The 144,179-nt window shown below is 39.1% G+C and overlaps 9 protein-coding genes, 5 long non-coding RNA genes, 2 other non-coding genes and 1 pseudogene across 24 annotated transcripts; 9 read left to right on the top strand and 8 right to left on the bottom strand.

Annotated features, from left to right (window-relative positions):
* Positions 1 to 1,443: 1,443 nt before the first annotated feature.
* Positions 1,444 to 2,364, top strand: LOC133745624 (uncharacterized). Its single transcript, XM_062173730.1, has one exon. The coding sequence runs from the start codon at positions 1,550 to 1,552 to the stop codon at positions 2,183 to 2,185; it is 636 nt and encodes a 211-aa protein (XP_062029714.1). The 5' UTR covers positions 1,444 to 1,549; the 3' UTR covers positions 2,186 to 2,364.
* An 18,900-nt stretch (positions 2,365 to 21,264) lies between these two features.
* Positions 21,265 to 23,027, top strand: LOC133745204 (uncharacterized). Its single transcript, XM_062173224.1, has one exon. It carries the CDS (start codon positions 22,134 to 22,136, stop codon positions 22,767 to 22,769), a length of 636 nt encoding a protein of 211 aa, XP_062029208.1. The 5' UTR covers positions 21,265 to 22,133; the 3' UTR covers positions 22,770 to 23,027.
* A 298-nt stretch (positions 23,028 to 23,325) lies between these two features.
* LOC133745203 (glyceraldehyde-3-phosphate dehydrogenase, cytosolic) lies at positions 23,326 to 26,023 on the bottom strand. The gene is made up of 12 exons (XM_062173223.1): positions 25,885 to 26,023; positions 25,767 to 25,790; positions 25,563 to 25,663; positions 25,363 to 25,478; positions 25,149 to 25,248; positions 24,663 to 24,809; positions 24,504 to 24,564; positions 24,315 to 24,412; positions 24,053 to 24,195; positions 23,868 to 23,951; positions 23,660 to 23,749; positions 23,326 to 23,577 (listed from the first exon to the last, which is right to left on the bottom strand). Exons 1-12 carry the CDS (start codon positions 25,886 to 25,888, stop codon positions 23,535 to 23,537), a joined length of 1,011 nt encoding a protein of 336 aa, XP_062029207.1. The 5' UTR covers positions 25,889 to 26,023; the 3' UTR covers positions 23,326 to 23,534.
* Positions 26,024 to 33,500: 7,477 nt separating this feature from the next.
* On the bottom strand, positions 33,501 to 36,887 carry LOC133746092 (uncharacterized). Of its 7 annotated transcripts, none has more exons than XR_009863951.1 (8): positions 36,619 to 36,887; positions 36,141 to 36,209; positions 35,904 to 35,994; positions 35,654 to 35,709; positions 34,784 to 34,867; positions 34,411 to 34,490; positions 33,886 to 34,025; positions 33,503 to 33,789 (listed from the first exon to the last, which is right to left on the bottom strand). It is a non-coding gene; the product is annotated as an uncharacterized LOC133746092 (long non-coding RNA). The 7 variants fall into 7 exon arrangements; XR_009863948.1 differs by having other exon boundaries at positions 33,504 to 33,789; positions 34,411 to 34,535; XR_009863954.1 differs by lacking the exon at positions 33,886 to 34,025 and having other exon boundaries at positions 33,501 to 33,789; positions 34,411 to 34,535.
* A 15,402-nt stretch (positions 36,888 to 52,289) lies between these two features.
* LOC133742580 (uncharacterized) lies at positions 52,290 to 53,600 on the top strand. The gene is made up of 3 exons (XR_009862636.1): positions 52,290 to 52,415; positions 52,734 to 52,852; positions 53,364 to 53,600. It is a non-coding gene; the product is annotated as an uncharacterized LOC133742580 (long non-coding RNA).
* A 1,562-nt stretch (positions 53,601 to 55,162) lies between these two features.
* On the bottom strand, positions 55,163 to 55,898 carry LOC133706867 (uncharacterized). The gene is made up of 2 exons (XR_009844762.1): positions 55,653 to 55,898; positions 55,163 to 55,514 (listed from the first exon to the last, which is right to left on the bottom strand). It is a non-coding gene; the product is annotated as an uncharacterized LOC133706867 (long non-coding RNA).
* Positions 55,899 to 56,242: 344 nt separating this feature from the next.
* On the top strand, positions 56,243 to 59,979 carry LOC133742964 (uncharacterized). The gene is made up of 3 exons (XR_009862842.1): positions 56,243 to 56,322; positions 59,550 to 59,675; positions 59,840 to 59,979. It is a non-coding gene; the product is annotated as an uncharacterized LOC133742964 (long non-coding RNA).
* A 1,831-nt stretch (positions 59,980 to 61,810) lies between these two features.
* On the top strand, positions 61,811 to 61,913 carry LOC133707623 (U6 spliceosomal RNA). The gene has a single exon (XR_009845235.1). It is a non-coding gene; the product is annotated as a U6 spliceosomal RNA (small nuclear RNA).
* A 966-nt stretch (positions 61,914 to 62,879) lies between these two features.
* LOC133707615 (U6 spliceosomal RNA) lies at positions 62,880 to 62,982 on the top strand. The gene has a single exon (XR_009845227.1). It is a non-coding gene; the product is annotated as a U6 spliceosomal RNA (small nuclear RNA).
* Positions 62,983 to 64,908: 1,926 nt separating this feature from the next.
* LOC133743478 (mitochondrial carnitine/acylcarnitine carrier-like protein) lies at positions 64,909 to 71,208 on the bottom strand. Of its 3 annotated transcripts, none has more exons than XM_062171430.1 (4): positions 70,998 to 71,208; positions 70,720 to 70,769; positions 65,905 to 66,296; positions 64,909 to 65,554 (listed from the first exon to the last, which is right to left on the bottom strand). In XM_062171430.1, exons 3-4 carry the CDS (start codon positions 66,294 to 66,296, stop codon positions 65,053 to 65,055), a joined length of 894 nt encoding a protein of 297 aa, XP_062027414.1. In that variant the 5' UTR covers positions 70,720 to 70,769; positions 70,998 to 71,208; the 3' UTR covers positions 64,909 to 65,052. The 3 variants fall into 3 exon arrangements, with proteins under 3 accessions (XP_062027414.1, XP_062027412.1, XP_062027413.1); XM_062171428.1 differs by having other exon boundaries at positions 70,699 to 70,769; positions 70,998 to 71,206; XM_062171429.1 differs by lacking the exon at positions 70,998 to 71,208 and adding an exon at positions 70,870 to 70,982 and having other exon boundaries at positions 70,699 to 70,769.
* Positions 71,209 to 73,589: 2,381 nt separating this feature from the next.
* LOC133707239 (uncharacterized) lies at positions 73,590 to 75,549 on the top strand. Its single transcript, XM_062132794.1, has 4 exons — positions 73,590 to 73,829; positions 73,941 to 74,120; positions 74,512 to 74,700; positions 75,227 to 75,549. Exons 1-4 carry the CDS (start codon positions 73,755 to 73,757, stop codon positions 75,404 to 75,406), a joined length of 624 nt encoding a protein of 207 aa, XP_061988778.1. The 5' UTR covers positions 73,590 to 73,754; the 3' UTR covers positions 75,407 to 75,549.
* A 5,444-nt stretch (positions 75,550 to 80,993) lies between these two features.
* Positions 80,994 to 81,979, top strand: LOC133743902 (abscisic acid receptor PYR1). The gene has a single exon (XM_062171971.1). It carries the CDS (start codon positions 81,062 to 81,064, stop codon positions 81,701 to 81,703), a length of 642 nt encoding a protein of 213 aa, XP_062027955.1. The 5' UTR covers positions 80,994 to 81,061; the 3' UTR covers positions 81,704 to 81,979.
* A 21,051-nt stretch (positions 81,980 to 103,030) lies between these two features.
* Positions 103,031 to 106,130, bottom strand: LOC133743125 (heat shock 70 kDa protein 14-like; annotated as a pseudogene).
* Positions 106,131 to 106,331: 201 nt separating this feature from the next.
* LOC133743126 (protein HAIKU1-like) lies at positions 106,332 to 108,513 on the bottom strand. The gene has a single exon (XM_062170907.1). The coding sequence runs from the start codon at positions 107,727 to 107,729 to the stop codon at positions 106,785 to 106,787; it is 945 nt and encodes a 314-aa protein (XP_062026891.1). The 5' UTR covers positions 107,730 to 108,513; the 3' UTR covers positions 106,332 to 106,784.
* Positions 108,514 to 109,765: 1,252 nt separating this feature from the next.
* Positions 109,766 to 112,599, bottom strand: LOC133741820 (zinc finger BED domain-containing protein RICESLEEPER 2-like). The gene is made up of 3 exons (XM_062169537.1): positions 110,682 to 112,599; positions 110,095 to 110,596; positions 109,766 to 109,996 (listed from the first exon to the last, which is right to left on the bottom strand). The coding sequence occupies exons 1-2, from the start codon at positions 111,396 to 111,398 to the stop codon at positions 110,267 to 110,269; spliced, it is 1,047 nt and encodes a 348-aa protein (XP_062025521.1). The 5' UTR covers positions 111,399 to 112,599; the 3' UTR covers positions 109,766 to 109,996; positions 110,095 to 110,266.
* A 3,214-nt stretch (positions 112,600 to 115,813) lies between these two features.
* LOC133745320 (uncharacterized) lies at positions 115,814 to 118,126 on the top strand. The gene is made up of 3 exons (XR_009863544.1): positions 115,814 to 116,035; positions 116,890 to 117,127; positions 117,870 to 118,126. It is a non-coding gene; the product is annotated as an uncharacterized LOC133745320 (long non-coding RNA).
* A 7,645-nt stretch (positions 118,127 to 125,771) lies between these two features.
* Positions 125,772 to 128,281, bottom strand: LOC133707459 (transcription factor MYC2-like). The gene has a single exon (XM_062133030.1). The coding sequence runs from the start codon at positions 128,175 to 128,177 to the stop codon at positions 126,129 to 126,131; it is 2,049 nt and encodes a 682-aa protein (XP_061989014.1). The 5' UTR covers positions 128,178 to 128,281; the 3' UTR covers positions 125,772 to 126,128.
* Between the last annotated feature and the right edge of the window lie 15,898 nt (positions 128,282 to 144,179).

The raw sequence follows: 144,179 nt of genomic DNA, 5'->3' as shown, positions 1-144,179 counted from the left end.
GTCCAAATCTCATATTCACCATTTCGCTATAGATTTAAGTCATCGGGCTTGGATTTCGGGCCCAAGACCGAAATCACCAACAACACTAAATCAATAGACGAGCAATATGTATTTCCGTAACCTTCCACACCACACCCACTTCTGCAAGCCCCAAGAGTGTAATTGTGGCTTGGGTCCACATGCGTGGCATGATGGTTCGATATGCAACTTTTTATCTTTCTGAATGTGGTTCGCATGTGTGTTTCCTTTTTTTGGGTTGAAATGTGTGTGCGACATGTCTTGTGATTCTTTGGGTATCAACAATAATAATGAATTTCTGGGGTACTACAGCGGATTTGCCTGCAGCTGATTGTGGCGGTAGCGGTTGCCGGGGTGTGACTGCTTTGCACAAGGAGGAGAAGGGTCTAGGTTGGACTAAGTGTGTTGGGTCTAGGGTTTCAGCCGTTCTTTTGGCTTTGGGCTTATATTTAGCTTGAACTCCTTTTGTTTTGGGAGCCCTAGGTTAATAGCTAGTCTATTTTCAATAATTCTCTTTTTGTTAGAGAGCTATGCACTTTGTTGTGCTTTAGCGAATCTTCTGGAGTAGTGCCGAAGGAAGATTCATGCTATTTCGATGTATTTAATGTCAAATGAGTGCCCTAGTTTCTATGTACCACTGTGGGTACTAGCACAACTTCTTGCCTACCCCTAATTGGTAGCAGGATGGTATGTAATGGTTATTCTGGTTTGTGATCAATATATTGGCTTCTGCCTTGATTAAAAAAAAAAAAGACCAAAAACTCAATACCAAATAAGTAGGTTTGGATTAATACTTTTTAAAATGCATATTTTTTAATAGATTGTATTAATGAGTCAAAAATTACGCATAATAACTCACTTTTCAAGGGCACGACAAAGAAAGTCATCACTTAAATAGTTTCACATATTCAACATTGCAACAAAAAAAATATATAGTTATACACACACACACGAGTTTCTTCAACCCTAGATAATGGCAGCAAGAAGCAAGAGACGCCCAAATATTGGTGCTCATTACTCAATAAATCATTAGCTATGAATGATTATTAAGTTCACAGGAGCTGAAAAGGTTCCAGCCTACCAGGCAATGCTGAAACGTTGTAGTCAAAGTCTTCTAGATGTGGGTGTTTGGGTAGGGACAATGTCATTGTTATAGACAATATAGAGATCCTTGTTTATTCTCCACTTGATGCACACATGATATTGACGCCTAAATACAACATATAAAAATCCTGAAACCCAGTCACCAAAGTCATAAATCATCTAGAAGTCTAATAATTCCTATATTTGGCTTTGGACGCGTTTGGTCTTGGAATACAATTCTTTCTTCAAGTCCTACTTACACATTCCAGGAAGCTTATTCTACTCGGTAACATATTGAAATTGTCCAGACTCCAAACACTATATATACATACATTTCTACTCCAACTGCATAAACAGACAAGCTCTCTTCAGTACATAGTTTGATACATCATACATAGCAAACTAACCCCCAATAGCAGAGAGATTTTCTTTTCAGTTTTATTGAAGGATGGCAGAGAAGACCGACCAGGCTTATCCTATTGCCCCTGCAAATGGTTACACAGGAAGCGATAGAGAGTCTTTGGTATCTGAAGATGAGCTGAAACGCAAGAAGAGAATCAAGTTGTTTACCTACATTGGTATTTTTATTGTCTTTCAAATCATAGTGATGACAGTTTTTGGTCTTACTGTGATGAAAGTCAAGACCCCCAAGGCTAGATTGGCCGAAATCAGTGTCCAAACTCTCAACTCTGTCCCTGCAACACCTTCATTTGATGCAAAGTTCACAACCCAGATTAGGATCAAGAACACGAATTGGGGTCCATACAAGTTTGATGCAGGTAGTGCGACATTCCTGTACCAAGGTGTGACTATTGGGCAGGTTGCTATTCCTAAGAGCAAGGCTGGAATGCGTTCCACCAAGAAGATCAATGTCGAAGTCAATGTGGATACTATTGCTTTGCCAAGCAGTTCTACACTTGGAAGTGAATTGAACAGTGGGGTGCTGACACTGACCAGCCAGGTTCAATTGAAAGGAAAAGTCGAATTGATGCTCATAATGAAGAAGAACAAGAATGCTGCAATGGACTGCACCATAGCATTTGATTTATCCTCAAAGACTGTCAAAACTTTACAATGCAAGTGATCATATAATCCAAGTGAGTGCAGGAAGGTGGAGCTAGGCTGCATCTACAGCTAGCATTTGGATTGGGGGATGACAAAAGACTATTTCTTGATTTGTTTGTACATTCTTTATTCTTTTGTGAAGCATGGATTTGTTGAAGAGTTATATGAATATATTGCTGTTTATTAATTTTCTTACCATTGAGAGGCCAATAGCACAGTAATTTCCAAGAAATCTGCTATTGTTTAACATGAAGACGATAAATGGATTGAATAAGTTTTTAATATCAGTCAATACCAACTAATACAACAGAAACGTAGAAATTAAGAATATATATATATATATATATATATATATATATATATATATATATATATGTGTGTGTGTATAAGAAGAGAGAGGATCAGAAGCGGACGTCCGTAGTGCCGCAAAAGTGCGACGTCCATGCTTCTGCTGCGATCTGGCGGAGCGGATCTTGCCGGACGGAGGCCAGACGTCGATCTTGAGCTTCTTGCCGGTGGACCCGCCGGATACCAGTTTGTAGTCGACCTTGATCGGCCTTGAAGTTTTAGGTGAGGTCGCTGCCCAGAACCTTCGACCTTGATCTCCTTGCACTACAAGAGAAAATAGCAAAAGCGAGGAATTTCATTGTGACAACCCAAAAATCGTAGCAAAAACTTGGCAAATACGAGGAAATTTCAGTTGTCGCACATGATCCCATCGGTGACAACCGATTTCTCGCATAAAGTAGGTATTTGCGAGAAATTGATAGTTGTCGCCCATATGACATTTTGCGACACCCAATTCCTCGCAAAATGTCAATTAGGCGACAATTTTTACCAATTGTCGGTTAATATATTTGTGACAACTTTAACTTCCTCACAAAAGATTAATTAGTCGACGACTGCTGTGGATTGTCACTTAATGTTTATGTGACAACTAGATTTCTGTCACTGAATACTGATTTAGTGACCAATTCTGTGAGTTGTCAGTTAATGATTATGTGACAACCTTACCTTCCTCGCTGAAAATCAATTTGGCGACAACTTTAATGGGTTGTCGCTTAATTTTTATGAGACAATTTGAATTTCCTCACTAAAAATTAATTAGGCGATAACTTCTACTAGTTGTCGGTTAATGTTTATGTGACAACTTTAATTTTCTCACAAAAGACCTATAAGGTGACGACTTTTACAGGTTGATGATTATGTGACAATCTGAACTTCCTCGCTGAAAATAAATTAGGCGACAACTTTTACGAGTTGTCGATTAATGTTAATGTGACAACTTTAATTTTCTCGCAAAAGGCCAATTAGGCGATGAACTCAACGGATTGTGGCTTAATATTTATGTGACAACTTAAAATTCATCGCTAAAAACCAATTAGGCGACTACTTCTATCAGTGGTCAGTTAATGTTTATGTGACAACTTTAATTTTCTTGCAAACGACCAATTAAGTGAGGACTTGTAAGGTTGTCGCTTAATGTTTGTATGATAACTTGAACTTCCTCGCTCAAAACCAATTAGACGACGACCTGTACGAGTTGTCGGTTAATGTTTATGTGATAACTTTAATTTTCTCATAAAAAAAAAACAATTAGACGACAACTTTTACGGGTTGTTGCTTAGTGATTATGTGACAAGTTGAACTTTCTCTCTGAAAGCCAATTAGGCAGCGACTTATACGAATTGTCGTTTATTTTTTGTGCAACTACTTGCTTGTTGTTTGAATTTTCTTGTTGACGTGAAATTTTTTAAGGCAGATTTGGGTGAGATGAAATCCTCTCGAGGTGAATTTGGGTGAGGTGAATCTTTTCAAGGCGGATTTGAGGGAGGCAAAATCCCCTCAAGACGAATTTGAGTAAGATGAAACCTCTCAAGGTGAATTTGGGTGAGATGAAACCACTTAAGGCGGATTTAGGTGAGGCAAAATCCCCTCAAGGCAGATCTGAATGAGGTGAAATTCCCTCAAGGTGAATCTAGGTGAGGTGAAACCTTTTAAGGCAAATCTAGGTGGGTGAAACCTCTCAAGGTGGATTTGGGTGAGGCAAAATTCCCTCAAGGTAAATATGTTTGAGGCGAAATCCCTTCAAGACGAATATTGATGAGGAATCTAGGTAAGGAAAAATCTTTTCAACGCGAATTTGAATGATACTGATAAATTGATCGATATTTCAAAAGAAAATTCTTTTCCAAAATATCTTCGATAATACGCCTAATATTCCTGATATCTCCATTTTTCAAACTTCTAATAGATATGTATAAAATGATATTATAATTCTTGATAAAAGAAAATGATTTATGCATTAATTCAAAGTAGAAGAAAAATTGATTAGTGTGATGGCAAGTCAAACAGGTTGGTTAATTCCATTCATCATCCACCTCTTCCCCATAAATATACACATTGGCAGATACAGCTTTGTGTCTCTGTTACTAATTGTTCAGTCCACCTTAATTCAAAGCTATGCTCTCCAATCTCAATTAGTCTAATTATTGAACTAGCGCTAGCTAGCAGAATAGCCAATCATATTGACCCTCAATAACGATTACAAAGGAAGAAATTCTTTAACAAAAGATGGAAAGTAGACGATTTGGTGTTCGCTTAGATTCAATCATTTTTTTTTTTTGAGGAGAAACGTGAACACTTTCATTACTTCGGCCAACAAAGTTACAAAGGAACCCGCCACATGTGTGGCCCCGTTAAAATGAGAACCTAAACATAACCATGTACTGACAAACACATCACGCTCTAACGGTAGGGAGAGAGAGAAGGGCAGTACTAAAAAAGAATGCCTCATATGGACCCTAAACCTCCCCTACCGAGCTCCGTTTCGTTATTAAAACACAACGAAAAGAAAAATAAAACAAAAACAAAAATACTAAAATAAAAACAAGAATGGGCTACTAAGCCCACATTCAAGCCCAAAGATAAGCCTAAGGCATGAATCAAACCCTAGCCACTCTAGAAGAAGATTGACTTTAGCGCTGCCACAGTTAGCAACAGTGCCGACACCACCGGCTTTACCAACACCGTCTGCGTTGCCATTGCCATAACCCGGAATGCCGCCATGGCCAACATCACCACCACTAGGGCTGAAGACAACCCGGGGGCCCAAAACAACCCTAACCACCATTGGACCAAAATGGCTAGGAGCACCTCCGTCAGCATCGCCGCCGCCGACAGCACCACCTCCACCAGCATCACCGCCTCCTCCTGGATCAAGAAACCAAGAGCAAGAGCAGAGTTGCACAATCTGACCCAGAGCAGCCACCATCTTCTCTTCTGAAGCAATACACCCAACCAGCCAAGGGAAGGCTAGCAACAAATCCACCACCCGCTGTGAGACCTCGATCTCATCAACGAAGGCGCCCATGTGGATGCTCGAGATTAAATGGGTTGAAGAAGGTAAGGGAGATGAGATCCAAATGAGTGGAAAGAGGGAAAAGGATTGGAAGGAGATCAGGGAAGGGCGAACTGTGATTTGGGTTTGAAAACTCAGCCTTGCGGCCACCGTAGAAAAACACGAGGAGAGAGAGCTCCTCGGACGAAAAACTTTAACTCTTGATTCAATCATTTTGGTATAAAGGTTCATAAAAAAGTAATTGTTGTAAATGATAATGACTATTCATGCAATAGGTATTGCTTAATGTATGCGATTGACAGACTTGTAATGTGTGCAATTGACATACTTGTAATGTGCGATTGACAGACTCGTAATGTATGCGATTGACATACTTGTAATGTGCGATTGATTAGTATAGCTATTATGTATTGCCTTTTGTATACATGATGTAACCCTATATAAACCTCATGGTGAGATGAATACAATACAATACAATTTTTCCAGTTCTCTATAACACGTTATCAGCACGAGCCTTAACCACAAGAAAAAAACCAAACCAGAAAATTCTTCAAAACCTGCCACTGCCACCTTCGAGCCTCACTACCGCAGCTCCTAGCCCACGTTAGGCTCACCTACGCACCTGCCCCTGCAGCACCTACGCGCCCCTGCGCACGCATCCCTGCTGCCCCTGCAGCACCAACGCACACCGACTGCATCCTTCTCCTTTCCTGTGCATGTCCATCTGCTTGCAGGCTCCGAAACATCTAGTTCGGAACCTCAGATCAAAATCCTTTCTGCATCAGAGTTGTTCGTCTCTGTCTCTTCCATCTGACCTCCGAATTTCAGCCTTATTGGAGTTATTTTGAGACCGGTACAACAATCAAAGTGAAAGCTGTTCAGAAGAGAATCTGCTCCGAATTTCAACACGTAAGTTTTGTAATTAAGGTTGCTGCTTTCTTGTATTTTAAATTCCTTTTATTTTTTGCACAATTTTGGAATATATGAACGGGATTTTGAGTATTTAATAAAGCGGAATTATGGGGATTCACGCTTAACGAACTAAGAGTGTTCGTATGAACTAAGAGTGTTCATAATGCTCGGACTAAGAGCGTCCGTAAGCATCAAATTGTGACCATATTAAAACATTATTGTTTGGTCTAATCCAAAAGAGATTCTTGGAAATTGTTTTCTTGGTAGCATAGTTCGGAAATCTTATTATTTTAGTTTTCGTGGAAGTTTAGCTCCGAAACTAATGTATCTTCTCTTCTTATTTTCAGGATGTTGAATGAACCTAGACTCGATTTTCCCATGCTTGACTCAATAGGCTCGGATTACCACAGTTAGGTAACCGATGTTGAGAACCACCTCACTTCAAAGGGAATATTACCCATAATCCAGGCACCTAACCCGGATCGTGTGTTCATGCGAACACCTACAAAGCATGCTCAAGCGGTTATCTTGATGCGACGCCATATGGACAAGGCACTCAGATTGGAGTATATGTCGATCAAGGATGCAAGAGAGCAATGGGTAGCGCTAGAAGAGCGTTTTGGCAATGTCCAAGATTCCCTCCTCCCTGACTTGAAAGTTCAATGGAACAATCTGCGCTTTGCTGATTTCAAGTCTGTTGCTGAATATAATTCAGAAGCTCTTCTCCTACAGTCCATTTTGAGGTTTTGTGGACAACCTGTCACAGAGCAAGAGCTAATTGAGAAAACTCTCTCCACCTTCCCCGTTTCAGCCATTGTGGTATCAAAGCAATACCACACTGAAGTAAATGCTGGACGGATCACGAGGTTTCATCAGCTTATCAATCTCATATCTGTAGCTGAGAAACATGATAGCATACTCGTGAGGAATTATAATTCAAGGCCCATTGGAACTAAGAGCGTTCATGAGGCGAATTATAATGCACCCAAAAGAGGGCGCAAGGAGCGGAACCCTAAGAATAAGGGATATGAGGGACGTATGGGTCCATATAACCGCCCTAACCAGGAAGGAAACCGCAAGTTTGGTGCGGATACACGTGGTGGCAATGCCACACGTGGGATAGGGGGTCGTGGCAACCCTGGCCGTGGTGGTGGCGCCATGGCCCGTGGTGGTGGCACCATGGGTCGTGGTGGTGGCACCAACCCTCCTAGGGAACGCCCACAACGTGCACCTCAATTAAAGGGAGGCAACCACAATGATGTGTGTCATCGATGTGGATCAAGTGAGCATTGGTTCAAGCAATGCAAGGCAAGCGAGCAACTAGCTGCAAGATACAGGGCATACAGGGTGGAGACGTCCATCTCACCTGGGGGAGCAAGAAGTGTACCTTGCAGAAGAAGAAGAAAATGGTGGAGACGTCCATCTCACCATAGAGGACTTCAAAGCTGACGATGAAGTGCACAAGGATGCCGCAGATTTTGATTAAATTAGTCCTCTTATTTTCCAAGAATTTTTGTAATGGCAATATGCCTTAGTCAATAAATGACAATTGTATTAAACTCTTTCTTATGTGGTGCACCCAAGGAAATAGATTTTGATTAGATTAGTCCTCTTATTTTCCAAGAATTTTTGTAATGGCAATATGCCTTAGTCAATAAATGACAATTGTATTAAACTCTTTCTTATGTGGTGCACCCAATGAAATATGATGTCTAGGAAAGTCATTGAGATTAATGGTACTTAAGAGAGCCTCGCTCCACCAACATCTCTCTCTACTTTTCTGGTCATATTTGATTGGAGTTACCAAACGGATAGAGTGACTATAATGTGTCTTAGTTTGATTTTATTTTGGATTAGATTTTTTAGGGACCTTCGATGAAATCATTGGCTATCTTTATTAATAAAGTATCGTATTATTATTCGATGTCATGGACATGTTTTAATTCCGAACTTTATTATTTTTCAGTATGTTTCCTGGAGAGTTGGAATGCCTTGTTGATAGTGGCACCACACATACTATATTGCGACATAGGCAACTATTTCTATGGATGACGCCTAGTCGATCTTCTATGACTACGATGGCTGGACCATCACAATTGATTCATGGTCAAGGACCAGCTCAATTTATGTTGCCAAATGACACAAGTATTAATGTCACCGAAGCTCTATATGCTACTAGGGCTGGAAGGACCCTATTGAGTTTTAAAGATATAAGAGCCAATGGTTTTCATGTGGAAACACATTGTGAGAATGGACAAGAGTTCCTTTGCATCACCTCTAATGACTACGGACATAAACGAGTATTAGAGAAACTTATGTGTCGCTCTAGTGGGTTGTATGCAACCACTATTTGAATTATTGAATCCAACCATATCATGAGAGATGACTTATGGGATTCTTACACATATAGGCTTTGACATGACCGTTTGGGACACCCAGGTCGTGATATGATGATCCGTATATTAAATTCACACGGACATCCATTTTTCAAAACGAAAAGAAGTCAGAACCAAAATTCGATCCAAGGTAGGGCTGGCGCCGCCTACCCCTGCGGCCCAAAAGTGGTATTGACGGCACCAATACCTCCTTGGTTCCTTTTTCTACTTCTAAAGTCAATTGTGACTTCGTGGCCCAACCGGATACTTCCCTGGTTTCTTCTAAAGCCCCTCTTTCGATTTGCAAAGCCTGCTCTTTAGCAAAATTAGGATCGAGACCATCCTATGCAAAGGACACTAAGGAAAATATTCCATTCTTACAAAGAATCCAAGGTGATATTTGTAGGCCTATTCAGCCAACTTGCGGACCATTTAGATATTTTATGGTGTTGGTTGATGCATCGACACGATGGTCACATGTCATGCTATTGAATGCTGTGTCATGCTATTGAATGCTGCATTTGCTAAACTCCTAGCACAAATCATTAAATTAAGGGCTCACCACTCTGATCATCCCATTAAGTCAATTCGTCTTGACAATGCTAGAGAGTTTACATCAAAAACGTTTGATGACTATTGCATGTCCATTGGGATTGAGGTTGAACACTTTGTTCCTCATGTTCACACCCAAAATGGTCTCGCAGAAGCTGCCATTAAACGACTTCAAATGGTCGCTAGAGCATTGGTTATGCGCACCAATCTCCCTGTTTCTACTCGGGGCTATGCAATATTGCATCCAGCTGTGCTTATTCGTCTGAGGCCTACTGCCACTCAACCCTTTTCTGCGTCCTAGATGGTTACTGGATATGAGCCTGATGTCTCACACTTACGCATATTTGGGTGTACAGTTTATGTGCCGATTGCGCCGCCACAACGCACCAAAATGGGTCCTCAAAGACGATTAGGCATTTATGTTGGATATGACTCTCCAACCATTATCCGCTACTTAGAACCCTTGACAGGCTATCTATTTACCGCTAGATTTGCAGATTGTCACTTTGATGAGACAGGCTTCCCGTCGTTAGGGGGAGATAGGAACAATAATGTTCAACAGGAACGACAGGAATTGTTGTGGTCTGTCCCCACTTTGTCTCATCTTGATCCCCAAACTGCACAGTCCGAAATTGAAGTGCGGAGAATTCTCGATCTTCAGAACGTAGCGTAATGAGGAAAATGTGGTTGTTAGATACAAAGCCCGCCTTGTGGTGCAAGGTTTCTCACAACGCCCTGGAATCGACTACGAGGAGACATATTCTTCCGTAATGGACGTTATAACATTCCGCTACCTTGTCAGTTTGGTAGTTTCCGAAAAACTTGACATGCAGCTTATAGATGTGGTTACAACATATCTCTATGGGGATCTAGATTCAGAGATATATATGAAGGTTCCAGATGGACTTCAATTACCCAAGTCAAGTGGCTCTAAACCACGGAGCGCGTTTTCAATAAGATTGAGACGCTCACTATATGGATTGAAACAATCCGGACGGATGTGGTATAACCGTCTAAGTGACTACTTGATTGGGAAGGGATATGAGAACAATGAAATATGCCCATGCGTGTTTATAAAAAGGACAAGTTCCGGATTTGCAATTGTAGCAGTTTATGTCGATGACATGAACCTAATTGGAACTCTAGATGAGTTAAAGGAAACTGCTAAGTACTTGAAATCCGAATTTGAGATGAAAGATCTTGGGAAAACACGGTTTTGTCTCGGACTAGAACTCGAGCACCGTAGCGATGGGATTATGATCCATCAGTCAGCATATACTCAAAAATTACTAAGGCGCTTTAATGAAGATAAAGCAAAGCCTGTGAGTACTCCCATGATCGGTCATAGTCTTGAGCCTGAAAAATATCCGTTTCGTCCAAGGGATGAGGACGAAGACTTATTAGAGGCTGAAGTGCCGTATCTAAGTGCAATAGGCGCATTATTGTACTTAGCTCAATGCACAAGACGGACATCTCATTTGCAGTAAACTTGTTAGCTCGACACAGTTCTGGGCCAACACGCCGCCATTGGATTGGCATAAAGGCAATCTTTCGATACTTGAGAGGTACGATTGATATGGGCTTGTTCTATCCCTACAGAGAGAAAAGAAATAACGGAAGTGTGGGATCGGACTCCACAAGGCAAAACGCCACCTTCCGTGCTCCTCCTCCCCTCCATCAAAATGACAACGATGTCTTGATGGGTTTTGCTGATGCAGGGTATCTCTCTGACCCTCACAAAGGTCGCTCCCAAATGGGTTCTGTCTTTACCATGGGAAGCACTGCGATATCTTGGAGGTCTACAAAGCAGACCCTTGTTGCTACTTCCTTAAATCATGCAGAGATTATCGCTCTACATGAAGCCGTGCGAGAAAGCATATGGCTAAGGTCTGTAGTTAGACACATTCGAGGAACTTGTGGTTTGAAGTCTACCACAGATGAACCTACATGCATTTATGAAGATAATGCAGCTTGTATTGAGCAAATGAAGTTAGGTTTCATCAAGGGCGACAACACCAAGCATATATCGCCTAAGTTCTTTTACAATCAGCAACAACAAACACTTCTAAATATTGAAGTGAATCAAATCCGTTCAGAGGATAATGTAGCGGACTTGTTTACCAAGTCGTTACCTAAATCCACCTTCGAGAAACATGTGAAGAGCATCAGATTAAGAAAGTTATCCGAACTCCCATAATTGTAGAAATCAGGGGGAGACCTTGACATCAGGGGGAGGTATGATGTCTACATGTTCGATCTCGAAGAGTGAAGGACGTGTTGTGCTCTTTTTGCCCTTCAACCAATGTTATTTTTGTCCCACAGGGTTTTTGTTATCTGGCAAGGTTTTTAGTGAGGTAACGATCAAAGCGTCATCACCGAGTTTGAGCGGCACAAGGGGGAGTGTTGAAGGATGTCGACTACTCCACATTCACGCGGGTTGTGCTCTTTTTCTCCTTCGACCAAGGTTGTTTTTTCCCACAGAGTTTTTATTACTTGGTAATGTTTTTGACGAAGCAACTTAGAAGCGCATAGCAGAGGCAACACTATTGACATGGAATATCCAAGGGGGAGTGTTGTAAATGATAATGACTATTCATGCAATAGGTATTGCTTAATGTATGCGATTGACAGACTCCTAATGTGTGCGATTGACATACTTGTAATGTGCGATTGACAGACTCGTAATTTATGCGATTGACATACTTGTAATGTGCGATTGATTAGTATAGCTATTATGTATTGCCTTTTGTATACATGATGTAACCCTATATAAACCTCATGGTGAGATGAATACAATACAACACAATTTTTCCAATTCTCTACAACAGCAATTTCCTTTTCTTTTCTTTTCTTTTTTCTTTTTTTCCAAGTGGTGTACGTATTATCTGGGCAAAATGCTCCTTCATTCCAGATTGAAGAGAAAGAACAGTGGAAAAGAAACCAAATTCAGATTGCTATCCTCCATTCCTCCTTCACCTACATACACAATCTACCACTGGAATCCCATCAATTACAAGAAAAAAATTATAATGCCCAGATTTAGATTAGCTCTAGGATTAGGTTTTGCATAAAGCCTATTTCACAAAGGAAAAGGTATGTTGGCCCGACTTGGAATTCTCCAGCTCCAGACTGAGAAAGAAAAAGAAATAAATATAAATAACAGAAACAAGAAGAAGAAAAAGCAATAAACATTGAGCTTGGAATTTGATTGTTTGTTTCTTCTCACGGGCAGTCCTATATCTTAATCAACCTCTTCGATCTGTCAAAAATTCAGTGAGGAGCAACCAAAGCTTATCGATAATTTGATCCGACGAGAATGGATAGGGCATGGATTCAGTGGGATTCAAATCCAAATTATCAGTTTACTAATGCGTTTAAAGAAGGAGTTAACTCTTTTCTTGAGGTTGCGAAGCATCATGTGAATGTGAATAATCAGATCTCATGTCCGTGCATGAAGTGCAATAGCACAAATTCACACCCTTTAACCGTGGTCAAGATCCATTTATTGAAAAATTGCATGGTAACAACATATAACCCATGGATATATCACGGAGAACAGAATGAAGTGCAAAGTCAAACTATTCTGAATAGCCCAGTTGATGTATCTGAACACAATACATGTATTTTTGATATGATGAACAATCTTTTTCCAATGGGTAATGCACATGTAACAGGTGATGGAGATGATATAGGGGTGGATGAAGAGGACGATATAGATGATACATCAGAAAATCAGGATACCCAAGGGGCTTACAATACTATCGGTGTTCATAATGAAGATAAGGATAACTACGATAAGTTACTGCAAAGAAGCTGAATGAGAACTCTACCCTGGTTGCACAGAATATTCAATTTTAACATTTGTTGTGGAGTTGATTCACTGCAAAGTTGACAATCTCTGGACCAACAAGTCTGTTGATACCTTGTTACAAATGATGAAGAAGATGTGTCCGAAGCCAAATAATATTCCGGAATCATATTATGCTTGCAAGAAGATCTTAAAAGGTATTGGCTTGGGGTATGATCTTTAAGGTATCTAACTCGCTTAAACCAATGGACGAACTAAATCTGTCCAACCTGAACCGTACTAGCTTTAAAGCAGTTATCAATGCCTGAACGATAATCAATTTGGCTGAAAATTTGCAGAGATGATATATACATTAGCACCTAAAAACTGAACGGTCGAGATGTGGATATGCGACCGAAAAGTAACCCTAAACTCTAAATCCGCACTTTAATTTCAAAGTAGAGCTCCGCATTGAATAGGATATATATATATATATATAGTCCTTCTTGGCTAAGGATCTCCTTACCTTAGCTTAGGAACAGATTTCAAGTTTTTGACCACTTTTCGATTACATTTTCACATCTTAACCATTTAGTTTTTAGGTCCTAATGTATAGATCATCTCTGCAAAATTTCAGCCAAATTGATGATTGTTAAGGCATTCAAAACTACAATTTACAATAATGAACATGAACGGTTCCGGTTCGACAGATTCGGTTCGTTCATTGGTTTAATCGAGTTTGATACCTTAACGATCATCACATCAATTTGGCTGAAAATTTGCAGAAGTGATCTATACATTAACACCTAAAAACTAAACGGTTAAGATGTGAATATGTGATCGAAAAGTGGTCAAAAACTGAAAATCTGTTCCTAAGGCTAAGGTAAGGATATCCATACCTGAGAAGGACTATGTGTGTGTGTGTGTGTGTGTGTGTGTGTGTATATATATATACATATCCTATCCAGAGCGGAGTTCCGCTTTGAAATTACAGAGTGAACTTCGAGTTTTGGGTCACTTTTAGGCCGCACATCCACAGCTCGACCGTTCAGTTTTTAGGTACTAGTGTATAGATCATCTCTGCAAATTTTCAGCCAAATTTATGATCGTTAAGGTATCTAAATCGGTTAAACCAATCGACAAACTGAATCTGTCCAACCTGAACCGTACTAGCTTTAAGGCAGTTATCAATGCCTTAACGATCATAAATTTGGCTGAAAATTTCCAGAGATGATCTATACACTAGTACCTAAAAACTGAACGGTCGAGATGTGGATGTACGACCTAAAAGTGACCCAAAACTCGAAGTTCACTCCGTAATTTCAAAGCGGAACTCCGCTCTGGATAGGATCTGTATATATATATATATATATAGAGCCGTTCGAGAGCGGACGTCCGCAACCTAGAAAAAGTGCGGACGTCGCTCCTCCGGCCTCGATCAAGCTTCGACGGCGCGGCGGGGCTTGCCGGAGGGGGCTAGGGGTCTGAGAAGCCGGTCTACAGTCGGGTGGAGTCGTCGGCGATGAGGTTGCGGCGTTGCCCAGAACCTTGCAGTTGCAGGTCCGGCCGAACGGTCCGGGATGCCTCCGGCCTCCCTCCTGCAAGCCGCGCGCCGCCGTCGCCACCTGGAAGCTGCTGTTGTGTCGACGTCCTCCCTTTAGCGACAGTGCGGACGTCCGCCTGTGATCGGGCCTCTATATATATATAGACAACCAAGACAACCATAATAGAAAAGATAACAAAACCTTTACAGATGGAGAAATGGAAGAGACGATTGAAATGATTGGTGTATTAGTTGAAAACACTCTCTTCTATAGCTCTTCAAGTTGGACAATAATGGATTTAATAGCTAAAAGCTTCGAAGTTAGGTTGATTTTTAAGGGGAAGTGCCTGTTTCCGTTGTATCAAGCAATTCCACAGCAGGCGAACACTAGCACTCGACCAAGACGTCTCGAATTTGGCGGGCTAACAACTTTGGATGAAACCTTATGGTTTGTCGAGTACAGAATACATATGTTATATTCCCAACTATCCCAATTAACCAAGATGACTTGTCACCGCACTTAGAAATAGTTTTTTTTTTTTTTTTTTTATGATCTGAAGCTTAGAAACAGTATGAGAATAATTGAATTCTGTTCTTTAATTTGCGTTCATTCATATGGCTAGTATGATTGGCAGTTCATATTGGAGAAGAATGCTAAGTTAAGTGAGAGCTATAAGACCATAAGTACCAGCTTCATTCTTATAGTTGAGTCTCCAAGAAGCTGTCTTTGTTTCTAATATATTGGTAAATAAACTCGTTCTAACTGTCTTATAATTTTCCACTCTTTGATCCAACTTTTAAGAGTACAGAATACATATGTTATATTTAGGGCTACAAATTTTGACAGGATCAGAGATAGCAGAACTCAAAACAAACACAAAATAAGATGGGTTAAACCTGCCTTTCAAAAAAAAAGATGGGTTAAACCTGTATGAATAAAAAAAATAGAAGGTACTTAATGGGTTAACACTCTAAAATACGATTAATAAATAGGTCGGTCTTAAATTAACCAGCCAACTCATAAATGATGCACATAACTCATTTATTTTTGGGCTAAATACAAATTACTACCTTATAGTTTGGGTCCAAAATCAATTCAGTCCCTGAACTTCTAATTTCATCAAAAACACCCATGCACTTTCAATTTTGATCTAATAGGTCCAATTTGTTAGTTTTCCGACAATTGAGTTATTTAACTTGTTAATGTGGCTCATATATGGCCTATGTTTTATGATGTGGTGTCTGCAGGCCACCTCTAGTCAATTTAAGAGTGAGTCCTACTATTAAAAATAAATAGTTTTTCAACAAATAATTCAACTATAACTTGAACCCATAACAAAATATTAACGAATTGGACCTATTAGATCAAAATTGAAAATGCAGGGGTGTTTTTGATGAAATTAGAAGTCCAGGGACTGAATTGATTTTGGACCTAAACCACAGGGTAGTAACCAGTATTTAGCCCAGTATTCAAACGGGTAAATATTCAAGAAATTTCAAGTGCTTATTTTTTATTTTTAGAATGTTCTTGTGAAGTCATACGTTGTACATTCATATAACCTTAATGGGTCAATAGAATTTCACCACAGCACGAGGTCTAAATTAAATCAATTTAGTTGTACGTGTTGGGTCGATCGGGTAACCCATTTAGTAAATAGGTGGGGTTGAATTAACCATCTCTTGGGGCAATGCTCGGAGAACCACATTTTGACATTCTACCTTTAAACTACATGATATTATATTTGATAGAGAAAAGTTTACAAATAGTACCTCAAATAAAAGTCATTCATCACTTTAGTACATCAATTTTAAAAATTATCATATTGGTACCCCAACATTAAAACTCGAATAACTTTTAGTACCTGCCGTTTATGATGGTGTCAACTCCATTGCCACGTAAGCTATTTCAAGGGTAATTTCGTCTTTTCATTTTCTTAGTTTTTCTTTTTCTTTGTTCTTTGGCAATAAGTTTTTTTTTTCTTTTTCTTTTTTCCTCTTCTTCCCCTCCTGATCGCAAAACTCTCTCTCTCCCCGCCCCTCTCGGATGGAGAGAGATCTCCATCCATGCCACCAAAACCCAGAAAGTAGAACAATAATTTCAAACCAAAGAAAGAAAATTGCTACAATTTTGGATTGAATTGAATTGAATTGATGAACATAGAGAATCTGGATTTCAATAACATAGAGAATTTGGATTTCAATTCAATCTCCGACGACCAGTTTCCCAACTAGTGCGACTTGTCGCCGCCACTCGTTTCCTCTTCACCTTCAGGTGGCGGTGGTCCTCTCAATACCAGCTATTGCAATGTTGCAACCAACACTATGACAGCTCTATCAGAGGAAAACGAGAGGCTAACGCGGAGCAACACCATGCTTATGTCCGAGCTCAACCACATGAGAAAGTTTTACAACAATATCATCTACTTCTTTCAGAGCCATGTCAAGCTTGTCGCTCCAAGCAATTCTTACCCAGGTTCTCTACTTTGCAACCCAATGCCAAACTCACACAATCCCAACTTTCGCTGCCATAAACAAGCCTCTGAACTAGGTTCTTGGGTACTACCCTGGTAACCCTAGACAAACCCAACCACATCATCAGCTCATGGCCCATGTTTCTTTGGTTTGAAATTGCTGGTTATGCTTCCTGGGTTTTTGGTGGCATGGAGAGAGAGAGAGAGAGAGAGAGAGAGAGAGAGAGAGAGATTTTTTTGAGATCATGAGGGGAAGAAAAGGAAAAAGAAAATTGAGAAAACGAAAAAACGAAATTACCCATAAAATTGCTTATGTGGCAATGGAGTTGACGCCGTTATAGACGGCAGGTACTAAAAGGAGAAATTTTTCTATGCTCCTGTCATTCCACCTAGCATATGTGACGGCAATCCTTATTGGTCCACGTCATTACTGCTTTTTCTCCGTTAAACCACCCCTCACCTCTGTTATCTCTTCTATGAGGAATATAAAAAAATATGAACATAACAGTAAACGTGGATCTGGATCTGGAAGTTCATCCCTCCCTAACCATTTGCAATTATGCGAAGCACTTTGCAACCAAACTGCCAGTAATACTTGAACAACAAAGTGAAGACGACTTGGCAAATTGAAAGATTTAAACATCAAAGTGATGATTTGACCAGTGAGGACGTTCATGGTTTTCTCCTTTCCATAGTCAAGTTGATTTGGGTGCTTGGTTGTTGTTCTCTTAGATTTGGGGTTTGATTATTCCACTGGAAGTCTAAATGATCAAAACCCAGTCTTCTAGGAAGACTTCTCCCTCCTTCTTTTGGATGTTCATATCAATTGTATTCCTTCTTGTTTGAATATCAGTTCTTCTCGACATAACAGTAGACATGTAGGAATACCATTTTCTTCTGTCACTCGATCTAAAATGACGAAATTCTTGTATTGATCTATTTAGATATCATATATTTGTGGATAGTGCCTTGGATTTAAGGTTTAGACTTTCTGGTGTTCATCTTTTTTTTTTGTTCTTCATGAAAGAGATCTCAGAGCTGAAAATGTAACAAAGGAGACAGGTGGTTTAACGGAGGGGAAAGAGAGATGACGTGGACCAATTAGGATTGCCCGTCACATATGCCAGGTGGTGTGACGGGAGCATAGAAAAATTTCTCGTACTAAAAGTGATTCGAGTTTTAATATTAGGGTACCAATATGATAGTTTTTTAAAGGATTAAACACTGTTTACTCCCTATACTTATAGGGTTTCATCGTTTCAGTCCCTGACCTTCGAATTTCACCTAGAAAGTCCCTGAACTCTCAATTTCCTCCCAATTGGTCCCTGCCATCAAAATTTTCTGTTAAAGTTGCTGAAAATGTCTATTATGCCCTCACTTACTTTTTTTTTAAATTTATTTTTTCTCTATTTTATTTCTTTTTTTCATACCTCTTGAAGGTCTGTGGATTGGAACCATCTTGATGAGGAGATGAACAGAAGGAGGCGAAAGAGCCGGAAGAAAAAGAGGTAAAAAGAAAAAAATATTAAAAAATAAAAAAAAAGAGGAAGAGAAATATATATTTTTTTTTTTAAGTAAATGAGGGTATAATAGACTTTTTAGGGGAAGATAACAGAGTTTTTGACGGATGCTTGACGGTAGGGACCAATTGGGAGGAAATTGGGAGTTCAGAGACTTTTTAGGTGAAATTCAAAGATCAGGGACTGAAACGATGAAACCCTATAAGTATAGGGAGTAAGCAGTATTTAACCCTTTTTGAAATTGATGTACCAAAGTGATGAATGATATTTATTTGGGGTACCGTTTGTAAAATTTTCTCTATTTGATATGTCAGATAAGTACTTTACTTTATTTCATACATTAACATCATCCAGCCACCACAACAATTGCAACTATCATGTGATTGGTACACTACATTATTTTTACTTAGAGCAACTCCAACAGCTTCCCTATAATTTATGTTTAATAGGGAAGCAAAAGTCAAAACTTTAGCATCTTTTTCTTCTCCAACTCCAACAGATTCCTTATTTTACAGCAATCTCTAAAATCTCCATATTCTTCCTTAAAATTTTAGAGATTGCTGTAAATATAGGGAATTTGATTTTCTCTTTCCTCACTTTCTCTAAAATAGGGATAGTTATAGGGAATCTGTTGGAGCAAAAGAGACTCATTTTTCCCTAAAGTAGAGAAAAATCCAAATATGGGGAAGCTGTTGGAGTTGCTCTTAGTGGGTTTGGTAAAGTAATACAAAACATTTTTAAAAAATTTAAAATGAACTTTTTTAGTAGACTATATCAATGAGGCAGGTTGACCTCGGTATTAAATCGAGACATTTTTGCCTCAACAGTCAGCCGACATGATCGGTGGCCCAATGCAGTACAAATCGGTTCAAAAGTAGGTTGGTTCGACTCATTCAGCCCAAAATGCCAGCCGTAAGAATTATGCATAATGACCCAACTTTCAGGGAGCACGATAAAAAGAGTCATCACTTAAACAGTTTCACATGTTTAACATTGCAGCACAAAAATATATAGAAATATACACAAGTCTCTTCAAACCTAGATAATGCTAACAAGAAGCTGTAATTATCACTTAAGACGCCCAAATATTGGTGCTCATTACTCAATAAATCATTAGCTATGAAGTTCACGGGAGCTGAAAAGGTTCCAGGCTTCCAGCCTACCAGGCAATGCTGAAAGTGCCTGAAACGTTGTAGTCAAAGTCTTCTAGATGTGGGTGTTTTGGTAGGACAAAGTCATTGTTATAGACAATACAGAGATCCTTGTTTATTCTCCACTTGATGCACGCATGATATTGACGCCTAAATACGACATATAAAACTCCTGAAACCCAGTCACCAAAGTCATAGATCATCTAGAAGTCCAATAATTCCCATATCTGGCTTTGGATGCGTGTGGTGTTGGAATACGTACAATTCTTTCCGCAAGTCCAACTTCCATGTTCCAGGAAGCTTGTTCTACTCGGTAACATATTGAAATTGTCCAAACTCCAAACACTATATATACACACATTTCTGATTTCTACTCTCTTCCATTTCATCAACAGCAAACAAGCTCCCTTCACTTCATAATTTGATACATCATACATAGCAAACTAACCCAGAACAGCAGAGAGATTTTCTTTTCAGTTTTATTGAGAGATGGCAGAGAAGACCGACCAGGCTTATCCTATTGCCCCTGCAAATGGTTACACAAGAAGCGATGGAGAGTCTTTGGTATCAGAGGATGAGCTGAAACGCAAGAAGAGAATCAAGTTGTTTACCTACATTGGTATTTTCATTGTGTTTCAGATCATAGTGATGACAGTTCTTGGTCTTACTGTGATGAAAGTCAAGACTCCCAAGGCCAGATTGGGTGAAATCAGCGTCCAAACTCTCAACTCCGTCCCTGCAACACCTTCATTTGATGCAAAGTTCACAACCCAGATTAGGATCAAGAACACAAATTGGGGTCCATACAAGTTTGATGCAGGTAGTGCGACATTCCTGTACCAAGGTGTGACTATTGGGCAGGTTGCTATTCCTAAATTGGGTCCATGCCAGAGTAATAACTAATAACAAATACCAGCTGGTTTCAATCATCATACTCTTAAATTTAATTGGTTGCAAAGAATGAGAATTGTTTTTAGTCGGAACATCGTCACTAGTGGAGCATACGTTTGCATTCTATAAGGAGCAAGAGTGCAAGACAACAATTGGCCAGTCTCTCAGAGTTAACAATTCCAAGAATTAGTATTGAATTCTTGATTACTAGCAAATCCATATCCTAGAGACCGCCTAGCTAACTCGACTGCCATTTACATTAATACTGAAGCAACTGATTGTGAAGTGACCTTCCAGTTCTTTTTCACTTGCACAGTTGCACTCAAAAGATTGAACTGTTTTTGTGGACAGATCGAACTTAATGGTGCAGTCCATATTGGTATACTTCTTTTTCTTCATTATGAGCATCAATTCAACCTTACCAGGCAATTAGCTTGGATGCTCAGTGTCAACACCCCCCTACTCAATTCACTTCCAAGAGTAGATTAACGTTTATCACCCTCACCTCGACATTGATATTCTTGGTGGAACCTATTCCAGCCTTGCTCTTTCAGATAGCAACTTGCCCCACAGCCACGCCTTGGGTACATGAACAATGCAATGCCAGCATCAAATTTATAGGGACCCTAAATTCTGAAGCTAGTGTCAAATGAAAGTGTTGCAGGGGCAGAGTTGAGGTTTCGGAGTTTGATGGCGCCCAACCTGATCATGGAATTTCATGAAAGTGAGATCAAATAGAGTCATGACTATGATTTGAAACACAATGAAAATGGTTGAATGAATCACATAACTGACGTAAATGAAAGAGGATAAATACTTTTCTACAGTTACCTTGTTTGTATTGTAACTGTGTATGCCATCATATATTCTTTTACTCTATATGTAGAGTAAAAGAATATTAGAATTTAGAAGACTGACGTTAGTTTTACCAAGTATAGTCTTCTAATGCATAGGTTCTTTGTCCTTGTGAAGTTGTAATAGTAAACATTTCTTGCTGCTCTTTTGAAAGTACTACAGTAAAATAAAAAATCAGAATATTTAAATAGATTCAAATTTACACGTTATATGGTGTATATGTAGACGTGTACAGAATCGAAGCTTCTATTGATATTTGTATAATGTCCATCTCAATTCTCAGCAAACGCCCAAAAGGTCCTCAACAAAGTCATTGAGCTTCCAGAAGTCAAAGGTTTCCAGCTTTGGTTCTGGACGCGTAGGGTGTCGCAAATAATATTCTTCCTCCCAAGTCATTAGGTTATTCCCCTTAATAACTTATTGAAATTGGCCATACTCCAATGGCTTTATATACATATACAATCGCACTACATTTCCATCATAACTACCTCATTTCCAAGTTTCATCCTAGAAAAGCAAACTCACGAAGCAAAGAAAAACCAGAGAAAGATGGCTGAGAAGACTCACCAGGCTTATCCTATAGCCCCAGCAAATGCTTACACAAGAAGTGATGGAGAATCTTTGGTATCTGAAGATGAGCTGAAACGCAAGAAGAGAATCAAGTTGTTTACCTACATTGGTATTTTCATTGTGTTTCAGATCATAGTGATGACCGTTTTTGGTCTCACTGTGATGAAAGTCAAGACCCCCAAGGCTAGATTGGGCGACATCAGTGTCCAAACTCTCAACTCCGTCCCTGCAACACCTTCATTCGATGCAATGTTCACAACCCAGATTAGGATCAAGAACACAAATTGGGGTCCATACAAGTTTGATGCAGGTAGTGCCACATTTCTGTACCAAGGAGTGGCTATTGGGCAGGTTGTGATTCCTAAGAGCAAGGCAGGAATGCATTCCACCAAGAAGATTAATGCAGAGGTCAGTGTGAATACTAATGCATTGCCGAGCAGTTCTACACTCGGCAGTGAATTGAACAGTGGGGTGTTGACACTGACCAGCCAGGTTCAATTGAAAGGAAAAGTCGAATTGATGCTCATCATGAAGAAAACCAAGAAGGCTTCTATGGAATGCACCATAACATTTGATTTGTTTTCAAAGACCGTCAAAGCTTTACAGTGCAAATGATCACAATATCCGAAAAGTGAGTGCAGGAAGGTGGAGTTAGGCTGCATCTTTAACTAGCATTTGAATTGGGAGATGATCAAAGACCAATTCTTGATTGTACAGTTACTATATTTCTTTGTTCTTTGTGGGAAGCTTTCATTCTTTGAAGAGTTACATAAAAATTTCCTTTACCACTGAGGCCACTGTTTATCTTTTTGGCTACTAAGTAGCTTTTTTATCTATCATCATGCCAGAATAATCACCTGGGTTTGTATCTAATTGGTTGCACTGAGTTTACTATCGTCTTTATCACTATTCTCTGAAGATTAATTTGGACTCTCACAATTTGTATATTGAAATTCAGAATTGAAAATTGAGGATTAAGCACTTGCCCATCTAATGATATATTGTTTATATGGTGAAATGATAGCCATACAAGATGTTCTCACATGACTTTCCATTATATAGACTTCGGTAATGGCCATTTTTTGCACTTGGTCAGATTTCTGTAGGCAGATATGATGATACAAAATGAGTATAAAGTGAAATAGAAACAAAATTAAATGAAGATAACAACTCATAAACCAAACTTTTCTTTATATCAAGAACTAGTAAAAAGGGAGATGGATTTGCAAATACAAGTTCAACACCAAGAATCAACCTTGAGAAATCAACTCGCAGAGGAAGAATGCAATAACTCTTATTCAGAACCCATAACTAAAACTCCTAGACTCTAACCAAAGCATAAAAAGCAAAGCCATATCTTCAAGGGTCCAGCTTCAAAGCTTAAGCAGTTGCAATGTGCACAATCAAGTCAATCACTCGGGAACTACAAAATAGAGTAGGTATAAGTAAGAACTATATACAGCTGAAGCTCATCAAATGCAAATAAGAAAAGAAAGACCAAGTACCTGTAACCCCACTCGTTGTCATACCAGGACACAAGTTTGACAAAGTTGTCATTCAATGCAATTCCAGCCTTGGCATCGAAGATGCTTGATCTGCAAGAGAACCGGACATTGATTTAGACAAACAGAACATATTCAAACCAGTGCAACAACAATGTCATCACATCATTCACATGTCAAAACAAATAAGGAAGCAGAACAATTCGTTTACCTGTTGTCACCGATGAAGTCAGTTGACACAACATCGTCTTCGGTGTAACCCAAGATACCCTTGAGCTTTCCCTCGGACTCCTCCCTGTCATAATGGAGTTAGAGGTTAACCAAAAAAATGCATGGTAATGTTGATGACTGTCCCATATTGTAATGGGATAAACAAGAAAACTTGATGCGACTTACTTGATAGCAGCCTTAATCTGGTCATATGTGGCCTTCTTCTCAAGCCTGACAGTGAGGTCAACGACTGAAACATCAACAGTGGGAACACGGAAGGCCATTCCAGTCAATTTGCCATTGAGAGCTGGTAGAACTTTTCCAACAGCCTAAACAAAACACAAAACAGGCAGACAAATTGATCAAGCTACCAAAAAAAAGCGTCATTAAAATACAAAGAAAGACCATGATATTTAAAAGGGGCATCATCACATAAGTTATGAAATACCTTGGCAGCTCCAGTGCTGCTAGGAATGATGTTGAATGAAGCAGCACGTCCACCTCTCCAGTCCTTACTTGATGGGCCATCAACAGTTTTCTGTGTGGCTGAATCAAAGACAGAGAAAATTCTTTGCTTAGTTTCAAATTATAAATCTCAACATTCATACAACGAAAAAAACCTGAAGCTAAAACTCACCTGTGATGGAGTGAACAGTGGTCATAAGACCCTCAACAATTCCGAATCTATCATTGATAACCTATAGACCAAGCAAACAATACGATACATAATAAGCAACAACCATTGCATGAGGTTGCGATTCAGAATCAACACAAACAGTAGCACATTGACACACACCTTGGCAAGGGGAGCAAGACAGTTGGTCGTGCAGCTGGCATTAGACACAATGGTAAGGTCTGACTTGTATTCCTTCTCATTGACACCCACAACAAACATGGGGGCATCCTTACTTGGGGCAGAAATGACAACCTTTTTGGCACCACCCTGGTCGCACAAACAGTACAAGTTAAATCCAGAACAAACAGTACAAGTTAAATCCAGAATGACCATCAAAGTAGATATAGAACTATCCAAATGACTATCAAAGACGTAAGATGGATGCACGTCTTCACTGTCATGTAAGCAAATAACAGTACTAGGGAAACTTAACAACGAAGCAGGTGCTCAACCATTACTCAAATGAAAAAACTCCATCAAACATCAAAACCGTTGCAACAACAACCAAATACTAATTCCTCAAAACTGTCAGTTTTATATATACACCAAAATAGTGGGACTAATCAAACCGATATATTTTTAAAGGAAACTTGTAAGAGGGTTAACCTTCAAGTGAGTCGCGGCTTTGTCCTTGTCAGTGAACACTCCAGTAGACTCAACAACAATATCGGCACCAGCCTCACCCCATGGGATCTCTTCTGGGTTCCTGTACGAAACCAAACATTAATTGGTTAATCTTTCATTTATAAGAGCCTATTGGCAGCCAACTTACAGATCAACTTAAACGTACTACTGAACAAGTCAGTGATCACCTAGTTACCTGATCCCGAAAACAGTGACGGCCTTCTCACCGAAGAGAAGGGTCCTTTCGTCCTTGACCTTAAGCTCATGGTGCTTCCATGGTCCATGGACAGTGTCATACTTGAACATGTACGTCTAAACACAAACGAAACCAATCAGTAATTAAAAAATGCAAATCTCCGAAAACAATGACGCAAAACACAGATTAATAACACTGACCATGTAGTCGGTGGTGATGAATGGATCGTTAACAGCGACGAGCTCTACATCGTCCCTCTGAAGAGCGACCCTAGCGACCAAACGCCCAATCCTTCCGAAACCTGAACCATTTCAGTTTTGTCATCAGAGATCATTTACCACAAGCCAAATCTGAATCCCAGATCAACCAAAACAACAACTCAAGAAGAAGAGTCTGATTATTACCGTTGATTCCGATCTTGATCTTGGCTGCTCGATAACAACAAGAACAAGATGACGATCAGTAACACAGAACGAAAACACAAAATGGAGAAGACAAAATGCAAACAGTTATTATGATTACCCATTATGAATCTAAATGATAGAGAGCAGAGATTTTTGATGAAATGAGAAGCAGGGGACGGTTTTGAGTTTGTTGTTGTGAAAGAGCGAGTGATGATTGTAACAAAAAAAATACAAAAGAGCTAGTGATGATGAGGGGGTTTATATAGAACAGAAGACAAAAGGGTTTCATAGTTACGCACCCACTCAATTAATATTTGGATGAGGTCCATGAGAGTATCTTAACAAATCCATATTAATCCCCTACTGCAAGCACACCAAACCCGAAAATCTCTCAAACATGCTAAACTGCTCGAGCAACCTTACCACACCATGTGGAAGTTGGGACTCAAACGTTAGACATGAGACACCACAAACCATTTTTGTGATGTGCATTTTGCATCAACAAGTTCATGAAAGATGAAAAAACCACGTCTTTATAATCGGTGAAGTGTGGGGTGGCTTGGTATCTATCACTAACACTGAGCTCGAATTCTCTATACAAAATACTGAAAATAGTGTTGGATTTTTTCCCTATCATGATTCCAGAAGCAGCACCCTATGGTCTAACCTACATTATTGTCCTTGTTTCTTGATCTCTAGCGGGAGCTGGTTCTTGCGTCCTGCACATTTCTATGAGGTTTCGTTTCTTTCTCATCTGCATTCTAATAATTAAGTCTGATTTTGTCATATCCTATGGTCAAATGGTCTCTTATACTACAATACGACGTCGCCTCTAGTCGGGCAAACTTAAAATCCTGGGAGGGCCCAGACCCCCTTAGTTTCCTAAACAATATAACTAATCTTCATTATTTACCTTAATTGGAGCTTATTTCTTGCTCAATATATACGACATAACTTATATTTTTTGGAAGCATTGACGCATGTTTCCCAATCGCCTTAATAACCTATTAATGAATAGTATAAACCCAGTCCATTAAGGACTAGTAGAAACCCAATCCCTAAAGGAATAGCAGAAACCTAGTCCTTAATGGAATAGTAGTAACGTTATAAAAAGGGTCAACTACAACAATTAGTTCAACAAGGCACACCTTTCAATCTCTCTTCTTCTCAAGTTTCACTTGCAAACAATGGATTCGGGTGTGCATGCTTTCTCAAATCTGGCACAATCGCTCAAGTATTTTATATGTTCGAGTTTGAGGAGATTAGTGTCACTGTTAGACTCTTGTATGTCGCGGCTATTGCATCGTGTACCAAAGGAGAATAAGAGCTCCCCATGTGCTAAAATGTGTGGTTCTGTTCATCAACATCCATTGCTACTGATTCCCAGCGAAGAAAAGTACACTTGGAATTTATACAACGTATTGGATAATACGTTTCTTCATTAAGTAAGTCTTCCAAATAAGAGATTTTGTGGATCTACAAAAGGATAGCTAATAACCGTGGAAAGAGATTTCAGAGTGACGCTAATAAACCCATTTCGTAGGGTTAAAGGGTCAGACAAAAAAAGTTCAATTATTCGCCTTCCACCTCTTTATGTTCATGATCAAAAAAGGAAGCAATTTGCCGAATGGTGTAACTATTATGTCTACAAGGCCACCATTACATCGGACCCAATATTAAATGCAAAAAATTGCACCATTGTAGTCATATACGGGGAGTATGGCAATTTGGCTTTTTTAAGGGTTGGGAAAGACACGACATGGAATTATGTTGAATCTGACAATGTAGAATGGACCAGCTTTGAAGAAGTTGTTCAGGTTGATCAGGAAAATTTCTATGCTATTCATGCGGGTAATGTTGTACTGTTTTCTTTGGGTTCTTGACCCAAAGCACCAAAATTAAACAAAATTATCTCACTTACCCCAGCAACAGATTTTCATTCCCACTAACCCAAATTAAAAAGAAATGACAAATATGCCCTCAGCCTAATTAAGAAACTACAACCACTGCCACCACCCTCATCTCTCTCTATCATCCCGCTCTCTCTCCTCCAGCGCTCTCTCTCTCTCTCTCTCTCTCCCTCCTCCGGCGCTCTCTCTCTCCTCCTGTCACGCCCCGAATTTTGAATAATCAATTCAAATCCGAAACATGAATAATAACAATTACAATTAACGTCCTGAATTTTTTTCTCACAAACAACCACACTTCACACCTCTCAATATTACAATAAATCAAATCCTCAAGTTAATTATTACAACACACTCTCACCAAATCAAATTCTAAGGCTCAATGAGCTTAACTCACCTCACTATTACAAATGCTGTAAAACTATAACAAATTCTCTAACCCGCACGATCACCGTCCTGATTCTCCTGACCTGTAGGATTACCCGCTACACAATTTGAATAGTGTACCGGGATTGCAACAACACAAACCCGGTAAGCTTTTGACAGCTCGTATGAGTAAATGAAAGGATTGCACGATTTAAAGTAACCAAATCGACTCAAGCATAAATTTAACTCAAGTATTTTCTTTGCATAATAATTGAAGTGTACAACGTCACTTCAAGCATCAATCAACTCACATCTCAACATGACTACTCAAAAACAAACAACTGTTTACTCAATATATACTCACAGGCTTATGATTTATTTATATAAATCATCCCATGCAGTATATTATACTTACAGGCTTATGATTAATTAGATTAATCACCCCATTCAGTATATCATACTTACAGGCTTATGATTAATTATATTAATCACCCCATTCAGTATGTCATGTCATACCCAAGGGCATATGATAACTCGTTTATCCCCCAAGCAGTATGATGGCAGACAGACTAGAGCTCTAACTGTATCGTAAAGTGTCACCTGGGCCAAGGTTCACCTTACGAATGACTGCTTTTCTCAATTCACTCGACTCCTCATTTAATTCATCTCAACGACTCAACTATCGCACTTTACTCAATTACCCATTATCATAGACAACACAACATCTAAGATAAATCACATATTCCAAAGGGTAATGCTCAAAATATAACTCAGTAAATTACACCATCCAATATATATTCCACGTAAATATATATATACGTAGTCACCCACACAAGAGTGACCACTAATACCAACTATAGTTCACATGCAATAAAATCTAGAAATTCATTTTTTTATAGTTAAATACATTTTACTTACCTATGGACCGTAGTCGATCAAGTCCATATAATTTAAAACAAATATTTATTTTCATAAAACAATTTCCACAATTTCTCAATTAAATAAAATCACCGAATTTCGGTTCGTGAATGAACCATGTGTGATTTACTCACCTCGATATTCCCGCTGCGTCTTCAATTCAACACAATACACACCGAAACCGCTCACCCAAGGAAGACCGTCAATCACCTAGTCAAACATGACCTTAACTTAGCCAACAACTCAAAAACATACTCAAACAACAATCCAACGGTCGGATCGAAATTAAATGATGATCCAACGGTCGGATCCTCACGGATCGCCTTTAGGATCACCCTCCAAAAATCATCACGAAGATCCAACGGTCGGATCTTCCTGAATCGTCCTTACTAACATCTTCACAAATTTATACGAAAATCCGACGGACGGATTCTCACGAATCGCCTCCCTAATCACTGTTTTGCATTTATACGAAGATCCAACGGTCGGATCTTCGCCCATGACCACACAAAGCCACTGGGACAGTCATAAGATCATCATATCAAAACTACAAGTCCATCTGACGGTCCTAACTTCACAGATCACAAATCTAACGATCGAAATCGATCTAAACTTAAAAATTCATAACTTAATCATACGATATCCAAAAATTGCGTATAATATATCAAAATGATCGTATTGAAATATAGAATCTGAAAATGCACAGAAACCATATTTTTGATCCCCGGAGGTGGCCGGAAAGGGCCGCCGGAGTTAGTGGCAGAGCCGCCGCCGACCACCACCAATGGTGTCGGGGCCGGGCTGCTCTTCTTCCTCTCATCATGCTTAACAACTTTCATAACTACCATGTAAGCTGAAAATGACCGGAAGTGGTTGAAATTACCTAAAACAGTCGAGGTGGCCGGAATTTTTCCAGAAACCGGTGAGAATTTGCAGAAACCGGCGAAGCTCCGATCAACGTAAAAATGTCCTCCTTTCGCTTCGATTCCTTCAGGAGACTTGTTCAGAACTTAAAGAAGAACGCACTGGTTCAAGAATCACTCAAAACGAAGCTCTACAGCTCGAGATATCTTGATCGAAAGCGTCGGTGGCCGGAAAATTTGCAGAATCCGGCGAGCTCCCGTTCGACGTAAAAACTTCCACTACTCGCTTCGATCCCTTCTGAAGAGTTGTTCAGAACTTCAAGGCGAGCTCACTGGTTTAAGAATCACTCAAAACGACGTCCTGTAGCTCAAGATATTTGGATCGATAGCTCCGGTTTCGTTCTTGGTTGGGTTTGACTTGCAGCCACTGCTACGGGCCACGCCGCCGTGTGAGGCTGCTTCTGAGAGCTTCAGGAAGTTGAGGCGAGCTCGAGGATGAAGTTTGGTGAGTATTGGTGACCGGAAGCACGAGTTATCAAGCTTGGAACTAAAACGGTTTTCAAAACAAACCGTTTTCCGCCGTCGTATCCGGTTGTTCTGCAGAGAAAGGCTGCCGCCTGCAGCTGCGCAAGATCGAGTTGAAGCTGTGGGAGATGGTTTGGTACAGATTGGTGGCCGGCGGAGAGAGAGAGAGAATTGAGAGCTTTTGCTCTGTTTCTTGGATGCTTTCGAACGAGAGAGCGAGAGAGAGAGAGAGTGAGAGAGCTCGTGACAGAGAAAAAGAAAAGAGAAGCAATTATGCTTGGGACGAAAGAGAGAGACCGAGACAGCCAAAAGGGAGAGTGAAAAGCTAAAGGAAGAGGTGAAATGTTCGTATTATTCCTCCAACGAGGTTCGTATTATTCCTCCAACGATCGAGGTTATTACACCTCCGGCCCTGTCTCTCTCTCCTCTGGCGCTGTCTTTAAATTGTTGCGATCGAATTCGGGAAGAAAAGAAGAGGCGGAGAACGTGCCGGTGAACCCTAAGGACTTAACGGTGACGGGCCGAACCAGCTCGGAGTTGTCGAGAGCTCCGTTTAACCCGATTCAGAACCCTATGCCGGAACAGAAGTCGGCGATTTGGAGTAGGGCTGAGAAGACGCCAACTAAAGCTTCCAAGGCCAAAGCTTCCGATCCGGGGATGCCTCTTCGGACACCGGAAAAGCACGGTGCTGCGTTTTAAGCTCGGAAACGGTTCGGTTGGGCCCAGAGGAACGATTCGGGTGATTTTCATGAGGATGGGGGTGCTTGTAAGACTCAAGTGAGCAGAGGACATGGTAATGGAAATAGGGGTTTGACAAATTTGACGCCTCGGATAGCCAGGACGTTGGGAAAGGTGGTTCAAGTTATTCAGAGAGTAAATGTGAAATTTGCAGGCAGAGCAATTTGTAATTCGACTTCACTATTGCAGGTCTGTCGCCTGAGGGTGCTTTGGTCTTCGGTGCCCAGAGCATTTTCTGGTGCCCAATTTTTTTTTTTTTTTTTTTTTTTGTAAACTGTGGGAAGAAATCTGAGAAGGAAAAAAAAAAAAGAAAAAAAATTGTATTGGGGGGCGAATCAAAATGGTGCTACTTCTGTTTTGCAACAGAAGGCCAGAAAGGAAAGAAGACAGAAAAAATAATATTCAATTGCTCCCCAATAGACGTCTATTGGGGGGCAATATACGTCTATTGGGGAGCAATAGACATTTGAATTGATGTAATCTACTCATTTTTTTGTTTAATCAAAGTTTTATTTATTTAATTTTATGAAGATTAGTTCCCATTCCGGAGATTGAAAATTCTATTGGGGGGCAATAGACGTCTATTGGGGGGCAATAGACGTTTTGAATTGATGTAATCTCCTCATTTTTTTCTTTAATCAAAGTTTTATTTGTCTAAATTTAGGGAGATTAGTTCTCATTCCGGCGACTGAAAGTTGTATTGGGGGGCAATAGACGTCTATTGGGGGCAATAGAGATTTTCAGAAAAATCCGGTGGGCAGCGGCCGGTGATCGGAATCCGGCGACCGATGACCGGATTCCGGTGAAAGTTGGCCGGATTCCGGCGACCGGTGACCGGATTCCGGCGACCGGTGACGGGCTCCGGCAAAGTCTCCTATGGTTTCTCTCTCTTCCATTTTCTCTCTCTCTAAGTAAACAAAGGAGTGAGGGGTAAAATGGTATTAAAAAAAAATTTAAAACAAAAAAAAAATCTTAATGGGGTATTAGGGAAGACTTCCTTAGAGTGTATTGGGTAAGAGATAATTAAAAAAACTTAATGGGGTTAGTGGGAAAAAAATCCCTAGAAATGGGGTAAATGGACAAAAACCCTTTTTCTTTTGGTATAAATTATCGGTCCACGAACTCATCAACTCCAAAATTGGTTGAACACACAACTTTATCAAGATTGGAGTTCAGATTATTGAAGAAGTATTTGGTTTATTCAATCGATAAAGAATTGTTGATGGTTCACAGGTATGAGGCCCGCTCGGGAATTAAAGGATTTTCACATAAAACATTGAAATTCAAAGTTTTCAAATTGAGTTCCGATAAGTGTGAGTGGATTGAGAAAGAAACACTAGGTAATGTTGCTCTCTTTGTGGGTGATAATTCGTCAATATCAGTGTTGACTTCAAATTTTCTGGGATGCAAACCAAATTGCATATACTTCAACCAAGATTATGATTGCGTAGACAACGGTTCCGAACCTATTACTGATTTTGGTGTCTATGACATCGAAAAACAGACAATTTCAAAGCCTTACAGCGCAGATGCCAAGGACCTAGTGGAGATGACTAAATTACCTTCTATTTGGGTTTGAAGAACGATGATCAAACGCCCTGGCGCTACTCCCCCTTTATTTCATCAATCAAACGCCACCATGATCAGGGGCCATTGTGTTTCTTTAGTTTTCCTTTTTGCTTTGTAGCTCTAGTTGGAGTTCAGTTTTGTAACTCGTTAATTTCTCTAGCAAAAAAAAAAAACAAAAAAACTCGTTAATTTTACCATTTTTCTATTCTTTTTTCTGTTTATGTTAGAGTAGGGAATTTGATGCAAGATGGACGAGTTTTATGTTTTTGCCGGTGAGACACAACAAGTACTTGTGTTGATATACACTGGGAGTTAATATAAGATGTTGATCATGCTAAAGACAGTTCTAGTACCAAATTTAAATCTTTTGAACATATTCCTGATCAGTCCACAAAGATTAACCAGTTCTAGTTGAGTACAGAACCTCGTATTTCCATTACATTTAATAGTAGGCTTTAGACCCTTTTCTTCTGCAACGATTGAAAACATTCAAAAATCCACTATTTTTTGTACCCCTTATTGTGGAAGGATAAATCAGCCTTATTTTGGAAATTTAGTTGCTGGTGCACTTGAATTGCAGGAGTGTGGGTCTTCTGATGTTGTTGATCGAAGGGCTTCTAGCGTCTCAAATGTCTTGCCCCCTTGAAGACATGCATGCCAATCATGGTAATGCTTCTACATCACCAATTGGAACTTAGTTAGAACTAGAAATGATACCCGCGCATTGCTGCGGGATTTTTGTTAACAATTTTGTATGTAAGGCTTGTTGATGAGTTCATTCATCCAGTTGAAGCATTTGCAATAAACTGAATGCATTCATTTGTCAAGATCAAGAAACTGGTAATAATGATACCAAAATGCATGTAGAAAACTAATGTATGGCACAGAGCTAAAGGTATATGCATACAATTATTCTTTTTTGAAGGAAGAATATTTACAAATTGGTAAGACATATACATCAGAATATATATTACCAAATCCAAATTTTTTAGCTAGTCAATATATATAAGTAATACTTTCAGCCTCAATAAATCATCTTTGCTAATTGAAGTGGTTCCTCTACAATTTCATCTAAAATCTCTTATCAATGAATCTGGTGGACTCAATCACCAATTCCCACTAAACTTGAAAATAGAGCTGCAAGGGAGATCCACACATAACTAACATAAGAGAAAGAAATTACGTTTGAATGGAAAACCAAAAAGTAAATAATTACTACAATTGATTAATTACCTCAATCACCGAATTTGCTTCAGACTTATTCTTGAAACTGGCATCTCTAATGACTAATGAGGTTAGCAGAAATATATTTGAAAGCCTAATTGCTTCCATGACAGAAGCCTTCAATATATAGCTGTGCATAGAGGCTGGTGCTGAAGAAAGAAAAAGAAAAAGGAATTCTTTTTGTGACAGAACAGCTTATTTTCAATTATCCATGGCTTTCTTTCTAACTGAATTAACAACAAACAGAAATATAATGATGTCCTAAGTTTCATAATTATTTTACATATTCACCTATCCGAGCATAAATCTTTCTTATAGTGAAACTTTGTCAGGATTGAGGATATAGAAAGTGCTTCATGTGCTTGATAGTGAAACTTTGTCTAGAATACCGAATATATGGAAGTTAATATAAAAGAGATCAAATAAAAGTATGATTTTTCTGTGATACTATATCTGAATGACATAATGGAAGTTAGTATGGCTTACTTTGTGATACTATATCTGAATGACATAATGGAAGTTAGTATGGCTTACTTTGATATTGTTTCAATTTGAGTCTTGTGAAAACTGCAAGTGCAGGTGGCCGTGTTGTCCTGATAGCCTCAATATCAAGACTGCATGAAATATCCCCCCACAATGTCACCAGTATATCTTCTTTCCTGCTTTTTTAGATTTAAACAGTTCTCAACATAACCATACCACATTCAATACAAACAAAAAAGGACGATGAAAACGGGCAAAGATAATTGCTCATACAAACCCATTCTTTTTGTTAATATAAAAGAGATCAAATAAAAGTATGATTTTTCTGTGATATATACTATATCTGAATGACATAATGGAAGTTAGTATGGCTTACTTTGTGATACTATATCTGAATGACATAATGGAAGTTAGTATGGCTTACTTTGATATTGTTTCAATTTGAGGCTTGTGAAAACTGCAAGTACGTGCAGGTGGTCGTGTTGTCCTGATAGCCTCAATATCAAGACTGCATGAAATATCCCCCCACAATGTCACCAGTATATCTTCTTTCCTGCTTTTTTAGATTTAAACAGTTCTCAACATAACCATACTACATTCAATACAAACAAAAAAGGACGATGAAAACGGGCAAAGATAATAGAAAATAAAAACTCAACTAAACCCTTCTTATTAGGCAGTATGAAAAAAAAATGGTCATTTTCAAGTTACTTGATCATCAACTATCTGATTTTGATGTCAAAGTTGGTATATATTGACTGAGCTCTCACTAATGAGTATGATATAAGTCGTATTTGTGTGTGTACACACCGACTAATATTGATTGTCTAATAACGTCTTTCAATACGAATCTGCTTCTCACCCTTTACCATCTTATATAAATTACCAAGATGCACAGCGGATACTGATCAATTTTCAAGGGATGAATTCAGGAGTTATTAGTATTTGCTCTGATATATATGAATATATGCACAACAACACTGATCAGTTTCAATTCAAGATACACAGCACATTAACTGATCAGTTTTCTTACATTTCAGAACGATGTTATTGGATCACATGGAAATTACACACCAATCTCAATAGCAACTTAGACATGAGCAGCATTAAGAACAACCAAAAAACAAAAGAGAAAGAAGCCATGCGTACTTTGCTTAAACAAAATCTGTCACTTAGCCACTCCTAATTGCTCATACAAACCTATTCTTTTTGTATCACTTATCTAGATATGGAACAGAAACAAAATACGCCAAAGAAGGCAGAAAAAGAAAGAAGGGAGAGCAAGTTTTGTCACCCTATTGGTTTGGGCTCCTTAATTTTTGGTCCTCATTTCCTCCATTCCCTCATAATCTGCATAGGAATAACCAAAAGCTCTTTAAAGGTCAAGAACCAAGAGCTAAAACCTCACTTAATAAATAGTGAATAGAACATGTATCTTATTTTTCCTGTCTTAATAACAACCACATTAGCAAAACACATCTAGCTAGAGGCACAAACTAATACATGATAACAGCAAAATTAAGAGAGAGAAAAAAAAAACATACTGTATGAATTTATTTCCTTCTTTTCGTTTTTCTTGCTGAAATGATAGAGAGACACCATATCTCCACCCGCACAAAATGCCTTGCCACTGCCCTTCAAAATTTAAAACCACTTTTTATAAGTCACCACTTGTGTAATCAAAACCAAGCAATATCACCTAATAGTATGGGACAAAAGAATGGTAGCCTATGTTAAAGAACCAAATTAGTGGCAACGGGGAGAAAAAGAAACACAATTACCTTCAATGCAATAAAACCGACATCCGGATTATCTTCCCAACTTCTGTATAGCTTCTGTCAATCTAGCCCCTATAAAATCACCGCAAACTACTCAATAATGGGTGTTATCCAAAATCCCAAACCAAACAATAGAAACTAAGTGCAGCAAACAACTAATGGCCCGGATGATCAAAGGTCAAACGGACAGATTGGAATAAGATAATAGCTACAATACAAAGCTCTAGAAAAGGAAACAACAAAGTCACTAATAAATATACTTGTTTGTATTTTCAGTGATGTCACTAATAGATATACTTCTCAATAGATTCACTACTGCATATATCCATTCATTTCAATCCCAATTAAGTTTTAGCAAGTCAGTTGGGCAAAGCTTCAAACTTGGGAAATCGATTAGAACTACAGGAGTCAAAACCCGGATCATCAAGATGAAAAAGACTTGGGGTTTGAGAAAGAAGGAAGTAAATCTTAATGGGCAGACCTTTCTTGGAGAAAAGCGAAGACAGATTTAGAGTCGGAGCCAGACTGGGTGAGATAGGACTGCACATCTTCTACGAACTAAACCTCCTGGTATTCCTCTTCGCTCTGTTGCCCTAACCCAAAGTTACACTGATGTAGATTAGGCAAATACAATTCCTGGATCAGCTTCTCCGAATTCTATTGGGCTATTCTGGGCACGGCGGAAACAAACTCTCCTTTTCTCTCCCTTCCTCCGCTGCACTATTCTCTCTCCGCGCGACCAAAAAAATCCAAAAAGAGAGAGGATTCTGGAACGACTGAATGGCAGGGCCGTAGTTAACAAAAAATAGAGGGCAAAAGAGTCATTTCAGACACCCAAGATGAACAGTAAAATGAATAGTGCAGGAGCTTTAGTATATAGTAAATAGTCAACCTACATTATTATGTTTACTCTAGGTGTTAGAGAAATTGTCACATTGTCTATTTGATGTCCGTCTCCAATCCTCAAATTAAATCAGAATTCCTTGAATTGATAATTATTTGATGTGAAATTGATTTTAGGGTAATCTTGTGGATCTTGTAATTATATGTAATTAAATGTAATAATAGTATGCAAGCTATCTTTTTCTTTTTTTTTGAGTAAAGGGTGGTGCGGCTGCCCTCAAGCCTTGATTAATGAAATTGTCGAATACAAGGGGGGGACATTGAGCCTAAACCCCTGATTACAATACGTACGCACTGAGAGAACATCCTGAAATACTATCATGAGTCTCCACTAAACACCTGTATTCAACTAAGCACCAACTAGCAAAGAGCGCTCTACTGGCGACTCTATTTGCTTTGACACAGGTCACACAGCGGTGACACAACGGAAAGATAACTCGATCTGCAACTCGATTACAGCATAGCATAATTTCCATACGCACAGCTTTCCCATCATGTTGCCACTGGAAAATACATCCAGTGACACTAAGTTTCACCCTGCCACTAGGAGGCAGCGACCATTTGACTAAGTATGCAAGCTATCTTATATGCTATATATTTGTATTCTTGCATGTAAATCATTCAATCAATGAGAATCAATTTCTACATATTATCACGAGTCCTAGGTTTCATCTTTTTTTAAGATTCTTCTCCTTCCTTGTCCTCTCCTTCTCTGCCCTGGCAGCCTCCTCTGTAGCTCATCCTCCCTCTCCCAATATTGTTCAGTTCACTTCATCAAACTCACCGAGTCTAACTATCTCTCTGGCTCCGACAAATAAAACCCTATCTCCATGGCAATAACATTTGGGGTTATGTTGATGGCTCTAGACCTGCTCCCTCCACCACCAGTCTCTCCACTCCTCTCACATCCTCTGACGCCAACTCCCAAGGTTGGCTTCAATTTGGAGGCCTGGTGCTCCAAGAAGCAATCTATTATTTCCCGCTCAAGTGTTGAATCTAAATACGGTTCGCTTCTCTATTAAATATGTCCTCATTGCAAAATATTATAAATACGGTTAGGTCATCTTAGTACCTTATATAACTTTGCCTCTGCACTTGGTTGTTACAGTTTACATATTTGATTGTGAAGGTATTGTAGATTGTATAACAAAATCCGTTACAACGAAACCACCAAAGTGAACACTTATAGAGACACAACAGAAGAACAGGAAATTAGCTAGAAGTTATAAATGGTAATAGAAGAGTTTTGTATACAAAAAGAATAATATAGATCCAACAGATTTTGTTCGTTATTCAATTAAGGTTGCTTTCTCTTCCATCTTCACTAGGACCTTCAGTTTCACATTATTGCTTGGACTTTCTGTTTTACCTATAGAGCTTGATGTTTTTATCTTGTGATACCCCCAGCATCTTTCTTTACTTTCCTGATGATTACTCATCCTTTGTCTGTGCTTGAAACTTGGAATTGTAACCTACCAAGTTTACTTACACTGAATTCTTTATTATATTCATTTCTGTTCTGTTCGGATCATTTTTATGTAGGCCTCTTTTCTGTGTATATATTTACTACCTGTTTAAAGAATAGTCTGCACGTTTCTTTCGCTAAATATGTTCTTTTGCTAAAGATCACTTAATATTGATAAAGCACTTATATGATAGCTATTTGCATCTTCTGATCCAGGTTCTACACTTTTTTTTTTTTTGAGGGAAAGGAGGTCAAATCTTATTGAGAATAAAGAAGCAATTACACATTACTACTATCAGCTGCTAATGCAGCTTGAAGAAAAGAAGGTGCCGAAAAGTAAAAAAGTTCTTCAGAACTCGAACTGGAAAAGGCTGCCATAAGATGGGCAACTGTATTTGCGTTTCTCTTAGTGTGAGTAACTTTCACATTGGGATGAGAATCAAGTATGGATCCCAAGTCATCAAAAAGCCGTCCCAGAGTCGAGGTATTGTGGCCATCCCTATTGACCAACTGTCCCTGCACAACCTGTGAGTCTGTTTCCAAGATAGCAGGAAGAAAACCATTGTCCAGAATAAAACGAACAGCCAATGTGCACGCTATAGTCTCCGCATGTTCTGGTGAGAGTAGACCAGGTTCTAGACATGGATAGGAATGACTATTACGAAGGAGAGTGTGCATCACTTAATCTTATTCAGGTCCAATTTCTGCCACTTAATCTTTAACTAGTGACCAAGTACTAGTTTTATACTTCTAATATGGTGCCTCACTGTTTACTTAACCTTTAGTTTTGAGTTATTTTTTGAGAAATTTTATTCACACACCTCTAAATACTAAATACACATCCATTTTTTCACACACCCAACATCACATTTTATGGGTCAGTTAAATTACCAAAAGAGATATTTATATTAACAATAAAGAAACATAGTTGGAATTAAGAAATATATGCAGTTTTTTTTTTTTCCAAGTCTACCGCAGATGGATATCATGAATTTGATTCTCAATAATTTAGCATGCATGGAATCAAGCCTTCTTATCAATCTAGTTTCAAAAATGTATTACCTGTCCAAATGATATGGACAAACAAAAGCAAGTGAAAACCATTGAAAAATTCTTCAAGAACTCTTGTGATGTATTGTTTTGTTTCGCTCCAATTTCATCATCAGTAGTTCACAAATCTCAACAATTGGCATATGAATATTGTCTTGGTCAAGTCCTCAATGACAAGCAATTCCCCATTGGCATTTGAGTATATTCAACCCAACAAGTGAAAAGCAATTAAAACATTCTTTGGGTGTCATTGTATTAACTTTAGTGATGACCATGTGATTTACCGAAACTCTCACATTGAGCCATTGAGGAATTGATGCTGAGTCTTCTAGTGTAATATGTCATTCTTTGGGTCTCGTTTTTTTTTTTCAACTACAGCAATACAATAGGCTTGTATAAGAAAAAAAATAAGTAGTCTTTTACCAGATATTTATCTCAATTTATTTCAGCAAAAAAAAAAAAGATATATATTTAATGAAAAGATATTGTGTATTGTGAATGAGGGTAGTTTAGAAAGTTTGGGGTTGTGTTTCTAGTAAAATATTAAAATAAAAAAGTTAATAGGTTGTGTATTAAGTAAGAGATGTGTATCTATCATTTAGCAATGTGTGAAAAATTTCTCTTATTTTTTTTGTGATCTTTACACTATTTTCTGCTGTGGAAGAGGTTCAGGGGAGATGATAAGCCCCCAGCACAGTTGGGCTCTAGTAGGGATAGGTACGTTTTATGTGTTATATTCTACATTGCTTTGTGTTAGGGGCCGCACTTGTAATGCCGCAAGCAACCTTGTCCAGGGTCATTAGTTAAGCCTTTGGTTGGTTTGCTTGCGTGCTAGGGTTGTTTTGGTAATTTACAAATTATGTAATTTATTTTATTTAGCAATTAGTCTCCTCGGCCTTTTTCATGTTTCCTCCTGCCAGGTTCATGTAAGGTCGATATGCTCTATAGGGAGGGGTTCCTAGTCGGCATAGTTTGGACTACGGAACTAGTATAGGTAAGCACATGTACTTTTGCCTCCCTTACCGTCTTACCATCAATAAAAGAGGAATTATTCAATCATCTGTGCCCCGTGAGATTGCTCTTTGATCTTTCCTTTCGATTATTCATTGTTCTTCGTGGTTGCCCCAACATTCATATAATTGTGTTCTTGCTTGTCACTAGCACTATTTTAATATCGTGTGGCTTTCATTGTTCTTTGCAAGGTACTCACTTGGCTGACTTGCTTGCTAGCAAGTGCCGCACGGTCCGCTTTGCGCATTGCAAAGTTCGTCCCGTGACAGTTGGTATCAGTGCCAACTCGGCTCAAGAAGCTCACTACGATGACGGGGAAGATGACAAACCAACAAAGATTCGATTGGTATGACCAACAACTCAGAGAACTTGCGGGAGTGCCTGATAGGTTGATTGATATCACTAATGTGTTGGACCGCGTCGACCTAGATGAGTTGGCGGCGCGGATGATAGAGGTGGAGAGCCTGAAGAACCGAGTTGTGGCCCTTGAAAACTGTAAAACTCGAGGTAGCGGAAGGGAGAGAAATGAGGAAGAAGCTCCTGTTCCGAACGAGCAAATGGGGGCGATGAGTGATGCCCTTGACACACTCCAGGTGACTGTGGACAATATGGCAGAAGATGTCCGAGCCACCATTGATGCTTTCAGAAACGAGCTGGTGGAGATGAATACCAAGCTCAACCTAACCATCCGTGCGATGGGAAACCAACCTGTGACGGACTACAGGAAGGTAAAGATACCAGAACCTCAAGCTTTTGGAGGGGCGCGAGATGCCAAGGAGCTTGAGAATTACTTATTTGATATGGAGCAATACTTCCGAGCAGTGAAGCCAGACTCGGAAGAGGTGAAGGTGAACATGGCGACAATGTATTTGTCAGGAGATGCTAAACTATGGTGGAGGACCAAGTATAATGACATACAAAGAGGGGTATGCACCATTGACACCTGGGAGGATCTTAAGAAGGAGCTCAAAGCTCAATTCTTCCCCGAGAATGTAGAGTACATTGCTAGAAGGCAACTAAGGGAGCTCAAGCACACCAACAACATCTGAGACTTTGTAAACAAGTTCTCGGTGCTCATGCTTGACATTCCGGACATGTCAGAGAAGGATCGGCTGTTTTATTTCCTGGAAGGCTTAAAGCCATGGGCGAGGACAGAACTTCAGCGGCAAAGGGTCCAAGATTTGGCCTCCGCACAGGCTGCTCCTGAAAGGTTGACGGACTACACATTCGAAGAGAACTCTACTAAGAAGACTCAGCCGTTTTCGAATGTGAATGTTAACAGAAATGTAAGGCCTGGACCGAGTAGAAGTGGGGGAGCGGAGTCCAAGTTTTCCAACTCAGGAGGAGGGGACAGGAGAGTAGGGAATGCGAGGGACACGACAACGTCCAAGCCTGTTGCCTCGACAGGGGTCTTCACCCCTCGACCCTTTAATCCCTCAGGCTATGCTCCAAAGCCACTAGCATGCTTCTTATGCAGAGGACCGCATAGAATGAATGAGTGCCCTCATAAGACTGCCCTCTCTGCCCTACAGGCTCATATTCACTCGAAAGAAATGGAAGATCAGCAAGAGCCAGAGGAGGAACCTGGTCACATGGGAGCTCTGAGATTCTTGGGTGCGGTGGAGAAGCGACCACAATCACCTAAGAAGTCCCAGGCTAAAGGTTTGATGTTCATAGATGGTAGTATTAATGGAAAGGTAGCCAAGAGCGTGATGGTTAACACAGGGGCCACTCACAACTTTGTGTCAGAACCTGAAGCACGGAGGTTGGGGCTGAAGTTGGAGAAGGATGTTGGCCGCATGAAAGCTGTGAACTCTAAGGCCTCACCTACAACTGGACTATCTCGAGGAGTATCACTCAAGTTGGGTCACTGGCAAGGGAAGACCGACCTCGTAGTTGTCCAGATGGACGACTTTGATGTCATATTGGGGATGGAGTTCTTGTTGGCGAACAAAGCTATTCCCATTCCTAGTGCCCAACACTTACTTATTATGGGAGAAAGGGCATGTGTGGTTCCGGCAAGAATCGAGCAACCAAGTGAACCCCGTCTCTTGTCCGCCCTCCAGTTCAAGAAAGGCGTGAAGCGTCATGAGCCTACCTATGTAGCAGTTCCCTTGATAAAGGATGAGACTAAAGGAGAAGTGATTCCGAAGGAGATTGAAGGGGTATTGGAGAGCTATGTAAATGTGATGCCTCCTGAACTTCCCAAAGAATTACCTCCAAGGAGGAGTGTGGACCATGAGATCGAACTGCTTCCGGGGGCCAAACCACCTGCAAAGGCACCTTACAGAATGGCGCCCCCAGAACTGGCGGAACTTCGAAAGCAGCTCGAAGACCTGCTCAAGGCGGGATTCATTAGGCCATCTAAAGCTCCCTTTGGTGCGCCTGTGCTGTTTCAAAGGAAGCACGATGGAAGTTGGAGACTGTGTGTGGACTATCGGGCTCTCAACAAAGTCACGGTGCGCAACAAGTACCCGATCCCTCTGATTGCAGATCTGTTTGACCAACTCAGTGGTGCCAAGTATTTCACAAAGCTAGACCTCCGCTTGGGGTACTATCAAGTTCGCATTGCAGAAGGAGATGAACCCAAGACAACGTGCGTCACCCGTTATGGTGCCTTTGAGTTCCTGGTGATGCCGTTTGGGTTGACCAATGCGCCAGCCACATTCTGCACTTTGATGAACCAAGTCTTCCACGAGTACTTAGATAAGTTCGTGGTAGTGTATCTGGATGACATAGTGGTGTATAGCTCTACCCTAGAAGAACACGTAGAGCACCTAAAGTTGGTGTTCCAACGGTTGCGGGACAACAAGTTGTATGTCAAGCGCGAAAAGTACTCCTTCGCGCAAGTGACCATCAAGTTTCTAGGTCACATTATTGAAAGGGGTCAAATCAGGATGGATATGGAGAAAGTAGAAGCCATAAAGGAGTGGAGAAACCCCAAGAATGTGAAAGAGCTACGTTCTTTTCTTGGGCTGGCTAATTACTACCGACGTTTCATTGAGAACTACTCAAAGAAGACGACCCCCTTAACTGAACTCTTGAAGAAGAGAGTGACATGGGACTGGAGTAGTAATTGTGAGAAGGCCTTTCAAGATTTGAAGAAGGCCGTGATGGAAGATCCGGTCCTTGCCTTACCCGACCTGAACCAGCCATTTGAAGTCTAGACAGATGCTTCTGACTTCGCCTTAGGAGGAGTCCTGCTGCAACAGGGGAACCCTGTTGCGTATGAAAGTCATAAACTCTCGGAAGCTGAGAGGAGGTACGCGGCTCAGGAGAAGGAGTTGCTAGCTGTAATTCACTGTTTGAGGACGTGGCGACACTATTTGCTGGGGTCAAAGTTCCTTGTGAAGACAGACAATTCAGCCGTCAGCCACTTTCTGACCCAGCCGAAGTTAACTCCAAAGCAAGCTCGATGGCAAGAGTTTCTCGCTGAGTTCGACTTCCATTTCGAACACAAGGCTGGGCACACAAACCAAGTTGCTGATGCTCTGAGTCGCAAGGCTGACCTTGCCACCCTCAAGGTGTTGGCCGCTTTGTCGAGCAGCATCATTGCCACAGACATCAAGCAACGTATCAAGGAGAGTCTGGAGAAGGATTTAGTGGCGCAATCCCTTATGAAAATGGTGAAGGAAGGGAAGAGCCGTCGGTTTTGGATGGAGGATGGCATATTGATGGCCAAAGGAGGATGAGTGTTTGTTCCGCGAGCTGACGGACTGCGAAGAATGCTTATGAGGGAGTGTCACGACACCCTGTGGGCAGGTCACCCTAGATGGCAGAGGACCCATGCACTCCTCAAGCAGGGTTACTACTGGCCCCAGATGCGAGACGATGTCACGGAATACACCAAAACTTGCCTAACATGCCAGCAAGACAAGATTGAGCGCCAAAAGACTCCAGGGCTGTTGGAACCACTGTCTATTCCGACTCGCCCGTGGGAGAGTGTCTCCCTTGACTTTATTACTAACCTCCCGAAGGTGGGAGACTTATCAGGCATCCTGGTTGTGGTTGACAGGTTTTCAAAGTATGCCACCTTTGTGCCAACCCCAAAGTACTGTTCGGCGGAAGACACAGCAAGCCTCTTCTTCAAGCATGTTGTAAAGTATTGGGGTGTGCCTCAGAACATAGTCAGCGATCAAGACACTAGGTTCACGGGAACATTATGGACCGAGCTATTCAAGTTGCTCGGGTCTGAGCTCAACATATCTTCAAGTTATCACCCACAGACTGATGGGCAAACAGAAAGGTTCAACAGGATGTTGGAGGAGTACTTGCGCCATTTCGTTCATGCCAACCAACAGAATTGGGCGCAATTGCTCGATGTTGCACAATTTTGTTTCAACTCGAAGAAGAGCTCATCCACCAACAAGAGTGCTTTTGAAATTGTCACTGGCCAACAGCCTCTCTTGCCGCATACTGTGCAAGAAGTCTACCAAGGGGCGAATCCGCATGCTTTCAACTTCACAAAAGAGTGGAAGACTAATGCCGAGATCGCTCAAGCCTACCTAGAGAAAGCGGCGGGGAGAATGAAGAAGTGGGCAGATCAAGGCCGCAAGCCCAGGGAGTTTCAAGCAGGGGACATGGTCCTTGTCAAGCTGCTCCCGGAACAACTCAGGTTCCTGCGCTCCAGAGACAAACGACTATTCAGGAAGTATGAAGGACCGCTCCCCATCATTGCTAAAGTGGGGAAGTGCTCCTACAAAGTCGATATTCCCGCTTGGATGAGAGTTCACCCTTCTTCCACGTCAGCAACCTCAAGCCGCCAGTCAGACTGTGAAGATCAAGCACGCAACCAGCCTGTTCGGGAGCACGTCGATATCAGACCACCAAAGCTGAAAGAAGTTGAGGAGATCCTAGCAGAGAGAGTGATCCGAGTGTCAAGGCGCCCATGCCAGCAGTTCCTGGTCAAGTGGAAGGGTCTTGGAGATGAAGAAACCAGTTGGGAGAATGCTGACGTCCTGAAGAAGAAGTTCCAGCAGAAGATTGAAGACTTCAAGATCAAGGCAGTCGTCGAGAGCGCCGACAGCTTAAGTGGGGGAGGATGTTAGGGGCCGCACTTGTAATGCCGCAAGCAACCTTGTCCAGGGTCATTAGTTAAGCCTTTGGTTGGTTTGCTTGCGTGCTAGGGTTGTTTTGGTAATTTACAAATTATGTAATTTATTTTATTTAGCAATTAGTCTCCTCAGCCTTTTTCATGTTTCCTCCTGCCAGGTTCATGTAAGGCCGATATGCTCTATAGGGAGGGGTTCCTAGTCGGCATAGTTTGGACTACGGAACTAGTATAGGTAAGCACATGTACTTTTGCCTCCCTTACCGTCTTACCATCAATAAAAGAGGAATTATTCAATCATCTGTGCCCCGTGAGATTGCTCTTTGATCTTTCCTTTTGATTATTCATTGTTCTTCGTGGTTGCCCCAACATTCATATAATTGTGTTCTTGCTTGTCACTAGCACTATTTTAATATCGTGTGGCTTTCATTGTTCCTTGCAAGGTACTCACTTGGCTGACTTACTTGTTAGCAAGTGCCGCACGGTCCGCTTTGCTCATTGCAAAGTTCAGCCCGTGACACTTTGCATTGTGCTTTGCTCACAAGCTAGCTAGCTACGGGTTAGTTTTATTGTTTTAAGTTTCCCTAACCTGTTTTATTTTCTCTGTGTAGTTTATGATGGTCAATGGAACTCTAGTGTGTGTCCTCATTCATACAGCTGTTACCAAGTACTTGTCCTTCAAAGCTGTCGATGGCGGTTTTGTCTATAATAAAGGAAAGGTAAAATTTTTGCCGACTTGCGACACTTCTTGATTATTCTTACACATTGATATATAAAATTGATCTCAATCCTTATGAGTGGTATATCCATTGCAATAGGTTCACAAGGTTCCAGCAACTAACATGGAGGCACTTAAATCTCCACTCATGGGTCTATTTGAAAAGCGTCGTGCCCGCAAGTTCTTCATATATGTTCAAGATTATAATGAAAGTGATCCGAAAACACACGGGGGAATAGACTTTACGAGAGTGACAACTAGAGAATTGATTGAGTAAGTGCTTGGATGTTACCCTTTCTGAAAATGATTTCTGTAAAGCAGTTTGACAGGATTCTAAAGAATTAATCTTGATGGTCTCAACAATATTTTAAAAAAAAAAAACAGGCTGGTTGGTACTTAGGGTCAGCTTCTCTTTCTGAAACCTAGTTTATTATTAGTGTGCGCGTCCTCCCTTTTGATGAGTCTTTTTTTTTTCTTTTTTTTCTTTTTTTTCTTTTTTTTCTTTTTTTTCTTTTTTTTCTTTTTTTTCTTTTTTTCTTTTTTCATGTTGTTTAATAAGGAGCACCAACTTAGAGTCTATCCAAATTATAAAGAAACCTGGGGGATAACTCAAGGATTCCTTTTTGATTGAAGGGTAAGAAAAAAAGTGGAATTTTGAGCTTACGATCGATCTCTTTACCGGTAGTACTGAATTTATGTATGCCATGATCCTTAGGGTTTGCTAGATCTGATTATTCTGGTTCTGCAATGTAGTTAATTGTGAAGATCTTTCTTTCCATTGTGTTCAATTATTGGTATTGCCTACAGGCTGTGGGGGTTCTTATTTGTAGGGCACTTGACTTCTGGTTTGCTTTTTTTTTTTTTCCAGATTTATTCTTGACAAGAAAATAGGTCTCGGTCAACCTAAATAAACATTACATTATTTCCTTTCAGATGCTGAATGCTACATGGGATGTTTGCATATCAGTTTCTAGTGAGAATGCTCTTTTATGTCATAATCGTGTCGGGTACAACAAGATATTGGATAATCAGGTGCTGATTGTAGCTTGTTGTTCATATGTTTTTAGGCCAACCTTTGTAGGTTTGGGGTTTTATTTTGTGAGTTATGTTGGATCATGAATTTGGATAGAAAATTAATGGAATGCCCCAATTTGAGGATGATGAGAAAAATGTATTTCTTTTCCCAGCCGCAGTTAGATGCAAACTTTGCACATCATGCTTGTCAAAATGAAGTGATGTATATAAAAGCATAACAAAACAGTATTGCCAAGGAAAACGAAGTCAATTGAGAGATTAGAAATCAGTACCAAAATAAAAATCGATGTCTCATGATTATTAATATATCAAAATGTGTCCACAAAATCGATGTAACCAAAACCAATGCACATCGATTTCTAAACACGAAAACGTAATCTATCGTCAACGTACAAATCACTTACAATAAAGTAAACCGATTTACCATGAAATACAGAACATCGGTTTTAAAAACATGAAGTGATGTCTACGACAAAATAACATATCAGTTCATGTCAAAAGAAGCAATGTACATAAAACCTGTCACGCCCCAAATTTTGAATAAATAAATTCAAAACCGAAACGCGAAAACATAACAATCACAAGAAAACACATAGAGAAATTTTCATTTTAAACTAAACCATAAAGCATCCGAGCTCACCGACAGCAATACGGACTCGCTCTTTAGAGTCACATATTACAAAAAATTTACAAATTAAACTGAGTTACAATTCAATAAGTAAACACGCTCACCAACTCTTTACACAGCGGAAGACTAAAACCAAAGCACCCTACTACGTCCAAGCTACGCCAGCAACAACACCTCAGCTTCGACGACCATTACTCTTACCTGCACAATAAACCCTACACCATAGAATAGTGCACCGGATTGAAACAACAACCCGATAAGCTTGTGAAGCTCGTATGAGTAAACCCAATTAAAATGACTCACGTCACGCATGCTTATAATTTCTCAGCTCATGAGATAAATTAAAGCAACAATATTTAACTCCGCAAAACACAACCAAACATACAATCACACTAGGTAAAAATTAGTAATCCCTGCGTAGAAATTTAGTTCAGGAGATCACCTAAAATCACACAATTCAAATCATAGCAACTTCTGCATATAGTTTAGTTCAGGAAATTACATTAAAACAAACAATTCAAAAGGCAGTAATCCCTGCATATAACTTAGTTCAGGAGATTACATTAAAATCAAACAATAGAAATGAAGAATGAACATAAATAAGGAAGTCAAACGTTGAATAATGAGGAAAACCTTTCAACTCGAAGAAAATAACTCACACCAAAATCACGAGGAATCCACCAATTCAATTTAAGGAAGCAACACACACCAATCCCGAGGAGAACCTTTCAACTCAAAGAAAAGAAACACACACCATGATTCCTTAAAAACCAACATTCTTTTCCCAAAAGAAACAACACAAGTCACCCCGTGACAAAATCATAAGAAATGTTAACCTAAAAAATCAATATGAAAATCCGGTCCAACCTGGACACGTTGGCAGACAGACTAGAGCTCTAACTGAATATATCGTAACCTGTCACCTCGGCCGAGGTTCAGCCTTACGATAATAATTGCCTGAGGTCACAACCTGCAACCCCGGATCCTTAGGTCAACCTGACCCTTAGATCAAAACATTTAAACGAGTCTCACTAGACCCAAAACGTTATTCAAATCACCAAAAGGAGAAATTACAACCTGTGACTCCCACATCTTCAAACACTTTTCAAAACAATAGAAATACCATTTCCCACAACATATTGTTTCCCAAAAAGTCATACCCCAAAATAATATATGAACTCACTCACAAATATTGTTTGCATCACACAATTCTACCAATACATATATGTTTCCGACATAAGTAATTGTTCAATTCAATAATCTACATATCACAAATATTGTTTGCCACACCATCCAGATATATATTCTACATAAATATATATATATATATATATATATATATATATATATATATATATACATAGTCGTCCTCTCAGGAATGACTACTAATACCAACTATAGTTCATACGTATTGAAACCAAGAAATTCATTTTTATACTTAAATTCATTTTCTTACCTGTGAGCCGTAGCCCTATGAACCATAGTCGATCGAGCTCATATTATTTCAAACAAATCTTTATTTTCGAAAACGATTTACAATTATCAATCAATTCCGACATTAAATAACTCGGTTCATAAATGAACCACGTGAGATTTACTCACCTCAAAATCTCGCTGCGTCTTCATACGCCATATGAGATACACAAGCATAACAATCCGTCTAAACAACTTCGTCAAACACCTAATAAAATACAACCTCGATTTAGTATCCAAAACACTAAAAACAATTAATTTCCGAACTCCCAAATCAATCCAACAATCCAAAAGTAACGCCAATCAAGGCGAAACTTCATCTGAGACCACCCGAGGTCTCCGGAAAACTTATACGATCAACATATCAAAACTACAAGTCGATCGGACGGCCGAATCCTCACGGATAGAAAACCGATCGAACCGAAAACCCTAAAACTTGGAAAATTCATAACTTGCTCATACAATTTTCAAAAATTACAAACTATATATCGAAATGCTCGTATCGACGAGTAGATCACAATGAGGAGCAGAAAATGCCCTAGAGGTGGCCGGAAACCACCACCACAGTGGCGGCGCCGCCGCCGGCTCAAAGTCAAAATTTGACAAAACTTCCAACACAAAAGTTCTTCATCTCGACTCCAATTACAAGTTTCATCTCGAAATTTACCTCAAAGATAAATAGGGCGAAATTGCCCAAAATCGCTCAAATCCGAAATTCATCTTCCTCGGGTTGAATTGAGATGTGAAACTTGGTGAGTTTGTAGAGCATGGCAAGACGAACAAAGCCCAGTTGGTCTCCCCTCTTAATTTGGCCGGAATGGTGAGTTCCAAGATGGCGAAATGTTGTAGCGCCGCCACCACTTGTCGGCGTTGCTGCGCCGTGCACGGGCCGACCCACGTCGTGAATCTTCGCAGAGTTATAGATGGGAGTGAGGCGAAGAGATAGGGACAAACGGCTCGTTGATTGGTAGCCGGAGGAGGAAGAAAACGGCAGGCGAAGGTGGCTGGTGAAACTGGGGTCGGGAGAGAGGAGAGAGAAAGAGTTTCCCTTTTCGGAAATTCTGATTTTCTGTCATTTTTTTCGGATTTTTCCTATATATTCCAAAATGGAAACTTTTTCCGATGGCCATAACTTCTTCATATGAACTCCGATTCTCACTATCCGCATATCCACGAACTCGTATCGACGCGCTCTACGACTTTCATGAAGGAAGTTCTAGCATAATCTAAATTTATAAAAAGTCAACCCTTGAATCAAAGCATTTCGAGCGAATAATTGTTCGAAATACTTTCCGCTCCACCTTCGAACCACGAAATAGCTCAAACAAACACTTTATTAATTCCCAAAAACCATTAGAATTTAATAACGAATTTCCGAGGTCTTACAAAACCAGTAAACATCGTTTTACATAAATAAAAACGATGTCCCGTGTAAAAGAACGCATCATTCTTAATAAAATAACCGATGTTGCCTCAAGGCACATACATCGTTCTTAGGAAAATAAGGTGGCAAAATGCAAGTAAAAATGGCCAAGAACAAATAATAGTTTTTGAACACTAATGTCTAGAAGAGTATTAGACATCATTTCTGAAATTGTAATCGATTTAAATGTTCACTTAGGTATTGTTCTACATATACTTTATTAAGCATAAAATGTGAAAATATGAAGAATTAAATATAGTTAACATACAAAATTATGATGATTATAACGATTATACATCGATTTGTGTTTTAGAAGCGATGTTGGTTGTTATCCTGAACATCAGTGTCTGACCGATAAGAGATAGGTCGGATTTTAGTTTTACATCGGTTCTGGACTGATGTCTATTAACATAATTCTAGTAGTGTTGAGAGGGTTTGAGAAAATCCACAATTCAATAAACATACCCATATTATGCAGAAACATTAGTCTAATTTAATATCAGAGGGGCCAGGCTCAAACCTACCAAAGACTAAATAGGGCAAACTAATCCATTTCTTCCATCCTAGACATGTGAGGCTGTAGAGTTGCAAGGGTTTGAGAAAATGCACAACTCAATAAACAGACCCATATATGCAGAAACATTAGTAATGGAACATTTATCTTACCAAGATCCATTGCAAAACCCAGAGGCTCCTTGTAGCAGTTCTCCGGAGGCTCCTTGTAGCAGTTCTTGAGAGGCTCTTCTTGAGGGGGCTCTTCTTGAGAATCCCTTATATATGAGCATCCTAGGGTTAAATTATTGCATTTTGTTTCTGAAAATTTTTGTTCAGAAAAAAAAAATTTACAGTAAAAAATTGTCTTTGATATTACAGTAAAAATTTACAATTGCTCTATTTCCTGAAGTTAAGATCCGTACAGTTTGTCCTATTTGATATTTCAGACCCAGAGAAAAAGTCAGACACAATTTATGAGAATAGCCCATGAATTTAAATTCTACTCTCTATTTAATTCACACAACCTTCTCTTTCTCCTATCCTGAACAACAAATTACAGTAGCAGACAATTAACAAAAAAAATGGAAACAGGGGAGCCACTATCCTGAACAAACAAAGGTTTACAGGAGAGCCACTATGAGAAATCAGACCATTGACACCCACTAATCAAACCAACCAAAAAAGAATAGAAACAATCACTACAACAAAAGTGTCTATTTATAGCATTAATGATAGCATTTTTTCACCAACTGCTATTAATTCAATCTATAATAGCTGTTTTGCATGTAAACGCTATGAAAAAATTAAAACTAGGTCAGTACGAGAGAGCGTGTTTCTAAACGGAAAAGCGGGCTTTTAAAAAGAAGAGCGGGCACGTTTCCCCTCATAGAAATCTAGGAAAGGAAACGCCTTATACTAAAACTTAAAAATTTGCACAAAACCAAACAAAAAAGCCTCGAGCAACCATTCCAGTCTCTCGTCATCTCACTCGTTCTCTCCTTTCTTCCATTCGGTTGTAGAACGTAAGGTATGGCTTCGTTCCTCTTTCCTTCCTTTCTCTCTTTCTATTTTCTTTTTCTTTCCCTCTATCATTCCGTGATTTGGTTTCATATCATTCGCATTCACTCATATCCTCTTCCATTCGGTGATTTGGCTCTAGGTTTTTGCCTTGAGTTCTGCGTTCTCAATATGATTACAAGTGACTATGTTAATTTGGGGATTAATTTGTTAGGGTAGCAGATTGTAAAAATGGGGGTTAGGGTTTCTATTTTTCAATTGGGGGTTAATGATTATGTTATTGTTGATGCCTTCATGGTTAACATTTTTTTTGTATGTTTAATCTTAGTTCGAAGATATGAGTGAACTATTAGCAGGACGGCGAGCAGCGGGCAGGCCTAGTACGTGAATGCGAAATGTCAAATTGAACTACAGTTACCCATTGTCAACTTTCTGCTATGGCAATTCGTAAGTTCCAACCCCTCCCCTCAATTAGATTTTAACATAACTTTGTTTTATTTCTTGAATAAGATCTATTACTTTTAAAACATAATTTTTTATTTTCATCTCAGTCAAGACCCAAATTGAAACCCCAATCAACCAAATTTGGTTGACGTGAATTGTTTATAATTTTGGTATTGTACAGTTTGTTGCCATTGGTTAGTCGTATAATTGCTAGAAGGTTCAAGGACTACTACATTTTGCAGGTGTCATTTTGCCTTCAGTTTGATAGTTGGTAACATTTCATTCCCTTTCAACATGTGCATTTGTTGTTTCATGTTGATTCAGGCAGACATTACTCCTCATGTGTGCGGCATATTGGTCAACTGGTTAACTGAAGTACTTATTTTACACTCTGTTGCTTCCCTATATTTTCTTTTCTTTTTGTCTTGCTTGGTTTTCTTTTGCTTGCACTTCTGTTCAGTAGATGAGTATTACCTTTCTCTTGCAATGCTAATGTATGCCGATCTGGGAATAGGTACACTTCAAATTTGATCTGATGCAAGAAACACTTTATCTCATGGTGACATTGTTAGACCAATATCTTTCTGAAGTCCCAATTAAGAAGAATGAAATGCAATTAATTGATCTTACTGCACTCTTGTTGGCATCAAAGTATGAGGACTTTTGGCATCCAAGGGTATATATCAGTATCTCAACTTGCATGACTTTTTTTATAGGATTAAATACTTGTTACTCCCTGTACTTTGCTCCAGAAAACAGTTCAGTCCCTCACATTTTAAATTAAACAATTTAGTCCTTATTCTCTCTAATTCTCACACAATAGGTCCAAAATGACCTAAAGTGACTATTATACCCCTTACTTCCTCTATTTATTTTTATTTTTATTTTTTTTCTCTATTTTTTAAATTTTTCTCCCCTTTTTTATACTCTCTCTCCCCCCCCCCCCCCCCTTCCTGAAAACAAAATCCCTAAAACTCTCTCAACTTTCTCTCTCGCCGGAGCCACTCTCGGCCTTGGCTCGAAGCTCAACAGAGAACACAACCATAGCTTCCCCTTTTCCAACAGAATCTCATCGTTTCCTCCAAGTCCAGAATTCAAGAACACGAGACGAAAGGATTCTACCGTCAAAGTTCATGGCGGAGCGGAGGGGGGTTCAGCGCCTGCGGCGTCATCTAGCGTCGGTGGCTAGTGAGAATTCAAAGGTAAGATGGCTGATGTTTGCTGGGTCGAGTGATGGTGGCAGCGGCGAGGCGGCGATCGGAAGTCGAAGAAAACCGGAGAGTAGAGGCGTCGAAGATTTGAGGCGAGTTTGTAGAGGCTGGGATCTATGCCATGCATCGATCCTGCCTGGGCTTGAGTCATTGTCGACCTGTCTTTCATTTGGTGGTGGTGGTGTTTTGAGTGGCGGCCGGAAGCCGCACTTTCCGGCGTAGACCCTTTTTTTTTTTCATCCCTGATCTTCAATCCTCGGTTGCCAGTCAAGTTGGGGAGGTTGGGGTGGAGCCAACTTCTTGTCGAGAGAGAGAGAGAGAGAGAGAGAGAGAGAGAGTAAATAAAAAAGGGATTAAAAAAATAATAATAATATTAAAAAAGGAAGTGAGGGGTATAATAGTCATTTTGGACCTATTGTGGACTTGTTATGTGAGAATTAGAAAGAATAAGGACTATTCAGTTTAATTTAAAAGGCGAGGGACCAAACTGTTTGTCAAGGAAAAGTTTGAGGAGTAACAAGTAATTAATCATTTTTTATATTTATATGTTAAATATGTCAGCTTGTTTCCAGCATATGATTTGCTTTGGTTTGTTTTGCTCTGCAAAAATACCGGTCAAAGACTTGATTAGCATCTCAGCTGAGTCATACACTAGAGACCAGGTGCTTGGAATGGTATGTGTCTTTACTATTAAGGGATTTTCATTCCTATGATTAATAAATAGTCAATACCATCTCTTCACCACATTTTGGAGGAAATATGTGTCTGTACTATTAAGGGATTTTCATTCCTATGATTAATAAGTAGTCAATACCATCTCTTCTCCACATTTTAGAGTTTTCCTCCCACCATTTCTAACACTAAATCTTTGCATTTCAGGAGAGGCTCATTCTTAAAAAGTTGAAGTTAGGGCTGGGCACGGGCCGGGTCCAACTAAATTTTTGCTGGGCCCGGGACCGGCCCGTTTTTTACGGTTCGGGCCCAAAGCCCGTTTTGCAACCAACAGGGACCGGCCCGTTTTATTTCGGGCCGGGCTTCCGGGCCCAAATACTTGTTTTCTGCAATTTCTGCAATTCCCACTTCAAAGTCACTTGAAACCAAGAACATGAATTTACAATACTGCAATATGAATCAAAACGTTATCAGAGTCAAAATCCATCAGAATTCTTCTCAGTACACCAAGAACATAAAATTACTTCCTTCAGATTTCAACATAAACTACACAAAGATTCAAAATCAAAACATGCATCAAACAATCAGTAAAAGCAATCATCGATCCGTTGAATCAAAGCCACCAGTTCCTTCAGATTTGAGAATTAGGTCTGTATCTTCTGCAAAAACCCGATCTTACGATCGTCAGTGAGCTTGAAATCGAGGAGTCATGGGTGAGCTGGCCGTACCTCTGTAACCTGATCTTGGGATCGTCGGCGAGCAACTAAATTATCCAAACCCAGCTATAAACAAAACAATAAACAAGAATGAAGCTATCATCTAAACCACAATCAACCCCACCTCCAAGATATTCCCTTTTCAATTTGGGCAGAACAAAACAAAACCCAGAACCAAGAAGCAGCAAAAGAACAAAACTTTACCTCCACCCAATTGACAGCCCCAAAAGAAGAGTTCAAAGCAATCAAATTTCTCCTCCACCGGAAAAAAAAATACACCACCGATTTCCAAGACGGTGAGAACCAAAACGGCGAGGGCACGAAAACCAAGAAGCAGAAGCAAATGGTCCAAAAGAATCAATTCTTGAAATCGAGGTCGCAGCCTCAAGATTGGAGGGTCTTGAAGAAGAGCGAATGTGAGGATTTGATGGCGAGGTCGTCTAGCGGAAGAGGAAGATCCGAAGAAGAAAGAACTGGAGAAGGAGAGAGTATTTTTTTTAGAAGAAGGAGGAGGAGAGTATCGACGCGTGGGGAGAAGAATAAGAAGTTAAGGACGCGTGGGAGAAGAATAAGGAGAATAAATTAATTAATAAAATACATAATAATGGTATATACAGGCCTGACGGGCTTTTTTTTGTCTGAAAACACCAGGCCCGGGCCCGGACTGTCTTTATCTAATTCAGGCCCGGACCGAACCGTTTCGCGTGAAAAAATTTTAGGGCCCGGACCGTACGGGTCGGGTTGTGACGGGTCGGGCCGGTCTTCCGGGCTTTCGGGCTAAATTGCCCAGCCCTAGTTGAAGTTTCGTCTTAACACACCTACTCCATATGTCTTTATGTTGAGATTTCTCAAGGCTGCTCAGTCAGATACAAAGGTATTTGGTATAGGTTCATGTTCTCAATGCTAACTTTTGTAATTAACCATGTCTACAGTCTCTTGTTTTTGGTTATTCTCGCAAAAACATGGTACTAGCAGTAACCAAAGTTGCAGACATAGGAGCTCTGTGAAGTATGTCAATTGAATGCAATACTTTCATTTGTTGAGAATATATACATCCTGTCACGCCCCGAATTTTGAATAATAAATTCAAATCCGAAACATGAATAATTACAATTACAAAATCCAAATCTCGAAACTTCGAGTTCATTATTACAATTCACTCTCACAAGCAATATTGTAAAGCTCAAATGAGCATAACACACCTCACAACGTACAATTGCTGTAAAACTCTAACAATTGCTCTAACCGCACGATCACCGTCCTGGTTCTCCTGTCCTGTAGGATTACCCGCTACACAATTTGAATAGTGTACCGGGAGTTGCAACAACACAAAACCCGGTAAGCTTTTTACAGCCAGTATGAGTAAACAAGAAGAACTGTTGATTTAATAAAATACATTTCCTTTAACTCAAGTATAGAAATGTAGAAACATCACAATTACAATGATCACCACAAAACCACTTCACTTTCTCACTCTCATATATATATAAATATATATATATATAAATATTATACACTTATGAGTCACTCCCCGTTACCCTCATAAGGTCACTCAACATTTGGCAGACAGACTAGAGCTCTAACTGATCGTTTCCACCTACCCGGCGCGAGGGCGTGGTTCACAATTTAATGCTATTAGTTTCCACCTACCCGGTACAAGGGCGTGGTTCACTAATAGATGCCATGGTCACCCCCGTGACCTATTGATCTCCACAGATCAATATATCTCAACAAATCAACAATTTATTGTTTCTCAACAATAAATTTAATACCTCTCACAATATTGTTGCTTTTCAACAATAAACTCAACACAACCATAACAGTACATAATATCTCACAATTTCAACAATACATATTATTTCACATAAATAATATATATATAGATAGACATTCACACAGGAATGCCCATTAATACCAACTATAGCTCACACAATGACGACAAAAAATAAATTAATTAAAAGTACTCGGTTCGTAATATGAACCACGTGAGGTTTACTCACCTCGATAATCCCGCTGCGTCTTCAATTCCGCTCAAAATACGATCCACAATCGTCCACTAACTCAAACCGTCAATCACCTAGTCAGATACGATCTTAACTTAGCAATCATTCATAAACCACACATATACGGAAATCCAACGGTCGGATTCTAATTTAATGATGATCCAACGGCCAGATCGAATTTATATGATGATCCAACGGTCGGATCCTCACGGATCGCCCTTAGGATCATCCTCCAAAATTATCACGAAGATCCAACGGTCAGATCTTCTTGAATCACTCTAACAAACATCTCCTCAAAATTATACGAAAATCCGACGGTTAGATTCTCACGAATCGCCTTCCGAATCACTATTTCACAATTATACGAAGATCCAACGGTCGGATCTTCGCCCATGACCACACAAAGCCACTGGGACAGTCATAAGATCAACATAACAAAACTACAAGTCCATCGGACGGTCTGATCTTCACAGATCACAAATCGAACGATCGAAATCGATCGAAACTTAAAAATTCATAACTTAATCATACGATATCCAAAAATTATGAATTATATATGCAAACGATCGTATCGACACGTAGAACACAAAAATGGACAGAAACTGTCCTTGGGGTGGCCGGAGGTCGCCGGAAACCACCATCACAGTGGCGGCACCGCCACCCATCCAAAGTCAAAATTAGACAAAACTCCCAACACGAAAGTTCTTCATCTTAACTCGAATTGAAACTTTCATAACTACACTAAAGTCAGATTATAAGCCAAAAAGTAGAATTTTACCTTATAAGGTTTGAAACCCGAAGAATCCTAGTTTTGAATTCGTTCCAATTCGATCTCCACAGATGAAATCGATGCAATCCACCTTAGGGGAAATGATCTACATCCTCAGAAGTGCAGAATCCTCTCAAGAATCACGGCAAAAGGTGGCCGGAGGAGGGAGAACGACGGTGGGGAAAGGAGGTGATTTCCAGCTCGACTGCACCGTGTTCTTCGACTTGTAGCGGCTACCACGTTGATTATTTCCCCTCGATGTCTTCTACAAAGTTGTAATATAGCTCAGGCCCAGCAAAATCCCTTTTGGAATCAACTCGATTCGAGGTTGGATGAGAGAGATATCGGCCGGTGAAGGAAGAGCAGCATCGGGCGAATTCCAGCTCGAGCTGTGCAGCTTCTCGGCCTCCTAGCACCTTCCATGGTTCTTTTCTCACTTTGATGTCTTCTAGGAAGTTTTAACTGACTTCAAGGCGAATGAAAATACTTTTGGAATCAAGTCGATCGGAGGTCTGTGGAGGGAGATATGGCCGGTGGAAGAGAGAGGAACAAATCTGGGCTCGGGAGAGAATTGGGGAGAAAATATAGGTTTCTGAAATTTCTGTCCTCCAATGCAATTTCCGGAACTTTTTTTTGTATTTATAGAATTTTCCCGATTTTCAATCGCTTATAACTTTCTCATACGAACTCCGATTTTCGCATTCCATATGTCCACGAACTCGTATCGACGCGCTCTACAACTTTCATGAATGAAGTTTTCCCAAATTCCCAATGTATAAAAAGTCACTTTTTGAGACCTCCTAAATAACGTTCGTTTTCGAAAATTAATCGTTCGAACTAATTCCATAACTTCTCCAAGCCTCGTACTCGCTCCCACTATCGTGAAATCATTTCTAAAAATCCACGGAAATTAATTTGGATTTTTCGGGGTATTACACATCCCACATGGGAAAAATGGGACATTGCCTATAGATTTATAATGATTTGGGCCACTTCATCCATTGCCAATTGATTTTGGATGTGAACCTCAGATTACTTTATCATGGTATCAGAGCGGGTTACCCACGTGTGCATGCCTAACGGCCACACGGGCTCCACGTCATCCAAAGTTGTCCACGTGTATGGCTTGAAAATTCGCCACACGTGCGGGGGCGTGTTGAGAATATATACATCCCACATGGGAAAAATGGGACCTTGCCTATAGATTTATAAGGATTTGGGCCACTCCATCCATTGCCAATTGATTTTGGATGTGAACCCCAGATTACTTTATCATCATTTTCATTCATCAGTGATATTTCTTTTACCAAAATTTTTGAATCATGCTAGGAAGAAGACAATGAAGATGAGTTGATTGGCATGTTGGGCATGTGGTAGAGCTAACTCCTATAATGACGGATGGATTTTATATCTCATACTCTGGACACATCTCATTTCTTTATTCACAAGTAGCAGGTAATATGTCACAAACTTATGAAATCTACATATTGTAATTCTTATTGACTATGTATTCTCTTGGTTGTAGCTTTTTAAAGATCATACATTTTGCAGTATTGTGTTAGCCAGACAAAAAAAAAATTATGCTTTAATGCTTACCATGATAAACTTTTCCCTTGTAGGATAAACAGACTTGATTGATGCTAAGTGGGAAGATGAGGATCTTTTAAAAAGCTCTTCATACAACATGAGCACAGCAATAATTTGCAAATGAGTCAATAGACTGAGGAACAAGAAAATTTATCTCCTTCAATTATGTCTGAAATATGTAAGTTTCAATCATCTACTTAACACTGCTCATCAGCTCATGTAGACCACTTGAGCTTGAAAATGATTAATTGGTGTGTTTTGAATTGGCAATTCAGAGAGGTGTTGATGCTACTTTGGAGACGTAATATGTTAATTTAGTTATACTGTTTGCAGTACGATTTGTATTACTAGTATGCAAGGACAGAACCTTGTCAGTTGCGACAATGTATTACATTACTTGTGCAATTTTGCAATAAATTACAATATGTTAATTTACCTCCACGGTCGGCTCATCAGTCAGACGCCCTGCCTTTCCATACAAATCAATCAAACGGTTGATGTCAGTCGTGGTTTCTGAACAGAGTTCTCTGTATCCATTGAGGTCATAATTTGTGAAGAGGGAACTCTCCCACCAGTCTTGAAGGGCTCAGCGGACAAGAAATGCTTAAAACTAATAGGTTCCGAAACAGAACCAATCACAGAATCACCCATAGAATCCAAATTAAGGTCAATCCGCCCCGTACACCAATCCTTATAAAACTCTGCTGCGTTCTTCAATGCCCGAACAACCGTATTCATTGTAACCTAATCCGGGAAAAGTCCCCTTAATCCACAACAGCGCGTCCTGCTTTCCCATACACATCAACAAGCATTGAATAAGTATTGCTAAACAATTCACGGGGAAGGCATCGACCTAAAACAGAGAGCAGTAACAGAGACATCTGGAGCGTCCAGTTCTCGTCCAAATTTGAACTCAGAGAAGAGGAGATCTCTCCCTCTCCGCTCCCTCCTTCCCGTATGAAATCATGTATCCTAAGTTCTTGAAAAGAAACCAAATATTTGCCGGTTCACATTTCAATCATGCATATATTTGTTGTCTTGTATGATTATAGCTTAGTTAGCTTAGTTAGCTTGTTATGGATACATTGGTTAGCAATACTTTCATTATGTAAACCTGAAAGTTACATGGAATGTCCTCGTCTCTTGCTGATTATTAATAATCAAGGAGATGATAATGAATAATGATCCGCCTTGCTTAAAACTGCTCCTCTGCAAATCAAAATCAACGCTGCACTCACCCACCTAGATGATAATCAAAATCAACTTTTAATTTTGACAAGTTTAGTTCGGGTTGTATTACAGGCTTTAAGTCGTAATTTCTGTTTTTCTCCTAAAAAAATGGAGAAGTTGAATAAATATAGTGAAAAATGATGTTGTTATTCCTCTCCTCTCTCAATTTCCAGGTTTTAGTGGGAAAAAACAAAAACAAAAAACAGTAAAATGAAAGTAAAGGTTACTCATTCTTGTATGTACACAGCTTCCACTTTGTAGTTAGTACATTAGAAGCATCTCCTTATATTCTCAAAAATGAAAAATGAAAAAAGAAAAAAAAAAAGCTTTAGAAGCATCTTCTTTACTTATATTTTTGGAGAATATAATACTATACAACACCACAAAATGTAGATTATGATTGTATTATCTACTTTTTTTTTCATAAAGAAATAAATAATAAATGATTGAAGTATCGCATTGAAATATTTTTCTAGTACTTATATTCTATGTCAAAAGTAACAATGAAGCAACAGAAGTCAAAAGATGTATTTTATGGTAAAATGGTAAAAGCAATAATGAAGTAGTAAAAGTCAAAAGTAATAATGGGGCAGTAAAAGTCAAAAGTAATAATGAAGCAGTAGAAGTCAAAAGATGTATTTTATGGTAAAATGGTAAAAAAATTATGGTAAAAGTAATAATGAAGTAGTAAAACTCAAAAGTAAAACTCAAAAGATGTAATTTATGGTAAAATAGTAAAACTTTTATGGTAAAATATCGATCATCTCTTGCATATTCTCATTTTTAGAACATTTGACAAATTTGAAATAATAAAAAGATTAACATGACCTTTGCACAAGGATGAAAAGCACAAATTTAGTAGTGATTCTTTTTTTTTTTTCTATTTCTAATACCTATTTCTAATACTCCTCATTTTCTTGTATAGATGACCAATCATTTTTTTTTTTGACAGAGTAATAGAGATTTCATTTAATCTCAAAGCCAGAATGGCACATACAAATAAGGCCTAAATGCTTGTACCATAAATCAGTGGTCAAGCAGTTAAGGGAATACGAGTACCATCCACTAGTACAATGAAGCTCACTTATTTATAAGCCTACAAACTATAAAAATTCCATCAACACAGAGAAAACTACTGTGAATCTTCCTTCGTCAATGCACTCAATTGTGGTACTCCAGGGTATTCATTAACTAGGTGTAAAAAGAACCCATAATTTGTAAGCTAGAACAGAAATAAAATTGAAAATTAAACTTTCCCCTACCCTTAGAAATAGGGCAAGGAGAATAAGTAGGATAGGTCAACCTTAATGGTTCCATAACAGCATCAGACTTCTTATTTTTTGGTGGATTCTTGTTCTTGGCTCCAAGAGGCCGGCCCCGTTTCTTTTTAGGCTCCACATGTTCCTTATCTGCCCCAGTTTGGACGAGAACTGGAAAGGAATCATGATATATATTCTTCTTAATATATTGTGTAAATTTGAATCTTAGAGTAGGAAAGGAATAAAAAGTTGGGTTGCCACATTGAACAATGGATTTTATTATTGGTTATTGTGGTATTAATCCATTTAAATCTTGATTCACCATCTCTCTTGAAGCGATTTGAGTGGATCATATTATAAGGGAAGAAAAGCTGGTAACCAGATCTTGACACCCATATAAGGATTTTGCAAAACCATTAATCTAGATACGTGCCCATAAGCCGTCATAATTGGTCAGTTTTAAGCTTCACTGATAGAGGACACGACACGACTACCGCTTTTTTATTATTGTTTTCAGTGTCCCACATCGAAGAAAAGCGCCTTCCTCTTAGACTTCATATAGGGAGACCTCACAAGAGAGTTCGTCCCTTCGGGGACATCCGATAAAATTGGAACGATACAGAGAAGATTAGCATGGCCCCTGCGCAAGGATGACACGCATAAATCGAGAAATGGTCCAATTTTTTTTGGGATTTTTTTTTCATCTTTTGGTTCCAGGTAGACTACCTCTGCTGCTTTCTGGGTCTTCGTTCGTTTTTCTTCATTTCCATTTGCTTTTTGTGACTTTGAATCGTCAGTGAATGCATAGACAAACTAAAATCTTGCTCGCCAGCTGTTTGATGAAATGCCTCTGAGAGATTGCTAGTCTTGAATTTATTGGTTGAATAACTGGGTGTTGTGAGCACCAGAGCTGTTATGATGAAATGACCCTGAGAATCTCTTCTATTGTTATGTTCTCCTTGTGTTTGTTTGAACTATCGTCTGCCTTACATTAAAGCTGTTTGAATAATGAAACTCAGATAACCCATCAGGAATGTTATTAGTATAAGATGGCTAATATGTTCTGACATTGTAGGCAACTTGGCTCTACTTCTTTTCTGTTCATTCCTAATTGTAAACTGTCGAATCTGTTTTTACCTAAATAAGATGCCTTTTTCAATTACTTGAATCTTTTAATGTTATGTTGGCCCTAGTTAAAACTTTCTTTGAGTTCAAAGAGCTAAGATCACAATGCATATGTTGGTGTTGGTTCAGCCAAGGCCCTTAGTCTACTGCTAATGTAACTTTGTTTTTTCCTTTTGTCTGGTGAGTAAATTTGAATATTGCAAAGCATGTTGACCCTGTACTCTTGTTTTCATTGCTACCCTTGTTAGTGTTCGTATTCATTGAAAGTAAGTGAAGTTTTCAATAATGTTTAAAATTCTGGACATCAATTTCAAGCTCTTCATTCGAAAACCGTATATTTTAGGAACATTGGTGAATCCTTATTTGATGTACTCCATCTTTTACTCTGCCATTGAAACATTTCTGCTGAGAAACTTCAATTATCAGTTGCACCGAAGCTGCTACTTAAGAACAACAGAATATTTCATTATACCTTTTTAAAATTTTCCTAGTGCCCATGTCCCCTAGCCTGCTGCCATCTTGTTGCATTTGTCTTCTTTGTATTCATCATTGTAACTCATACCTGTAAGCAGTCCTGTTCACTTGGTTTCAAATATTACATGGTAAGACATGTAATATAACAAGTAGGTGAGTACTCGGGTATCATAATACCTGTAAGCAGTCCAATTTACTTGTTTTTGAATCTGGTAAGCTAATATGACTCGAGTGATATCTGTAATGCACACAGGAATGTCTTAAATTTATGGATTGGCAATCAGGCTAACAGCTTAAAATCTCTGATTCTATACATATGGATTCGCAAAATATCTGTAATGCACACAGAGGTGAATTGATTTGGTTGACAACCAATCATAGGCTCGCCTCTTCTTCATCTTGACTCAGCAGCATGCCTGAAATTCAGATGCTTTTTGAATATGAAGTTGGATCCCATTTTCATTTCATCATTCAGTCAAAAACTTGAGCTGCAAGTTAAATTCACTGCAAGGAATTGCGCTACCGCCCACGGGATGATCATATCCAAATTCTTCTTCAGCTTGACTCAGCAAATCCATAAATGAAGGTTGGTTCAAGTATGATAATAGAATCACAAATGGCTTCTTCTTGCTCTCTCCAACAGACTCCAAAATACCCTTTTGGACGAAATCATGAAAGGGACTTCGAAAGCAGGGAGTCATTAGAGTCGCTGAAAGTTGTTCGTGAGGTGGGAAAAATGGACGTATCAATTTCAACTAGTCGATATCGGATAATAAAAAGGGAAGATAGATTTGTAAAATACAGTGGCTTTTGTATGCCCATATTGCTTTTGGTGTTGTACTGCAATCAACTACCAACATGTTCTCTCCTTCATCAATTTAGCTCTTCAGTGCCACTCTTCTTATTCAGTTGTTTGCCTTCCAAAAAACAAAAAGAGGAAGGTATAACTAGTACTCAAATTTGAACCATATGATGGGAAAAAGAAATTTTTTTTTTTTTTTTTTTTGGCAAGATAACTATACGTTATTACAAAGTATGGAGGACCCTAGTACCAAATCATAAATTCAATGTACAGAAAAATGGCTTCTGCACGAGAAAATAAAGAGAATTGTTAAATTTCACAGTAATCCACATCCAACTAGTACCGAAGTAATTTGTCATCCCAAACTTGACCTTGTGACCTCATATGCCAAGAAACATGCTGCATTAGCTGGAACACTTCTTGACATAGCTGGTCCAAATCCCTTATAGAGGCCTGCGGCTCCTTCTGAGGCCAGGATCTTTCTAAATGCATCAATTGAACCAGAAAATTTGGGATTTTTGTAATCATCTACCTGAATTACACTCTTGACAACATCAGTAGGGTACACAGCGCCCCAGAAGGCTGCTCCAGCCAAACCTCCAGCCGCCATTAAAGAGCCTCTTCCCAGCCCAGAAGTATCCTGACCTCCAGCAAGAAACTGCTTGATTGCTTCATAGACCCCAAACATTGCAGCATTTCCAGGTATTTCACGTGCCATTGTGGGAACCAAGCCCTTGAAGAGACCCCTTGCACCCCCTTCTGATCTAAGTACTTGCTTTGCCACATCCATTGGCCCTCCATACTTCACTGCAACAGCAACAGCACCAGTATCCCCCATTGCACTCTGCGCTTGCAATCTGTTCTACCATAGAAAACCCAAACAGCTGATATATAAGAGGCTTTTTTCGTTTCCTTATTGAAATGACAAACAGATATGGATATAAAATTATGCATGCTGTGAATGAAAAGAATGAATCAGTTTAGTTATTGGAAATCCAAAAGAGGAAGGAAAGGAATGATTAAGGTAGGTTAGTTATCAACTAAAATTTTCGAGGAATATCGTTTACTTTAAATTGTCCCTAGCACCTTTTCAGAGTGGAGTATATTGCGAAAGGGAATATTGGCACGAGTAGGAGACTTTTAACTTACAAATCAAGATCGGGCCATAATTTTTCATTTTTTATAAGAAAAGAGCCATAACACTGACCTGCACTTGATCAACTCAGTGGGGCATGCTAGGAAGGACACGGCTACTCCAGCCCCAGCCCCAGCAACAATCTGTTGGCCAACTGTAAGGGGCACACCAGGTTCAGATCTCAAAAGAGTCTCCATTTGCCCTCTCACTGTGAAGAGGACAGCATTGAAGACTGCAACAGTGGCAAGTGGAGCTCCCATGCCTTTGTAGAGACCCCTTGGGCCTTCAGCAGCTAATGTCTGCCTGACAGCATCCATAGCACCTGAGAACTTAGGAGGTTGTCCAGGGACTGGAGCAGGCTGGCTTTGGAGTTTAACCTTGATGGTATCAAATGGATGCCCGACTACTAACTGCGCTACCCCACCAACAGTCCCAGACGCTAGATCTTTGGCTACATCCGCCATCTGCAGATCAAATTAATAAGTCAACATACTTGCTCCTGGGAAAATGAATTCAATATATAAGGACCTTGGATAGAAGTAAACATTTGTCGATCTATAATCATGGAAATTTCGTGTTAGCGAACATCTAAAATAGCCTGGTAAAGACAACATTTTGTAAAGATAACCTTATGCAAATAGTGTGTTTGAAAGTGCTAGATACAAATTTCTGCTAGAGAACTAGGAAAAGTTAGTTTTCTTATTACTTTTTCTAATTAAAGAAACTCCTGAAAGGTAAACTTAATCTTCAAACAACTCATCACATGAATTAAAAGCAATTTCACCAAACCATGCTAGCATTGCATCCAATGAATACATCTTTATTTCCACTGTGATGAATGATAAGATCCATTTTAACACTACATAATAATCAGAAAAGCAGACCAACCAGAAACTCCTCTCCATTACAATAAGATTTCCCATCATTTAATTATAATTTCGAACTTTCTGGAAGGTGACAACTGAATTATATGAGGAAAAGAAAGAAAATGAATTACTCAATACTCACCCAAGTTTCTGAAAACATATAGCTTCTCCTTCGAATCACTATCAGCAGTCACGGAATTATATCTATATGTCTTATTTGTGAAATGAATGATCTCATGCTTATCAATTAGATTGGATGGAAGTTGTAAAGGTTTCTCTCTTTTCCATTTTTTTTTTTCACTTGAAAGCAACAGAAAAGAAAAACAAAAACAAAAACAGCAGTGGACAAGAAATCAACACAAGAGAAACAGTAGGGAAACTTGAGACTTCACACAACAAAGAGAGCTAAGAGAGAGAGAGAGAAACCAAAGCTAAGAAAATAAGCAAACCTACAAGAGCATTAAATAATTAATTCCTAGACATTAGTGTGGTGCAGCCTTGTGGTCCACAATAATAGCCGAGAAAGAGAAGACCCCGAACTCCTCGGAAGTGACAGATGCCCAAAGGAGTGTCCAAAACTTACTCTGTCCCATATATCCTCTTCACCAGCTCAACCTTGTTTTCAAAAATTCTCTGATATCTTACAGCCAAATGACTCAAATAACAGCAAGCACCAAGCTTGCCCATAAATTTTGTCTTCCCCCACAGAAAAAAGCACACCATAGAGACAACCTTAGTGCACTTGGACATGGAAGAAGGATATGATCCACATCCTCCCCTACCTTACACATGATGCACCAATTAGGAGATAAACCCAGTTTTTACCTTACCACTGGTATTCACCTTACCAATGCTACAGCCCAAGCAAGAATAATAACCTTGGGAGGAACTTTTGCTTTCCAGATCTGATCAAAAGCTGGAGAAATAGAAAAGGTCTTCCAAGAACTTGCTAAAAGATTTACAAGAAATACACCGGTGAAATTCTAATCTCTGCCTTTGAGAGACATTCCTAAAAGGGGAACATGAGCACCTTCCAGTAGTGTTAGCATGCAAGAGTATAACCACCTCTGCCTCAATTAAATTCCTTCTAAGACCAAAATCCTAACTCGAAGGTTATGCGAGGATCAACAAATGTAGCTATTGTTGAGTTGTGATACCTAAATACGTTAAAGGCGTAGGATATGCGAACACTTCAGAGAATTACCCCCCAGCCATATGTCCTCCCAGAACCTTACTCATCTGCCTTGCCCACTGCAACCTGACTGCAACCTGTATGTTATCAAGTCCATGCGAAATGTCCTTCCATAAACTCTGACTAGAACCTCTTGCCACCACAATTGCATCCATCATTAATACATATTTACTTTTGATCAAAATTTCCAGAAAGACTCGCTTTCCAGAGGGCAACCTTGGTAGCCACTTACCCAGCATAGCCAAACTTTGCCAATTCCCTTACTGACTCCCAGGCCTCCCCTTCCCATCTACATAAATGATCTTTGCTACATTCACCAATATTTTTCCACAGAAAGCTCCTCATCATCATCCTTAAATCCACCCCTTTCCAATTCTAAACAAAGACAAAGTCTTCATAACTTCATTATAAGTCTATAACTGAGTCCCAGTAGGTCAGTGGTCTAGAGTTACCCCCCAAGTGGAAGACTCCAGTGTTCAGAGGGCAAGCCCAACAGTGCATCCAAATAGGTTAACCAACCATTTCACTTACCATCTTCCGAATAAATTCCCACAAAGAGCATCTTGCTTTATTAATTCCAGACCAGACAAACCACATTCCCACAAAAACTATCTAAGACTGACAGAAGAACAAAACAGCTTTGCTCGCATCAGGACATGGAAATATAGTATCATATGCAAACCTCAACTGTCTCCCTTCCCAATACCAAACCTTCGAGAGCTTCATCTCCTTTGCCTTCTCTAGTAATCTGCTCAACACATCAACAGTCAAAGTGAAAAGAAAAGGTGATAGAGAGTCACGCCATCTCACTCCTCTGAAGCACCACACTTTACTCTTGGCCTTCCAAGCAGAATATAAACAGCCCAAGCCACCTTCTCCATGTCAGCCACATCCTTTTTCATTTTTTTTTTAAGTATTCCTCAACACCTCCACCACTTCATTGGCCTTAAAACTACATCAATCTGACCTCCTCTAACAAAGCTCCTTGTGCATTTGAGATAGTGCCTCCAAGTACATCTTTTAATCTTGAAGCCAACACTTTCACTTCTACCTTATACTATCTAATCACCAGGCTGATAGGCCTATGATTCTCAATCCTTAGCTAGTCTGCCTTCTTTTGAAATTAAGCAAGTTTCTTTTGTTCATGTATTAAAGACTCAACGCTGTAAAGTTCTTCCGGAACCTTTTCAACGCTCGACTTAACTTGTCCTAGTGCTTTTAGAAACAGCCCTCGGGACACGGTGATTTGTCTCTACTGCATTCAAAACCTGCCTTTTAATTCTTCCACATTAAATGTCCTTTCTAACAACTCCGCATCCTGCTCTGAAATTGGACTCCAATGACCTTCTAGCTTCATAGTAATGAATCAAATCTTGTTCTACTGAGTCAGCGTCCTTTATTACTTCACCTCCTACTTCCAGTTTTTGCAAATCTTCTGTTCCTTACTTCCTCCTACAAAAGCCAAGCTGTAAAATATACCCCCTCCTTAGGCGCCACTTAGACTTGACTCTTTGCTGCCAAAACATATCTTCCTTAAACCAAATTTATCATACTTAGTTTTTAGACTCCCCGCACCCTACTCCCCCCACTCGCCTGGACTCAAAATTTGAACATTAGCTCTCCTTTAAAAATCTAACTCTTGAATCTTCATTGAAGGTTAGACAAGAAAAACAAACACAGAGAATGACAGATCAACAAATTGCTAAGGAATGACTGAAAGAAAAAAGTTTCCTATCACTAGCTTAAACCTAGGAGTTAAAACACTATAATTTTTTACCAACCTATCTGGCAGCTAGTGTATATTTAAGCTTTACGGTAAAATAAGCCTGGCAATGGCAAACATGTGGTACCCCTAAACAATTTCCTTTTTCATGTTCAAGCAAACTAGCCCTTTTAGTTTACCTGAACTAATAGACTGTTCAATAATGGCCATTAGTCGGTTACATAAGGCCAATAGCCCATTAAGTCAGTTACATATGGCCAGTTATAGGGAAATAGTCCTGGAAGATAAACATACTGATGCCATTAACAATGCATGTTTCAACAGATCATCAAAAGCTATAAAATGATTATTGATTTCACACATTTCCATCTTCTTGCTTACCAAAGCCAGGTTTCAACGAAAGGAAGTCATCAAATTAAGAGATCAAACTGTACATCACATAACTCTCAAATAATTAGGAATCACTGGAAAAAGATAATCAGCACATAAATTTCCAATGCAAATGACAACACCCTCACAGTTGATTATTTTTTGAAGATTTCCATCACAATTGAATTCCAATCATTTCTTACCAGACCAAGACAAACAAGCAGAAAACCATGTAGCACCATAGTGTGTGCATTTCTGTTTGCAGGACAGAAGCATACATACTTTTGTGCACAAGACTTAACTGCTCAACTTCATGTCTTGACTGGCATTCACAACTAGCTAGTAGATATGCATTCAAAAACTACAACAAGCACCACAAAATCCAATACCAAAGATATAGAACTGTTTTACTTTTCAGCGAGTGATTGCTGAAATAGAGGAGACGAAAGGGTTCTGCTTTTACCCTTTATATTGTTAAAACCTTTCCCAAAATTTATTCTTTAGGACACACACCAAAGAATACAGAATCATTGTATACTTTTCATCACTAAAGAATACATCTTTAATCTATGTATCGTCATTAACATACTTTAATCCACCAACTCTTTTCGCTTTTTCTTTAATCCGATTATCAATAACATGAATGAACAACCAAAGGCACACGCATTTGACAGAATCAACAACAAACTGAAAAACCGCAAAAGCAAGAATCTTACTGGAAAAATATGTGATGACACCTGAAAAGAAAAGGTCTTTGGAAGTAATCAAGAGTCCAAGATGGTCCAATCTGCAAGAACCCAATAAGCATTAGATCCATCACTAAGAACTAATGACATGAAAACCCAGAAATGCAAAAACAAGCCAAACAAAAAGGTGGGTAAGATTACCCAATACAGAAAAAAAATGAGAGGAAATGAATGGGGAAAAGAATCAGTGGATATTGGACAAGATGGGAATGAATCTTTGGAGATTCAGAACCACATGGGATTGATTGATAAAAAAACAAGACACTCACCAACTCTGTCAATGAGTGAAGAGGAAGAGAGGTGTGGCTGACAGAAAGAGAAAGAGAGAGAGAGAGATTGGATTCAGATGAGGAGTGAGTGTGGTTGGCGACAATGATATGAAGGAAAAGCCAATCACAGCCACTCTCTCTGTCTCTCTAACTGACTGGCTTGGGTTCCAATCGAGTTGGGAACTTGGGAACGTACATTTTTAAACTAGAGGAGTGTCTGTATGTGCCTCTGTGAGGGAGGGACGCCAATAAGGGGATATTTGCGCTTTGATCCCTTTTGTTTGTTTCATATTGCGGTTTGGATAACCATGTTCTGTGCTTTGCAACTAGATCCATTTGTTTACCAATTTTCAGGATTTTGTCGATTTGAAAAACAGGATGCATTTCTCTCGATCAATTTCATCATTTTTCTCACCTGTGGATTGAGATGCAATTGTTTTTCACATGAAATGTATTTTACATGTTTGGGTTTTTCAAATAATGTGTAAAAATTAGTTAGTGGATGACACACATTAAAAACATATCGATGAATGAAAATAATTAAGTTCAATATATAGAGTAAAGTTGCAATTTGACTAAAATCATAGGACCAAGAATGAAATGGTGGCATACGCAAATAGAGAGTTCGGAGGTAACTAGTTGAACCAACTCCTAAATATACTCCACCTGAAAGTATTTTGGTCAAACTTTTTTTTTCCGGTTACAATTCTAGTGATTCGTAAGTCAAACTTGGATTCTCAATCTTACATATGAAAGACTTATCACCTAGCTTTTTCTTGTTGACAGTGTCAGGGTATCCAAAAGACTTCCTAGACCTAAGGACTAAATACACTCAACCTGAAAGTATTTTAGTCAAACTTTTTTTCTGTTACAATTCTAATGATTCGTACGTCAAACTCAGAATCACACACTTATACATGAAAGATTAATATCTCTAAACTTTTTTTTTTTTTAACAATGTCAGGGTATCCCAAAGGTTTTTTAAGCCCAATAACTAATCCCTATGTGAAATACTACAACTGTGCATTGAAGCACAATGCCTAGCACGTATGACAGTTCCCAATTAGGACGCTCAACCACTAGGTCACTTGCAGTGGCTACTTATATTACTAAACTAAATAGTTTTATGTCTCGTAACTCGTATTTTCTTTTCACAATAAAAACAAAAAATGTTCTTTATCAAATTTAATTTCACCCATTAGCTTGAACTCTTCCAAAGACTCTTTTGTACAACGACGTACTACAACCTTTATCTCTTTTGTCAACCACGACGTACTACAACCTTTATTTATGTTATGCCAGGTAGCAAATGGATATTGTGCATGACTAAAATAGGACTTACTAGTGAGTTTTGCTATGCAAGGTTGTAAAATCGTCACAAGACCTCCAAAATTCAAATTAAAACAATCCGGATGTTTTGAGAGTACGTCAATGACCAAACTTAAAATTTGAAGTTGCTCTGAGATTAGCATCGGAAATTTCATCTCATCGTCTCATATTTGATTAGAAAGCTTAATTATTATGCCTTGAATCAATGACACACCGTATAAACTTAGATGTCCAGGCCAAGAAAAAAAAGAATACCTGCACCCAATGTTCCTCATAAGCTAAAGACATCCCTAGAGCCATGACCTAGAAAAGCACATTTGCTAGGAATAGATGACCATGGAAGATCAACCCATTAGCCCAAAGCAAGTCGTGACAAGGGCTTCAGGAAGGATTAAATGTTTCCAAGGATCATTGCCCCAACCTTTCACCGTTTTGTCTTAGGAGAAGAGAAGATCTCCTGTGCTTTTTATTGACTACATCAATAAACTACTATCATTGATGGTTGAAGCACTACTTATTTAAAACATAAGAAGACAAGAATGGTTAGTGCTGAACCTAGCGCGATGGTTAGTGTAGTTACAGTTTTTATATTTGTCAGCTTAACCCAAGGACTCCAAAAATATTTTAGTTGTGGAGTTTTTTGAAATTTCAATTAAGAGTTGGGTATCTCTAACAGAGTAGTTAAATTCGATTTTTAGCTATATATAACTATTTTCGTAGCAAAATTAAAATCCAACATATTAGATATAGCCGTATAGCTAAGTTAAATGTTACTTTAGTTCATGAATACCTATATTTAGCTAGTGAATCATGCATAGGTAAAGCAAAAGTTATATTTATCTATTCTCTTTTGTTCACATATCAGTTAATTTAGACTGTTGGAGATGCTGGAGAAGACTTTCTCAAACAGTTTTGAGGGGACAATGTGGCATGAAATCTTCTAGCCCCAGGTAAGAGCGGAAACTATGCTCATCACAACTAACAACGCCAGAAGCTAGTTCATTATTATTCAAAATAACAGAATCATTATTAGTTTATTTTGACAAATTAACATTTAGTGGCACCATTTGATTGGGGCACCAGTTGTCCTATTTAGTGTTTCATGAATATTCGTGTTGTACTTCTGTATTTTCACCCAAAAAAAAAAAATTGCAAAGAAAATTTGCTAGTGCACGTAGAAACTCCCTACTGTTTCAACTGGGCTCCGTGCTTCATTATCACAATCTCCGCGACGTGATGTAACAAACTCGAGTGACGTGTTCTCAATCCGTCGACCAAAAAAGGAGGGAATTCATAACCGCTTTTGCGCAGAAGGCTTCTCTCACTTTCAGAGAAAACGTTCACAGAGAGAGAAAGAGAGAGAGAGAGATTTGCTCAAATAGACTCGGTCCATAATTATTATTTCATCAAATCTTCAAGCAAATCAAAATGAATGATAAGGCACAATCGGATCATAGTTCATCCAAGTCTTTGGTTTCTAGGTTGGATCATCTGGATTTCCTTGTAAGTTCATCCACCACTTAATTATGACTATTATTACTCTTTTCTTTTCTAATTATAGTTTTTTCTTTCATGACCAATTTGGGGTGTGAATGTACGTGTAATTGGATTTAGATGAAGTATTTGGAAAGAAAACAAAATTCGGCGAAATTGGAGAGTAACAATGGTTCTAGTACTACTGGAGGAGAACTGAAGAAGAAGCAATGCATGCCAGTGGATCTGGCATTGAAGGAGACTTACTTCAAAGGCTCACTCATGGATCGAGTGGCAGCTCTTGAAAATAGGCTTTTTCAGGTTCTCTTTCTCATTTGTTACTAGATTTATTTATTTATTTTGGAAAGTAATTGCACTAGATCGAGTTTAATAATTAACATACATGATGTCTCTTTTGATGAGTTATATATAATATATATATATAATACTTGCCTTCCTGCAAAATTGAAAACATATGAATCTAATTTTTTATTTGAGTACTATTGATCATCAAGATACTAATGGTTAATTACCAAATTGCATCTTATTTAGATGGAATATTAGGCATATAAGACTCCAATAAGCTAATTCAGACTTACGTTAGGTTTGTTCATGGTGATTAATTATGAACAATCCAGATTGAGGATCCACTGTAGAATTGTTTTGCTGCTTATAATTTGTTGTCATATTCGATCACTTGTGGTGATTTCAGCTGTGCTTAGAGAAGGAATCAAGCAGCTCATCTAGCACTTCTACACAGGCATCATCTGGTGAAACCTACTGGAGCCACGGATTGAAGGGCGAATCATCTTGCTCGCTCCCAACTTTCACTCCCAATATTCCCTTTCATGCTCACAATAAACGACTCTCCCAAGTCCATGCCACTAGGCTTGAAATTCAGGTAACTAATTAATCAACACATTACTACCTGATAATGGAGAAAAATTCACTTCCATTAAGAAAAGGTCTACGACAAATTTACTTGATAATATTGTCTTTTGGTGCGTGCGTTAGATCGAGCTAGCTAGTTCATCATATCAAGACATAAAAGCTATAGCAGTGTAGAACATTTTCATGCTATCAAGGGTTTCTTTAGAAAATTTTGCCTTACGTCAGTTAACATGTTACTGCTTCAACCTCCTATGTTGGTTTGAATTTGGAAACTTCCTAGTTTGTTTGGGTTTTTCCTTTTGGCAGTTTACAAATTAAGTTGGATGCAATAATGTGTGTGCATATAAATTTGGTCTATAGTGGATGATGACAACATATAATATACCACATAGAAAGCTTGTAGATGTCCATATTTTCTGCAATGTTCATGAATGAAGCTTTTTAGGGCCGGGGTCACATCAAATTATTCTCTTAGACGCATTCTAATTGAATTTTAATGGTGCTTTTGGAATAATTAATGTTGGGTTATTTTGCAGGAACAACCCGATAGAGTGAATAACCCAAAGCAGAATAAGAAGCCTTCAAGTTCTCCTGCTCAACAGAAACATAGGAAGAAGAAGACAACTAGGGCCAATAAGGATGAAAAATCTCTCAAAACTGAGAAGAAGAGAATCCCTCCCATTAGTTGGCCACACCTAAAAATATTGGGCTGCTAGTCTTCTTTTCTCTTTTAGCCTATTCATCATCTGGTTGAAAATCAAAGAATTTAAGTACTCTAGCTAGCTAGTTTCCTTTAAATTGAAATATGAACGTACATGCATGAGATTATTATTAAGCTTATAATAATCAATATCTAATATTCGATCTAACCATCTAACTTACTTTGGCGTCTCCATGCATTCCCATGGGAGACGCATAGGAGAGCGAACTTCTACCCTACATTCTTGTATTGTCGTATATCCGATATTCTAAGAGGGCAAGCCGGCAAGGCTCTTTGTACTCCTAGACAAAGTCCCTAGAGTACTCCCATTTCAGGAGGGATCTCGATCCATTTTTATATAGGAGTAATTAAGTACGTATCCTTTAAAGGGACTTCTTCCGATCAGAACTAAAACATAATGGACCTTTCTAACTCTTAATCTCTAAGTGTCGTCCCTTGCAAATGTCAACATCGGAAATCTTATGACCACTTGATTATCATGATTGTTTCTACGGATTCCGGTGGGGGAACTGAGAATCACCGAGAGGGCAAACCGTTTTCGAGTTTGAAAAATGCTAGGTGCATCACTTTTTTTAGTATCACCTGCATCCCACATTACGTGGCAGTTAATGTGGCACAACAACGTCATTTAATAAATATATGTACGTGATAGGTTGGTCTTTCTGCCACATTAGCATCCATGTAAGGTGGGATGCAGGTGATATACTCAAAAAGGTGGTTCACCTAACATTACTCTTTGAGGTCTATTACTTGTTAATCATGAACAAAGGTTAAGGGATATACCAGGGTTGCTGGCCTATGACTCTCCAATGTCTGAGTCAGATATTTTGAGAATATTGACACAGCAAGGGTAGAGAAAGGATAGTTGCTTACCATAAATAAGAGGAGATGCATGCAGGGCCGGCCCTGAGGCAGCCGTCTCAGGCCACCGGTCTCTGGCGGGCCTCCGAAATTTTATATATATATATATATAGGAATTTTCTCAGGTGCGGACGTCCGTACCGAATTTTCGGTACGGATTTCCTGTTTTCGACCACTTTCCGGCCACATTTTTACATCTTAACCGTTCAGTTTTTAGGTCCTAGTATATAGATCACCTCTACAAAATTTCAGCCAATTTGGTGATCGTTAAGGCATCCAAAACTGCATTTTACACGAACGGACCGAATCTGTCGAACCGGAACCGTTCGTATTTATAATGGAAAATTGCAGTTTTGGATGCCTTAACGATCACCAAATTGGTTGAAATTTTGCAGAGATGATCTATACACTAGGACCTAAAAACTGAACGGTTAAGATGTAAAAATGTGGCCGGAAAGTGGTCGAAAACAGGAAATCTGTACCGTCCGCTCGGTACGGACGTCCGCACCTGAGACGGACTGTATATATATATATATATATAGTCCAACTAATTCTTTGCCATTTTAACTACGTGATGCTGCTTTAGCATAGTGGCAAGTGTGTTGTGTGGCCTTTTAACCACCCAGGTTCGAGACTAAAAGGGTTTTTTTCATATTCTTCTTTTCTTTTTCTGATTTCTTCTCGTATTAAACAACTTTCTTTTTTTGTTTTTGTTTTTTCATTGCTACTAATGTCATTTCTAATTTAATTATTTAAGAATACAATGTAGATGTTTTTTATTTTATTTCTACTAGTGTTTTTGGATTTAATTTGGTATGAATATTTGCCTCAGGCCTCTAAAAAGTCAGGACCGGCCCTGGATGCATGTATATATAGTGTGGGTTAGGACTTGCCTCATTTCCCCTTTCCAATGTGGGACTAAATATGGGCTTACCAAAGTTGGTAATGTCAGACCCACGAAATTTAATGGCCAAGTAATTGTGGTGTTTTTTCTTAGCACATAATTGATATGAACAATGATGATCATTCATGTCTCTATTAGAAACACTTTTGATCATTTTTATTTGAGGTCATAGCTAAATGGTTTCCTATTTGTTTGATTTTTCATAAGAAACATCAAATTTATAAATTATGATTTTTGAATGTACTAAAGATTAGACAAATGACTGTTCTGGCTTTTTGTTTTTACTCTTCCTTCCTAGGCACCGTATGTGTAGACTTTACTTTGGCAATCTCATGTACCTAATCTCATATTTTTGTAAAGAAAAATGTCCAAATTAATAAACCTTGAGATACCCTAAAATCAATCATACGCTACTACTAGCGTATGATTGATTTTAGGGTTTTATTTCAACGATAATCCGGGACCAAACAAAGTCGTTTTTTCCCATCGAAACCACCAGACACAAGCATTATAAAACACATGGTTGCCGAGCTGTGCTCTCAAATCTTCTAGGCTACTCTCTAAATTATTTTGATATATAAAATGAACTTGGAGAACGATCTTCCATTTCTCTTAACCTAAACCGCAAAAAGGGTCATGAAATTTTGTGCTCCAGATTCGGATACCAGAGTTTTGAAATGACAATTATTGGTGAATACAGCTAAAGCTGGCTATATTATAGAATGAAACTAATGAGTGGTCATTAGCCTCCAATGGCTCGACTCATCTCTCACTGCAAGCCATTGGTCGAGCCTGTGTTTTTAATTGATTACTTAGCTATCAATTATAATGGGGTTATTTAAAAATTCATTGGCGAGAGAATAACACCAAAGAAGAAACTGAGGCATGGTCAATTTGCAGTTTTGCACCCATCCAATATCCTCTTTTTTCTACTTTCCACATGGTCAAGGAGGATTTAAAGGAATAAACAAGAACCACATAACCAAAAGTGGAAACATATTTAAATATTGGATGGAGCAAGCAGTCGTGGGCAAAGTTGGCTACCAAGACATAGTTGGATTCTTTATGTCTATATGTTTTATATTTATATACGATCATTATTTTCGACTATAAAAATGAGTTGGTGTTATTATAAGAAGATTCAAATTTGAGACTTTGAGTATAAAACTATAACAATATAGATTTTCATCGGTATGCGGTATTTATAATTATAATATGAGACATAGATAATTATTGTCTTTAAAGTCAATTTGACACCTTCATTTTAATATGTAATATAGTGAAGAGGACTTGATCGACCTCATGATTTCAATCATCAAGAGATTTTGTGTTCACCATGTACTTGAAAAAGTAAAACGACAAACCGTGCCAATTGATACTACTCAATGAAGTGAACACTACTATTTATATATGAACGAAACAAGAAGGAATATGATTGCATTTATAATACAATACAAAAACATGTAAAACAAAATAAAAACCAAACGTGCTTATATCGAGCTTGAATTGCTTGCAACGATTAGAAATTGTAGGCACTATAAAGAACTTTAACTCTCATACTATTATTTAAGAGAGAGCCAAAGTGTTAAAAGACATGCAACATAATATGAACTTGTAACAAATCGAACACACGTAGTCTCTTCTCCATTTAATTAAGATCCATGTGTGATATGTCCATGCACGCAGTTAAGTTTGATTGTCGTGGCAAATTTGAGAATTGCATTGTCATCAAGTGATAATCCATCTTTGTTATATATATATATATATCCAGAGCGAGGCCTCGCTTTGAAATTTCAGAGCGAGGTTAGGGTCACTTTTTGGTCTCATATCCACATCTCGACCGTTCAGTTTTTAGGTGCTAATGTATAGATCATCTATGCAAAATTTCAGCCAATTGATGATCTATAAGGTATCTAACTCGTTTAAATCAATGGACGAACTAAATCTGTCTAACCTAAACCGTACTAGCTTTAAGGCAGTTATCAATGTCTTAACGACCATCAATTTGACTGAAATTTTGCAGAGATGATCTATACATTAATATCTAAAAACTGAACGGTCGAGATGTGGATATGAGACCGAAAAGTGACCCTAAACCCTAAGACATCGCTCTGGATAAGATATATATATATATATACACACACACACACACACGTACCGACCTCAATTGAACTTTGCCCTTGTTCTCAAGGGATAGAAATGACAAACTCAATGGAAGCAAAGATAAATTTTCATTCTCACTCCTTTTCAAAATATCATTATCATATAGAATGTAGCACATGTTCAGGAGAGTGCTTATTAACAGATTTTAACGACGACGAACGATCATAAAAAATCTCATACCGATTTCTAAGCCTCTACGTACTCCATTAACCAAACAAAACCCTAGCTGGCAGTCATGTATATCCATAGGGAATGGTCTGCATATATAGCTGGATTAGATGTGGAATGAAGGGGACGTTTACTTTCGGAAAGGGGAAACCACGCAAGCTCCAACACTCTCGAGCAATATTAAGCTCTCCGAAGTCTAAGGAATAATCCATCAAGTCTTGCTCACCTCAACAATAAAACAAAAAACCTTTTGAGCTCAGCTAATTCTATATACATATATTTTCTGTTATTGATTTTTCTTTATAAGTTTAAAATTATTCGTACATATCTGAATTAATTTTCTTTTTTGGTAAGTCATATCTGAACCAACTTATGCGAGGCTGATTTAATATGTACTGCATTCAACCACTTTTGAAAAGAAAGCACTAATCGTTATGCTTCACTAACATCTTCTATACTTCCAAAATATAAAATATCAGATCGCATAGGGCCATGCTCATTGTTCTAAATTCTAATTAATAGGTGGGCCAAAAAACGGATAAAAACCGAAGAATCAAAAAAGAAAATAAAAATATTATTAATATAATTCGGTTTTCGTCATAAACATGCATGTTTCTCACGCTTTTGAGCACATTGACCCTTAGTTTTCTTCTTGAACTTCTAAATGCCCAATATCAAATGTGGTTAAGACCTCTTCATCACCTTCATCCCCAATTAGGGCATCGTGGGTCGTATAGTTGGTAAAATATAGAACATATATGGTATGTGAAAACATGTATTATCAAATAGTTCGTTGGAAAATTTGACAAAATATTTTTAATTGATTAATTAACTAATTTTTAATTTTAAAGTATTAATTTATATTCATTCTTTCAATACTATGTGTAAAATACCAAAATAATAATAATAACATAAAAATCGTGTATAATATATTGGACTTCAAAAATATGAGAAATTTAACGAATTCATGTTATGAAGTAAGGAAGTAATTTTTTTTAAAAATGTAAATATGTATTTTATTCGCATATAATATGAAAAATTACAAACTCGAGTGAGTTGATATACGTGACGATTGTTGTATATTTATTTGAAACGTATGAACCGAACCAATGCAAATAGTAAAATACAATCGTCTTCCTAATCAAAAAGCAAACGAACGGACCGAACCAAACCAATCCATTTTGAGTTTCAGTTCAAGGGTAAATCGGAACGTATCGGGCCGTGCCGACCTCTAGGTAAACAAAATTTGAAAAATAAGAAGGATGTAAATAAAATTATAGGGACATGCAGGGGAGCGCGGCTTGCAGCTAAGCCAGGTCAGCTACAGACGCCACCTGTCTGCATCACCAAGTTGACACCTTTCCATTTATGCTTAAAAAAAAATTCATTTCTTTACTCCCAAACTTACCCCTCAAATTTTAATAGAAACCCACTTGAATTCCCCATTTTACCCCTATCAACCTACAAAATGCCCTTCCCATTTAACAAAGTACACCCCCCGCCTCACAAAACCCCCCTCTCTCTCCTTGTCTCTCTCTCTCTCTCTCTTACCAAATGGAGAAAGCAGCAGCAGCAGAGGGATCCATGGCGGCCGAGCGCGACCCGGAGAGGTCGCAGCACCACCTCACAGTCCCCTCCGGGTTGACTCAGTCCGAGTTCGAGGAGTTGAAGCCCTGCGTGGCCGAGTTCCACACGTACCGGGTAGGCCCGGGGTATTGCTCCTCCCTACTGGCGCAGCGAGTCCACGCGCCGCTGGAGACGGTGTGGAGTGTGGTGCGGCGGTTCGACCGGCCGCAGACGTACAAGCACTTCATCCGGAGCTGCACGGTCAGAGAAGGGATTGTAATGAGCGTGGGATGCACGAGGGAGGTGAATGTAATTTCGGGGCTACCGGCGGCGACGAGCACGGAGAGGCTGGACTTGCTGGACGATGACCGACACGTCACCGGGTTCAGTATTACAGGGGGAGAGCACCGGCTGAGGAATTACCGGTCGGTGACCACCGTGCATGGGTTCGAGCGCGACGGGAGGATCTGCACGGTCGTTTTGGAATCGTATGTGGTGGATGTGCCGGAGGGGAATAGCGAGGAGGAAACGCGGCTGTTCGCCGATACGGTGGTCAGGTTGAATCTGCAGAAGCTGGCGTCGGTCACGGAAGCCATGGCCCGTGACGGTGACGCTAATTTCCAGGTCTGATCTATGCGAGAGACGCAACAAAAAAAAGTCACAGTTTTTGTTTGGCGTTTGTTTTGGGCATTCTATTTTGTTTTCCTTTGTTGCTTTAATTTTGTAAGTATCCTCTGCTTATTTTTTTTTTGTTGAATCACGAAAATGTCCTTGATTTTAATGGATTGACCGGAATGCCATGGTTGGGGAATTCGGAATTGTCAGGGGCATTCCAGTCAATATGTACAGTTCGAGGACGCATGTGAATATTTTGGATTCAGCAATTACTCCAAATGTGTTATTCTATCGTAGTTTTGCAATATACTTTTTTGTCTTCTGAAATTCTGAAGTGTTCCTGAGTTACCTGATTGTTGCACATTAACAGGTGAACGACCAAAGATTTAGAGTAATTTTTATTTATTTATGAAAAAAGATTTGAAACTCAATCTAACTAGGTGGTTCAACCGCACACTCATTGTTTATTTTAGAATTTGAAAGACACATTAGGGGATATAAAATCTAAATTTCAAGTTACATTTGAAATATTGTAATAATCTTAATAAAGAATATCAGATGTCTTTATTAATTAAATATCAACAAGGAAAGACAAATTAACAAGGTGCGTCAAACCGGCGGTCGGAGAGTCTACTTCACTTTCCACCTATATCGATGGATGGCAATTATCATAACTTATATTTTATTGTTTTTCCTAGAGGAGATTGGAATCTAAGCTTTTGACTCTTTGCTAAGAAACTAATTGCGATGAATGGGGCTTTTTGGCCTTCTAAGAGTTAATCACAATTTTTCCCTTCACAATTCACAATGCACCTTTCGGTTAAAATGTTAAATTGTTAATATATAGGCACACCGGTCACCATGTTCTACAGTGAAAGAAACAATTTCTCAAGGTTCGGTGTACTCGACCAACCATAAATTTAAGCGGAAGATAGAAAAAGAAAAAGAAAAAGGAGAAGGCTGAAGATGAGGTTCAATGAACTGACACTGCCTAATATTTCATGAGGTAGCAATTGCATGTTGATATTTACTACTAAAGTACTAATGGTATCAGAATCTCTGCTGCTTCCACTCCGGGTCCTTATCACTTGTCAGTTCCTTTGGGATGAAAATCAACAATAATGATGCAAAACAGAAAGACAATGCAATACTAATAATGAGGCAGTGTAATCGGTTAGCTTGGTTGCATGAGGTGGGAATTGAAGTCATTGTGTTAGGCCATCATACATCGTGTATTGACTTTTAGATCAAGAAAGTGAAGTCGCATTAAGCATACCCGACAACATAGTCTATCGTGCACGTACGACGATTAGGTTAGTCTATCATGCATGTACGCAATAATAGAGATAATTTACAGTACTGCAAGAAGCATGATTTTTCTTTTCTCTCATAAAGTCTTTAATTTGAGTTCTTATGATTTTTTAAATATTCGAGTGTTGGAGAGGAAATATTACACATTAAAAAACTACAAAAAAAAAAATATATTTTATAAGTGGGTGACTGACACCCAATTATACCGATAGGGCTGGGCGGTTTGACCCGAGAGACCGAGAAACCGGCTCGATCCGGATCGAAACCGACCATTCGGGTCGGGTTTGAAAACAGAAAGCTCGAGTTTGTTAAAACTCAATGTGTATTAAAACTCGACTCATGAAAATTTATAATATAAATAAAAATATAATTTTCTAATCTCTAATCTTTAATTTCTTTTTATTATCTTCCTTTTCAATTGGAAAAGAATCTGAGCATTTAAGTATAACATATTACAATAAAGTCAAAAGGGATTTGTGTGATGGTTAGTCATCAAATTTGGATTATTATTTTAAATTTACTTTCTTCATTTTTAATTCTTTTTAAATTTAGACTCAAATGAGTCAAGTTACCGAAATATATTAAGTCAAAACACAACATATTTTTAAGTGATTAAACAATATAATTTTTGATAATCGGCCATACTGAGGGATCAAAAGTACCTGATTATAGCGAAATTAAGCAAATTACCTTAATTATTTTTCTTTACAATACCAATGCTATCAATCATCAATGTGATGAAAAAAAAAACAAAATTAAGGGTACGTAGGGCAGAGAGTGAGGCTAGATAGTACCTAAGACAGTACAGTAGCACAGGTTGGGGGTCCAGCTAAGGAAAGCTTTTACCGAAACTGAAACCGGCCGTAGAAAAAGAAGAGGGGGGCATTTTTCTCTGGCACCACCACCTAACTAACTGCTTCCCCTTCCATCTATATCTATTTCTATTTTCAGCCTAGTTTGAAAACTGAAAATCACACTCAAAATTTCCTTTTATGGGTTATGACCGTCTTCTTGGGCGGTCGAGTGTTTAATTATGACATCATCATATATAGATGGTGGAGGTGGACTGTGTAGGCGCGTTCACATTTGATTTGGGATTAAAGTGAGAGGGCAGTTAGTCAACGTCGGGTTTGGAAATGTCTGGTTGAAGGGATTGGATTGGAAGGTATTATTGGGTGAATGGATGTCTTTTTTTTTTTTGAAATAAGGGTGAATGGATGTCTGTGTTATGTTAGGTTGGATATATGGATAGCATATTATAATATCCTATTATGAATTCATGATTGCCAACAGCCTCGTGGCTTAATTCTGTTGGTTGATTTTGTCAACTTCTTTAGACTTTGCTCCCTTCATTACGTTTTTTTTTTAGGAACCTGAAAGTTTTTTTTTTTTTTTTTTTTGAACAAAGCAAGCTTTATTTAATAAAATAAGCTATTACAGAGAGACCCAAAACCTCCCAAGAAAACCAACAACAAGGACCGAAAAGCCCCAAGCAAACAACAAAGCAAAACAACAACAGAACCAGAACGAACTGCAACCGCCGACAAGAAGGATGAGACCGCCGCACCACCACAAAGTAGCCGACCCACCAAATCCGACCAAATCGAAAGCGCAGAGGAAAGACCCATATCGAATTCAATGTCCCAACCATCAGATTTCCAGAGGTATTTGCAAACATCACCTTCACCACAGCGAACCAAGTCTGCCAAGAACAAAGTAGCCAGAACAACAACAACCGGTATAAACCGGATGAAAGGATTAGGTGAGATCCGGTAAGGGACCAAAGAAACAGGCACCGAAAGGTACACAGCCTCTTGTAGCATCACCCAGTGCAATAGTGAGTAAACCCCACTTAAAAAGTTCCGAGGAGCAAAGTAACCGATCATGGCAGAAGAAAGAACTACTAGGGGAAGAGGATGAAGAAAGAAACAACTGGAAAAAGGAAAAATGGGAACAAGAGGAACCCACAGGGCCAGAAACGGAGACAAGCTCCGAGCAAAACTACCCAAGACGGTAGAGGGAAAGAAAACGGACAGAAACAAACGGACAGAGAGAAACATAAAGCCGGTAAATTGGAAAAAGCCGCTCCCCCAACTCTCAAACCAGAGATCCAGATCAGAAAACGATCTAGATCTGGCAAGAGAGGGGGGAGGAGAAGGAAAACTAGTCGGTTGGGTTTTGTAGAGAGAAGGCAGAGGTTCTCACACTAGGTAACTTCAATTATTGCTTTTCATTCTAGTAGGAACCTGAAAGTTGAAGCACACCCTTAACTGAAAATAAATTCACATCCAAATTAGTGTAGATTTGTGTAGTCAAACTTTTTTTTTTTGTTGAGGAAACAGTACTGAACTTTATTAATAAAATCAGGAAGGGTTACAATCTTGCTGCATAATGTCAAGAATGCAGCTCGGCATGTGATCAAACCACATCTCTCCTTGTTCAGACTCATAGGCAATATTAGCTAATCTATGTGCTACTCTATTACAAGAATGTGGGGCAAAACTGATTTGGACTCCTTGAATGCCCCACATTGCAAACTGAATGTCATTGAGTATACTGCCCAACGATGACAAAATGGGAGCTGAGCTTGTGATGTCGGCTACTGCTTGTAGGCAATCTGTTTCAATTATGATATTTTGTAGCTGCATATGTTGGACCAAGTCTAGCCCTGCTTTGATGGCCAACAACTCAGTAGGCTGTGTAGAGCTAACATGGCATACCGGCTGACAAAAGGTAGCCCTGAACTGGCCATTTGAGTCACGCAGGACCCCACCTACACCACCTCGTGTTCCCTGTGGCAAGTAAGCACCATCAACATTTAATTTCAGTGTATCAGCAGCCTGCCAGTGCTTTACTGCTCTTGGTATTTGAATTATATTCATCTTAATAGATTTTTTTTTAGTTGAAAATGTCATTTATTATGCAATTCAACTGTTAATACAACAACGACACGTCCATTTGAGGCCGTCAGAAAGAGAAAGTTGGTGTTTTGATGGTCAATTGCTAATTTATTTAATGTAATTGCATGAATAAGTGGGTTTTTCTGTACATATATTTTTTGTAGATATGATCAACATGAAAGATGAAATGGTTAAGATCTTGAAACTATATACATGTAGGCATGCTCACTTAATGGATAGTTTTTAACAGACTATGAGGGACAAGTAAATCTGATGGCTGAAAATAATGCACAATTTTAAGTTGTTATAATTTCAACTTTTAATTTAATGTATACAAATACAAGAAAATGTGGATACACAAATCTGAACTCGTTTTGGACATGAATTTTTTCTTGTAAAAAAATGATAACAATCATTGGGATAAAAAGAACCATAAAAAACTACATACAAAAAAATAGAAGAAACTTATTAGAAGTGTTTTCTTATGTTGTTGTTGTTTTTTTTTTTTTAAAGAGAAGACATCATAATTCATTGATAAAACTAGTTGTTACAAAAGAAATTGCCAAGCTCAGGAAGGACATGCCCACTCCAAGAAATCTGCAATCCTGAAACTAAAGCATATTTGGCTAGCTTGTGAACTAGCATATTTGATTCTCTATAAACATGAGAGAAGAAAGAACCAGCTAGAGAGGAAATAGATGAAGAAATGTCATCAACAATTCTGCCGAGCTCTGACGTATCCTATGCCTCAGCTTGGATAGCCTAAACCAGCTACAAACAATCTGATTCAAACATCACTAGTACTAAACAGTTTTCTACTACCTGTTTGCAGGCTAGCCTACTGGCTAAAGCCTCCACAACAATAGGCAGCAATACATCCGAGCACTAACCAACAGCACCAGGCACCACCATGTTGTCAGAGTCATGAACAACTATCCCCAGGCCTCCCTGACAAGTACTTTTATCAGTCAATGTTAACCTTAAGCCATCCAGCAGGCGGAGGGGACCATGGTTTGCCTTGCCTCCCCAGTTTAGGTCTCACACTATGCTTAGCAGTCCAAAGGCATAGAATATTTGAAGAAAAAAAAACACAAAAAACAAAAATGTGCTCATGTTTGCTTATGTTGAAAGCAGTTTTTGTTAGAAACGCATAGAATATTTGAAAAAAAAAATTAAGTGTTTTATGTAAAAAAAAACTTGTAGTGTTTCTTTCTGGCATAATGGTCAAATTATTGGTCAAATTACTCCCTAATTTTTCTCATGATTGTCAATTTACCCCTTGACAACTTAATTTAGTTAAATTGCATCAAATCTCTTATAATATATGCCGATTTACCACCTAAAGTCATGTTGCTGTCATTTTTTACGGCGAGCGACGGAGAAACCCTAAAACCCTTAAATCAAACGCAATGACTGTTGGCCTTCTCGTCGGCGGCATGGCATGCCAGCCCCCTACCCCTGTGAAGCCAACCTTTGCCTCTCTTCTCAATCCTCCCCCCGCGCCCCTAAATTTCAACATTGATGACCTCCCCTCTCTTTCCCTTGAGAACGATCTTTTGTCCGTCTAGGTTTCTGAAGCAGCCTATCTCAGGGGGCTTGATCGTTGCAAAACGAATTCGGTAGGTCGTGTTGTTCTGCCATCAAAGTCCCCCCCCCCCCATTAAAATCACATGAATTGGATCTTAGGGGTCTTTGGCCTAACCTAGCCAATTGGTCAGTCTCTCCCCTTGGAAGGGGTTTTTTTCATGTTGCAGTTCCATACCTTGGAGGACATGCAACACATCTGGTCTTTGGGTTTAGTGAGTTTGCAGCAAGGACTTCTATGCTTCATAAAGTGGTAGCTAAGCTTTTCACCCTCCACGTACAGAAATACCTTTGCACAGGTCTAGGTCAGATTTTGGGACTTGAATTTTGCATTTTGGGAGCCACAGAAGCTTTTCGAAATTGCTAAAGGTGTTGGGGTTCCTTTGAAGCACGACCCAAAAACTGCAGACCACTCTGTTGGCCTTTGTGGATGTAGACCTATCCTAGCAGCTTCTTTAACAGCTCTATGTAACCCGTATTAATGGAGAACACATCATGTTGGGCATAGAGTATAAGGCCCTTCCATCAGTATGTTCCAAGTGTAGCCTTGTTGGCCACCTGAGTGAGAGTTGCAGGGTTTCAACTACGGCCATTCCTACTGATACACCATAGCGTGGTCAGTATGTGACGCGCTCACAGCCCTGAAGTCGGCAGTTTGGTGCCTCTCGCCGTCGCTCGGGCCGCCCGAATGATCAGGGACTGCCTGGTTTGGGGGTACTTTGTAGAAGGAGCAGATGTTAGACTACACGGGTCCTTTACATACTAATGACGTTAAGAAACCCGCTGCGGAACTAATGTTCTAGCAATTATCGGATCAAGCTTCAACATTTGACAATGTTCCGCCTCGGTTTCAAAGACCTGAATAATGGACAGTTGGAGGATAGTACTGTGATGACCTGGATTTTCGTTATTTAATTTTAGTAATTAATAATGGACCAGTTGTACGAATTATTGTTATTATGCTTTATTCGTATGTCGTATGTGAAGTGGAATTGTTTCGGACAATTAATTATTCGAAAAGTGTGGATTTAGGGGGGGTTCAAGGTTGACTTTTGATACGTTGAGATTCTCCGAAAACTTCTTTTATGAAAGTTGTAGAGCGCGTCGATGCGAGTTCGTGGACATGTGGAACGTGAAAATCGGAGTTCGTATGAGAAAGTTATGAGCGATTGAAGTTTGGGAAAATTCTATAAATAGGGGTTTCCGTATTCGGAAACTTACTATTTTCATTTTGGAAACTTCCATTTTCAGAAATTTTTCAAAACCTCCGTTCTCTCTCTTCAGCCGTTCGACCCGACCCGACTTTTCCGGCGACCTCTACCGGTGAAGCAAGCCCAGACCGACTCGCCTCCACCGTGCGTTCCTCCCTATGACGTCCTCTATCGATGATTCTCACCGTGTGCGGCGCTCGAAGGCGGTAGCTTTTGAGTGCAGTAGGACCCGATCGGAATTCGTAGCTCCGGCGACGTCGTGGCTTCAAGCTTCCTGTTTTGAGTTCGTAGGAGCCTCCTCAAGCGATCCATGGTGTTAGTTTTGATCGATTCACGTTGGAATCGGATCAACTCACGGTGAACAGTGCACGGCGGCTTGTGGCGGCGATCTAGGCCGAGTTGGCTTGAACCCCAGGTATTAAACTTGGTTCTTGACATTTTGGACGGTTGGATTAATCTAGTTTTGAGTTTTGGCCGGTGGTGGTTGTGCCACCGACTGTGGCGGCGTTTTGGCGGCCTTCCGACCATGTAATGGATAGTTTCTAGTTTTATATATCATCTACTCGTTGATACGAGTGTTTCGATATATAATATGTAATTTTTGGAGATCGTATGAATATGTTGTGATTTTTACGGTTTCGAACCGTTCGATGATTTGATCCATGAGGATTTGAGCGTTCGATCGACTTGTGGTTTTGACACAACGATCGTAGAAGTATTCCGGAGACATTGGGTGGTCTCGGATGTGGTTTCGCCTCGATTGGCGTCACTTTTGGGGATTTTAGTTCAAAACGGGGGTTTCGAACTTAAATAGTTTGTGATTCGTTACTAAGTTGAGACCGTATGTGATTAGGTACTTGATGAAGTATTCTTGGACGGTTAATTTGTGGTTGAGCTGCTTTATTCTGTATTGAAGACGCAGCGGGAATTTCGAGGTGAGTAATCTCACAAGGTTCATTTACGAACGGAGTACCTTTATCGTTTTGAGAGTTATTTATTAACTGCAAACTATAGTTGGTATTAGTAGGCATTCCTGAGCAGATGACTACGTATATATATATTTACGTGAAATATATATGTAATTGTGGATTTTGTTGATTGATGAAAACAATATGCTTGAATGGTGCTTTTTATTGTTTTGGGTATGGCTTTTCGGAAAACAAATGATTGTGGAAATGTTGATTTCTATTGTTTTGAAAAGCATTGAGATTTGTGTAACATTTTGAGTCCTGAGTGACTCCTTTAAATGTTTTATTCTGAGGGACAGTGAGGCCCGAGGAATTAAGGTCAAATGGTGACCTTAGGCAGTATATCGAGTAATTACGTCTTTGGCCGGACGATTGGTTACGATTTCAGTTAGAGCTCTAGTATGTCTGCCAATGAAATTCATGGGGTAACGGGGCGAGGTTACATCTAACTCATGAGTTTGTATTTTAAGGAAACAAGGTGTGAGTTGCTTTCCTTATATACGATGTATAGGAAATTAAGGTGTGAGTTGCTTTCCTTATTTCATGATTTGAAAGAAAACAAGGTGTGAGTTGTTTTCCTTAGTTTTGGTGTGAGTTGTTTAGTGGTTGTTTTGAGTTACTCATACGAGCTTTCATAAGCTTACCAGGTTTGTTGTGGCAACCCGGTGCATTATTCAATGGTGTAGGGGTTAATCCTGCAGGTCAGGATAATCGTGGCTGAAGCTGAGGTAGCGTCTTTGGAGCTTTACGGTAGGAAGCCATTTTTGTGACTTTACCGTTGATAAAGACTTCCGTTGTGTAGTAAGCTCTAAGGAGCATTTACGTTTTATTTTGTGGTGACAATTTAATTCGTAAGCTTATGTAATATATGACTCTGTGGAGCGGGTCAATATTGACATAGTGGGTTTCAGGGCATCAATGTGTACTTGGTTTAAAGGGAAAAAGTTTCCAGGTATTTTGTATTGATGGCTGAACCACCACACATGTATAATTATGGGATTATATATCGATTTTTATTTGTGTTAAAAATCAGGGGCGTGACAAGTACGTCTGGTTTGGTTGCTGTACCTTCTTCTGCAAGTGATAAACAGATGGATGTAAAAGATGGTGATCCAAACTTAGCTTCGAAGGACAAAATGATTCAGACTGTTTCTGTTAATGCTGAGACTTCTTCTTCTAGCTTGGAAGAGGGTGAGTTCACGCCAGTGTTGTCAAAAAAATTTAAAAAGCAACTCAATAAATCCAATGGTATGGTAGAAGTTTGTAAAATAAACGTTGGTCGTGCTCTCATACAGAAGGGAGAAAAACATAAAATGTTTTAATGAAAGTTATATATTGGAACGCCTGTGGTATTGCTAACGATGACACCCAACGGGCTCATACTTGGTTTGTTTACATCGTCCTTTGATTGTTGCTTTATATGAACCTTTTGTTCTAATCGATGTTATCCATCAATCTTTTTGGAGGTCGTTGGGTTTAGTTTCTTTTGCTACAAATGATAAGAGACTGCAAGTTCCTAATCTCTAGATTCTGTGTCAAGACTCTCTCCAGCCTACTGTATTGTCATCATCTCAATAGGTTACCTTCTCATGTTCGCTGGATGGTATTCTTTGTGTGTTTACGGCAGTGTATGCAAAAACTTCTATTGTGATCAGAAGGCTTCTCTGGCAGGATCTCAGGTCAATTAGGTCTACTCATGTTCATGGCTCGTGGGAGGTTTTCGGAGAATTTAATTGTGTCTTAGGGGATCATGAGAAAAGGGGTGGCAATCTTTCGAATGTGACCTCCTGTATGGACTTCCAGCAGATATGTACTGCTTGTGGATTATTGGACATTCCAACCATTGGCGTCTCTTTTACTTGGTCTAATGGCTCTACATATGTCAGGTTGGATAGAGCGTTGGGAAACAATGACTGATTGGAGGCTTGGCAAACTTTGGAATGTAGAACCTTGACAAAGTCAACCTCAGATCACTTTCCAATCAAGCTTTCGTTCTCAAGGCTCCCTCTCTCACATAGTCCACCTTTCAAGTTCCTAAATATGTGGTTGCAGTATCCCAATTTCCTTCAGCTTGTTCGGGAGTTTTGGAGCTCTTTGCAATTTTATGGCTATCCAATGTTTATATTATCTTCCAAAATTGCGGGCTTTGAAGTCCTTGTTTAAAGTGTGGAATGCTACTCACTTTAGGAATGTGCATGCTCGGGTGGAGGCAGCTAGACAGGTTCTTGATACTATTCAAGCAGAAATTTCAAGCTTGGGGCAGTCGGAGGATAGATTTTTACATGAAGATGCAGCACTTGCTCACTTCCAATATGAGCTTTCGCTGCAACACTCCTTACTTCGTGATAAAGCTTGTGTTAGGTGGCTCAAAGATGGTGACCGCAATACATCCTTCCTCCACAACATGGTCAAGATTAGTCGGCTAAATAAATCCATCACCACTTTGTCTGATGGTACAGTTATCTTCCAGGATCATGCTTCCATTTCTTCTTACATTGTTCAGCATTATTAGAACATTTTTTCCAGAGACCAGAGTGTCATCAACACTGGCTTAGTAGAGAAAGTGATCCCACAGCTAGTTACAATTGCCGAGAATACTTCTTTGACTTCCATTCCCAGTGATGAAGAAATTGCTTCAACTATGTTTTCAATGGGTGGTACTAGTTCTCCGAGCCCGGATGGATTTGGGGGGGTGTTTCTATAAATCATGCTGGTCTATGGTTTCACAGGATGTGATTCTTGCGGTTTGGAGTTTCTTTGAGACGGGGTTTATTATGCCTCACTTTAATTCGCTTATCTTAATCCCGAAGATGCTTGAGGCTGAAGGTATTTCAGATTATAAACCCATTGCGTTGGCAAATTTTGTGTTCAAAATAATCACTAAACTACTTGCTGATCGTCTGAGCCAAATTGTGTCAAGAATTATTTCTGTTAATCAAAGTGACTTAATTAGAAGTCGCTCGATTACTGATCCCATCATTATTACTTCTGAGTGCATGAACCTGTTAGATCATAAATGTAAGTTTGGAAATATTGCTATTAAGTATGACATTGCTAAAGCCTTTGACAAGGTGGATTGAGTTTTTCTCCTCCGGGTTCTCAGTGCTTTTGGATTTGATCCTACCTTTGTTAATTAGGCTCACTGCGTGCTTCAGTCGGCACATCTCTCTATTATAATCAATGGTCAGTCTTGTGGGTTTTTTACCTGCTCACGAGGCGTGAGGCAAGGCGACCCACTTTCGTTAATTCTTTTTTCTCTAGCAAAGGAGTTTTGAGTAGAGGGATTTCATGGCTTGTGGTTGAGAATATGGTTGATTGCATAGCTTCTTCGGGTATGGGTTTTTCTCCTTCACATGTACTTTATGCAGATGATGTAATGGTGTTCATGTAGGCTAGCCCGGAGGGTCTCAATGCTCTCAATCTTTTCATGGAGGACTATGCGGCTAACTCAGGGCAAAGGATAAACAAAGGCAAGTCTTTGCTTTTTCTTGGCAAGTTTGCACTCCCCAGGCAAGCCGTTGTTCTCAGTACCTTGGATATTCATATGGGAACTCTACCGTTTCCATACCTCGGCGTCCTAATTTTTCAAGGTAGACTGAAAGTTGAGTTTTTGAGGCCTCTAGTGGACAAGGTGAGGTGTAAGCTCTCCTCTTGGAAGGGACAGTTGCTCTCTCATTCGGCTAGGTTAGAGCTAATTGACTCGTTTATCCAGGGTTTGCTTATTCCTAGCTTCCAGGTATATTCTTGGCCCTGGTCTCTTTTAAAGGAGGTGCAACGTACGAATTTTTTTTTGGAACAGTGATCCTTTAAAGAATGGTGCTGCATTGGTCTCATAGGACCAAGTCTGCCTATCTAAAGAAAAGGGAGGCTTGAATTTGAAAAATTTGTTTGCATTAAATCAAGCATTGCTTCTCAAAAAAAGGTGGGATGTGGTCTCCAAAGTGTCTCTTTCAACCACTTTTCTTCATGATCGTTTTCTCACTGCCGGCCTCCAGCCATGCGCTTATTATAAAAATCTTTAGTTTGGCTAGGCCTGAAGCAAGTTTGGAGGACTCTTCTTACTAAGCTTCATTGGTTAATTGGCGACGGAAAATATATTAGATTGTGGAAAGATAACTGGATGGGGGAAATATTGGGTGAAGCTTTCAACTTGGATCCTCAGGACTTGGCACACCTGGATAACAAAATTAGTGATTTCATTGTACCTGGTAAGTGGGAGCTGCCAGATATAGTTGTCCAGGTCTTTCCTGAGATTGCAGCTGTGTGAACTTCCAATGTGCTTCCCTTTAAGCCTACAAGTGATCAAGTATTCTGATTAGAGACTTCTTCTGGTACTCTTACTTCACAACAGGCCTACCTAGCCTTGCCTTCATCTTCCCCTATGTTGTCCTAGGGCTCTTTAATTTGGCATTCAGCAATCCACCCGAGAAAAAGTCTTTGCTCTTGGAAGATCCTCCATAAGTGAATTGCTACCGATGAGTTGCTTCAAAGGCGCAAAGTTTATCTGTGCTCTAGATGCCTTTTTTGCTTCTGTTCATACCTACACTAGCAAGCTAGTTCTCTACATCACCAAGCATAAGTAACACCCTCTTTGGGACATCCACGAACCATGGCAAGGCCCAACCGCGACATCCATCGTGTAGCCCTATGTTCAGGCTACGCCACGGTATCCGGAAGTCGCAAATCCGACGTCGGGAAGCCACCTTTCCGCCCTTGCCAAGATGCCACCACAACATAGCTTTCTACATGCTTCTAGGCTTTCTAGACTAGAAATATGTGGAAACTTGTCCCACATCGAAGAATAAGTAGAGGAAGGGCATTCCTTCATCTATAAAAGGAATGCCTCCTCCCACAACTCAACACATTCATTACATCTCTTGTAATCTCGTTGGGCCGCAAGGCTCGACACACACTAGTATAAGCTTTCAAGTGGACGTAGTCTCTCGCTAAGGCGGGAGGTGAACCACTATACATCTCGTGTCAATCTCTCTCTCTCTCTTACTTATAGTTATCTAGAGTCCCCCCGGATTCTAACATTAACATTTGGCGCCGTCTGTGGGAAGCCGACACACAAAGGCTTCGTCACCTACCACAAGCTTTGGACGATCAACGCTCGTTCAACATCAAATCGGGGCCGGTCAACGCCCATCAAGGCTTGGTCAACGGCCAACTCAAAAAAAAAAAAAAAAAAAAAAATTATTGGCGGCAAAAATTCTCAGGACACCCAGACAACTTCTCTGGGCACCCCTCCAATTTTCAAATTTCCCGCCAGACTTCATCTCCGCTGAACTTCAACTTGCAGCTCCGCCCAACTTCCATCTCCGCTGCAGATCCCCCGCTGAGCCTCCAAACTCTGCTGAGCTCCTCCTTCCTCGATATGCCAGCAGCCATGGCCAAGTTGCTTCATCCACCTGCTCGGTCAGCGTCCATTGGACCGGTCTCCGCTAGCGAGCTCGAACATCCTCTCCGCAAAGCTCCGCCGGACTTGTTCCGCTGTACTTTATCAGCGGACAGACTCCGCCCAACCCTCCTTCTCAGCATCCCCAGCGCCTTGCTCCGCCCACCGCCCGGCTCTCCCCTCCTCCGCTACTCGCACAACTTCCGCCAACCTCAACTCCGCTGAGATCCTCCTCCGGCGGTAGCAGCAGCCAGGCCAGCACGCACCGGTCCGAAGCTTCGCTCCGATCCTCCGCTAGGGAGCTCCGCTCCGCCAGGCAGTCGCACAGCTATCCTGCAGCCTCCTCTGCTGTGCAGCGACGCAGGGATCCTCCGCTAGTGACTACAGCTGCGCGCACCGGTCACCTCGGCACCTCAGCACCGGCCTTCCTCTGCTGCGTTTCTTCTGCCGCTGGCTCCCTCCAGCCCCAACGCAAGCTGCAAAAGTTCCGCTCCACCGCTCCGGTCACCTAAAACTCAGCTCCGCCGGACTTGGCTCCACTCCGCCTGCAGCCGCGCGCCCAACTTGGCTTCGCTCCGCCGAAATCAAAGTGCCGCTCCGCCGGACTTCGAACTCGGTCCGCTGTAGACACAGCTCCGCTCCGCTACGGAAAACCTCCGCTGAGCTTCACTTCTTTTCCTCCGGGCTCCACTCCGCCGTGCATGTGCTGGCCGACCCCGCATCGCACCGCTGCAGCTTTTCCTCATAAGGCTCATTTGAATTGAGGGGTGAGGATAGGAGCAAAAACAGAAACTTTCAGCCACAGTACATATGTTGTTTATGTTTGGGATGTAAAAGATTGGCTGCGTGGTCAATTCGATCACTTAGGGTGCGTGGTCAGCGTTGACCCGGTCAACGCTGAACTCAACAGCTCCAAGTCAACGCTGCACTCCCACTCTTTGGTACCTCCTCCGCTGCATTCCCTGGGCGGTATACCTACTGTATGCAAGGAAAATCACTTTTTACCTTCAATCATTCCACCTCCACTACGAGTCGATGCACGTCCTCGACACCCCGCATCCGCCAGATAAGTAACTTCATCTTATCTTTTACGCTCTTTGAATTTTGAGCTGATGCCATGCCAATACCATGCTTTTACTACTTCTAAGCATGCTTATAGAATATCACACTTGATATATCTATACATGTCTCTATAACCCTTAAGCATGCCTACACATTGTTATTAGCAACTTTCCTACAAGTTCATGCTACACACATACATGCTTCAATTTCACTTTCATGTGACATTCATCTAGAACCTTGTGACACTTATAGCTCAATTAAACATGCTCGGATAAATGCTTGCGAAACGGTTATGACTCGCTTAGGTATCAAAGCATGGCCGTGACTCGCTTGGGCTACGCCCCGCACGCTCATACAGCGCCTACACCTAACTTGCTCGAACACCTAACTCGCTACACTTATCCAACATGCTTTAATTACGCTCTTGGTTCACAATGCTTCTTACATGTGGTCTAGCCTCCGGGCACTACACTTTTTCACGTGTTCTTACATATGGTCTAGCCTCCGGGCTCCACGTGTCTATGATCTATGACCTACCGCCATGCGGCAGGGCGACGCCCCATTCTCACATGCACTTACAAATTTTTGTCTTTTGTGATACAGGATAGCGAGTCCCTTCTTGCTTGCGGAGCTCGGGGACTTGTAGGGGCTGTGCGCCTCTCGGATGTTACTTATGCTTGATGACTTCATGATTTGAACTCCCCAACCAAGAAGCTACTCTTACTCGGGGACTTCGGGGACTTGTTCATACCTACACTAGCAAGCTAGTTCTCTACATCACCAAGCATAAGTAACACCCTCTTTGGGACATCCACGAACCATGGCAAGGCCCAACCGCGACATCCATAGTGTAGCCCTATGTTCAGGCTACGCCACGGTATCCGGAAGTCGCAAATCCGACGTCGGGAAGCCACCTTTCCGCCCTTGCCAAGATGCCACCACAACATAGCTTTCTACATGCTTCTAGGCTTTCTAGACTAGAAATATGTGGAAACTTGTCCCACATCGAAGAATAAGTAGAGGAAGGGTATTCCTTCATCTATAAAAGGAATGCCTCCTCCCACAACTCAACACATTCATTACATCTCTTGTAATCTCGTTGGGCCGCAAGGCTCGACACACACTAGTATAAGCTTTCAAGTGGACGTAGTCTCTCGCTAAGGCGGGAGGTGAACCACTATACATCTCGTGTCAATCTCTCTCTCTCTCTTACTTATAGTTATCTAGAGTCCCCCCGGATTCTAACATTAACAGCTTCTCTGGTTGTGAAACCTGGTAACACCTTTTTTGGAATTGCACAGTAATTTTAGATGTGTAGAGGTGGTGTTTTAACATGTTCAAAGTTGCGATGCCGCATCAGGCCTCCTTGCAAGAGCTAATTTCATCGGGGTTTATCTCACAGCTTTCTCCCTCCTTGAAGTTATTGTGGTGCATGATGGTCTGCAACCTTCTATGGTGTATTTGGTCAGAGCGGAACAGCCTAAGGTTTGATGGTGGTACATTCAGTAAGACAAGATTCATGCACTTTTTAGTTAATTCATTAAAAGAGTATGCTAAGCTAGTGTTTTCCACTTCTTCTTCCACTTCCATTATACCAATTTTCAATATTTTAAGGCTCTCTCCTTTGAGACCTTGTGCTCCTAAATTTGTTAGAGTGGTATGGCTGCCCCCACCCTCTCCTTGGATTAAAATCAACATAGATGGGTCCTTTCATAATCATCAGCAAGCTGGGTTCAATGGAATAATCAGGGATCATGACCGGGCTTTTGTTCTTGCATTTGCTTCGAAGTTTAATGTTCCTAGTACTCTGGACGCTGAGGTTCTAGCCTTTATTGAAGCATTCAGCCATACTGTATGCTTGGCAATACTTGTGGATTGAAACTGATAACGACATTGGTTGTCAAGTACTCGACTTCTCCAAGTCTGATTCTTTAGCGATTACGGTTTAGATGGTTAAATTGTTTGGCTCTTGCAAAGCATGTGTGGGTGCGTGTAACTCATATTTCTAGGGAGGGGAATGCTCCCCCAGATGTACGTTCTGGCTAACTATGGTGTGTCATATGAAGGTTCTCACAGTTGGACTTCTCTGCCTCAGTTCTTGGTGGAACCTTTGGCCGTGATTTCTCATGTCTGCCAGTTTATAGGTTCTCTTAGGCGTGATTTGCTTGTGTATTTGCTCTTTCTTGTAATGCTACTATTTGTTAGTACTAGCTTTGTTTGAAGAAAAAAAAAAAGTTCACCTCATATGCATAAACTGTGAGGTCTTATCATAGTTTTCATCCCAAAACAACATTTTTGTGTGATTTCACGTTATTTATAAATATCTAGAACCGTGCCCAACCAACATACTTGGGGTGAAAAGGACGAAAATACGTTGACGTGCCTAGCATTTAAGTTGAGTTTCACATGAATTTGGATCGAATTATAGAAAAGTTGATGGCAAAGGAGAAAATACTTGCATCCGAACCAGTATGTATGTAAGCATCCAAACTCTCTTATATATATACAGTCGACAATCTAAATCCATAATTATCCTTTCAAAACTTATATCAATTATTAAAGATCATCTCTGTAAAAATTCATTGTAAACAAAAATTATTTACTCATTCAATTACATCAAATCAATTGACGGTTGTCATGAGACTGTTAACTTTCACCGTAGCTATTCATTTGTTTGATGCAATCGAATGAGTAAACGATTTTTGTTTGCAATAATTTTTTGCAGAGATAATTATTAAATGTTGATTTAACATTTGAACGGTTAAATTATGGATTTAGATTGCTAACTGTATGTAAATAAGAAAGAGTTTAAATGCATGCATACATATGGGGTCAGATGCAAGTATTTTCCGATGAGAAATTAACTATAGGGGTAAATCAACACAAAATAGAAAAGTTATGGTGCCATTTCTCATAATTGAAAATTCATGTGGTAAATTGACATTCATGAAAAAACTTAAGAGGGCAATAAGCTATTTACTCTTTCTTGAAGTGCAAGAAAACCAAAAAATATTTCCCTAAGAGCAAGTCAGCCACATTACCTAATGATTTTTAAAATGTGTTCCAACAATATTACTTAAAATTTAGCTACATTGGAATAATCTTTATTTTTGATTGGTTAGTAAAGAATAAATTATTAAATGACTTTAGTTATTAATTGCATTTCTAGCAAAAGAAAATAATTGATGTAATGTTGACTAGTTTCATTACCTATATTCTGTCTTATCAGAGCATCTTTAGCAGACTCTCTATTGTGGCTCCTTAGCTATTTTGGAGAACATATTTACCTTTTTATCTATTTTAGCAGCTGCACCAGACTCCTAAGTGACTCTCTATTATAACTTTTAGCTATCTCGCTTCTAAATATAGAGAGCGGGATGAGACTCACTATAATTTAAAACATTCCTTTTAAGTTATTTTATGTAATTTATAAATACATTTAAACTATTTAATATTCATTTAAAAAATAATATAAATTCAAAACTAGCTAAAATAAAGAGCATTGATGCAGACGTAATTCTAAAGTGGCTAGCTAAAATGACTTTTTAGCTACTTTAGCTAAAATTTGACCCAAAAATGGCTAGCATTGCTAAAGATGCTCTTAGTATATGAAAATAGGTGATGAAAACATTCTAGGGACGACACAAGGGTGGATGGCGGCTAGGATCTTGATGTATTGCATGACTTCTTCTCCTCCTTGGTTGACGCGCAGAGCTTCTGAAGACTAGAGAATGGAGATAATTTTTTGTGTTTAGAATTATGGGAGAAGTGGTGTCTGAGGCTTGCAGGGTGCATCTATATATAGGAGACGTTTGGGGCTTCTGGATCTTTCTTTTAATTTCTAGGAATTATCTGCTTGCGCCACATAGCTCCAACCAACCAATTAATTCCACGTCAGCTTTGCTATGTCATCCAACCAATGAGAAGCCTCCAATTTAACATCTTGATTTAAGGGAGATTATATATTTGCCGAATTTAAATAAATAATTTCTGATTTATCTCTTCAATTTCGGCCAAGAATGAATGTGGATATCAAGGAATGTATCTAGACCTGTTTTCAACCTTTCTGCTTGTTGTAATCCCTTGAAATTCTCCTTCATTATCTGTAGAAGTCTCCCTTTGGCCACAATCATGTCTAGATGCATTTAGGATTTAATTGAGATGTCATTATCCAGATATATACTTGAAAATAATCTTTATTTTTGATTGGTTAATAAAGAATAAATTATTAAATGACTTTAGTTATTAATTGCATTTCTAGCAAAAGAAAATAATTGATGTAATGTTGACTATTTTCATTACCTATATTCTGTCTTATCAGAGCATTTTTAGCAGACTCTCTATTGTGGCTCCTTAGCTATTTTGGAGAACATGTTTAACTTTTTATCTATTTTAGCAGCTGCACCAGACTCCTAAGTGACTCTCTATTATATCTTTTAGCTATCTCGCTCATAAATATAGAGAGCGGGATGAGACTTTCTATAATTTAAAACATTCATTTTAAGTTATTTTCTGTAATTTATAAAAACATTTAAACTATTTAATATTCATTTAAAAAATAATATAAATTCAAAACTAGTTAAAATAAAGAGCATTGATGCAGACGTAATTCTAAAGTGGCTAGCTAAAATGACTTTTTAGCTACTTTAGCTAAAATTTGACCCAAAAATGGCTAGCATTGCTAAAGATGCTCTCAGTATATGAAAATAGGTGATGAAAACATGAAATTTAAGGATTCTCTAAAATAGGGAATGAAAATGGGGAACTATTGGAGTTGATATTTGAGAAAAATCTTTATATTTTTGGTAAAAGTAATGTTTAGGGACATGCTATAACTCAATTTTTTATTTTTTAATAATTTTTTGTTTTGCCAAATGCAGTGAAAATCCAATTTAAACCACTTTTATCATTTTTAGAGGCAATCCCAAATGGAGTGTAACTTTAACATTGTCTCCTATGAAAGTGAAGTAATAGGCTATCACATTTGTTCCTAATAACCCTTGATTAAGTTAAGAGAAACAAACCCGCAATGTCCCCTCCATGTATTCTGCAGTTTCATTAATCAAGGTTTGAGGGCAGCCGCACCGGCCCTTATTCAAATAATAATAAAAAAAAGTTAAGAGAAACAAACCCGCAATTGAGGCAATCTAACACATCCACAAAAATAAAATCTTAGTCATCATCAACTCCCTAACAAATGCTATTGTGCATTCAAAGGTGGTCTTTAGAAAGATAAAGAAATCAAAACTAATACCTCTGGATTCGATTGAACTGGAACTAATACCTCTAAACCAATCTAGGCTCCTTCAGAGAACGGTGGTGAGTTATGGAGAGTGTTTCAAATGCTACGACAACATTATTACAGCAGAGCAAAATTTTGTGCCCACTAACACTTTAGGTGGCATTAAGGATATGGATTCTACTAGGGTAGAATTCTATGTTCAAACCAAATTCTGTTGGGGTAATTTGGAGAAAAATCGCTTGGTTATAGTCACTATATATGCTCAATCTGAAATTAATTATGTTAGTTCTTAGCTTGATAAGAAGGAAGCAACTTCGGTCTCTCTCTAAGACTAAACAAAAGAAATTAAAGATTAAAAAATGTCACACAATTTCCCAGGATCTCTATCCTACCCATTATCAAACACCTACTGTGCGTCTTCGAATCTTTAGTTGAACTCGTTCTGTTTTATCTTTTGTATTTATTTTAATGCTATTTTTTTAGATCTTTTCTCATCTCAAATAGGGTTTAACTTTATATCTTGCTTGATCGTTCTCTTTTTTATTTAATAAATTATCTTCTCCTCAAAAACAAACGGTCTAGGTTGAAAGTCTGATCAAGCATTGGATGATTTTTATGATTTGATTCATTGATTGCATTTGTCTATACCACGTGAAGACTGAAGAGCACCAGGATATCTAGTACTACCATTTACGTCAAAACCTAAGAAAGCGATTTGATTGGCTTTTTGGTAGGCCGTAGATTAAGATAAATATATGCAACTTGCAACATGACATTTAATCCAAGAGTTTGTTCACGAATAAATGGGGTTTGGTTGCTAGAGCCTAGAGAGTTGGTATATCTAAATTTTGTTGACAATGTCTCCATCTTTTCCCATTTTTATCATGAGTAGACGAGTAGTATCATAAAGTTCTAAATAAAATGTGGAAATGGAGTTCATCATTGCATATAATCCATTTACATGACTATGAACAATTATTATTTTGATGGGACATGGGTATCTAGCATGCTGAAGCAAATGTAAGAAAGTGGGGTTCAATTCGTATAAACTTTAAGTGTTTTTTTTTTTTTTTTTTTTTTACTATAGTTCGAGAAGCATGTATGTATAAGAAGTTAAGTTTTTTGGCCTTAAAGTTTATGATACATTATATATCATAATATCAATGATGAACCAACTCCTTACAGCAGTGAACTAACTTCACACAATTGTAGACCAAGTAAAATCAGACCAAGTAACAGGTCTATCTTTGTATCAAACTTTCTTATTTCCAAGTGTAAACTCTTCATCTCATTGATGCATTTGCAATAGCAAAAAATTATCCGATCCTTGACCATCATATTTGAAAAGTCGTGAGCAAAAAACTACTCGAAGACACCGGCTATAACTCAAGTTAGTTGCTAGCTTAATGTGTTAGAGGAATCATAGAGAAGATATATAACTCGGAGCCAAATTTCCCAGTAGCTTAATAGTGGAGGATGCTCAATGAAGTATTATAAGTTTATAACTATGCAAAAATCACCAACAACATTAAAGATTTAAATTTCAAAAGAGCTAGCTCGAATAGACTTTTAGGGTAGTGTTGCAAGTTAAAATAGCTCAACTTTAGTTTGTAATTGTTGAAGATGCCCTGTAATTTCTTCAGTGAGTAAATCCTAAGGTAAGGAACGTCAAGCATTTCATAACCAATTACGGCTAATCTCACAATTGGCCAGGATGCCTCATCTGCAGTTCAATGCTAATCCTAGTCTTGCTTGCTTGCCAAAGAAAAATTGCATTCTTTTACTTCATAATGCAACAACATTTGTACTATGCAAATCATATGTAGAAACTCTGGAAGATAAGAGTACAGTACTGTGTGCAAATGAATCATATCCAACTGAAGCATATAGGATTTAAGTTTCATTAAAATCCCATGACGCTCAGGTCTCCATTAATCGATCTTGTGAAGCCATCTCAAACTCCTTCTTCCTTGCCTTAAGCACTTCTGCTTCAGTCATTCCTCCATAAACTAATTCGGCCACAGGCACACGAACTTCTGTTACCTCTAGAACCCCATGAACTTCTTTCTTTTCCAAAACAGTTGCCGACTCTATAGACACAATATCATTCAAATTCAAGCGAACTTTCACCTTCATTTTCACCCGTTCACCTGATGTAGACTTCAAAGGGCCAATTGAATGCGTACTATTTGCGGGTGCTGCCTGCACTTCACCAAGATCGTCATACTGCAGAGTCTGCACATCAACTGAGAATGTATCTGCTCCATTATATGCAAGAGGCTTGAGACTTGGAATAGGATTTCCCCTTGGGAAAAGGAAAGTACTTTGGGGATTACAAGAATAATGTATCCAAGAAATTGTAACTGAAAATGGCAAGAAACCGTAGACCTGATACTTTTGGACTTTGAATATCGGACAAAAAATTGCACATTGCAGGGCACAACCCCTGGCAATGCTCTCACTCGCATTCAAAGCTCGCGTAGGTTCCTTCCCCAAAAAATGTTTCAACATCTTGATTATAGCAGGAACATGAGAGCACAACCTCAAACATGTCAACATCTTCTACTGTAAAATCGCCATCTTCAGCAAGGTCTTTCTTCAAAGGTCTCATCAGTTGTTCCAAAATAGGAACACAAATTTGTTCAAATTCCTCCTTAATGAAACCGCTAACATCTTTATCGCCAATTAAGCACTGGATATTCACAGATGCCTCAGATTTATTACTAAGCACCTTCTTCAGCTTCTCACATCAGTCACATGCAGTTTGAAGCTGATGGCAGGCCCTGGTGTTCTGAAAAACATTGATCTGGTACTCGTCCTGAAATTTCACAGAGAAATGCCGGAATAGTACATCAAAAACCCTACCACCGAAACACTGGTCAAATGAATGAACTAGTATTTTCATCACGCCCTTCTTAAAGGTAGCAATGCAAACTTGCGAGCTAGCATGTCCAATATCCACAAAAGCAACATTGAGTTGGCTGTGTTTACTTTCTGATAAATCCTTCTTGTAAACACCAAACTCCAAAGCAGACGCTTTAGTTTCATGAAACAAGCACAGAGGTTTCAAGCTGGCAATTGTGGCCGCGTCCATAACACTTCTCCTTTGAAGATCAGTGAAATAAAGAGGAATTTCAATGCAGCAGTCTACAACTGGTGCATTGATTTTCTTCGGATACCCATCAGACCCTTCAGTAACAATAAAGGCAGCGACTTGAGATCACTCTGCAACACAGGATCCCAATTAAGCGGTTAATCTGAGAGATTGAGTTGGGAGTCATAATAGATGAAGCTGCAGCCTCTGCTGACCCAATGACTCCCTGCTCGTCTCCAAAACAAACTAGAGTTGGAGTTTGATGTTTAGACTCATCATTGAGGACAATATCAATACTGCTCCCCCTTACCATGGCTACAGTGCAACTCTCATTGCCAATATCAAATCCAACCATGCTCATCCTGTTCCTTGCAAAACTTTAAATCTTGAGATCCACGGATACTCCAAGATTGAAACGGCAAGAGAGAGCTAGGGCTTTTGGGAGTTCTAGAAAGTCAATGAACACAGAAGTCCTCTACAAATTGGCCTTCACTGCACTGCACTGCACTGCACTGCAATGTTATATATACCGACCAATTTGTCAGCCTATTTCGGTCAATATTTACCGGTGATTGCAAAGGACTCCAAATTCTTTGAATGGCCTTAATCGACTTCTCCCTATTCCAAGGATAATAAAGAACCTATCCAGGTGCCAAGCACCATCTTATTAGGAGTCTATATATGTATTTTAGTTTCAGTGTCTATCGGTATTCCTATGTGAATAACCAATGCATTAATTAGGTTATACACTGCGTCTGTTATTCTTATCGAGTTATATTAGGTACTTTCAGTGATTCATGTAGCAATAATAAGGAGCTGAATAGAATGAGTCCAGTAAGCATTGGGCGATGCCTAAGGACAGAACCATGGCTTTCTAGTTTAATTTCTATCCTTCCCTTGCTTCAACCAATAATATAAAGCATTTCAGAGCCTAAATAGCACTTGTCCTGCATCATCTACTGGCTCAGAATAATATGTAATCTGCGGAATGATAGGTTAAGCATTTACGCCCCTATGTTACTATGTTAGCCAAGGCATATATTATGATGTTTAGGTATGATCAATTTAAGTGTAGCCTGTAATCGGAAAAAATGAAAAGTGGCTGCTGCACTTCTATCTAGCTTCCAACTTCTAAAACTTCCAACTTCATCTGGGTTCCTAAATTTCCTCAATGCGCAGATACCTAAAGGTGAGGAAAGTTGAATTTCAGAACCAAGATGCAAGGATTCATGGTAAACCTCTAAAGAGGTGCTTTCTGGTTATGCTCCTGTTACTATCAATACAAAAGCCATCAGACCCATTCTAACATTTTACAACATCTCTATACGACCCCTGTATAGTAGAGAATTCATAACTACGAGTCCAAGAAGGTTTGCTCCTCAAAACTTCATCAAGATATTACCACTAGTCAGATCATGAGAATTAAGGTTACATGAATGCAGGCATGCAATATTGCAAATATTTAACCCTTGGCAGTAGGAAACCATAAAATGTCAGAATATCAGCAAATCTCATCTTTACATAGAAGCACTACTAATTAATCTCAAACTAAATAAAATGCTTAGAATACTAAGAATGTATCTGAAGTGAGTATGCTAAGTAGATGTTAAATATACTCCTTTATCTAGATAAAACTTTCCTTTGTCTAGATAAACTTTCCTTCCTAATAACCTTTATTCTAAAATAATGAATACAGATAACTGAATAAGGTTACAGTTCATTCATTTCACTTTCTTTCACAAACTTGAAACAGGTAAGTGAAGGAGCAATATAATGAGAAACCATTTCATCAACATATTAGTGGAGTCGAGCAAGATATCCTTCATTGAATAAAAAAAGGTACAACAATACTGAAATAACTAACACGAAAATCTAACTGCAGAAGAACTCAACATCAAACTAAGATTTAATTCAAATATTACAATTACAAGAACTCTTTCTAAAGAGCCTACATATGTAATTCAAGTGTCCTACCTCCTTTCATGTTACAGCTGTCTTTCTAACATTCATGTTATGCTCATGCTCCTGTCCAATCTTCCCCAATTGCCCTTTTGATGATCTTCACTATATTTCCTAAATTGAACTCGTCGAAAAAATAAAAAAAAAGATAGCAGCTGTTACAGGATTTAGGATTAGCTGCAGAATGAGTGTCAAAAGACAAATAAAGAGAACACAAATGAACTACAAGTCGCCGAAAGGACCTCTTACACTACCAGTATACAATACATTTTTCACAACAGAAGCTCTAACAAGTAGACGAATCTACATAAAAACGAGCTCAGTAACAAGCATGGAAGCCAAATGCACAACACTGTTGAGACAGCTATTAACCCCTCCATCGTGGACTTGAAATGGGAAAAAACCCTGAAGGAGATAATGGATATAAAAAGCCTGGAGAAGGTGGGGCTTGAGGCCCTGGACCTAATATCCCTGATTGTGAAAACTGAAAATTGGGGGTCAGTGGAGGAAACTGTGTCCCAGGTGAAAGCAATGGATAAGGTGACCGTGGAGATAACAAGTAGTTGTAACTGGTTGGGGATGGCAATAGGAACTGGGAAGTTGGAGAGGGTAACAGTGGAGGACCACCCATTTGCGGGGATGGGAGATTAGGCGCAGGTGGTACAGGGCCATTCATTCTTGGGGGCAGTTGCCCAGGCATGGATGGGTGGGGAAGTAAACCAGTTGATGGTGGCTGTCCTTGAATTTGACCTGGACCTTGTGGTTGAGGCTGAGGCTGGTTTCCCCTTGGAGTTGGATCCAGCATTGAACTTTGAAGCCACCGCATATATGCTGAGATTGGAGACTCAGCTGTATTCGGCCACATTGAATCTCCAGGTGGAAACGGTGGCATCGGTGTTGGTGATGGTTGTCCAAAATGGGGAGGCCTAACAAAGCCATTATTGTAAGGAACGGGCGGCGGGGGTGCCTGTACAGGGACTGGAGGTGGGACTACAGGTCTGTTGATAGGTGTCAATGGAGGAGGTCGGATCTTCTGCAACCGCATACTTTGGGGTTTGGGCGGACCCTGGGGAGGCCTCGGCAAAGGATCTTGTGATGGCGAACCAGTAAGCTGCTGAACAATGTTCCTAAAGTCGTTCTTGCTTATGTTGTACACCTGAGGCTGAGGCTGTTGCCTAGCAGGATTCACAGCATTAGCAGCACTAGCAGCAGCATTACCGAAATTGGGCTGGTGCAGAGGACTCTTCCTTATATTTTTCCCAATCTTGTTCACCCCCAAATGATCAGTATGCCTATTTGTGGAGTTATCCATTTTGTAGAAAACGCAAACAAACTCAAACCACCAACCAATCTACCTTCTGTGAATGCCTCCACAAAGTCAAACCATTCATAAGCTTCAAAACAACAGCACAGGAGTTCAAAGATTCAAACTTGAAGCTCAAAAGCCAGAAGTTTGAATCACACTAGACAACTTCACCAAATGAAATACACGTACTTGGCCACATACCCACCAAGCAAGCTCAAAACAACCCCAGTTTGCTTAAGGAATCAAATTCAAACAAATCAAGCACAAGAGCTGCCCTTTTCTTAGCTGACTCCAACACAACAAAAAAAAAAATCCCAGATACAATTAACCTTAAAAAAACACCCCAGCAACAAACCACCAAACAACAAATCTGACTTTCTTCCCTGTAGCTCTAACCCCCAAAACAGGAAACACCCAAAATCCAATTCACAAAACAGAGAACAACCCAACCAAAATCAGAACCACAAACACAAAACCCAATTGGGAAACCTCCCAACCAAAACCACAACAATCCTCGTAGGGTTCAAAACAGCACGAAAGGCGAGACAAGTAAGAAACGGAATTGAGAAAGAGGGGAATAGAAAATTACGCTTGACTTGAGCAAGTGATACGGCAAAGAAGAGTCAAAGCTGGATCGTTTCTACTCCGGGGTAAAGAGACAAGCAAAGGGGTTTGAAGACCCAGTTGTTGGAGTCGGTCAAAGATGGAATGAATGGATGAAAGGAATTAGATGAAACAAGGGGAGTGAGGGAGGAAGGGACGAAGTGGGGGCCAAAGGGTGACCAAGCGCTTGCGATGATTCGTGTTCATAATAACCTCCTAATAATAATATCAATATTAGTTTGGCCAAAATTTCATTTCTAAAGTCAAAATATAAACGGAAATGACGCTGATGATGGTCACTACTTGCTAGCTGCCTCTCCATTTCTGTAGACGACGTCTGACTCCCTGTAAATACAGCGGAAAATATCGACCATGTTGGTGTAAGTGTAACGTTGTCTAATTGGTTTTTAATTGCTTTATAATAGTAATAACAAAATTTCATATTTCCATAAAATAAAATTAGCATGGGTCTGCACACCCTATGTGTAGGGATTTTTTTTTCCTCCTCTAAAGCTCTAAAGAGTGTGTGGGGAGGTAGTTAAAAATAGTGGGAGTTTCCTTTTAAAAGTCCACCACGTTTTCAGTTAAAAGATGATCAAAGGATTTCACTCCTACCCTCATGGTGACTCGAACCTATGACCTGGATCTTAGTTAGTGGGTGCTTTAACCACTGAGCTAACCAGTACATTTATTTTTATTTTTATTTGTAAATTGATTTTATTTAGGGCTGGGCACGGGCCGGTAAGGGACTTTTTGAGATTTGATACCGACTGTACCGAAACCGGTCAGTTTCGGCCCGAGCCCGGGCCCAAATCGGGACTGAACAAAAAAAAAAAAAAAAAGGCTTTCAAAGTTTGCAAACTGGGCAATTTTATGAGTTTGCAAACTGATAGCTTTCTCTTCAACTCTGCACATTTGCAAATGAAGTATTCCATCATTCCACCCTATGAATCAATGAATGTATGAACTATGAAATATGAATCAAATTCAATTCACATTTTTCAATGATTTCCAATTTTCCATCATTCCATAATAAATCATTAAATCAAGGCTGATCTGATTCAATAAGTCAAGCAAGAAAATAAAAACACTACAAGAGTAAAATTGTAAAAGCCATTAACACCCTTAAGGTAGTCTGAAATTCTGCATTTCTGCATTACAATTCAAGTATACACAAGCACACAACTGTCAAAGTGGCGAGGCACTGTGCTGCAATGCACAGTTGGAGCATTTCACATGCGCTGAAGGGGTTTATCTTGGGCCTAGGAAGCCTTTGGGTTCTCCTTGACAAAGTCAAAAAAAAAAAAAAAACACACAACTGCAAAACAAGTTACAAGTCTGCATAACAAGAGAACAAGTAGCAAATATGAACTTCACATTCAGTTCACATTTCACACATCAACTAAACTACTTAAAAGTTTAAAATTAATAGACTGCATTACAAGAAATCAAGAAAACAAGCTGCTCCAATGTGCACACTTCATCCATTACAGTTCATTATTCAATAACATAAACTTATAAAGTTGGGACAACATTAAAAATTGAAGACAACTAAACTAAAACAGTTTAGATAACAATTACATTACCAGCTGCAACAGACTTTCCCTTCCCTTTAGCTTTTGGAACTGGAGCAGGACACACATTTTTGCTAGATGTAGTGCTTTCATGCTCTGCAAAAATAAAAAATTACTCTCAACTCTCAATGATACAAATCAAAGCACTGAAAATGAAAAGAGCCTAAAACTAAAAACAAGACAGAAAGTTATACCATGCTCAACAGCTTCATAAAACTCTATGTTTTCAATGGTGCAATCATCTTGTACTTCTGCAATTTCATCACCTAACATCCAGTTTTGCATGCAAATGAGTCCCTCCACAGTTTTTGGAGTTAATGAGCTCCTAAATGTGTCAATAACCCTGTCTCCTGTTGAAATACATGACTATGATGCCACTGTTGAGGTTTGAATGGCAAGAACATCCCTTGCTATTGCTTCTAACACTGGAAACTTTGGGCCATTGACCTTCCACCAACACAAGATGTCAAAGCAGTCTTCATCATCAGTGAATTCCAATGGACCATTCAAGTATTGATCTACTTCATGAGACACCACTGCCTCTGCACTTGATTGTACAACCTTCCTCCAATCATTGAGGAGCTGACCCCTAACACCTCCTCTACTATTGCTGCTTCTGCTTGTAAGAGTACTAGCTGAAGAGCTTGGAGAGCCTTGCCTCACCATGTGTCTGCCTCCATCTACATGGATTACATACTAAGAAAGAAAAAAAGGCAGCTCATTAATATCCAATTAAAACCAAGTAAAAGACTGAAAATTATAGAACAAACAAGTTAAATACCTGATCATAGAGAGCCCTAAGAAGGTTTCTAATCTCCAATGTTCTTCTCTGCACCTCATCTTCATCTAAACCTTCACAAGTGAAGATGTGAGTCACATTCTTCAACTTGAACCTTGCATCCAATACTAGGCCAATGATCACCATGTGGTTGATTTCATGAAATGATCCATAATACTTCAACCATTTGGATCTCATGTTTCCTGCCATGTCCATCAACACCTGCTTAGTTTCTGTTCCAGTTGCAAACCCAGGTAGAACAAACATGTCTTCTATATTTTTTTCCATGGTAATCACATCATGGAAAGTTGTGTACACAGTAGGGTGCAATGAAGCACTAACCCTCAATGTGACATCATAGAACACCCTCAAGAAATCCACAAACACTTCTGCCTTATCCCAATCTCCACCTTCTTGTGGTCCAACCATGTTTCTCTTATTCTTGCTTGGTACTACATTCCTATCCTCATCATATTCTTCCTCTGGTTCTTTAAAGTAAGCTGCAAAGCTGCTATCCTCATCCTCCAACATCAAAGTAAAAGCCTTCTTGAATTTTAAACCAGCTTCTAGCATGAGATATGTGCTATTCCACTTAGTTGGGACATCCAAACACACTAGTCCCCTACATGGAATTTTGAGTCTCTCCACAGCCTTCTTAAAAGCATCCAACCTGTTTGGAGAAGATCTCACAAACTTCACAGAATTCCTAATTGCCAACATAGACTTCTACAACCTCTTTAACCCATGCCCCACTATTAAATTAGTGATGCGAGCAGTGCATCTCACATGCATATACCTACCATTCAATATTTGCTGGTAATATGAAGACCTATTCATCTTAGAAACAAGTCACTCTAAAGCAAACTTGTTTGCAGATGCATTATCAACTGTAATGCACATCACCTTCTCAATCCCCCACTGCTCAAGGCATGACTCTATAAGCTTTCCTATAGTTGACCCTTGGTGATTTTGAATCACACAGAAATTAATAACCCTCTTGTGCATTTTCCAATCAATGTCAATGAAATGGGCAGTAAGCACCATAGAATTGACATTTTGAAGACTTGTCCAAGTGTCAGTGGTGAGACTCAACCTATACTTCTTCAAATCCTTCTTTGAAGTGTCATACATACCTAGAAAGGTTCTGCACAGTTTCCTTCTAGAGGGAACATCAAATAGAGGGCAGACTTTATCACAAAATCTGTTAAACCCATTCTTTTCCACAAAACTAAAAGGCAGCTCATCAATCACAATCTTCTCTACACAAGCTTCTAGATAATCCTCCTGGTTATAAGCTACTGTGGTCAATCTATTACCCTTAGATTTATCACCAACAAGATTTTTCTGAGATTTATCCACATTAGGTGGATAATATCTACAATTCTGGTTGATATGCCTAATCATACAAGAAGTCCCATTCTTACTACTATCCACAACAAAATCTCCTACCTTTCCCGTAGGACAATAGATGCAATAAGCTCGTTTATGAACAATCTCAATATCATTTCCTCGGCATCTTTCTGAATCTCAATTTTATCATATTCTTTAAAATGCTCCCAAACAAAACTACGTTTGATACCAGATGTAGTAGAAGGACACTCACTTACAGATTTAGGAGCTTGAGGTTGACTTGCAGCTTCTGCACCTTCAGTAGCCCGAGGTTGACTACCAGCTTCAATCTGCTGAAATAATTATTGTTGTGTTGTCGAAGCTTCACTAGCTCGAGGATAAGATGGTGATGTTGCTGTGGAAGAATCCTCAAGACCAGAAGCTGTTGGTCGAGGTCGAGCCACTACCTTCTTCCCTCTAGCCATCAAGTTCTTCAACTGTGATGTTGAATTGGTGAATCTGTGATGACTGATGAATGATGATCGTCACGAATTGGTGAATCGAAGACGAGATGGTGAATTGGTGATGGTGATGGTTATGAGAGTGAGAGTATGAGACTGTGAGAGAATTGGGGATCGAAGTGTGAGATAATGACTGATACAGGGAGCTGTTGATGAGTGTTGACCGTTAGAGCGTGCATTCAGTGTGCTCAAGTCTATACTAGAAGTATAGACTTGGAAATGGACCAATCATATATCAAATAAATAGAAGTAATCAAAATAAATATAATATTTATATAATTCGGTACGGGCCGGGCCCAATTCGGGTTTGAATATATGATACCGAAGCCCGTCCCATTTTATATGTTCGGGTTGGGACGGGCCCAAACCGCCAATTTCAAAAATCAGTCCCGTTCCGTCCCGCCATTTTTCGGTTCGGGATCGGACCGGGTTCAGTAACTCGGTTTAGTATGCCCAGCCCTAATTTTATTAGCCCAATTATTATTTCTAATTCAAAATCTTTTAATATATAAAGAGTAAATTGGTAAAAAAAAAATCAGTTATGGAGAACAATCTCTCTTCTCTTAATAATAGTATAAATAAATTATCTAAAGATACGACACTAAATGTTAATGTTTAGAAACCAAAGACTCTAATTAACGTTAAAGAAAGAGAGAGAGAGGAAGAGAGAGACACAAGAAGTATAGTGGTTCGTCTCCCGCCTTAGCGGGAGACTACGTCCACTTGAAAGTTTAACTAGTGTGTTTGGGCCTTGCGGCCCAAAGGGGATTACAAGAGATGTAATGGGATGGAGTTTAAGTGGGAGGAGGGGTCCCTTTTATAGGTAAGGGAACCAGTATAATGTTTCGTTACATCTAGCGGAAGAATCCTCAACCTCCCAAGAACATCAAGAACACCCATACCCAGAAAACCGAGAAAGTGCCAAAACATGAGCAAAACACACACTCCAACCCAGATTCGACCATCTAGCAGGGCAAGAATCCTCAACCTCCTATCAAACACCTAAAACCCACCCCCAAACACAACTTTACACCCTTAGAAACACAGGAGAGTGCCAGAAACCACTTCGAAACAAAAAAAAAAAAAAAACAGAAATCGACAGAAGCAAACAAAAAACCAAATACAACAGGGAAGAGATTTGGGCTACCAACCTCAAGGATAGAAACTCTGGTATGCTCGAGGATTCTCGTCTTCGCTTCACGAAGTCTCCGTCCTCCAAAGATCGACAGCTTCACGGAGATTGCAGAATCTTCTCGGATCTCAGAACAAGGCTTGAGGAAGACGATAATGGGTAAAAGTACAAAATGTTAAACCTCCAGGTTTCCCTCTTTTTTATGTCAACATCAAACCAATCTAGGTCGTCCGCTGAAAAACGACATCGCACCACGGTCATACACGTGCCCCACGAACGCACTAACTCCCTGGATTAACAGAGGTGTCGCCTCGGTTACAAAATCAATAATTACTCGCATTAATGGCGAGGAGACGGGCGTGCTGCGGGGACGTTGTTCCACACGCTAACCCATGCCAATACATGTCAGCCACGTGTCGGGAGCCTTCAGATGAAGCGTCTATACGAAGTAACTATCCACAAGGCAGGAATACTAACCGTCATGAGCGAGACAGGCACCGCTAAGCGCAACTTCGCTAGCGGAACTTCTCCCTTCTCATCTTACAGGCGAGACAGTCTCCGCTAAACGCAACTCTGCTAGCGGAACTTCTCCCTTATCTTGCAGGCGAGACAGTCTCCGCTAAGCGCAACTCCGCTAGCGGAACTTCTCCCTTCTCATCTTGCAAGCGAGACAGGCTCCGCTAAGCGCAACTCCGCTAGGGGAACTTCTCCCTTCTCATCTTGCGAGCGAGACAGTCTCCGCTAAGCGCAACTCCGCTAGCGGAACTTCTCCCTTCTCATCTTGCGAGCGAGACAGTCTCCGCTAAGCGCAACTCCGCTAGCAGAACTTCTCCCTTCTCATCTTGCAAGCGAGACAGGCTCCGCTAAGCGCAACTCCGCTAGCGGAACTTCTTGCAAGCGAGACAGGCTCCGCTAAGCGCAACTCCGCTAGCGGTTGTTCTCCTTTCTCATCTTGCAAGCGAGACAGGCTCCGCTAAGCGCAACTCCGCTAGCGGAACTTCTCCATTCTCATCTTACAGGCGAGACAGTCTCCGCTAAGCGCAACTAGTATAAAATACCGATTCTATGACTGACATTTAATCTTTGAACTCGACGCCTCAAGCTTTTATGTGTTTTTTTCACTTATTTCAAATACTAAAACTGAACATAGAAGATGAGTTATAAATATATCTTCCCCAAGGCTAATGCCTAGGAAATGTTTTATAGCCCTGAGAATGTACTGTTGCCATGTTGGTACTTCATGAGAGCTTAAGGGAATGCATTATCTCATGACCAACCGGTTAGGTTGGTCCACTATCATCGATCAGTGCTATCATAAAATCTTCACCCATAGAGGATCATTAAAGCCCGACAAACGCATCAACGGCTAGCCTACTGTATGCATATGCGATGTTTGCAGGAGAAAACCAAAGTAAATCCTCATATTGCTCACCGATTATTGAGGGTAAGATCAATGATTAAACAAGATTAATTAAAATTAGTGAGTATACACACTTGCAGACCTAGCTGAGGGAAAGTGAGGGCTCATTTGCTCGCTGGGTTTTTGTTTGCTGCGGAGTTAATTAATGATCTACGAGCTAGCATACAAAACTTTAGTCTAAATATTAACATATGCCCATTGACAGAGTCACAACAGCTTAAAATAAAGAAAATATGACAATATGCCTCCATATAAATAAAATGCAGGGTTCGCCACTGAGTATATAGGCACATGCGATGATATTAAAAGAGTATAAATACAAATAATTGAGAGTGTAAATGTCAGGTATGTAAAATAAATTTGTCCAATGGGTAACCTTTCTTTAGCTTGAAAATCAAGGTCTACCAAACTTGTTTTGGTGTTCTTGTGCTACATCTGGCATTAAGCTTATACTCATTTTAAGTTTATCTGTTTTGGAGTTCTTAATTTATGCGATTTTTTATGTAGTGTCCACATCGAATAATTTTTCCATCGAAACACGATGAAAAAAGAATTTGCTAGTTCGGTTCATTTATCAAACTGAAATTTACTTTTCTGATTTTTTTTTTACATGCCTTTTATTGTCCAAGGATAATAAACTTTAACTTTTTGATATTTTCAAGCTTAAAAGGAAGAAAAAAAATTGCAAAGGGTGGTATCCCTTAGTAGTGACATTAACCCCAAACTCCACCATTGTGATTGGAATTAATTAGAGCAGTTGAACACGTGGGAGAGCACCTCGGGAAACCTATGCAAATGGCCGCGGGCGTTGCCTGCCCTGCCTTAAAAAGTTGAACCCTTTCGTTTCGTATCACTGCCTTAATCACCTCCCCCTTTCCCTTCTTCAAGAATTTGACCCTAACCCACCACTCTGGTTCTACAATCGAACCCAGATCTGCTTCCGTTTCCCTTAAAGGTACGTGCTTTCATCTCTCCCATCTTTTCTGTAATTCAGAAAACACCAAACCCTTGGTTTCTTGCTTTGTGTATATCATAATCTTGCATTTGATTTCGTTTTTGGTACGAGTAAACTGTGTACTGTGATGCTTCAGGATTGATCAATTGGGAAGGGTTTTAAATTCCATTGGAGTAAGATGCAATGATCAATTTTTGAATTTTGTTATGGTGAATGCAGAATTGCTGAAAATTCAGTATATTTTTTGTTTTTTGTTTTAGGGTTTATGTTTTGGTCTCTGCTTTTAGCTTCAGTGAACTGTGAATTAAGCAAATGGGTGAGAGGGGTTTTGTTATTAAGGTTCCCAACTGCTTTGTTAAGCAAGCACAACGTGCATTAGTCTTGGCTCTTGAATGTTCGAAAAGGGATTTGTGAAATGGTAATCCTTTGAGACCTGGATTGTGGTATTTACTGCCCACTAGCTTGATTTAAATCGACATTGTAAGTCATGATGTATAGTTTGTATTGTGCGCCTATCTATGTAATATCCTTTGGAAGCATTGACTATAGAATATGTTATTGCACCGAGATTAGTGGCTTTGGCTATCTATGTAGTGACCAGCATTCCTAAAGCTTCTTGGTAGCTATGCTGTAGCCATCCTTTGCCAAATTGGTTGCTTTATGGGGTGTTTTATGATATCATTGATTTCCTTTCTATTTAATGTCATGGTTTATTTTAAGTTTGATATATTGTGTCAGGTTGTAACTAATTATATTGATGTTCATTATTAATTGTCGTCCTTGTAACACAGCTTTGTGTTTCAGTTCTTAAAATTATTGAATGAAATAGCTTAATGAAATGTTCATTACTCCAGGAGTTCCGGGTCAGAAAACAATAAACTACATGTCTACATACATGAAGGACTGCTTTTAGTCTGAAAGGGGATGCTATAGAGATCGATGCTGTTATAGCTGTTTGACGTTCATATCTGGATTGTCTCTCTGTTGCACTAAAAGACAATAAAGATTGAACAGGGTTGAAGGCATAAGAATCTAAGAATGGAACTAAGCTGCCAGCATTGGATTTAAACATAATTGAATCCTAGTTTGATGGTAAAACCCCAAGTTTCATATCCCTCTTCCTGTTTTTATTTGGAGGAGCATCTTTTAAATTATAATCATATTATCTGGTGTGGGTGGCTTACTGAGGTTATGCATTTTGGGTTTACTCGTAAGAGTTCAAATTGAACAAATATTGTTGTAGATGCTCCATTTCAATAGGATAGGGGATTTTAAGTTAAGAGAGTCTCCACATATTGAAAGTGTAGAACATTGGATTTCCACTTCATAGCATGACGAGCATTTAATATATGACAATTTGCATTGCAGATGAGTGGACAAAATAGAAGGTCACTTGAGGGTCTTTCCCACTTTAAAGCAAGTTGTCGATATGCTCCTTTTTGGGAATCTATTTTTTAGTTCTTGAAGTAAATTAAAACTTGCTTAATTCCCAATCACTTAAATTTGCACCTATACATCTTGCATATGTGCTGACTAAAAGATATAGTTAGCTATTACTCTTGACCAAATTAGTACTTGACATCTTGTTTTTGTTCGAGGCTTTCTGTACTTGTTAATTTTCTATAGTTTATATTTTTCTAAGTCAATCCCCTGAGTAAATGCTGTTCTTTTCTTTCATTCAAATGGATCTTAATTTAATAGAGTTCCCACCAGTTGCGAGCCAAACCTTAATGGTAAGTTACTGTCAGATGGGGAAACATTGTTCATGAAGAGTAATCTTTTGCACTCTTTCTTTGTTTAATCCATGCTTACACTTGCTCTGAATATGAAACAGGCAAATGTATGAACAGTATTCAAACACAGAATAGTATTACAATGAAGCCTATTGATCAAAGAGAGCGCACCAGGGGTCGTAATGACATTCTCACTCGTCGCTTGAAGAACCGAGAAAGACAACGTAGATATAGGGCCCGGAAGCGTCTTGAAGCAGAATTGAAAAATTCCAGCTTTATAAAGCCCTCAACTTCACCAGATGTAGAAGTGCAATTTAATGAAACTGTTAGCAATTACACACCCCGTGTGCACTGCAAACGGAATTGGAAAAAGGATGCAAGGAGAGCTCATGTTTCTAAGAATCCTGAAGTTACAGCTAATGCTTATGCTGTCCCTACTTTGATGTCAACCAGTGTAAGTCAAACCGTGTTCATGTCTGGAACTACAGCAGAACCAAAATTTGAGAGTGAAATGTATTCAGAGGTATCTGTTGACCAAAATAACTGTGAAATGAATAGACCTAAACTGGGGAGAAGAGATTGGAAAGCTGATGCAAGAAAGAAGAAAAACTAAAGCAGATGACAGATAACGCCTAACTGTCCTATTTTGATGGAAGGGTAAGTTTATGATTTGGGTAGATAACTCCTAGCCATTCCATCAAACGGGATGGTAAACAGTAGTCGTTGTCTGTGTAAGTTCTTCTACTTCTGCTCTTACTGACATTGTAGGAATGGGGAAAGTATGCAGCTAATTCCTTAGTCGGTAAATGTTGAATTGCAGAAATGTAAGCTTAACAGTGCTAGAAAACCATTCTTGGACTTCTGTACTGTTTTAGTTAGAGAATCAGATCAGTAGTCTAAAGTATCAAAATGTATGAGTACTGTTGTTGAAGTATTGTTAATATAAGGATTGTTATCAAATGTATCATCTCTAAAGACTCGTGGGATTTGAATTTCTGCTTATTAGAAAGCATTGCATCTTTTATTGTTTCTGAACTTCGTTACACATGATTTCATATACATGCATTTGTAGATAGGAGTTCTACTCTGAGGTGTTTGTGTTCCTTCCATATAAGAGAAATCTTCAGCATGTGCCACTATCAGCATCTTCTTTAAGCTGGCGTAATGGCTTTTTATGTTTATATAATATCTTAGGTCATCATCATCATCATCATTTAATGAAATTTGTTTTTTCTTCTTACCGCCTGTTAGGGATACGGTTGTGATGAAAATAGGGGAGTGAAGCCTGAATGGATTTAAACAAGCTGTAGATTATCGAATCCGTGTGTGTGTTTTTCATCTTTTCAATTCTTATTTATTTATTTTTTTAGATCTATGTGTGTGTTTCAATTTTTTTTTTTTTTATTTATTCAATGGGTGCTGTTTTTAATCCAATATACATCATATTCTATAGTAAAAGCATTGATCTGTTTGGAAAATGATATGGCAGAGAATGTGTCTACACATATCACATAGTACTGGTTTGTTGTTTTCCACAAAAGCACTCACAAAATGTAGATGTTTAGAAAGCCTGTGTTGGAACTCTAAATATCAGGGCATTCAAGGGTGAACAAGTTGGAAAAAGATTAATCATGTCCAATCTACAACTCTGTGCGGAATCCTGGAAAAATTAACTCTCCTAGGATCCATTTTTGAGTCTGGAGGTTATCCCTTCATGTTCCAAGTCAATAATTTCTGAAGCCAACACGTTTGGTTCAAGGTTCGTGCAACTGTTTAAGACAATGAGAATGGAATGAAATTGGAAATTTAGGATATTGATTCTTGGATGAAAAGGTTGATCCTTGGATTACACTCGAGGTTAGAGTTTGTTTCGCGAAATTTGCTAGCTGGAAATGTCATTCTCATTCCCTTCCAATACTAGGAATCAAGGAGAATGGTGATAAGGACTTTCCGAACTTTGAACGCCTTCTTCAATCTCTGGCACATGAAATGAAAATCTGGCGATTCTGGCCATTCAATATATTATGAATTCATTTGTTGCAATGAGGATAACAAACACAATATGGCTATTGGATTCCTGATTCCCCTTTCATTAATATTAAGAGATAGCTATTTCTAACGTGAGCATAGTAATTAATCCAAAATTCAAGAAGAAAAAAATGAAAGCAAGCAATTTTGTATAAGGAACTTTTAGGCTCAATTACAACTATGTTTAAATCGATCTCCACCATATATAATCCAATATCAACCCGCCATACATGCAAAGGGAATTAGAAATAAAGTAATAAAATGCAAAGTAAAAACAAGGAACATGAATTAGAGAAACTTCGGTGCATTAATATAAGTTCCTCCCTTTGCTTTCTTTTCTGAGCCGTCCCAAATTCTCAAAGCTCCAATCCCTTCTCATTCCAGCGCTCCTAACCAACTTTGGTTCAGTGCTCCCTTCATATGCAACTCCACCTGTGCTACAAAGCCTGCGATGCCCCGCCTTTTGGGCATTCTTTTTCTTCTTGCCATGCTCACCCAACAAAGGAGCTGACCTATGATCTATTGTCTCATAATAAGGCGGCGGAGTTAGGTTTCCGGACCAGCTTCTGTCCATGTTTACACAGCATAGCTTCCTATTACATGCCTTCTGAGCCTTGCCTTGTTTATAGTTCCTTTCGGAGCCCGAAGAATCCGTCCTCTGCAGAACCTGGCAAGTCAAGCAATTAAGGCTCATGGTTACGATGTGTGTGTTATGATTTATCTCGTGTGCCCTAGATAGAAAGCTCTTCAACAATCAGAAGTTGGAAAAGCCTTCGACTTCAGGCAAGGTTTGCATATGGGGAACGGGAATGAACAGGGTTTAACTGGAGATGATCATGGAAAAGGCACCATTACATTTTTGTAATGGAATGAAGGGAGAAGAGATAAAGGAGAATGAAATATGTCAATGCTTCAAGGGGGTTGGTTCTTGGAGGCAAACTGATATTGGTTGGCATAATAACCATCAAATAACAACCAAATGTTATTTTTGTTAATTTTGGATTTGGATTAGGGCAATGCCAACCCGGAAATACAGCTTAACCAGTTCTAATTTGGGCCAGTCACCAATGATATCCCTATCCAATTAGATTACTGCAATAGGTTACTGGTACAGGTTAGGTTTATATGCTGTCACATTGCTGATTTCAATCAATCAAACTTGGTTTAGTCCATTTTAAGTTTTTAACGAAAAAAAGTGTTGTTTACAACTGTTTTATGCAAATCCTATCCATACAGCATGTCACATGTGAATCCTGCTGTCATTTTTTTTTTTGAAAACAAAAAATCGGACACATCACTTGTATGTAAAAATCTCAACTTACTACGTATGCTATATCTTCATTAACATTTAAAAGGCAATATAACTATACTTACAAAATTAATACAAATTGGTCTCACATTCTATGGTCTTATCTTTAGAACTTCTTTTTCACGCAATGGAGATCGATAACACATAAATTTTGTTTTGTGCATATTATCTATACCTATGAAATATGAAGTATACAGGATTAAAAGAGGATTTCAAATAAGTATTTGCTATGAATTTTCGACAGGGTTGACTTGTCTTTAGCAAAAGTTTAGAGAGGAGTCTTGGAGGCTTGGAGCTATTGAGAAGCAACCTTCACAAAGGCACTTGAGCTTAAACATCCCGTGATCTTTCTCTGCATAACTAACCGGCCAAGAAAAAGCCTTGCACCAATTAAGAGTCTGAATTGATAATCATAATTCATGAGATCAAGTAGATATATCTTTGTAGACTAAACAATCTGTAATGTAAAGTTGAAGGTATTATGTCCATATATCCAACTCAAACTCATTCATAAATTTAAGGTGTCACTGGTTTTAAGCTCGGGAAATTCTAGTGTAGTGGTGGGTATCTCATACCCACATTTACAAAAGTGAGAACAAATTTTGTTGTCAAAGTTGTAATTTGAGTCCTACTTTGTGTAATCTTAGTTCTAATAATGGTAATTACACATCTTACGACATTTTACAAGTTTTTGAACAAATTCGTTGTCAATGTTGTAATCTTAGTTCTAATAATGGTAATTACACCTCTTACGACATTTTTACAAGCTTTTGAACAAATTCGTTGTCAATGTTGTAATTTTTGTTTAACTATATGTAAATAGTGTAAATGAATATGGTAACTTTTGTTCTCAATGTTGTAATTTTGGTTTAAATACTTGTAAATTTTTGTTCAAATAGTTATAAATGAGGGTATCTCATACCCACCAGTACACTAGCTTGTCTCTTTAAGCTCAAGCTAGTGATCCTTTCCTCATCATTAATGCTTCCTTCTCCTTTACAAGCGGAAATTTGGGAAAACAGCATGTGTTCCAATTCACCTCGGATGCTGAGTTTAACGATGTTAATCTTGAGTCCGAGGCCCAAGTAAGGAACTCTCGTCTGTCAAGTGTCGATCAAGGAACGCTACAGGCCTACAATAACATCATATTGGCATCAATCGTTGAAATTATGAAGCAATGCCCTATTGGAATCTGGTCTCACATAACATATTTTGATAACAGTCATATTGCTGGTAATTCACCGGCTTGATTTTTTCTTAATTAAATTGAAAATCTGTAATTTCTTGTTGGGAAGATATGAAGCTCTACCATGGTTGGAGAATCATCTTTGAGACCATGGATGGAGAATCGATCATCTTTGAGACCATATTGCTTTAAATTGAAAGACTCAAGCTGTTAGTACGCTTATATGATAACTGTTAAACAAGCTTATGTTGAAACTAGAATCTCATCATTAAAATAAATACTGTAGTTTTTTTTTTTTTTTTTTCGACTAGGAATAAATACTGTAGTTTGAGTGGTCTTGCTCTATACATCTCAATTAGGATCTATACTTGTTTTATCTTAAGAAAGCTCATCTTGAAAGTTCCTTCCTATCCTAAAGAAATTAATTAATAGGGAATGAAGAACCTTCCAGATGATCCCAATCAATTAAAAATTCAGATGAAGGAGATTGCCTAGCTACCTGGTAAATTAAGTTCGATTATAAAATCTACTCATTGCTACCTTTCCCTAGCAATTTTATTCGGTTTCTTCGTTAAGTACAATATCAGTGGCCTCCAGCTTCGTTTAATCAAAACTTAATAGGACAACAACCTTTATATTTTTCTCATTTTCTTTTGCTGATATTCCTGATAAAGTATATGACTGGTAGCGAATAGCGATTGTACAAAATCAGAAACCTAAGTGCTGGAAGATGATTTTTCTTAGAAGAACTTAATACGTCCGGTGGACGGTGGTATTTCTCTGCAGAAGAATAAAAGATGTCCCAAGTTCAAAACCCTCGTCCGCTAAGATCAAAGCGGGAAATTCTAGTGTACATGTAGGTATCTCATACCCACATTTACAAAAGTGACAACAAATTTGTTGTCAGAGTGGTAATGTTGAGTCCTATTTTGTGTAATCTTAGTTCTAATAATAGTAATTACACCTCTTACGACATTGTTACAAGCTTTTGAACAAATTCGTTGTCAATGTTGTAATTTTTGTTTAACTATATGTAAATAGTGTAAATGAATATGGTAACTTTTGTTCTCAATGTTGTAATTTTGGTTCAAATAATTGTAATTTTTTGTTCAAATAATTGTAAATGAGTGTATAAGATACCCACAAGTACCATAGCTTGTCTCGATCAAAGCAAGAGATAAAGAGATATGATTTTCCTTTTTGCAGAGTCTACTACTCATCTTAATTAAACATATTTCTCTACATTAATTCATTTAACAAAGCTATGGCTAGCTTTGAACTCAATCATTCGTTAACTGTAAATTAATCAAATCCATCTCAGGTGCCCCGCAAAATATCTTTGTTGGGAGTGCCAAGTTAAGCAAAGCTAGAGCCTACAGATGAGGAACACCGAAGCCTCCATCCATCTTGGGAGTGACATAAAGTATCCCAAACGTGCCAATGTATTTTTTTTGGAATAAACATGCAGAAATTAGGTCCCTTAAACAAATTCCATGTTGAGGAGTCGAATAATCACAGAGAATTCATCAAGTATGAAAAGAACACCGTGCTAAAAGATAATAGTCTCAGTCCCCTCCTTAGCAAAAACCAAGACAAGACATTGCACATGGTAATATCCGATTGAAGAGTCACATGCCTCTCTAAACAAACTGTTTTTTTTTTTTTTCCATATGGAGGGCAACCGAATATATCTTGAATCATATAGCCGGAAATAAAAGCAACTGATGTGAAAATTTAGTGTATAAAAGAACTAATTTCAGTTTAGTATCGTAAATTTTTGACTGAGGTCTACGACATTCTAAATTCACAATAAATCATCAATTTCATTGGTCAAGTCTAAACACTCGGCAAATTATGACTGACGTAACTCGAATCTAATTTGATATGACACATTGAAAACATAATAATTATGTAGTTTAAGTGACCCGAAGTTTAATATTATCAATCAATCTTATGCATGCATATACATTCGCAACTAGATGAAAAATAAATTCGCATGAGGTAAGTCTCATTATCATATAAGAAAAAAAAGTCCCAAGACTCTCAACAGAAGAATCATAATTACCTTCCACCATCCAGGTAGACAAAACAAAAACAGTGACAAAAATTCTTCAAAATATAATGAGAGTGTGATGGCATGGGTTGGGATAACTGAAATTGTTAATGGTATACAGCTCCCCAAATTCTCTACTGGGACCAGTTTTGCTTCTTTTCTTAATCTCCAAGAAGCCTTTCAAGCTAAGTGGCTGAGCTGATATTATCACAAGGGTGTGCTTGATTTGGACATCCACACCACAACACGTGTTAATTAGTTCAAAATAAGTAAGAGTGGGGTCAAGCTTAACAAGCATCATGTTTAGTAAATTTCTTTGAATTTGATTTTTTTTTTTTTCTATAGGCATATGCAACTTGCAAAGACATGATCAAGAGGTCACTTTCTGGATACACTAGCAGTAGGATTGAATTTGATTCACAAGTTCTTCAAAGATCTTTTTATTTTATTTTGTAAGAATGAAAATTATAATTAATGAATGAACGATCTACTTCTGATCATATCGTAGTCTTTCACTCTTTTGTAAGATAAGTCGTTAAGTTAGAACAATATCGATGTCATGCTAACTAATTAATAATGAATCACGTTTGTTGTGATTAACCGCTCCTAAGTCAAGTTCAGATATTTTGTAGTTAAAAAAGAGACCAAATAATATTCGGCAAAATTTTGTTATTTCTTTTTGTATAAAGTATAAACATCATATCTAGCTAGAACTTTATGGTGGAGCACCCTTCAACATTTGAGGTCGATCCTGGACACAGAAACCATGGTTGATACATGTAACAGTAAATTCTGAGAATCCAAGATTGTGGAAACCAACCATTTTTACCCTAATCATCGAATCAAAGGTTGAATTTAATCACCTGGTAAAAGCAGCGTGAGTGTACCATTTGCAAAAAGCATGGCACAGTTAAAGTTAAAAGAGGATCTAACTACTTTTAGGGTTTCTTCAAGTTCACAGCTTTAATCCCCTTCTGTATCTGTCACAACTAATTATCACCTTCATTAATTCATTCATGCATGCTGCTGCTTCTTATTGGCTAAATATGGCAATCGAAAATCCAAAAGATGACCCTTTTTTCATCCGCAAGTGTCGGTATAATAGACTCTGCCTTCTAGAATTTGGGGCATTTATTCCCGGCCCCATGAGAAAAATGCACGAAAAATAATAATATTCCCCACCAAAACCCATCCAAGCTAGAGTTCAACATTGAAAAAGCCCCTACAGTCAGATGCTGATACGGCTGAGAATTCATTGAACCAACCAAGGCGGGCGTGCGTTGAAAGGGTCTCTTTCTTTGAGCTCAGAAACAACTTAAAACTCAGGTTAAATCGAAACAACTTCAACCTGTTTCGAGGTTTGAATTTGAGGAACCAAGAGATTGCAATGTTACATCCTGATAAAAATACTACTAGTACAACATCACTAAGCGAGAACTTTCATGAACTCCATGAAAGTTCAAATTTTATGACACATATTTACGCATTGACGATGATGGATACAAGGATGGGGGAACACAGGGTTTTCAAATACAGCTACATGGAAAATTGTTCATCTAGTTTAAGCTCGTCCAAGTCAATCTCAGACTCGATCTATAATGCTACAACAACATCACAAAAATCTACTGAAGAAGCGGATAGAACAGTATATATCACAGAGCTCAGCTCAGCTCCGCTGCTTTGCCGGGAGCCTTAAATAAAATGTGTCCCAAAGCACGCACCCTGCCGCCGATAGAAGCAAAACAAACTCGCCATAACTTATTCAGCCATCTGTGGTTTACGTTTTATCTGGCATCCCCCACTTTGGCTGATAGAGCTAACCTGAGCTGCTCCTGCGTGTAAATCCGGCTGCCCATCCTCACGGTGGCTTGCTGGATCATCAAATCATTGACTACCGAGACGCTGGCATGGTGTACATCCAAGTCCAGCTCCATCAGCGCCGCCATTAGTCTCGCCGCAGGGTGGTTCTTCTTGCTACATTGAACTTGAATCCTGGCGTCCCATCCGAGTATCTTGACATCAATATCCAAATCGATCAACTTATTAGACCCTTTAAGCTCTTGGTCCAAACCCGGAGACGATCGGGACTCTTGCAGCTCTTTACTTAACGTCTCGACTTGCTTGTGGAGGTCCTCCTTGTCGGACTCCGTCGTTTGCAGCTTCGTCTTGAGCTCGGTGATGTAAGAGATGGCGTCTCCGAGCAGAGATGCCTTGTCCATTTTCGAAACATTTGGGACGACAGCTCGGAGAGCATAGAATCTCTGGTTGAGCTTCTCTCTTCTCTGTCTCTCCGCCTCCACGTGGTTCAGCGGCTCCTCTCTGCCGTTCGCCGGTTTACGACCTCTTTTCCGGGGTCGTTTTTCCGGGTCCACAACTCTGCTACTGTCGGCCTCCTTAGCCACGGAGGCTTCGAGGTCGGAGTGGTCGGAATCTACTGGGCCGGCGCTCGATTTCACGACGCCGCTGCTCGACGGTAGAATCACTCCCGAACTAAACGACAGGATCCCCTCGTCGTTGCTGCCCCTCGACGGCGGCGATCTCTTCTTTTTGTTGTTGTCTTCGGCGGAAAACAACTTGCCGTTGTTGGCGCTGTGAGACGTCCTCTTGCTCTCGCCGAAGTTCAATATCTCGCCGGATTCCGGCTTCAAGGAATGAGAATTCGAATTCGAATTCTTGACGCTGCTGCCGTCGTAGCCGTTGTAATCGGAGAAGTTCAGCTCCCTGGTGAAGAAGCTCTGCGTCTGTACTTGCTGGTGGTGATTGCTCTGAGATTGTACTTGGAGAACGGCGCTCGGATTCTCCGATAAGCCACTCGAACTAGGGTGGCTGTCGAACTGAATCGGCTTCGAGATTTGATGGTTACTAGTACTGGGTCCTGAAGTCGCCGGACCCATGTGCACTGAGTCCTTGACAACTTCAATTGTGCCGGTGCCGGCCGGGTTGTCGTTGATCCACAGCGACGACGGGTCGTTCTCTCCCTGATCGGCGGCGCCACACATAGGCCAAGAACCGACTTCAAGGTTATTGAAATCAAACAACACTCGGACCTTGTTCATCAGATCCGCGCTCTGGTATATAAGCTCCGTCGAGCCCAACTCGACGACCCCATTCGCCGTCGGGACGCAGACCATAGTCTGTAGGCCGAACACCTGACCTTGTCTGGCCCGCTCGCACGACGAGGCGGCGAGGCGGTCCGGGCCGGCGACCCAGACCGGGTTGGACTGAAAAAAAGCCTGACCCGGCAACCCGCCGCCGTTGACGAAGTTCTGGGTCATGGAAACGAGGAAGAACCATTCCGTATCAGTGACTTCCTGATCCACGACGTCGTCCTCGGCGGTGTTGTCGGCCCCGGAAATCAAAGAGTTGAGGTCTCTCAGCACCTTCTTCCGGTACTCCTGCTCGACCAACGACGTCGTCGTTTTGGGCTTCGCTTTCACCTTGTCCCTCTCGTCCTTGTAGAACCCCTCGCCCCATCCGAGCACGGAAGCTCCGGACATCTCGTACGACGACTGCCAGAAGATGGCGTAGGTCCAGCTCTCCCTGGCTCCGTCGATCAGCGCCTGAAGCCGCTGCATAAGCGTCTCCTGGTTGAACGGCGCCGCGGCCGGCGGCGGAGGAGGCTGCGACTGCGCGGCCGGAGGGCGGGGATAGTCGGAGGTGGAAGCGGAGGACTGAGGCTGGTGGAGGGGGTGTGCGGGTTGGGTTGTTGCGGGCTGGGCCGGCTGGGCGGCCCAGAAGGAGGTGAGATCGGAGTTGCTCATGAAGGCTTCCATGAGAGACGCGTTGTCGTCCGTCCAGAGGTTCATGGTGGGAGGTATCCGGTAGTCCGTCATGTGCAGAGATGAAACGCACCGTTTTTTGGGTTTGGTCGTGGGAACTGGGTTTTTGGGGAAGAAATGGGGAGAAGATGGGGAATGGGGAAGATGGGGAAATGGGGATTTATTTCAGCTGAATTTTAGTTGGGGGGAGTAAAAAACAGAGCAGTGAAGAAGTTTCTCAGAAGCGAAACGAGTTTTGGCGATTTTGATGAAATAATCGGGAGAGATTTTACTCGGTTTGGGTAAGAGTTTGGCCGTGTGGCACGTGCAACATATGTCTTTGGCTTGAAACTGTTTGACTTTTGACCGGAGGAAAGAAATAAACAGAGCTTGGACTGACCACTAAGCTGATTGGTCGAATGTGAGATTTTAGGGCAGTTGTGCAAGGTCGGTACTTCAACTCTACTTCTTTCTCGTTGATAAGGATATAAATCCTCGCTCTTCCGGTTTCTAGTTGACATGTTTACATAGGTAAAATTGTTTAGAAATTTGATACAATAGACGTTTCTACCAGAACTGCTTATTGTTTGACATAAAACTCACCTACCTTACCTTTTGATTTGGTGTCATTTTCTTTTGTGTTCAAATGAATGAAATTTATAAATTATAACAGTTGTCTCTTGCCGTACACATTTTAAGTAAGTAAGTAAGTAAGTAGATCTCTTATGTAAGCATTTTAAGAAACATAATTATCAAAACATTATATGCAGTAAATACTTATTAGTTTTGTGATCGGATTATATGGAATCTCAAAACAAAAATCACATAGATTCTTGTAACAAAAATCACATACTTATTATTCCTGTTCTTCCATAGAGCCAGATTACCATCATTAATCATGCAAAATTGTCAAAACTCAATGTTACTGCCCTTTCCAGCATCCACTCTTTGAAATTAAGTGATGGTAATATGGTAGCTTGCAAATTAAATGGAGCATTCGAGAGTATGGTGGACACTATCTAACATTTGCAGAACAAATGAACCACATCTTCTACTCCGTGATCACATAGAAGGCATTTGGTGTCTCCCTCATACCCTTTAGTAAGCAGGCTTTCTCGAGTGGGAAGCAGATTATTACAGGCCCACCACACACAAATACTCACCTTTCCACATATTCTTCCAAAGGTCTTTGTATGGATCTCCACTTGATGTTGAGGTAAGAGTGTTCTGCATTACTTCCACTCTTGCAATCCAATACGTTGACTTGATAGAATAATGTCCTCTCTTCTCCGGGCTCCAAATTAACCGGTCTGGGCAGTGATTACGACTTAGAGGAATACAAAGAATTCGTGAGGCAATGTCATTAGGAAATAAACTTTGAACTGCATCTGCTTTGCACTGCCTAGTTGTGCTATCAATGAGGTCTGCGACTTTGTTAAAAGAGGTGTGTTGAGGTCTGATAGGTCGATAAGAGGCTTGCACAGGAATCCATCGATCACTCCAAATATCAACTTGTTCACCATCTCCAATTTTCCGTTGTATGCCCGCTTTAAGTACAGCTCTGCCTTGTAGTATACTTCTCCAAGAGAAGGAAGGAGAGTCACCAACTGCAGCCTCCCAAAAGGAGCACTGAGGAAAGTACATAGCTTTATATAAGGGCTAAATACTGATTACTACCCTGTGGTTTGGGTCCAAAATCAATTCAGTCCCTGAACTTCTAATTTCATCAAAAACACCCCTGCACTTTCAATTTTGATCTAATAGGTCCAATTTGTTAGTTTTCCAATAATTGAAGTTATTTAACTAGTTAACGTGGCTCATATATGGCCTATGTTTTATGATGTGGTGTCGAGGTGGCCTGCATAGTCAATTTAGGAGTGAGTCCTACTATTAAAAATAAATAGTTTTTCAACAAATAATCCAACTATAACTTGAACTCATAACAAAATATTAACGAATTGGACCTATTAGATCAAAATTGAAAGTGCAGGGGTGTTTTTGATGAAATTAGAAGTCCAGGGACTGAATTGATTTTGGACCTAAACCACAGGGTAGTAACTAGTAATTAGCCCTTTAACCTAGCAATCAAAGAGTGTGGATTGGAGAGAATCCTCCATCCTTGTTTAGCAAGCATAGCAATATTGTAAGCATAGATGTTTTTAAAACCCATACCTCCCTCTTGCTTGGTTAAACAAAGTCTCTCCCAACTTCTCTAATGGATTTTCTTTTTCTTATCTGTGTCTCCCCAAAAAAATGAGGCGCATAGCTGATGAATATCATCACACATACTTTTTGGTAGTAGATAACAATTCATAGCATAAAGAGGCATTGTCTGAACCACTGTCTTGATGAGAATTTCCTTGCCTGCACAACTTAGAATCTTGGATTTCCAGTTAATTAACTTCTTAAACAACTTCTCCTTGATGTAAGCAAATTTTGCTGTCTTGGATTTCCCCACCCTCAATAGTAAACCAAGGTATTTGTCATGCTCTTCTTTTCTTTCTACTTAAAGGATGGATGCCAGGCTGGTTTGGATATCAATATTGACATTCCTGCTTAAGACAACACTGCTTTTTTGGAAGTTCACTCTTTGTCCAGAAGCTTGTTCATAGACATTGAGAACATGTTTAAATGCATGACATTCCGCAATAGTAGATGTTCCAAATAATAGGGAGTCATCTGCAAAAAATAAATGATGGAGAATAGGAGCTTGTAGGCACATTTTAAGTCCATGAATCATATTAGTTTGCACAGCCTTTGTGATCAGAGCTGATAGGCCTTATGCACAGAGAATGAACAAGTAGGGTGATAAAGGATCTCCTTGCCGGATTCCTCTGGTAGGTAAAATATGTGGAGTTGGCTCTCCTTGCACCAATATTGAGTAGCTGACTGTGGTCACATTGTTCATGACCATGGCTATCCAGTTCGGATGAAACCCTAGCTTGGTTAGGATAGCTTGCAGATAAGGCCACTCTAACCTGTCATATGCCTTGCTAATGTATAACTTCAAGGAGAAAAAGCCAGTTTCTTGTTGACGAAGCTTATGCATGAAATGTGCTGCTTCATTGGCCACCAAGGTATTATCAGATATTATTCTTCCTAGCACATATGCACTCTGCAGTGGAGATATAATATGAGGTAGCCACACCTTCAATCTATTGGCAACAACTTTGGAACAAATCCTGCAAATGACATTGCTTAAAGCAATTGGACAAAACTAAGCAGCTTCTTTAGGGCTCTTTATTTTCGGTATTAAGCAAAGATAAGTGAAGTTGGTAGCTCTCCTCATGTCACCTGTTTCCAAGAAGCTACGTATTTCCATACATACATCAACTCCCACAATATTCCAATATTTTTGAAAAAAGAACGGGGACATACCGTCAGGGCCAGGGCTTTTCGATGGGTGCATTTGAAAGAGGGCATCTTTGATTTCTGATCATCAGAGTAAGGCTGCATAAGATGTTCATTCATTTCAGAAGACACTTTTGTTGGTGTTGCTTGCATGATTGCTTCTATAGCCTCTAAGTTGGTACTTTCAATGGTGAAAACGTTATTGAAATAAGCTAGCAGGAGTCTTTGAATCTCATCTGGTTCCACTTACCACTGTCCTTGTTCATCATTGAGCCCTCTGATTAGGTTTTTACTTTTCCTATTAGTAGCCCTTCTATGAAAAAAGGCTGAATTCCTGTCACCATCCTTAAGCCATATTGCCCGAGATCTTTGTCTCCAATACTTCTCCTGTTGAGCTAGAAGTTGACTGTGTTTTACATGCAACTGCCTTTGTTCTTCGTATTGCTCTGGTGAATAAGGCCTATGCATGCGATCGTTGAGCTTTTCTTGAATGATTCTCATTTCCACCTTTTGATTATTCAGTTCAGATGAATACCACTGCATCAAAGTGTCTCCCGTGTCTTGGATTTTCAGTGCCACTTGTCCTAGCGTTGTGGGAATGGTCTTTTGCCATGTCAAACTTGACATAAGGGTTGGAGAAAGTAAATCTGTCAAAAGTGATTGCTAGGCACTCCACGTGACAAAAAACTCTCCCACTGGAGATGCTCTATGCCTAGAATTGTACACCAGAAGTGCAAAAATCATTCTACCACCATGGTTAAGATGTATTTATTTGGTTAATTTTAGAGTTAACCATCTTTTTGGATACCATCTGCATCTCACTTTATGTGGTAGTTGAATGAGGTGACACAGGCGCACAGCCACGTCATTTAATGAAATTCTTTGATAGGTTTGGTTTTGTGCTATATCAATTGCCATCTAAGGTGGATGTAGGTGATATGCATCCAAAAAGAAGGTTCACCTAGCATAAAATCTCTCTAAACTTTATACATAAAATGGTTTGTGCCCATAGAGTTCTAATTTGATCACACATACCCTCATACTATCCAATGGAGCCAATCATAGCCATCAATCAACTAATTCGTCAAGTTTTTCATGAATTGTTGATGTAACGCGTCAATTCCGGCCTGTTTTTAGCCTTAACGATATAAATAATGTATTTCTTGAGTGACACAAGGCCAAAAAATAGTATAAGCGTGCTCACCATATCAACATTCCATGAAACCATTGATAGCTTAGATAAGTTTTGGCTATGATTGATAATATTAGAAAATACAAGAGCATATGTGATCAAATTAAAAATTTGAGGACGCAAATAATTTTTAATTATAAAGTTTAAAGAAGTAAAATAAATGTAGCTCTTAATTTTGTCTATGGCATTAGCATCTAATTAACTAAAACAACACTTTTCAAATAGCCTAATAGTGGTACAATTTATTTTTGTTTTATATTTTAGCTTCTCAAAAATAAATTTCTGAGTCTAGTACAGTCTATGCCACCTCCGACATCATTCTCTCAAAACAAGAGAAACTTGTACTCAAATCATCATCAAGAGATGCTTCAAGCCTCCAACCCCTGCCACAGGAGCTACCTGCATTCTCCCAAAAATGACCTGACATAGTAGTGACTGTAATTCTGGAAAAATCCTCCAACACAAACTAAACTTTTTGACTGATGTAATTCTCGGAGGTTCCATGAAGCAGCAGCCGCCACTAGGGGAGATCCAAATACTCGGCGATCAATGTCGTTGGTCAAAAATGGTGGGGCCGTGTTACGCGCTGGCGTCACGAACTTTAATCCTGACCCTTGATAGGGTCGCCCGCATTCGTCTCTTTCTGTGTTTTTTTAAGCCCCAACCATATTAATTAAAAATAATCCCTGAAAATAAATTAATTAATTATTCAGACACGTTTTGCTTGATGCGTGTCGTAAAAGCACGTTTTTTTTTTTTTTTAATAGGTTAGGCACGTGTATATTCCACCTTCCCATGTGAAAAACCCCTCCCACCTTGTTTATATTTATCTTTTCTTTATTATTTTATTTATTGGATTTTTATTCTCTTATCCTTTTGATTTTCTTTAGTCAAACCCCATCATCAATCATAGGGGTTTATATATTCATGCACCACTAAGGCTTGCAGCGTCTTCAGTGTTTCACTCAACCTGGCTCCATCTCTTCCCTGTTGCAATAATTCTTCGACGGTAAATCTGTATCAAACTTTACCAAATGTCAAGCGTTTTAATTTTGGAAGCTTGGTAGATCTGTTTGCTTTGTATGTGGATAACTTCTCTTCCTTCTCAATGTTCTACTGTATCTTCTGTACTGTTAATGGCGGCTAGACTGTATGTCTTTGCTATGTTGATGGAGACTCCATAAATTATGGAATATAGGAGCTCAGTTGATGGAGGAAAAACTTATTTTTGTTCGTGCTAAAATGGGCATGCTTTATTTTGGGTGATCGAGTCAATATCATAACCACATGATTTTGATATCTAGTCTACCGGTTCCTCGATCTTTCCTTGAAGTCTTTTTTTTTTTTTTTTTTTTTTTTTTTGAGCTTGTTTAAGTGATTGGGTATGAGTGATTAGATCAACTTGATATCTAATTCATCAGGAGGCTAAAATTAATTTTCTTTTGAGATTAATGTTACAACAATCATCTAATTAATACATTTTCTTGTTAATGTCTCATTGCTAAAGACATGATTCTTGAGACGATGTGCCTAACATGAGCCTAAGGTTCCAAAAGGATTTGCAATCTAAGATTACCTGAAGACCACTTACTCTGCATTTTTAGAGCTTTACCCTAAATTTACTTTTTGAGGCTCACGACATACATCAACTTTTCTTTACAAAAAGGGTACAACACCCCCATTATGAGGTATGCAAATCTTAGACACCAAAATCTCAACTAGACTCCATTAATACTTTACCGACTTAGATATCCAAGGCTCTTTAGAAGGTATCATACTAGTGTTACTTTGATAAGTTTTATTTATTTTATAGATATACTGGACGATCAGGAGGGTCAGGTCATCCTAATTTGGAGGACTTGTGGAAATCGATCTTGAAGAGATTATCTAATTTTAGATATCAACACAATCGATTGTTATCGAATCGAGCTAAGAACAATCATTTTAAATTTTAATCTCATATTACGAGACAAAATGACAATAGAGCATAATTATTATTACTTTTGACATTCCATTTATAAGGTGTATTAGTTAGTTAGATAATCACTAATGCCTCGTTTGGTTCACGGAAAGGAAAGTAATTCCTTTGTCTTTCTCATGGGAAGGGAAATGAAATTTCCCAACAACTTTCCATTCCGATGTTTGGTAACGTAAGGAAAGTTATTAAAAGTTTATCAATAATGTAATAAAATAATATGTTGTGAGTAATAAATGCAAGGAAATAATAGGGGAAAGTGATTCCTTTGAGATTTGGAAGGAACTACTTTCCCCCTTATTTTCCCTTCCTTCAGGAAACGATTTCCTTTCCTTTTGCATCCCAAACGCAGTTCCTTTCCTGATGCTTCTTTTCCGCTAACCAAACGTGGTCTAAAAGGAATCCAGATCTTGTCATTATCAATTACATCACGCTTTAAGTAGTGATTAAGAAAAGATAATTATTGTTAATCGGGGTTATGAATCAGGACATGGTTCCATTAAGATTTTTTTTTTTTTTTTTTTTTTGAAGAATATCATGTTGATATATTAATAGACTCAGGCCAGAAAGGACCATTACATATCCTCCCTCTACCATCTCAGGGTAGATAAAGAGTTTGTGGTATACCACAGCGATACATAGATTAGATCCGATCATTTGACGGTACCAATGCTCACTTATTCAAGAAAGCCTATAAACTATGTTACCAAAGACAAGTAAATAGGCTAAGTCCATTAAGATTAGTCATGCCTTTCATTATAATATGTTCTGCAAAAGTAAAATAATATATTACTTTGTTTGGGCAGCAAGTGGGTGAACTCTATTTTTGTTAGTCATCGGAAAAAAAAAAGTGGGTGAACTCTACTGTCATTATAGTAATATTTGCACATGGAGCGTACGTACATGAGTCATGAGCTCTGCCTATTCAATTAGGGGATGGAGAGGGAGAGAGATTTCGACTAGTTGTTTATACGATACATGTTTATCATAATCTTTACGTGCAGGGACGTAGCCAGGAATGACAGAAGGGTTGGGCTAATTTTATACATACAAAATTTTTGCGAAGAACTCTTTTTTTTTGTGAGGTTTGGAACCCTGTGGGAGGCTCATCCTCACGCCTTTGTTATTCAAAACATACAATGGGGGGGGACATAAAACCAAAACTCCGTAAATTAAAACATACAAGCATAAATCTATCTGAATCGTACCATTCGAGGCCCACTAACTTCAAATTCAGTAATCACTGAATCATTATCAATACTATCGGCAAAGTCTTTTTCAATGTAGAGAACCATCAAATCATCAAGAAAATCATCTTCCATCTTATTTCGAAGTCTGTTTTTTATGATGTTCATAGATGAAAATGCTCTCTCTGTTGTTGCTGTAGAAACTGGCAGAGTCAGAACAAGGCAAATCAACCTGTAAATCATAGGAAAGAATGCAGACTTTCTTGATTCATTTGGATGATCATATAGCAACTTCATGCTTTAATATATATACATTTTGCAACAAATTACCATTCTACTCGTTGTTTAGTATTTGGTTAATTTGGACCGTTAAAGAACACAAGCCAGACCCTTTCAAAAAAAAAAAAAAAAAAAAGGATAATATGATTATGATCTTTCATTCTTTCTGTACTCTTTTTCGCAGCTTATTGAGTATAATCATACAAACTCGATCATAGCCATGCGAACTAGCTTATTTTGTGAACAAATTTCTGGAATGAGAGATCCATTCCCAATTATCAACCTTAATCATTGTAACAGCAACAACCCGATACAGAGATCCATTCCCAATTATCAACCCATCATCATTCATCAACAACCCATTACCCATCAGCAATGACAATCAATTTATTCAATTATCAAACATTCAACAAAAATACGTCCCTGCCCACTACAGCAATGACAATCAATCAACCAAAAATCCAAAACATTCCCAATTATCAACCCATCAGCAATGACAATCAATCAACCAAAAATTCAATACCTAGTAACCTGGGATCTGGATTGAAGCCTTGAAACTGCGGAAGTCGCAGACTTGCAGTGGAGCTGTGGTCTGTGGAGGTGGCTCGGCGGACTGCCGGGACTTGCTAATCGAACCTGGAAGGCTGGAACTCTAGAAGGCGGAAGCAAAATGGGGACAGCGGCACAGCGCCACAGGGGGAGAAGGGGAGCATCTGAGACTCCGAGAGTCGACCTACATCAGTATATATATATATATATTTTTTTTATTGAGCTATACCCATACTTGGTCGATTTTGGGCCAAATTTTCCCTTGGGCTGTAGCCCTTGTCTTGGCTACGTCCATGTTTACGTGTTTTTTTTATTTTATAAGTTGAATTGATTCCACTGTAGTCCTTTATAGTTTCAATCTTCGCAATCAAGTTCTTGAAATGATGAATATGACACTTGCAAGGTTACATGATTTTTTTATCTTCTACTAAAAAAAAAATTACAGAACAACACATAGATCCGAAACTTGATTATAAAGTCAAAAACTAAGGAGTCTACCGACTTCATTTTGTTACAATTTGAAATATCTATACATTCTAACTTTAATTAACAAAAGCATGACATTTAACGAAATTTTTGTTACTATAATGCCCCACAACATAAGTAAGAATACCACTTAACATAATGATATATATATATATATATATATATATTTTTTTTTTACCTTCAAATTCAAACTACAAAGGTTCTCAGTTCTCACAATGATTGTACGTCTCCTTGCTATCCAAGAAATCTTCTCTAAGATCAAAGATTATTTTGTTCTTGGTGAGCTTGCACAGGATATCAAAGTCATGTCATTTGCTCACCTCAGATCAGGCTTCATCATTATCTTGCATAATAAGAGGCAAGGTAGACAGAATTCGGTCTAATTTAAACTCCTTTTCCAGATCGATTTCACATGCCTCCCATGAACAAATGTCAAAAACCTCGAAAGGTGACGGTGACCTACATGATCATCTTTTACCAATCACAACCTAAATATTATCTTCCTGCTCTTTCTTTTTTTCTTGGCCAAAAATGACCAAAATGATCCCCCATTGTAGGGCCTTCCACAATGACGAGACAGTTGTGGGGATAGATGCAGTGCAAGTGAAATGGGGAAAAGTCGCAGGAGCTAAACGTGAAAGCAATTCTAACCCAAAGTCCCTCAACAAGCCAATCATGGCCTCCATATTTTTGTGTTAATTATTGTTTCATATATAATTGCTGTTTTCTTTTTTTCAATTATTGTGGTTTATCTGGTTCGCGTTCTTTTGTAGCAGCCGTCGTGAATCGTACACGACGTCGTACAGCGACTCAAAATACATCACGCATGCATGGAGCCACGGACCAATTCCGAATCGTCTCTATATGTATTGTACGCATTTTAACAGGCTCTTCTCAGTTTGGCAGCTGGTGCAACCACAAGTCAACACGTGGTGGGTCATGATTCGGTGCCATTTTAAACTGATGAAATCTACCAGAACTATGAATGTACTGTACCTTAGAGCATCTCCAACCATTTAGCTATAAGTCATTTTGACTTTGGCTTTTTGGTAGAGATATCTCCAACCATGCTCTTGCTTTAGCTACTTTGACTCTTGAGCCATAACTGGAGTCAAAATGACTCAAGTTTGTAGTACGAAAGCCAAATTTCTTTGGCTGAAAAAATAGTGGGCCCCGCTGCATGTGCTGCATATTGTAGTTAATTAATTCTCAAAAATGATTAATTTATTAAATGACTTTGGCTTTTGACTAAAGATGATTGGAGATGCAAAAATTGAATGAATAGTGATGACATTAGGGGAGTCATATTTTGCATATGGCTTTGGCTTTTGACTAAATGGTTGGAGATGCTCTTAGTAGCTTTCCTCCAACTAACTTTTTTTTTTCTCCCCCGGTATGTAGCTAGCTATAGCCTATAGCTAGGCTGCCTTTCTTATGGAATTAAAAGTGTAAAACAATAATTTTCACTTAAATCTATTAGATTTGGCCAAGTAGTGAGAAATGGTGAAAAAATATAGAGCTAAAATTATTTTACCACTCTGAACTTTATACCTAAAATTATTTGTGCCTCTAATATGACCGCTTGTACCCCTGTATTCTCTAATGTGATTGATTATAGCCAATCCTTAATTAATCCATCAATTTCTTCATATAATGTTGCTCACTCAAACTAGATTTTGGCCTTCAATCATGCAAGAAACACATCATTTACATGTCGAAAGCTAAAAACTGGCCCTAAGTGGACTCTCATCATCACCAATTTATGAAGAAATTAATGAATTAGTTTACTAATGGCTTTGGTTGATCATATTGGAGAGTATAAGGGCATATGTGATCAAATTAGAAGTTTGGGGACACAAATGATTTTAGGTGTAAAGTTCAGAGTGATAAAATGAATTTAACTCAAAAATATATCAAAAGTAACCAAAAGCGGAGCTAAAATTTCAACATAAAACTGGAAATACATTCTATTTCACTAAAGATAACAGTTCAATTTTTGGCGAAGTGGGGGTTCAGTTAATTTTACTTGGTTTCCCTCTATAGTATGTTCAAGTCTATCATTTAATGGCCAGCTTCAGTTGGCTAAGCTCACTACTTAGCTCCGCCAGAAGAGTAACAAATAGCAATTTACTTTGTCTCAAATAAATGGGATGCCAAATGTGGGATTTTATTAAAAAATTTCTCGCATAAAATACAATTAGTATATATATATATATATATCATATCCAGAGCGGAGGTCCGCTTTGAAATTAAAGTGTGAACTTCAAGTTTTGGGTCGCTTTTCGGTCGCATATTCACATCTCGACCGTTCAGTTTTTAGGTACTAGTGTATAGATCATCTCTGCAAATTTTCAGCCAAATTGATGATCGTTAAGGCATTGATTACTGCCTTAAAGCTAGTACGGTTCAGGTTGACAGATTCAGTCCGTCGATTGATCATCAATTTGGCTGAAAATTTGCAGAGATGATCTATACATTAGGACCTAAAAACTGAACGGTTAATATATGAATATGTGATCGAAAAGTGGCAAAAAACTGAAAATCCGTTAAAATATATATGAAATATTTTACAACAAGTCTACAATACAATTACGAGACGTTCAATTATTGAAGCATAACTATTCATGCCACTAACTTATATAACGGAAATGCTCCTTATCTCATATATTATACCCACTAATTCATACATGTGGCTCATGTTTTAACCATCTAATTAATTAAACACCAATAAGTAACTAATCAAAAACAAGTTTATTTTTCCAACAGGACCTACATAGCTAGCTTTCTCCACGATATTTTTAGTTTGCAATGATATGGATAAGGATTCAAATTGAACTTAACCTGGACCATCTCAATTTGATATTATAATTGAGACATATTTAATGAGGTTAATTAATAACGAATGAAAGATAAGTAAACGAAGCCTCACCGGCAAAAAAAGATTCAGCCAGCTAGTGGGAATTTAGAAAGAGATTCAACACGTGGTCAGACAAAAAAAGATGCTCAAGTTCTGTCTGTTTCGTCGACCGCATACCCTCTGGTTCCCTCCGCGCGCGAAGAGGCACAAGCTTGCCGCCGCGTACGATATTGATGAAACTCAGTAAGAAACACGTGGTCCAAAGTCCAAACTGTGTGCGAGTGAAAGAGTCTCAAAGAGTGACACCCTAACCCTAATTAACACTAACTCCGACGAGAAAGAGAGAGCAAATTTAAGTGTGTGGAGTAGAGGCAGAGGGTGCAGATCGAGGCAATCATGAAGCATATATGTTTAATTTATGCTGATGTTTAGGTACGAGTACTACTACTCTAATCAGTAATCACAGACCAAAAAAATTGAAAAGCTACGAGCTAGTATTAGTCTAAATAGTCTCAGTAGGAGAATATCTGGAAAGGTAATGAAGCACATGTTTCTTTTCTGATTGATTAATTAGACTAATAAATTTAGATTGAGTTGGGGGTAGTTCGGTAGTCTTGGAGATGTGGCATTGCTGTATGATGAAACCGATCGCCCCAACTTTCTATAGTGCTCGAACTTTTCTCTTCCATCTGCTTTTGTTTTGGGATATGCAGTTTCCGTCGACCTTAATCACCTGATTAATAATGTTACACTAAATCGTCAAAAAAAAAAATTGTTACACTAGCTTAACTAGAACAATTAATCATAAGAAGATTTTACAGCGACTAATATGATATATACCATTTTAACAACAAATGAGAAAAGTTGTTAGGTGATCTGTGCAGTCCAGTTAAAGTCGACATTGTTTTGTCTATGGCTTTGGCAACAACCCTAGTCGTTCTTGCGCAACGAGTTATTGCACTCGACCTCAGGATCTTCAACGTACGTTTTCCTTGTATTACCTTATCACGACGTGTTTTACTCGCATCGGGGATGGAGGCTGGGCTGTAGTCTCTCTCTCTTTTGGGTTTTTGGTGATGACCAACATGATGGTTCGAGTTTTAATTTTATTGTTGGGACTTTGTCCATTTACCTCATTTTTAGGGAATTTTTTTCCATTTGCTCCATTAAGTTTTATTAATTCCCCTTTACTCAAAACACTCTAAGGAAGTCTTCCCTAACACCCCATTAATTTTGTTTTCTTTATTTATTGTTTATTTTTGAGACTATTTTACCCTCACCCCTTTATTACTTAGAGAGCGAGACCATAGGAGACTTCGCCGAAGCCCGTCACCGGTTGCCGGAATCCGGATTCCCTAACACCCCATTAATTTTGTTTTCTTTGTTTATTGTTTATTTTTGAGACTATTTTACCCTCACCCCTTTATTACTTAGAGAGCAAGACCATAGGAGACTTCGTCGGAGCCCGTCACCGGTATCCGGATTCCGGCCACATATCGCCAGATTCCGGCCACCCGTCGCTGGACTCCGGTCAACGGCCGCCACCCACTAGCTTCTGTAAAAACCTCGTCGGAGGTCTCTAAAGAGGTCGTCGGAGATCTCAAGGTCGCCGAAAAATTTTATTGCCCTCAAATAGACCTGTATTGCCCCTCAATAGACCTCTATTGCCCCCCAATAGATCTTTATTGGGGGGAAATAGAGGTTTATGAAACCTCGTCGGAAGTCTCCAAATAGGTTGTTGGAGATCTCATATAGGGCCAGAAAGGTTTATTGCTACATCCAATAGACTTGTATTGCCCCCCCCCCCCCCCCCCCAATAGACATTTCGGTTGCCGGAATAGGAACTAATTTCCCTAAAATTAGACAAATAAAACTTTGATTAAGGAAAAAACAAGGAGATTACATCAATTCAAAACATCTATTGTCTCCCAATAGATGTCTATTGCCCCCCCCCCCCCCCAATAGAACCTTTTTTTATCCTTTTCTTTTGGGCATTCTGCCCCATTTTACCAAAAAAATAAAAATAAATAAATGATTTGGGCATCCAGAATTGATTTGATTTGAGAATGTTCATTAGCTACATTTAGCACATGGCAACTACTGCAATACCACCAAAGTAATCTATAATTGTTCAAAAGCCATTAAAGCAAGGTCCAGTGCATATCCAATTGCTCACAAAGTTTTCACCGATTTTCATAAACACTAACCAACAAAGTTTTCATTATTCAATCAACTCCGCTCCACACTAACCTAACAAAGCCCCAAAATACATAAACATCACCGATTTTCATTATTCAATCAATTAGGACAAAGTTTTCACCAACAGAATCCAAAACATATAAACATCACCGACACAATTCTCACAATCGAAGAGAGCTTACTAAAACTAATACCAAATCTCTGGATTAACAATGAAGCCGAGGCCATTTGATATAGGCGAGAGTGAGAATGGTTTCTCCAATAAGAAATAGACGAACCTTGGCCCGCCGACAAGGACGATCGGCGGGGATCTGGCCGAGAGCGTGAGAGAGAGAGAAAGAGAGAGTATGAGAGATACGTTTTGTGATTTATTAATTATTTGGATGACAAAATTGTCTTTTTGCTTTAAAATGAGTAAGTGGGAATGAAAATATATTGGTGGTGCAAGTGGAAATATCTTGACTCAATTTTGTGCATTGGGTCAGGGCCCCTTTATTGTGCTCTAATCTCTATTGTGTATACATCCCGACTCCTTAGAGTTTCTCATTGCGGGGGCTTTTAGAGGTTTTTGGATTGTATCTATGTCCCGACTGATATTTGGATCCGAATTGGTTGCGAGTTCGGATCTGAACCTTTCTCTGTCTTTTTTACTCGAATTTATATACAGTGCTATAACACACCAGTGACACCACATACCAAGCATATCTACAATATTTGGTGGATATTTGGATTCTCAGGACAAACTAACAAAACCGATCGATTGACTATGACATTATTCGTTCTAATTCATGAATCATGAACGTTCTAAGTCTGCATTTTAAACGTGCGCATGACATTGACTACCCAGTATCCACTATATTACTTATGATTGGTTATTTTGTGGAGAATAACTATAGCTAAGGACCTTTGATGCCACAGGTACCTGTGTGGACTCAAAATGTGAGAGGCAACTGTCAGTTGGTCCCAAGTTGAGGAGATTTCTCTAGCCAAAAGTAAGATGCAGTCATCTGCTCAAGTTACTTTCATACCATAAATAATTTGTCCATGTTTTTTTTTTCCAGAGTAGTGTTCATTATCAATAACAAGATTCAGGAGATTTGGTATATTTCATAAAATAAAAAAGAAAATAAAAAAATAGAGCCACGTAGAATCTGGTTCTTATCTATACTATATATAAGAGAAGAGGCTTTGTTAACCAAAGTAAGTGTGAAAAGACAATAAAACCCTTAGACCTTATATTAATTTAAATTAATAAATTTTGATGATTGAGTGGTAGTATGGTAAATAGCAAAATTAAAAATTCAGATAACCTCCTACTTTCTTTTTTCTCAATATAATAATAATAATAATAATAATAATAATAATAATAATAATAATAATAATAATAATAATAATAATTTTACACATGCAGAACATGTGAGCAGAAAACTAATTTCAAATATCAAATTAGAAAAATAGAAAGAGAAACCATTTGCTATTCCCTCGAACTTCTGTTGATTAGAACACCCTAAGAGCAAGTTCACCCGTAGTCAAGAAATGTCAAGGTCGAGAAGTCAAGAATTCTACTAGTCAAGATACTGTTCACTGCCCCTGGACATGAGTTTACACCCGTTGTTTTTCTTGACCGGTCAAGACTATTCATCTTTCACTGTTCATCGATTTTTTCTTACATAAATGAAAAACTAGGAATAAGTACAATACAATGTTATTTAGTTGTTGTACGAGAAATTCGGTTTCTAATCGATTTTTATTTTCGAAACAAACGTTATTTAGAGAGTCGTGAAAATTGACTTTTTATACGTTCGGAATTTGGGAAAACTTTCTTCATAAAAGTTGTAGGGCTCGTCGATACGATCTCGTGCATATATGGAACGCAATATTCGGAGTTTGTATGAATTTATTATGAATTTTTTGAAATCTGAAAATTTTCTATAAATAGCAAAAAAAAAATTCTGTTTTGTTTCAAATGACGAAAATTTTTCTTTTTTTCATTTTCCCCCTC

The sequence above is a fragment of the Rosa rugosa genome, chromosome 4 (assembly GCF_958449725.1).
Source record: "Rosa rugosa chromosome 4, drRosRugo1.1, whole genome shotgun sequence".
NCBI classification, from domain to species: domain Eukaryota; kingdom Viridiplantae; phylum Streptophyta; class Magnoliopsida; order Rosales; family Rosaceae; genus Rosa; species Rosa rugosa.
Note: the sequence above shows the minus strand (reverse complement) of the source record. Positions and strands in the feature narration are given on the sequence as shown.

Excerpts from the sequence above, each read along its gene's own strand:
- LOC133707459 (XM_062133030.1), bottom strand. The coding sequence starts at position 128,177 with ATGACGGACTACCGGATACCTCCCACCATGAACCTCTGGACGGACGAC.
- LOC133745203 (XM_062173223.1), bottom strand. Across the intron at positions 25,249-25,362 it reads GTCACTGTTTTCGGGATCAG|GAACCCAGAAGAGATCCCAT; the intron begins GTAACTAGGTGA and ends GGTTTCGTACAG. Across the intron at positions 24,810-25,148 it reads AAGCCGCGACTCACTTGAAG|GGTGGTGCCAAAAAGGTTGT; the intron begins GTTAACCCTCTT and ends TTGTGCGACCAG.
- LOC133745624 (XM_062173730.1), top strand. The coding sequence starts at position 1,550 with ATGGCAGAGAAGACCGACCAGGCTTATCCTATTGCCCCTGCAAATGGT.
- LOC133741820 (XM_062169537.1), bottom strand. The coding sequence starts at position 111,398 with ATGTTGGCAATTAGGAATTCTGTGAAGTTTGTGAGATCTTCTCCAAAC. Across the intron at positions 110,597-110,681 it reads TTAGGGCTCTCTATGATCAG|TATGTAATCCATGTAGATGG; the intron begins GTATTTAACTTG and ends TTTCTTTCTTAG.
- LOC133743902 (XM_062171971.1), top strand. The coding sequence starts at position 81,062 with ATGGAGAAAGCAGCAGCAGCAGAGGGATCCATGGCGGCCGAGCGCGAC.
- LOC133743478 (XM_062171430.1), bottom strand. The coding sequence starts at position 66,296 with ATGGCGGATGTAGCCAAAGATCTAGCGTCTGGGACTGTTGGTGGGGTA. Across the intron at positions 65,555-65,904 it reads ACTGAGTTGATCAAGTGCAG|ATTGCAAGCGCAGAGTGCAA; the intron begins GTCAGTGTTATG and ends ATGGTAGAACAG.
- LOC133745204 (XM_062173224.1), top strand. The coding sequence starts at position 22,134 with ATGGCTGAGAAGACTCACCAGGCTTATCCTATAGCCCCAGCAAATGCT.
- LOC133743126 (XM_062170907.1), bottom strand. The coding sequence starts at position 107,729 with ATGGATAACTCCACAAATAGGCATACTGATCATTTGGGGGTGAACAAG.
- LOC133707239 (XM_062132794.1), top strand. The coding sequence starts at position 73,755 with ATGAATGATAAGGCACAATCGGATCATAGTTCATCCAAGTCTTTGGTT. Across the intron at positions 73,830-73,940 it reads TGGATCATCTGGATTTCCTT|ATGAAGTATTTGGAAAGAAA; the intron begins GTAAGTTCATCC and ends AATTGGATTTAG. Across the intron at positions 74,121-74,511 it reads TTGAAAATAGGCTTTTTCAG|CTGTGCTTAGAGAAGGAATC; the intron begins GTTCTCTTTCTC and ends TGGTGATTTCAG.